At 37.6% G+C, this 144,179-nt stretch overlaps 3 protein-coding genes across 4 annotated transcripts in view; 2 read left to right on the top strand and 1 right to left on the bottom strand.

The window, feature by feature from the left end:
- Nucleotides 1–23,584: 23,584 nt before the first annotated feature.
- LOC105043288 (MADS-box transcription factor 50) lies at nt 23,585–101,541 on the top strand. Its single transcript, XM_010920779.4, has 8 exons — nt 23,585–23,740; nt 23,866–24,076; nt 99,669–99,750; nt 100,311–100,372; nt 100,503–100,602; nt 100,684–100,725; nt 100,820–100,861; nt 101,204–101,541. The coding sequence occupies exons 2-8, from the start codon at nt 23,895–23,897 to the stop codon at nt 101,345–101,347; spliced, it is 654 nt and encodes a 217-aa protein (XP_010919081.1). The 5' UTR covers nt 23,585–23,740; nt 23,866–23,894; the 3' UTR covers nt 101,348–101,541.
- Nucleotides 101,542–105,744: 4,203 nt separating this feature from the next.
- Nucleotides 105,745–107,221, bottom strand: LOC105043530 (uncharacterized). The gene has a single exon (XM_010921111.4). It carries the CDS (start codon nt 107,030–107,032, stop codon nt 106,112–106,114), a length of 921 nt encoding a protein of 306 aa, XP_010919413.1. The 5' UTR covers nt 107,033–107,221; the 3' UTR covers nt 105,745–106,111.
- A 35,106-nt stretch (nt 107,222–142,327) lies between these two features.
- The window catches only part of AGL6-1 (MADS-box transcription factor 6), a 51,631-nt gene continuing 49,779 nt past the window's right edge, over nt 142,328–144,179 (top strand). Inside the window, exon 1 of one of the 2 annotated variants that reach the window (XM_073255048.1) lies at nt 142,328–142,650. In XM_073255048.1, coding sequence (XP_073111149.1) covers nt 142,469–142,650 — 182 coding nt within the window. In that variant the 5' untranslated portion in view covers nt 142,328–142,468. 2 annotated transcript variants of the gene reach the window in all.

A 144,179-nucleotide genomic window follows, 5' to 3' on the forward strand; every position in this document is an offset into this window, starting at 1 on the left:
AAAAGGGGGGCGAAGTAGAACTTACCCCGATCATGGTCGGATAAAACGAAGACAGCATCTCGGTCACTTGTCGAGACCTCAGCACCTCCACGTCGGCTAGGAGGAGGATCCCCTAGCATAGCCTCCTGGCCAAGTTGTGGTCGGCCAACGCCGACGCTCCTTCGGGGAGCTGAACGCTGGGCGGCACAGTGCGACTCCCCGACCTTGTGTCGTCCGCGGGGTCCATCGGGGCTTCCCCCCGATTGGCCACCCCAACCAGCAGATCCGGTAAGGAGGGGATGCTTGAGTTTGACGTGGCAACCCCCGTTGCGGCTGCAGATGCCGTCGGATGGTGTTCGGGTTCCCGAACATCATCTGACGCCACACCCGCCGGCGAAGCCGCTGATGTCCCTTCAGCCGCTTCCTCCGCCGGCCTCTCCTCCGGTTGCACCGCCGGAGCCGCGAGTGCTATCACCGGCTCCGACTGGTCGGTCGCCGATGCCTCGACAGTCGGCGCCGCTGTGGAGGGTTTCTTCGACGGACGCGAAGGTCCGGCCCCCGATGCCGGCCTTTTCCTCGCCGCGTACTGTCAGATTTCGACGTCGGTCGGCCTCATCCTCGGAGGTGTCCCTGCGATACCGACAGAAATATTAATATAAGGACAAGAACGAAGGCCAAATGAAAGGACAATCGATGGATCGGACGATACCTAGACGGGGGACCAAGCTCAGGCCAGCGTCATAGAGGGCTTGTTCGGTAACAAGCTCCCTCTGCTTCGGGACCGACATGTCCTTGAGTCGGTGGAAGTCCTCCCGGTAGTCCGCCTCCACCGGCTGTTCTCGTTCGCCTCAGTTCGGGGCACGCCCCAGTGAGAAGGGAAGCCCCAGGGAGAAGAAGATGAAACAAAGAAAAACTGGTTCTTCCACCCGTGGATGGACGATGGAAGACCAGTGAAGAAGGAAAGACCCTTCCGAGGTTGAAGAGCCACCACCCTCGGGCCTTAGGGTGGGGTCGGAGGACAAAAAGTGCCCGAAAGAGAGAGATACGAGGGTTGGTCGCAGAAGCTGACACAATAAGGCGAAGCTGATTATTAGCCGGACAGAGTTCGGCGCCAACTGCGCCGGACAAAGCCCGTAATAATCCAGCAGATTCCGGACAACTCCGAATCGGAAGCCGAAGACCCGCGCGAAGATCTTCGACGTACAGCGCCACCTGGCCCGGCGGAGGGTTGTTAACCGACCTGACCCCTGGGACGGAAAGTTGGAACTGCTCCGGGATACGATACTGATCCTGGAGCCGATCAACATTCGACCCCGAAAGCGAGGAAACCTCAACTTCCGGAGTCGACCGAGGGTCATCGGTCGGATTTCCTGACCGAGCCCCCTGAGATGAGTTTCCGACCATCGCACCAGAACCAAGAGAAAGGCGAGGCCGGAGAAGAAGAAGAAGAAGAAAGAAAAGAAGATTTAAAGGAAAACTACGGCTGAGGGGAAGGATCACGAACCCCGGGTGGACCCTCGCGAGAGCGGAAGGGAAGGCAACTGCCGGCGACGACGGAAGAAGTACTCAGGCAGAGTCTCTGCAGCAAATTGTCAAGAATGGGGCTTCAAGCACAAGTGGTCCTATATATATAAGGCCGCTCGACGGCCGAGATGACCCCGCGCCGATCGAGATTCCCTGGATGGGCGACACGTGGCGGCATCCAGGCCCTCCCTTCGGCCCGATGGTTCGGCGCGCCCATCCCGGGAAGGCCGCACCGCCTTCATTTAATGCGGAGGACGCTGGCCCAACCACCTCCGACACGTGGCGAAAGGGCCGCGGTTCCGAGTTAAATCGCCCGCGGCGATTCGCGTTCCCGATGGGACGCCTGACAGCGCCCCGCGCTCCCAGAACCGACGCAGGGCGGCGGTTTGCGTTCCCCAAAAGGCACCGGACACCCGATCGCCTGACACCAAATCGTCCGACACCCGATCGCCTGACACCAAATCGTCCGACACTTGATCGTCTGACTCCGACGTAACACCTGATGCCGACAGGACGGGACGTCTGATACCGACTGGGCATCTGACGCCAGCGAATCGCTCGGCATTCATGAGACGCCTGATATCGTATCAACTCGCGGTACGGTCAGAATTTGGCATACGGTGAATCCACTCCTTTTCGCCCGGTGTTGCTACCCAAACAGAGGCATCGACCAGCACACCGTCCGACTCAGGAGTGGAGGGGGGCAACTGTTGGGGAATACCGACCGACCCCGCTCACGATGGCTTATGATCGGTCATACCCGACCGACCGTCCGTCCGACGTCCGACCGACCGACTGACCGGCAGATTGACCGACCGACCGACCGATCGATCGGACGCCATTACCGACCGATTAACGGCTCTTTACCGACTGAGGATATGTCGGTCGGGCAGACCTTTTCTACTCCCCCGACCGACTGCACCAGGGAGTCCGATGGCCGACTCTCGCAACATGCCCGACCGACCGTCGGAGGGGCCCGAATCTCCACCCGACGCTACACCGCTGGCCACCGACCTAGGGTCGGCCGACTCCTCCGATCACCGTACAGCTGTCAGAGACTGTCAGCCCTGACAGCAGCATGTGGCACTGCCGCCTAAGGACATTATCCCACCTAGGGCATTGTCAATCCTAGTGATTTGACAGCCCCACGGCGATGTGACACCTTCACGGCGACTCTGACAGTCTACGGCGAGTTGACAATTCCTCAATTGTCTGCACCATTAATGACGGCGCCATACTACGCTCCACTATATATATCGGGGAAGGCTACAGTGCTAAAGGTCCTTCGAAACAACAAGCTTGCTCCCTTTCTCACTCTCTCTCTCGATTGAGCTCTCTGTCTTCATTTCACTGTTGTCCAGTCACCTCTCTGACTTGACCGTCGGAGGGTCCCCGTCGGAGCCACCTCCGATCAGTGTGGACTTCCTTTTTTGCAGGCACTCGTTCCCGACGACCAGGCGACGAGGGGATTGGCTGCAACAATAGCATAAACATATTAGGCTATAAAATAATAGTAAGCAATATGCAAGTGTTATCAAAAACATCTGCTACGTACGTGATTTATAACCATGCTTAAATTATTGATAGATTATATCATTAGAGGAGGACTAAAATCCAAGAAGAGTTTTGAAATATATAATAACTGGTTTTGAATCAGTTCGGGCGGATTTGTGTTCAAATAGAGAATTTAGTGATCCAAATCCAATCTACATATAAAACTAGGTTATGTTTGTGAATCGAAACCAAATCTAAATAATTTTAATTGGAATTAGATTAGATTAATTTTGTATCAGTTGCATATAAAAAGTTGGTCAATCTAATCTACCTGCAGCCCAAACTGTATTGCCGCCTTCTTGCTGTATGGTGCTGTGTTGTCTAAATCAAAGGGTGGGGCATTCTCCAAGTGCCCATATTTTTAGTCCAATCGAATCACCTTCCATTTGAACGACCACTAGGGTTCGGTTTCGCATTATCTAGTACACAGTACACTGCTACTTTAGTACGTATGTCCCTGCCACCCTGGGAAAAAAGAAGATTACTTGTACACCATCAACAATGCCATGCAGACCGCAGAGTACCATAAAGAGAAATTTTGTGCACCTCCGGCGGTGCAGAAAATCCGATGGTCCACCTCTCATCCCATTAATTCATATAATTATTATTTTTTAATATATATTTAATATTTTTTATTTAAAAATTTTATATAATAAAAATATTTTTATTTTTTAAAAATATTTATGATACTCTGCAGTGTAATATAGTCTAAAATATCATAATATGATCTAAAATATTATAATATAAAAAAATATTTTTATTTAATTATTTTTTAATATATATTTAATGTCCATAAATCAAACTATGATGGGCTGTTCTCCGAGCCTTTATCTTGTACCCACCTCACCATAGGATCCGGCCAAACTGAACTGCTACTCGCAGGATCAGATTGAAGTAAGGTATAACTGGATCTACTGCCCCAATAGTTACAGGGTAGAAAGAAAGGGAAAATTAAGGCCTCCTCAGAGCATATAAAAGGGCATTCTATGATGTCCTGTATTCAGATGATGGGAAGGAACAAGGCCTGTTTTGGGGTCTGCAATTCTTAAGGCTTTGCTTGGCCCTAGATTTTCCAACATATTTGTACCTTCAAGCATGACGATTGGAGTAGAATTGAACATGGACCGGGCCTCGGCCTTAAACTATTTTTATTTGTAGCCGGACCAAGCCTACTTGAAATTTGACGTTTATGTCCGCAAGCCTGGTCCATGAGCAGCACCGGTTTAAAGGGATATTAGGACATCGTCACTGCATTTGGATTTCGTGTGATGGTAAGCTAGAATTTATGAAAGATTATCTTTGGGATTTTAAACTATTCCTATACACCCGGAAAGCTTTCTCCATTAATTTTTACTTATGAACACAGATGATAGCATCAAACCCTTGATTTAGCTATTTGCTGCAACATGATAATCAACTTGCTAATTCATAATTAACCAAGAACTACCATTGCAAATTGCTCGGGGATGTCTTCGAAATGTTGTACCTGCAAAGTCCGTGATTTTTTCATAAATGGATGATGGCCTTCTCCTCTTTGATGGTCCGTCCACCATGGGTGATTATTTCTAGGGAGCGTACAGGATCGTTTGGCTGGCCGTGGGCCGTTTCAGAACGAAAACTTCAAAGCGTTTTCCATTCTACCTCTCCCTTTGTCCCGTTAATCGTTGCCAGCTGGGTTCATTGTACCTTTTTATTTAAGATATTAAATTGATCTGAGAGTGGGCCTCCCTACTCTCAACCCCACAGCACTTCCCCGCACACCCAACCCCCACTCCTTCTATTTTTTCCTTTTTCTATAAAATAACGCGTAATTGAGATGTTGTTTGACATTATTTTTATTATTTTTAATTTTTTTAAAATATTAATTTATTTATTTTTATATTTTAAATATATAAATATTTTTATAAATTAATTATTTTTAAAAATATAAACTTCACAACAATGGACCACAGAGTGATATAATGGCCATCGTTATAGTAGCAGTGTGATAATATTATTGGGACCATGATGATGATGGTAATGTAACAAAGAATATAATAGCAGCTATAATATGATGGATGTGGTGAGGATGGCGAAGGCATTAGTGATCGTCGAAAAAGTGGGTATAATAATTATGATGAAAATAGTGATGATAATAATGATGAAAAAAATTATAATTACTATGATGTTACGACTACGATATAATAGTAATGATGATGGTAATATTGGAGCGACGATAATAGTGATGGTAAAAAAAAATTAATTATTTTTTAAAATAATAAATATATTTTTTTAATTTTATAAAAATAAAAATAAAAAATTAAATTTTATGATAGATTTAAATAAGCTGAACAAAAGCTTTTGATAATATTTGTTTTCATTTAAAACCAACAATCTAAGCAATTGCACGTGGGCCCAAATTACGCCGAATGGGAATTTCCTGTGAGCAGTGTGAGCGGATTTGCATTCAACAATAAATTAAATAAGCATCCCAAAATAAGTTGTTCCATTTTAACTTGCACCAAGTTATTTTGTAAGACTATGAAATCTTTTTGATTTTTTTATTGTGTTCCCTTGTAATCCTTTATGATGAATTGGATTATATATATGAACAGGAAGTTTTGTAAAAAAAACATAGATGGTTTTACTATTTGTAACAACAGTAGTTAAAGAAAACAAGAAGAATGGGATTTTTTAGGCCAACTAATGAAGATGCTTTTGGCCACTCTTTCATTTGCTATCCATCTCATCCGATAACTCATAATTTCAAAAAGATATTACATAAGTAAGATTTAAGTTTTAAAGCTTAATTACAAAAATTTGTGAATACTTCAGGAAGTGATTTTGTAAAAGAAAAGGCACAAGTTCTAACTATTGTTTGCTGAAGGTTTGAGGTTGCAAATATCTTCCAGCTAATGGAGCAAAGCCATTGTATAGCAAGGGTCGGGGCGCTTCCGTATGACGGTGAAAAATATCATGTTCATTAATCTTCAATTAGTGACACTACATGTTTTCCATTTTGCAAAATTCCGTTACTAATATTTGCAGATATTTTGGATAAAGTTTCGCTCAACTAACCGCACTTAAATTCAATAATTAATGTCTATAGATTATAGATAGTGATCTGTACTGAAAACTCAACAACAAACAAAAAGTACTCTTTACAATGAGCAAGTTTTTGGGATAATGCTATGCTCGAAAAACAAGATCGTATGGTTTGGTTCTCACATTTTTAGGAGGTTAGGTAAGTATCCGTGAAGCTTTGGACATGACAAGATATTAATTCTCTCTTTGACGTGAGGGCCATTTAATAAGATCAATTACGACTGCCAAATAATTCAGTTGGCAAAGTAATTGGGGTTTAGTACCAATGGCATACTTTTCAGTCTACAAGCACTTTGATGGGGTTCAGACCCTTCCTTTTTTCTTCAAAACAGAGAAAAAACCACCCAAACATAAATTTGTCCTACGGAAGACCCGAAAAAAAATTAGAATTGAGCACATGCGATGCACGAGATTTACTTAGAAAGGATCATTTAAATAGTACAAAAGGTTTACTTTCTAGCTTATATCAGAGTTTTCAGTATTGCATGGGGCTTCAAAATCTAGCATATGCTAGACTCCAGGCCTTTGGCATTACATATTAGAAGTCATAACTACGTAGAATCGTCCGCATATGTACGATAGTCCCACACCGATTATAAAATTAATAAATGATCGATATATAATGATTTAAGTAGTCTATTACTAATAATTTATGATTCAGATCTGAATAAATTATGGGATCCATAAACTACTTGGGGCGTTACAAAATACAGTCATATGGATATGTATTGGAAAGGGATACTAGGGTCAAATAGGGTCTCAATGAGGATGTCAGAGATTTAAATGGGAGAGATTGTGATAGTCCCATATCGATTATGAAATTAATAAATGATCGATATATAATGATTTAGTCTACTACTAACAATTTGAGCTTAAATATTTTAGGTCACGTAATTCAGATCTGAATAAGTTGTAGTGTCAATAAATTGTTTGAGCCGTTGCAATATGTGCATGCAGGCATCTTTGATCTGTATGTGTGTGCATCTGGTATAGATCTAAAACTAAAAAATTTTTTAGGTTGATGTAATCAAAATGCTTGTTTTTGCCAATTATTCTATGGAGCGATGGTTCGAGAGTGGGCAATAAATCAGAGCATCCGTAGAAAGGAACTCATGGGCAGAGTACTTGGTAGGCAAGGGAGCTGCAGGCACAAGCTGGTCAATCGCCTCTCTATTGAGCTCAGTTATTTTCTAGGAAATGTACTTTGACTAGAGCCTGGTCATGGGTCTTCTTATCCCCACACGCACACCTTAAACGAAAGCATAAACAAGCGATTCGTGGGTTGGGTTATCGATAGGAAACCGGCCAGTAGTCTAGGTTTGCGTTTGAGCAACACGCTCTATGATTGGGCTCAATTTGAGGCTGGGTTGGGTTCAAGGCTTGAGAACGAAACATCTCTCTGGTCGACAAAACACATACGCAAATCGAAAAAATAAAATATGTGAAAAATCAGTAAGAGTGTCCGATGCATACCCACATGATTAGCTACATTTATCGTCATTCTAATATCGATTTTTTTAAAAATATATGTCACATCATATAAAAAGTAGAAAAGAAACAATTCTTCCACAATTTTATAGCTGTGGAGGGAAAGATACAAAAATTGATGGATTTAATAATTATTATGGTAGAACAATACCTCTAGTTCCACATCGGTTGTAAGTCAAGTAAAATTTTAATTTATATAAGATGAATATCTCTTTCTTTTCAATAAAATATCTTTTAAAGATAATATCTTTAGTATTAAAAAATTTAATTTCAACTACTGCTATTGATATACCACTCAAATCTATCTCCCTCTTAATATAACATCTTTTTTATGATAATCTTGTGTTCCAACAACTAACCTAGTCATGATCCATCTGAGCCCGTACCATTGGTATTGTAGCATTAAGAAGTTTAATTCCAACCGCTGCCATTGATGCACCACTTGAACGTATCTCTTTTTTAATGTGACATCTTTTTTATGATAATCTCGTGTTCCAACAACTAACCTAGTCACAGTGATATAAACTTTTGAACAAAACATTATTAAAATATAACTTGGCCTAACCTAACCCGAACCAGATGTGTTTTAGGTTGAAAAAATTTTTGGCTTTGGATGTTGGGCTTATCCATGGGTTAATTATGTCAGGTACGGATATTCATTGGTTGTGGTAAGTGTAGGCTGGTGATTAATCTAATTCAGCTCGCCGAACTTGTTGATTCTAAGTTTCTAAACCATGATTCTACAAATTTCCTTGATTTCAAAGTCTTCTTATGGTTGAGATTTCAGTCGTTAATTTAGTGTTAAAAAGATAGTTCAAAGGCAAAAGATAAACAAGATAAGACACTTAAATATAAAGAACTATTATCAGTGTTGACATAATGGAGCAAGCTTCTGACAAGGACAATAACAGGCTGTATTGAAAGGGAGAAACCACCGAATGGACACCACATCTAAGCTAAATTCTTAGGACCACAAATATCTCACCATCCTTGGAAGATTTTAGGGTCACAGGGCAGCACCGCATTAACATCTGCCACATGGGACCGGCAGTAGCAGTATTCTGCTTGCAGACACCTAAATTTTTAATGCGTGATATTTTTAATTTGTAGATATGAAAAAAATTGTTAAACGAAGTTAAACTATATTCACTCATCAAGGAAAAATATGGAAAGACAAGCTTACACGAAGGGAAATATTTTAAATTCGCTAATTACTACCATATGACTCGCATCTTAGAGGACAAATCCATCAATGATGACAGATAGGAAGTGTTTGGTATAAGGTGATCTATCCAGAATCAAGAGTGATGTGGTGGAAGTGATAAGATCATCATGTTTGGTTGCACCATGGTGATCCTACGTAATGGTGATTTCAAATTACCGTATTCCTCAAATGATCACTGTCCAATGCGGTGGTAGAAAATCTGCACTTCAAGATAGATATCCAACATCACTTCATCACGATGATTTTATATTAAAATTTGTTGACCAAAATATCCTCACGATTGAGAGACTTTTGAAAAGAGGATATTTTTTTTGCTGCAATATTTTTTTTGCGTGCGAGAGACTTCCAAAAAGAGGATATTTTTTTTTTTTTGCCGCAATATTTTTTTCACGTGCATGGGATGGATAGTTGAGGCATCTTCTCTATGGAAGAGAAGAAACGCGCACGGGTAATTGGAGCATCATCTATACAGAAGAGAAGAACTTTCTTATCTCGTCGTGCTGATTAGAAAGAGAAAAAAATCTATTTGGTTGTGTTCTAAATTTTTTTTATCTCAATGCTCAATCCCAACTCCCAAACAAGTTATCAAAAGTATTTTGGATATTATATAGTCGGTGATCTTAAATTTTCGTAATATACCAAATAAGTTGCTTGTACATATCTGAAAATTTTTAATATTACTGCACTATGGCAAACCAAATATAGTGATCTTAGATCATTAGAGATTAGATCATCTCAGAATTTGGATCATTAGTGATCTCATATCACCATGGTGATCCTAGTTGGATCACCAATTCATATTTGTGCTGCCACCTTGTAGATGATATCCAACCAGCTTTTTATCTTGGTCATTTTATCAAAAAAACATATATATTATTTATACCAGAAAAAAAATTTACATTGGTTAATTGAAAGTTATTATCCTATGAAGTATAAGAAAGTTTGATGCTTTGTTAATTCGATTATATTTTTTTATAGTCAAGTATAACTCAATCAGAAGGAAGAAAGACTTTCTCCAATCTATTCAACTCAAATTATTTTAAAGAAGACTATAGAAGAGAGATAATTTTGAAAATAAAATTTAAGTCTCATTTTCTTTTATTGATGTTCCATATCTCCTAAATTGAGATACAAAGCCCCTGTATAAAACTAGTGAGGTCCTTCCTTGCACTATTTAAGTAAGATTCCTCTCCTACTTCAAATAGAACTAAATTTAAAAAAAATATGATTAATATAAATAATTATGAAAAAAATAAAAATACTGTAGGAGGTAGATCTCAATTTTTACATCAACTTTATTTTCTATTTCTCTGTCTAATACTTCACGGATTAAAAAATAATGCCTAGTCAAAATCTTTTCCAAAAAAGAAATATTTCAGTTTGATTGGTCTTGGGGTCTAAACCATAGAATTTTAACCTAAGTCAAAGTTGAAATTTTAAAAAGATATCTTGATTTAAAAAAATTAAAAATCATCTCAGTCGAATGCCATATGACTAAATTATGATATTCGGAAGTTTTGCATATAATTCAACTCTCTAATATAGTGGATCTTGCTTTTGAACTATATTTGATCCTATCTATAGTGGTCAAAATGGTATACATTGAATATGATGATTTTTTTCGATCAAAATAATTTGATTAAATATATAATAGTAATCTCATTAAATGCATGATAATAGAGTAGTTAGGAAAATGATTGAATTGAAATTAATGACTTGCAGCAATTGCGCCCCTCATAAGATACATGCATGTACATTATTTTGTCATGCATGTGATGCATATGTGCGGCCCCGCATTCTACAAGTCTTGATGCACATAATTTCTTTGAATGTTCCATCACCCAAATTGGCACAGTGAGTGTGGAATAATGATACACACCTCCAATTATGTGCATACAAGTAATTCTCTTGTTCTGTGGCGGGATAGGAATAACTCAATCTAGTAGTCCACTCTCCAGTAGCCGAAAATGTTGCTTGTCTGTACGAAACAAGTCGTCGCCTTCATGCTTACCAAACAGATGCTTCGCATGATTCAATTCTATGATGTCAGATTTTGTTTGAAATTATTGTTGGTAGTGGAAGTTTTTTGAGCTTTCATAGGTAGAGCTTTTACAAAAAAAAAAAAAAAAAAAAAAAAAATCCACCACCTCATAACTATATTTTTAAAGTTATATAAAATTTTAATATATATTTGATAATTAAATTAAGAAAATATTTTAATATGATAAAAAATTACAACTGTTATATAGTAGAATACAATATCATATGATATTATATATTAAAATATTATTATAATATAGCATAATATAATATTATGTTGTAATATAATATAATATTATATACTATAACATAATAATATAAATATTATTATGGGAGGACGGCATTTTTAGTCCCACATCGGTTATTAGTCAAAGAGATTCTAATTTATATGGGATCGGACTTTCTCTTCCTCCAGCGAGATATATTTTATATAGGACAAAATAGTGCAGCATCTGATACGGGCCAAAACGGACAATACACTGCATGTGGGCATAGGGACTAACCCATTTGATCCATCCGAGTCATTTGAGTCCTTGACTGGAGGGCTACTGTTGGGAAGATGGCACCTTTAGTCTCACATCAGTTGTAAGTCAAGAAAGACTTTAGCTTATATGGGATCGGAGCCTTCTTTCTCTCCAGTAAAGCATCTTTTATGTGGGACAAAATCGTGCGATACCTGATACATCAAAGTGGATAATATCTCATATGCATGGGTGTAGAGACCAATCCATCCGACCCATTTGAGTCTTTTATAGTAACATTGACACCGTCTATGGGAATCGCCTCTTGTCCACGCACACAGAGTTCTTTTTGACTGAATTTGTATAGAATTGGGACCTTTTCTCTACAATAAATAACACGATAAGATATAATATAGGATAATAAGAATAATAATATATTATTACATATGAAAATACTATTACATAGTATAATATTATTTTAACATAATATAACATAATACATTATAATAATATAATATACTATAATACAATACAATACCATATAATATAATTAGTGTTGCTACCGATCTTCTCATTTAAGGTCGGACATTGAGGTGGATGTGGCCGAGATGAATCCATCGCTAGGGCTTTCGTCCGAGCATCTGCAAAATAAATCCACACCAGAAGGGATGACTCTGATGTAGATCCTTCGATGCTCAAATCAGGAGATGAAAAATGATGAGAGGAGAGAGTTAGGAGTTAATTGATTGTGTACTTAGAGAATCCTGGAGCTTTTATTTATAGAAGAAGAGTTTGAGACGTATTTGACTCGGAGTCCTAGTAATTTTCAGATTTATCGGACAGATAGATTCGGAGGAAGACTTTTCTTTTATAGGAGATCCGATTGCAAAGGAGTTCTACCTTATCTGGATTTTTCAGATTTGAAGAGGAAGAGTCTGTAGACAGATGTAGTAGTTCAGCAAGGATTGAACTAGTAGGTCTTCCTCGGTAACAGCTGACCTAGTAGATTGCAAAAGTCGATGAACATAGAATCTTGCTAACCAAAGTTGATTGGCTTAAACTAGGTCATCTGTCGAGGTAGGAAGAGATCAGACTGAGGAAGAAGAACTATTGCTAATCCAACAAATTATACTAGGTGTCATCGTGTCTGTCCAATCTAGCAAATCCCATCTCCTGTAGCTTAGCTATAACTTGCTTGATGGTGACAAGGTTGTTTAGATCGAGGTAGTTGATCCTGCACACTTGCTTGAATAAAGTCAAGCTAGTTAATCCTCTTTTACTCCTCATCCTTCATTTGCTCGGCCGCTTTGCTTTGAGGTCAGTCCCGCTTTCTCTAGCCATGAGTGAATCTAGCTTTTCTCTCGACACTTGGAGTAGAGGTGACGGTTTTAGGAGTACAGACTCTGAGGTATCAAGCTCGGACGATGACGTTAGGAGTGCTATCCCTGAGACGTTAAGCTTGGAGAATGACATTAGGAGTGTAGACCCCAGATCTGATGTTGCTTGCTTCTCGGGAAAACCCAAAATTCTAGACTTTGGTCCATATAGGATAGATTCTGTCCTTACCTTTGAGGACTTAGAAGTCCTTAGATTAAAATACCAAAATCCTTCTGAATATAAATTGGAGGTGGTCATTTCGGGTGAAAAAGTAGCTCTTCCTCGTCTAGGCCGAGTTGGTTTATATGAAGAAGCTCTGAAGGTCGGAGTTCGGTTGCCATTCCACTACCTCATATTGGAATTTCTTAAATTATATAAAATAAATCTATGTAGTGTTGCATCGAACTTGTGGCGCCAGATCATAGGCTTCTTTGTTCACTGTCTTCTCCTCGGGATCGAGCCGACTTTTCATTTTCTTCAGACCTCCTTCACATTAAGGGAACATCCCACAGAAAATGGATGGTGGTATATTTCTCCTCGATGGAGACATAGTTTCTTTCGAGATGCTCATTCTTCAGTTCACAACTAGAAGGAGCATTTTTTCTTCATCTTGATCGAGCAACCCTGGGACTTTTGCATGTCATGGGGTAGACTTTATAGGTCGGCAGGCAGGGCTCCAGTTTTGTTTGATGCCGAGGAGGAGGTGTTGAAGTGGATCTTCAGTTAGACTCCCCCTTTGCTAGCTGAATTTCTTATCGAGGACACCTTATTCAGGATCTGGTTAAGTCTAGCCGATCCAAAGAGTGAGTTGCTTTTCATACATCTTTTTTAGCTTGTCACTTTTTGCATTTTTTACTAACTTCGTATGCCATGTAGAAATGGATCCCAAGGATGCCAAGGCTCTTCATCGGGCTATAAAGAGAAAGAAGACGAGCACGGCTCCAGCTCCAAAGCACAGTCGCACAGAGGCCGTTCTTGCTTAGCCCGTTGCTAGGGTTTCCTCGAGGTCGAGCGAAACCCCAAGGAAGGAGTCGTTGGCACCAGCGAGGGTAGTGGTGCCACTATAATCTGCCGCTCCAAGGGAGCCTGCCCTCCGACCTTCTGCATCTTCATTGTAGAGGAGTTTGGGTAGGCTCCAAATTTTGTGAAGATATCTTCATGTCCACTCGACATACAGGTTGGGTCTTCTGCTCCAATGGGAGCTTCTTCAGGCATCGAGGCTCAGGACATCAGGACGGATATCAATAATTTTTGAGTTGCTCGGTCCTTAATCCAGTCGATTCTCCTACCGACTGACGTCGAAGCCTTCAACACTGAAGGCGGTGCATTCTGGATGCATAATGCATATGACTCCATGTTTCGAGTAAGCGACAATCTTCCTTATGTTGCTCGATTATTACCGATCTCGATATTTGATACTAATTTTTTTTTTAGTTCTCCCATCATGTAGATTATTATACCGAGACGATGTGTGAAGCTCGATGCATCCGAGGGAGGCCGAGGAAAAGGTCGACCAGGCTAGCAGAAGGGCGGATGACACCCAACTGGCAAAGTTTAAGATCGAAGAGAAGGCCAAGCTACTGGAGGAAGAAGTGAAGTGACTGGAATCCAAGCTTTCTAAAACTTGGGTTGAATCTGAAGCTCGACTTTTAGTCGAGAAAAAAAAAATGAGGATGGGCTGAAGGCTGCTAAGGTTGTCGTGGTTGAGGCCTTCAAATCTTCGACTGAGTTCTGCGACATCAAAGCGGACTTCGGTGTAATCTCATATATGTAGAATATCTCTGACCTCAAAGAGAAGGCCAAGAAGATGGTTCCGAATTTCAACCTCAGCCTATTGGAGTCGGATGATGAGGAGAAGGTCGACGAGGGTGGAGATGAAGTCTGCGGATTGAGGATCTCTTCAGCTCGAAGCGGAGGATAGGAGAGTCAAGGAAGCAGTTTCAACCCCTCCTTCGGTTGTTATCGTTCTTTCCGATTGAGTCGAAGTTGAAGATCCACCTGCCCTCCAGGCCTAAAGCTTTTTGCTTTTATTTTTTGTATCCCAGCTCGGGCATGTCCGAGCTTCCTTGATCGGTCCTATTTTGCAATCTCGATTGTCACTGAGGTATTTTGTTATGAGCCGATCTTTACTTGTAAAATTTTTTTCTTTCAATGAAAATATTTTCTTTATTTGATCAATTGTCGAGATCGATTATCGATCTTCATTGAGTTCCTCGAGATAGCACTTATTAGTCATAGGTTGTTCTTCTGATGATGAGGAATAAAAATTGATGAGAATCGAGACACTTGGTCCCAGGTTGTGGCTGCAGACCATGTGGAGAGTTATATGGATCCATTCCATTTTCTCATCCATATGCGAGGATTATATACTTAAGAATTTATATGGACACTCCGGTTCTCAGCCGTAACCAAGGACCGCATGTTTTGGAGATCATTGTGGAGAACGCGTTCCACTCCTCGATCGTAGCCGAGGATCGCATGTTTAAGTTGATGGAGAACACATTCCTTTCCTCGACTGTAGCCAAAGTCGCATATTTGAGTTGATAGAGAATACGTTCTATTCCTCGACCGTAGTCGAGGATCGCATGTTTGAGTTGATAGAGAATACGTTCCGTTTCTCAATCGTAGTCGAGGATCATATATTTTGATTGATGGAGAACATATTTCGTTTCTCGATCGTAGTCAAGGATCGCATATTTTAGTTAATGGAGAGCACATTCCGTTCCTCGACTGTAGTCGAGGACTGCATATTTTAGTTGATGGAGAACAGTTTCGTTCTTCGATCGTAGTCGAGGACTGTATGCTTGAGTTGATGGAGAATATATTTCGTTTTTCGATCGTAGTCAAGGACTATGTATTTGAGTTGATGAAGAACATGTTTTGTTCCTTGGCCATTGTCGAGGACTGCATGTCTTGGAGATCTACACGGCAAACATTTCACATTCTGCCTTTGGCCGAAGAGCATATATTTTTCAGAAGAACACGTAGTTCAATAAAATCAAAGAAGCAATTTATTATTCAATTCAATAATGACGAACATTACAATTCAAGGGTGGTAGATACATAAATTGTCAGCATTCCTAGTCCTGGAGATCGGAGTTCCATCTAGCCGTTTGAGTCGATAAACTTCTGATCGAACTATTTCAGCAATGCAGTAAGGATCTTCCCAGTTCGACGTCAGCTTCGATTGCTCTGTTAGATGAAAAATCTCAGCTCGACAAAGGCCTAACTATCCTGCCAAGAAAGACTTTCCTTTAACTCAGAAGTTCTAATATCGAGCTATTCTTTGTTGATAGTTAGCCATCCGAATTCGTGTCTGCTCCCATGTTTCTTTCAGCAAGTCTAAATTCACTCTCAGTCCAAAGGAGTTATCGTCTATATCAAATTTTTCCACCTGTAGTGTCAGCAAGCCAATCTCAAGTGATATGACAGCTTCAAAGTTGAAGACCAGCCTAAAGGAGGTTTCTCTTTTTGAAAGTCGTCGTGTCATTCGATGCGCCCATAGCACATGGTATAGCTCTTCGACGCACAGTCCTTTTGTCTGATCGAGTCAAGCTTTCAATCCCTACAATAAGGTCCTGTTCATCACCTCTGAGGATGAGCTACAGAAGTCAGTCTGTGGTTGATGCTCATCCATTACAGAATCTTTTGAACTTTAGATTGTCGAACTGTCATCCATTATCAATGATAATTGTTCGTGACAGATCAAATCGATAAATGATCGATTTTCATATGAAGTCACATACCTTTGCTGAAGTGATAGTCATCAATGCTTCTGCTTCCACCCACTTGGTGAAGTAGTCGATCACGACGAATAGAAATTTCTTCTATGCTGCCACCATCAGAAAGTATTTAAGGATGTCCATTTCTCATTGAGCAAAAGGCCATGGGTTGTAATTGGAGCTAAAGGGATAGAAGGTGGGCGTTAAATGTTTAGAGTCCTCTGGCATTGATCGTATCTGTTCATCAAATCGACAGTATCTTTCTGTATGGTCGGCCAAAAGTACCTCTACCGCAGTACTTTATGAGCATGGGCTTGCCCCCTAAGTGACTGCCACAGATCTCCTCATAAACTTCTCGTAGAGCATACTCAGCTTCTGAGAATGGAGACACCAAAGCAAAGATAGGGTAAATGACCTTTTTTACAACTTTCTGTCATAGATAAGGTATGGGACGACAAGATATTTCAACTTCTTAGCTTCATCTCGATTAGTAGGCAATGTTCCGTCATGTAAATAATGTAATATGGGATCTATCTAGCTCGGCTCAAGGTCAGTTTACATCACTTCGTGCTTCTCCTCAATGCTTGGCTTTTCAAGAGTTTCGAGATACGAAGTTCTTTTTAGGTCGATCGTACTCGCTGTTGCCAACTTCGAAAGTAGGTTGGCCCACACATTTTCTGCCCTTGATATATGCAGGATATTCATTATATTGAAGCTGGAGGCAAGATCTTTGACCTTCTATTAGTACTTCATCATGTTCGGCTTTCGAGCTTCATATTCTCTCTGCACCTGATCGATAATGAGTTATGAGTCACTATGAACTTTGAGGTGCTTCACTCTTAGATTCTTTGCCATTCTTAGTTCGATCACTAGTGCTTCATATTCAGCTTCATTATTAGAAGTGGAGAACTTGAAGCACAAGACGTATTCTGTGACCGCTCCATCTGGACTGGTTAGAATCAATTCTGCTCCCGTGCTTGTGGTATTCAAGGATCTATTTACATGGAGAATCTAACATTCGTTAGTCGGTGAGATAATTTCTTTAGCATTCTATTCCTCATCTGGGATGGTACATTCTAGGATGAAATCAGCCAATGCCTGAGCTTTGATGGATGGTCGAGGTAGGTACTTGATGTCAAATTCATCCAGCTCAAAGGCTCTTATGGCTAATCACCCCGAGGTCTCCAACCGATGGAGTATTGATCTTATAGGCTGATCAGTGAGGACAACGATAGTATAAGCTTGAAAGTATGGTCGTAATTTTTTGGATGATATTATGAGAGTATAAGCCACCTTCTCAAGCTTTGTGTACCTTATCTCAATATCATGGAGTATTCGATTGACATAGTAAATCGACTTTTATACCTTAGCTTCCTGGCGGACAAGGACGAAACTGATTACAGTGGGAGAAATGGCATGATACAAGTACAATACTTCTCTAGGTTCAGGCTTACTAAGAGGTGGAGGTGAGCCAAGATATTTTTTTAGATCTTCGAAGGCAGCTTGGCACTTCTCTGATCATTGAAAATTCTTCGCCTGTTTGAGAGCTTTAAAAAAAGATAGGCTCCTTTCAACCGCCTTAGAAAGAAACCTGTTCAAAGCTGCAATCCTATCAGTCAGGTGCTACATTTCTTTAATCATCCTCGATGGCTTCACTTTCTGGAGAGCTTGAATCTTTTCTGAATTTTTCTCGATCCCTCGCTAAGATACCATAAAATCGAGAAATTTGCCTATGGTGACATCGAATGCACACTTGCTGGGATTGAGCTTCGTCCGAAATTGTCGTAGTGCTGCGAAGTGTTACGAACGATTCCTCAAGGTCGGTAATATGATGTTTGGCAATCCAGCTTTTGATCAGTATGTTATCGACATACACCTCTATGTGTCGATCGATCTGTACCTTGAAAATTTTATTGATAAACCGTTGGTAGGTTACTCCTGTATTTTTGAGACCGAATGGCATAATCCTATAACAAAAAATATCTTAATCAGTGATAAAAGAGATTTTCTCCTCATCCTCGGGGGCCATCCAGATTTGATTATATCCGGTGAATGCATCCATAAATGAAAGGAGCTGATGTTCCGAGATTGCATCCACTAGCTGATCAATACGAGGATGGAAATAACTATCTTTCGAACATGCTTTGTTGAGGTTGGTGTAGTTAATGCATGCACACCATTTTTCATTCGATTTTGGGATGAGAACACACTATAGATAATATACTTCTCGTATGAATCCGACTTTTAAGAGTTTGTCCACCTCTTCCTGTATGGTCTTCTGTCGATCAGGAGCAAAAGGATATTTCTTCTACCTGATCGGACGATACTTTGGATCCATATTGAGTCGGTATAATATGACCTCTAGATTTATACCTAATACATCTGAAGTCGACCAAACAAATACATCGGTATTTGTCCATAGAAAAGAGATGAGATGCAAACAATCTTCTTCACATAAGTTCGAGCCAACCTGGATCACTTTATTCAAATCTTCACCAATGGGTGCCGATATCAGGTCATCCACTGGTTGTTTTCTTTGTTCAGCTTTGTCATCCTATACATTTAGCTCATTCGTTGATGTTTCGTAGGTGCCGCTTCTCGTAGGGTTGCCATATAACATTCCTTCACGAGCCACTGATTTCCTCGAAGCTCATCGATCCTTTCTGGAGTAGAAAATTTTACCATTAGATGATAAGTCGATACTCTAGCTTGAAGTGTATTAAGTCAAGGTCGACCTAATATAATGTTGTACATGGATGGACTTTTTATGACGAAGTAGTTTATTTGTGCAACCACTTGGTTTGAAGCTCGTCCGACTATGATAATCAATAGGATGGTTCCTTTCACTGGAATCGTAGTACTCGAGAATTCGATTAGAGGAGTAATCTTTTTCGTCAGTAGTTCAGATTCTAAGTTCATACGAATAAAAGCATCATAAAACAAGACATCAACTGAACTTCTATTATCAACTAGGACTCGATATACATCATAATTAGTAATATTTAAAAAAATGACAATAGGATCATCATGGAGACATAGTATTTTATCTAGATCGGCATATGAGAAAGTAACCTCATCACCGATCTTCAGCTTTTTCACCTCTTTATCTTTAGCTCAATTAAGACTTGGGGTGTATCGATCGAGCTGTCTCCCAGAGATCATATGAATCTCCCTCATAATTGATGGATCTTTGTGGGGGTTTTCTTGTCGAGGAGATTCATCGTGTGGGTTTCTCGAGATTTGTTGTTCGTCGACATATCGACAAAGGCATCCACGTCAGATTAACACCTCAATCTTCTTCCTAAGCTATCGGCATTCTTCGATGTTATATTCATGATCATGATGATATCTGCAATACTTCCTCGGATCTCTCTTGTATGTCAGGATAACCATCTTCCTCGAAGGAGGCAGGTCTTCTTGCCGTCCTATCTCCATTAGGATCTGAGATCGAGGGATATTCAATGAAGTGAAATAATGAAATCTCTAGAGAAGGAACTTAGATTGATGAGGTGGTGCAGGAGATTTAGGTCGGTTGTTTCGAGATGAAATTCGAGAATGACGAGGTTTAAGTTCAGGATGTCGATACTGCATTCATCAGGAGTCTTTTTTTTCTCTTGTCCAGAGCTTTGATGAGATGTCTGACCAAGATTCTCCCCTTGCTGATCCCAAGCTTCATCGGTCTGAGCATGATTCTTAGTCTGCTCTAATATTTCAGAAAAATCTTTTAGATAATTTAAATTAAGAGAGTAAAGGAGATCATTCTGCTGGAGCCCAGCTTTGAACGCAGTTATTGCCAGACTGATCTAAATTTCGCACATCCAGGGTTGCAGCGTCAAATCGGCTTATGTAATATATAAGAGATTCATTTTTTCTCTGCTTAATACTAATTAAAAAATCTGAATTATACCTTTGTTGGCGATAGCTGACAAAGTGTGCAACAAAGAGTCGGCTCAACTGGTGGAATGAATCTACAGAGCCCAACTATAGGTTGAAGTACCAGTGATGAGCTGTTTTCCTCAAAATAGAAGAAAAAACTCGACAAAGAGTTGCATCGCTGGTCCTTTGCAAAAGTATCAAAATATGAAAGTTCTCGAAATGATCTACCGAATTAGCTGTTCCATCTAGGATTTTATTTGAGACATTTTAAATCGAGATGGAAAGGATTCATCCATCAACCTCTGAGTGAAAGGCGGATTGACGTTGAATCCCAGATCATCTTCTGATTACTTTGGGGTCCGCAGTGTGTCTAACTATTGTTGCATTTTTTAAATTTTTTTTTCATCTCGTCTTTCCTAGTTTATCGGTGCTGGGGAGAAGCATGGCTTGGGGTCAAATCCTTCCTCGAGATAGGGGTAGGAGACCTATGGTGGCGACGAGGAGGATTCGATGGTCGGCTATGACGACTAGTCCTTGAACTTAGACTATGAGGGAGCCGATTTGGCGATCTTCCTCGTGCTGGCCGTGAGTCTTCTTCAGTGAGGGGAGGCTCTGTGTTTTAGCGTATCCCCCGCACTGTAGCTGACTGGGTCTGTACTTGTTGGATGAGACTATTATATTAATCATAAAAGATGGTCATTACCAAGGGTGCTATTGGTGCTGCTGGTGAGATGGACGGAGGATTCTCTTGTGCTGGTGGTATTTCATTAGTTGGTCGGACGTTATTTGCTTGTCGACCATTGGAACATTGTGATGCGTTCGATGCCCCTCGCGCGTTCTTATGGCAATTGACGACTGGTGACAAGCTTTCTCTCCTCTAGAAATAGGACCTCAGGACTAGCTTTGAAATAGGATCTCAAGACTAGTCGAAGAGGGCCCTTTCTCTAGTGCTAATGTTGCTGCCGATCTCCCCACCTGAGGTCGGATGTCGAGGTGGATGTGGTTGAGGTGAATCCATCTTTGAGGTTTCGCCTGAGCATTTGCAAAATAAGTCCACACCGGAAGGTGTGACTCCAATGTAGACCCTCCGATACTTAAGTCAGGAGATGGAGGACGATGAGAAGAGAAAGTTAGAGTCGATTGATTGCATATCTTGGAGGATCCTGAAGTCTTTATTTATAGAAGAAGAGTTTGAGACGTATTCGGCTCGGAGTCCTGATGATTTTTGGATTTGTCAGACGGATAGATTCGGAGGAGGACTTTCTTTTATCGAAGATTCGATCGCAAAGGAGTTCTATCTTATCTGAACTTTTCAGATTTGGAGAGGAAGAGTCTGTAGATAGATGTAGCAGTTCAGCAAGGATTGAGCTAGTAGGTCTTCCTCATCAATAGCCAACCTAGTAAGTTGCTAAAGTTGAGGAATGTAGAATCTTACTAATCGAAGTTGATCGGCTTGAATTAGATCGTCCGTCGAGGTCAGAAGGGATCAGACTGAGGAAAAAGAACTGCTGTTCATCCAACAAATTATACTAGGTGATCACCGTGTCTGTCCAATTCAGCAAATGCCATCTCCTGTAGCTTAGTTATAACTTGCTCGACGATGATGAGGTTGTTTAGGTCGAGACCCAGGTATAGATCTACAACAATTAATATAATAAAATGATATGATATGATATATTTTTAGTATATTAATATAGTATGATATGATACAATATTATATATTATATTTAAAATATAATAATATGATGTAATATAATATAATCGATTTAATCATGAGGTTTATTATAGATATTTTGATCATCATGAAAATTTCATTAAACTCCGGATAGGCTTTGAAAATGTGGATGAAAGTATTTTTTGGGGAGAAGTTTTAAAACAAAGTTTGGAGCTCATCCCAACTTGGTCAATTCAGTTTATTACCGGCTAAGTTAAATAATTTTTTTTTTTTTTTTATAATACTGTACCATCCGAAGGTTTCTCTCGAAATGATTTGCCAAACAGAACCGTTATTCTTACCGATTGATGTCAATACCTACTGACTCCAATTCCTCTCGTGATGGAACATTCTGCTCGGGGGGGAAAAAAGAAAAAGAAAACCTAAACGGGCCAGCGTGGTGGGGGCATCAAACATTTGACCCCCGACAAACGTGGTGGCCCTTAAACTGAGAAAGAGGAAGAACCTAAACCGACGACCAAAATGGCAAAAAAAGGAACGATGGAAAGCTATCCACGCCGTGTCAGATCGCAACATCGCCAAGAGGCACATGGAGAGGAGAAACAAAAAGAGGAAAAAACTAAATAAAAATAAGAATATGGGACCACAGTAGCACGACGATTGAACGGTGGCCCGCCCTTTCGGCCAATCGCTGCCCTTTTCGCTCTGCGCGCGTACCCGCGTGCTTCCTCGAGCCTATTTCTATGAACCCAAGCATTATACCAAACGAGTCATATGCTGACGAAGCACAATGTTTGTTGGTGCTCTGCGCGTGGGTTTGGCGACAGATACGCTGATTGGTGCAGGGTCTGGGCCACGGAGATTCTCGCTGGTTTTAAAATGTTGAGGAGTAGAGAGCGGTGGGCGGAGGCGGGGGCACCCGATGGAATGCACGTGACACGGTACTACGCTCTGTGCGATTTGAGTGGTGATGATCGAGACAAGGCTTCTCCGGACATACGTGTCGAAATCCTAGAGGAGGAACCGTATGGGCGCGTACGAGGGACGCCGACACATTCCCGAGCCTCGTACAAAGTGGGGCCCAACGGGCGAGCAATTCTATGAGGCAGAGCAGAAAATCTGCTTTGCTTTTAAGAACCCCCGTCCCGAACCCTCGAGGTTTCGGGTTGTAACTTTCACCCTTTTGATCTTCTTTCGCGACCTGAGCCGTTGGATCGCGTTTTGCACGGCGTGCTGTGGATGGAAGAAAAATATTCGTGGTGCTTTTAAAACTATGCAAACGCGATCCAACGGTTGAGGTCGCGAAAGAAGATGAATCATTCTTTCGCGCGAAAGATACAACCCGAGCCCACCGCTCCATGGTCTATTCCCATGACAACAAACGTGAAAACGATTCAAAACCTCACACCTACGCCCCCATCCGAAGGCCATGTAACGCCGTTGACGCTGTTTGAGCTCGCGATATTTCTGTTGTTTTTCTTACCATAAGTACTTGGTTTCACCGGTTGCCTGGTTGCTGTGTTTAACATTAACCGGAACGGAATGGTTCCTTCTTTTCTCCATCTTCTCCTCCCTTTTATTTGTTTTGGGGGGTCAGGGGCGACGAATAAGGAAAGGTTGGGTGGGGGGCAGTCCTTCGTGGTTCAAAGTCCTTCTCCTCCTTAAAAAGAAAGGGCCTCGCGGAAAACTCCACTCCAATTACTCCCGTCTTCTTCTTTCCTTTTTTGGGTATCAGGTAACCCTATTTTTCCTCACGCTGCTGGTCTTTAGATCTCCTCCTCCTTCGATTTATTGTCCCGTTTCATATGTCCTCTACTTCTTTATTTTCTTCTTTCTATTTTTGCGAAACTTGGACTCCAGCCGAGGAGGAGGAGGAGGAGGAGGCGGAGATGGTGAGGGGAAAGACGGAGATAAAGCGGATAGAGAACGCGACGAGCAGGCAGGTGACGTTCTCGAAGCGGAGGAATGGGCTTCTGAAGAAGGCGTTCGAGCTTTCGGTCCTCTGCGACGCCGAGGTCGCCCTCATCGTCTTCTCCCCCCGGGGGAAGCTCTACGAATTCTCCAGCACCAGGTTCGTCATCCGTCTCTGTCTCTTTCCGATGCAACTTCTATTCTCTTATTCCAACCTTTTTTTTTATGCTTTCTTGATGATGTCAAAAGCCAAAGAACGTTCTTGAGGATTTGATTTGAAGGTCAGAACTTAAAAAAATCCGCTTGCATCGCTCACGGTCCTCGATCTCCGTGCGTCCATAATCCTTCCGTTCCTGAGTGGTAGTACCGTACTACTGTTTGCTTCCTTTTCCTTCTTTCAGATCTCATGGAACTCCACTCCGGATTGGAGATTATCTATTCAAAACGATTCAAAAGGGGTCCTTGATTGTTTGTACCGCACGTTTCTTGGTGGCTTTCTCATCAAGAACCATTATCCGCTGGCGTAATTCTTGTGATCTTGTCCTCGACTGGTCTGGAAGATGCATTAGAGATGCTCCTCTTGATTAGATTTTTACACCTGATTCCTTTGGCGTCGATGAGGCAGGCTTCTTTTGTTTCCGTTCGATGACTCATTTCTTTCTTTCTACAAATTTTTCTTGGTTAGAGTTTTACTTTTTTGGTGGGTTCCTCCGTTTCGACCTGCAAGAATACGGTATTTAGGTACCTTCATAAGGAAATTACGTACTAAAGGGGCATCAATGGTCAAGATATGGAAAGAAAGAAAGATTAAAAGAGAGTGAAGCGCTGAATGGTATCAGAGCAGACAATTTGTCATCTTCTCATGAGATTTACTTCATTTTGTTATTCAATTAGAGAATAATTTGTACAAGTTGAACAGTCTTTTTCGTATTCTCCTTTCTTACCTTCTTTCTTTTATTTCCCGACTGAAAGTAATCATATACTTGCAGGGCATTACATACTTAATTCAACACAAAAAGAGGGTATACTTTTGTCGATGTTAATTATGCGTTGAAAGAATACGATACTGTATAAGGTGGAAGCTATAGACTGTGTGTGTTGTGCGCGCGCGCGCGCGCGTATAAGATATCCAGTATTAATTAGCATGTACTTCTATGCTTCCCACTAGCATGCCGAAATCTGAATGAAGTTGATAATCTGGATGAAAATATTACTGAAGGGATATAACTCTTCTTTTGTACAAATTTTCCCCTATCTGCATACCGGTAGCTATCCTGTCATAATATTTTGTCCTGGATTCTTCTGTAAACCTTTAGTTATGTTAGTGCAACAGTCTAGGAAAGGCTCCTAGTGAAATGACTTCTATCTGTGAAATAATTTTTATCTATATCAAAATATTAAATGGTGATGAGATGATCTCAGTTTTCTTGTTGTAACAACATGAACATGATACCTGTATGGTCTTAGGTGGTAAAACACTTGGAAAAGAAGCTCCTTTAGTTCTTCCTACCCTATGCAACAGTAGTCTATTTGCTAACAAAATAAATTCAAATAAATAATTTTGTTATTTTACATGAAATATTAATTTTAGATTAATTATTGCCTGACCTCTAGTCCTGAATTGGAAAGTAAGAGTAGGAATTAGAAAAGAAGTGATGAATCAACTTTTCCTTATGTTGTATGACAAAACCCAATAACTACATTAATATTATTGAAGAGATATACCTTTTATACAAAGTTTCCACTATCCGCATACAATAGCAACCATATCATAATATTTTTTTCCTAGATTCTTGTGTAAACCTTTAGTCATGGAAGTCCATTAATCTAGGAGAGGTTCCTAGTGAAACAACTTTTATCTGTTAAACGATATTTATCTATATCAAAATATTAAATGCTGATGATGTAATTGAAATTTTCTTGGTATAACAACATTAACATGATACTTGTATTGTCTTAGGTAGTAAAAACACTTGGAAGAGGAGTTGAACTTAGGCGTCCTTCACTAGCTCTAGAGTAAAGCTGTCACAGTCGTCTGAAATTAGGATATGGTAGTTTCACATTGGATTGAATTCTTATCCAAAACTTTTAAAGAATGTTCATGTTACACACGCACATGAACACGCATATACACAGTTTCGGTGATGCAAACAAGTTTTATCATACAACAAAAATCATCTAATTGCTAAACGTAAATATGTATATAGCTTGACAGTCAAAAAGAAGCCACTCAGACGTGTGTATGATTGTATTAAGGCAATTCATCAGCAAATAATGATGCATTTGAATAAAATTTTCCCATTTTGTATTCCACTTTTTCCCTTGACTGGTACAGTATTTGTTGATAAGCTACCAGCAAGTTTGCTTTTCTTGCATGAAGGAGATAGTTTTCTATTTTTTGCAGTGAGTAAATATTATCGAACTATGTTAGTGAGAATATGAACTACGTTAATAAGAAAGCTTGCACAGTTAAACAGATTTGTTAAGGCTATTTTTTTTTCAGAAAAATGTTATGCAAACGTATAAATTATTACTTAATCCATTGATGCATGAGATCCTTTTAGAAGCTATATTAACTTGGAAGATATATGTTTCTGATAATATGCTTGCCTAGAAAAAACTTGGTGATAATAAATGACATCATAACCGGACATCTAGATAGCAGTAAACAAGTATGATCAGCATGAAAGACAGACACTTGGCTACAGGTCTGTCAAATATATGTAGCCACCATATTCTGCCTCAAATGAGCACATCCTAGCTTCAGGATGTGAGCGTTATTCACTTTTGATGACTATGGTTTGATTCAATTTTTCAATTCCCTCCAAGTTCCCATCTTTGTTACTGCTTCAATCTTTCTATTTGTTAAAACCTCCATGGGACCCAACCATCGATTGGAATATATGCACCAGATTTGATAATTGAAATACTTTTACGATTTTAAGGATGAATCTGTTCCATTAATTAATTTAGAGTATTGTGCTCATGAAATGGTTCATTAAAGTTAGCACAAGCATGCCTATCTTTATGATCCTTGCTATTCTATGTTAAATGATAGGTGCAAGTCACATTAGGTTTATCTTAGTTTAATAGTTTGCATTGCCAAAGTATCAAGGAGGTGTAGGATAACAAATGAGAAGAAGGCTCAAAGACATAAATGTAATAATATCTTGATAGATTTGAGCAAAATGGATCTATCAAATACACAAAATGCTAGGCCCTACTAATCTATATCTATATACTTGATTTAATGTTTCCAGTAATTTTAAAAGAAAAATAGATTAATACAATAAACACTAGAGGAGTTCCATCCCTCTATTTATAGAAGAAAACTCTATCTAGGATATTGCATAAGGATACAAAAAGCATCACACTGACAAGGATCTTTTCTCATTAGAGTATACTAACATTAGAACTTTGGAACCACACTAAAAAGGTCACTTGATAAAAGACCTTGGTGGTTTCCTAATGATTTTCATCTTTAGTGTCTACTAGCTGTTTCTAGAAGATCTACTTCTCCTTTAAATTCAACTTACCTTTCCATCTCATCAAGGTTGTCTTTTTTTTTTTTTGGTGGATCATCAAGGTTGTCTTTGAGCTCTAACATTTGAATTACTCCCATTGCAAGACATGTTCAACTGTTATACAATTATGGTCTTCCAGATACTTGAGTATAATCAACAAATCAAAGAAATGGCAAAAACCAGGTCATTCCCAATGTAGAATCTATTGGTGACCAATAATGTCAATTATTTTATCTGAAATTCTAGATGCAACTTGGTACATAAAATGAGTTATGTTATTTGCCAAAACTCCAAACCCATCTTCATAAAGCATAAATAGACCTTATTTGTTTTCTATAATGAAGGGTACTATAGGAGTAAATAATATCTGCAATTCTAAAATCTATGCATCAATCTTTTTGTTTCTACATTTTTCTTAAGGAATGCCCTTTTGGAGAAACTCCTAGTTCTTTCTACCCTATGCAACACTGGTTTATTTACTCACAAAAAATTTCAAGTAAATATATATGAAATATTAATTTTAGATTGATTATGGCCTGACCTCTAAGTCCTAAACTGGAAAGAGGAGTAGAGAAAGGATTATTCATGATTTCTGCTGGTATCATGCAGAAATTAGAATATACAAGCGATAAATCAACCCCAAAAGCCCATACCTACATTAATATCTACGAGCTTTCTTTCCAGATAATTAATGTCAATTAAATCAGAGTTAATGGTCCAAATTTGAGTTTAACGAATTAATGCTAGAAGCCAATAACTCCTCCTGGCCGTAAAGATTGTGCTCAAGAAGAATATAGTTACAGTAAATAGAGTTAAACTATTATCTTCTTCTTTGAGTAAATAGAGTGAAACTATTATCATCTTCTTCGAGCGAATAGTGAAACTATTATCTTCTTCTTCCTCTTTAGTTTTTTTTTTCCCTTGTTTTCCCTTTTTCTTTTCTCCCATTCCTATTCTTCATTTCTTCGTCTTTTCAAATTCAACTAAAGTACCAACATGTAACGACTCTTATGCTGAATAACAAATGGTCAATTTCAGACATGATCATGCTGAAATTGGATTGCACTGGGATCTTGTTTTTGGTACATAAAAGCAATCAGATTGCATGGGAGAGTTATAAGATGGTGGAAAGGAGAAGAGTTTTTCTGCCCAAGTTTTTGAATGATTCATGTTAAGATATCAATATATAAACGCTACCCATTTTTCTTTTAGTCATACTGTCATCCCCATGTAAATATTCTCCAACAAAAAATGACAATGCAATGGAATTCTACTAGTAGAGGTGGTTCATTAATCTAGTCTCTATAACATAATCTTGGATTTTTGTCAGTTATTATAATCAATATATCCACGAGCTCTTGATATGCTTTAGCTTGCAAAGTTGTTGTCAATCATGACATCTCACTTTCTTTGTCGGCACTGAATGCATTTCTTGAGGATATTATTTCTCCTAAAATCTTCTGTCATGATTATTAAAGTTTTATATATCTTGGAACGGTGCTTAACTCCATCTTTTCATATTTTGGATCTTTAATCTTGTAAAATGTCCAACCATTCAAATATCTGGCTGTAGTAGATATACTGGCTATTTGGGAAAAATCAATGTCAAAATAATGCAGGACAAGAACAAGACTTTGAGGTTTAGCTCCAAATTATACTATAAAATTTCTGCAAAATCAATGGTAGCAGTAAAAAATTGAATTTCACCAATTATGAAGAACTCGACTCCTAAACCACTCATAACCCTGCATCAGAAAAGAAATTATCGAAATGTTTAGTAACATGCCTCAAAGCCCTTATTGGACCGGTACTTCATAGACCATTCTTGTGCAACACGTCAATGCTAGACACTTAATAAGAAAGTGGATCTTCTCTGGAAGCCTTGTTTAGATATACCCATCTTCACATGGGTTGTTAAAAATGACCAGACAATCTTAGTGGTTGTCAAGGCTGAAACAAAGAAAACGCAGTTGGGCTAATTACTTTGAATTAATTCATTTACACATCAACTTCTCAGCATAATAATTACTCTCTGCAGAAACTAAACCTACCAACATTGTGCATTCCTTTGAGCCTTGACTTGTCTGTTGACCTCCACCAAATATTAGGTGACAAGGTTATGCACTCTTCCTAGCATCGGAATCTTGAAAATACATTACAGATTATGTACTCAGCTGTTTAGGTATATGCAAAAATGGAAAATAGTCCGCTCACTAATGGTTATAGCTACATCAAAATAGAACCATCCTCTATGCAAATCACAGCCATGAAGTTAGTTATTTCTACACTATAATATGGTAGTCAACATGAAATAAACAAGAGAGCCGTCAAAGGCTCTCGAACCAGTGGGGGGGTGGGGGATTTATAACTCTCAGGCTGGTTCGGTGATCACTGGTTTAGACAATTCAATACAATGGTGTCTAAATTCATTCAGCATGTAAGCATGATAAATATATATGTCAGAAGTGGAACACTGTATTTTGGCATTATCAAGCTTCCTTCTAAAATTGGTGATAGGGTACCTTGCTTGACCAAGAGTCAACATGAGAACCATCACATGTAATCTCAAACCTCAGAATCGAAGTAGCATAAAATCAATGCCATATTTGTTCATCGTCTGATCTTTGAATGCACTATTTCAATGCATTATTTATTATCTCATTCCAGGCAAGGAAATGCAAAATGGTGAACGTGTGGAAGTTGTAGGCTTTATGAATGTTGTTCTTGATGGTTTTCAACCGCTTATTTCAACCCTTTGGAATTTTTGATCATATAATTTGACACCAGAGCGATAGGCCTTGTAGATAGAAGGTAGGGAATTAACTTTCATATGCCGTTGGTTATGCCATGGAATATTGAGTGAGCAATAGAGTATAATTTTAGTGTCTTTCATATATTAGTTCTTTTCTTTTAGCACTTAAATAAGTCTCATTTTAGAGATTCCTTGATCTTGCAAATTAATTGGTAACAGACTATTAAGATGGTTCAGCAGGTTGGATAGATAGGGCACCTCTGGATACCGATTCTTGCAAGTATCTAGATAGCCTATCAGCACATCAAATAAGAAAGAATGGGAAGAGCGGACAGCCTTGTCGGGGACACTTGTGGCTGTGTACAAAGGGAACGGGCTGACATTGATAAGAATAGAGAACCATGGATTTCTAACACAGCCCATTATCCAATTAATGAACTTTGTGTGGAAGCTGAAGCGGTTTAGTACTGCTTGAAAATAACTCCATGACATTCTATCATAGGCTTTGTCCATGTCTTCCTCGATTACCATTAACGAGTTCCTCTTTGAAGCTCTATCTAAGGAGTGTAATATTTCCTGAGCCACCATGATATTACTTATAATGCTTCTATTGGAGACAAAAGCTGCCTGGTCAGCTGAAATGAGGCTAGGGATTAGCTCTTTCATTCAGTTCACCAGCAACTTGGCCACAATTTTATGCAAGGTGTTGCATTGGCTGATCGGTGTATAGTCCTTTATCTCTGTTGGGCTCTCATTCTTAGGAATTAGGGTTATATAAGTAGCCTTCAAATCTCTAGGCATCTAATTAGTTCTGAAGAACACTTTAACTACCGCCACAATGTCTCCCTTCACAATTGACCAAAAGGCCTTGAAGAACATGGGTTGGAATCCACCGGGCCCAGGTGCCTCGTCAGAAGGTAGAGTGGATGTTATATCTTTGATTTTCTTCTCTGAAACCTCATGAACTAGAGCCAAGTTTGCCGATCATTCAGGCTATGTTGCATAGGAGGGTGGTTAGTAGGAACATGAAAATCCTAGTGGTTCAGTTGGCTATGGACGTGTTGAACCGGGATTTGTCTAATATCCGCCTCATCTTCCATACAAGATGCATCAAGTCGATTGATTGTGAGGATGTGATTTTTTTTATCTTCTCAATGTGGTAGACTTATAGAATGATATTACATTTGCGTTGCCTTCTTTTAATCATTTAACCCAAGATTTTTGCCGCCAAAGGATTTCCTGTAGTTTTAATGTCTTTTGATGTTCTTTGATTTTCCGGATCAGGAGGGCATGGGATTGTGGATCTAAACCACTGCAATTCACATTGTCCTCTTGCAACCTTTGTTTTTTGGAAAAGGTTCCCTATTGTATTGTTTTTCAAATTGGAGTAGAGCTTGTTTGGTGTTTGTCAACATCTTAATCACCTTGATGCCAGGGAACGCATTATCATTGCAATGCCATGCTCTACTCACCCCTTCGCAATACAACCAGAATCTTTCGAGTACGAATGATGAAGGCCTTCGTTTCAAATCAGATTCATCTTTTAACAAAATGGGGGAGTGGCCCGATTCAGTTTTGGTGAAATGAGTGATCTTTGATTCTAGAGAAAGGCCAATCCACTCCATAGTGGCCAATGCACAATTGAACCTTTCCCACTCCCCACCTTCTCCCATCCAATTGTTGCACCAACTAAAAGGATTCCCTGAATACCCTAGGTCAATCAAGCCATTGCCCTTGATGAAGCTCTGGAACTCTCTAATGCCCCCATTAATGCTCTCCTTCCTCTTTTCTCCTATAACATTAAAGTCACCAATGATTAGAGTTGGCAAGCCAATCCAAGGATTGCTTACCCCCATGTCTCAGAGTTGCTCCCTTGTGCAGGTGCTCATGTTGATTATCCTCAACACCCCAGATCCAACTTTGTTGAGGGTGATTAGGCTGAAAGCTACTTGCTTGTTGACACTATAAAAATCAATTTGATGCAAAGATTTCCTTTAGGTCATCAATATCCCGCTGGATAGGCCCTCAGATGAAATAATGAAGAACTTCCACTGGCTGCCAATGCCTCTCATCATCTTACTTAGAGAATTACAAAATATTTTAGTTTCCCAAATGCAACACAAATCAAGACCATACTTCCTAATTAGCTATTTGAAATTTTTCAAAGAAAAGGTCTTTGCTGCTTCTCTGCAGTTCCACGAAAGAATGATCACCAGTTTGAGGGAGGTGGAAGGTTAGGGTTTACCTTGGGCTTTTTTTTTTTTTTTTTTGCCAATCTCTTTCTTGCTAGCATGTTGTTCAGTCTCAGCCTGCAAGAATGAGCACCGATGGGCTTGATCTTCTTGTCTTCCCCTTCTTCCTCGTTCTCTCCTACTATTGAGGTCGTAGGACAGAGGGATTGGTCATGATTCACCGTTGCTTGTAGGTCGAAAAAAGGGCACCATGGTCCTTTGTCTTAGAGTGGTTGAAAGTCACCAACTTATCCTCAGTTCCCAACAAGCTTTATTTCCCTAGGCTAAGAGAGTTTTGATCCAAGTTTGATTTTGATTTGGGCTTATGAGCAGCACATCATGGGCATCAAGCTTGCAAGAGGTTGATTGGATGTGGCTTGGGCACTTGGTACCTTCAACAGGTGGCAGACCCTAGTCGGTCCACCTTGTGGCCCAAGATTCTCATCTTCCACATGAGGAGCTTGGGCTTAGGCTTTAAGGGAGAGATGCTTCCTTCCATATTCAACCCTTGATTTGAAGAGTGTTTACACTTATCTTTTTAAGTTCCTGCTCTAGTTATGTAATGGGTCATGTGGTCCTCCACTACACCCTCCATACCATGCACTTCTGGTTTTCTAGCATTTCTAGTTTTCTAGCATCCTGTTCAAATGTCTTGAGAATGGGGTAATGGGACTTGCTTGCCTCACCACTGCTCGTGTTAGAGAGTGCCTCTCCCATACTCCTACCTCTTGGTATCCTTTTGCTCGAGCCCAAGATGGTGGTACACCACACCTTCTTCGAGATGAGCTTGGCTGCCGGATTGGTTCTTTGCCCCTAGTTCACTTTAAGCAGATCTTTTTGGGCTTTGCTCTACTTTTCTTCCTCCATTGTTATTAGAACCAAGATTTTACATTCCAACAGGACGGAGGACATCTAGACTGTACCATTCCATTTCTATGAGAAAATAGGATCAGGACAGGGTCGGAACTCTGAAATTTATCCATGTAGGAAAAGAAGAAAGAGGAAAGAAAGAACGGAGATGGAAAAAGAAAAAAGTTAAAGGAAAGAAGAAAAAAATGAAAGAAAGAAAGGAAAGGAGCAGAAGAAGAAATGATGGAAAGAAGGAAGAAAGGAAAGAGAAAGAAGAAAAAGATAAAAAAGAAAGAAAGGGACAACGAAAAGAAAGAAACAAAGGAAAGAAAGAAAGATAGAAGAAAAAAAAGAAAAGAATAAAAGAAAAAAAAAAGAAAGGAGAAAAGAATGAGAGAGATGGAGGATATCTAATGGAATATATGATCGGAACAGTTATCAGGACGAGACAGGATAGCAGGGTGTCTTGTTCTATGGAGATATTAGGACACCTCCATCCCACAGGATTTAAAATCTTGATCGGAACACATGATGCCACCATCCAAGGTCCAAATAAGTCTTTCTCCTCTTTTTTGATTATTTTTGTCTTCTCAATTAGGACAAAGGTGCATTCGCTTTCAGAGTGGCCAACCCTTTTGCAGAGGAAGCATGGTTTCGAGATATTATCATATTGAAATGGCTGTCATCTCTTCCTCCTTATTGCAACAATATTAATTGTTGGCCCTAGAGGACTTATTAGGTTAACTTGGACACAGGCGTTTGTGTACCCAACTTTGAAAGCCTCCTCCATGTAGGTGTCTATGAATTGTGGAAAACCGATGGTCACTGCTATCTTAAGTAACATGCAGTGATCCCATGACTCCATTAGGAGGTCTATAAATTGCACCCATATAATAGCTCTGCAGTCAGAGTCTTTCCTGGTGCTAAAGTTTGGGCACCACCATTTAAGCACTAGGACTTGCCTTGTGATAACCTAGGAACTGTTCACCGTAACCCAATCCTTGTCTTCCTCTGTTTCAAACAAAATAGCAAGTGGCCAATCGAGAGAGGAATGATTTTGAATTCTCTATGGCTCATCCACCTAGCCTTTAGTTCCTTGATTAAAAATTCATTTGGTAGACCCCTTCCTAGAAGCTTACCAGTAAGGGAGTTCGTCCATCGCCTAATAGCCCCTTTAATTTCAGAGTCGGAGAAGATTATGGATTCTACAATCATTTTTGAAGTCTACCTAGTTCATCCTTAGTTACCTTTTGGGTCTGCCACTTGTAATGTCATTTCCTTGGATCTGAATTCAAGACTGTCTTAAGTCCTTCCACCCTTATCCTTATTAGCATGCTCCTCTCCTTGAGAAGTAGGGAGACTTCCTCAGATTGAGCAAATCCACATCCTGGATTATTGGCATGATTCTCTCGGTCGTTCTCGATCAGTTGCTCCAAATGGTCGGTTGCTCCTTGTTTGGATGAGTTCTCAAGCACATTCTCCACCATTCCTAGTAGTCGTCCCCTTCTTGGGTCCAACCTTACATATAGCCTTAAAATCACCAAATTTAATATGTCAACTACTATGCTTGGTTTAAAGTATTTTTTCTCAACATTTTGCAATTGTGTGGCGGCACTACAACCTTAGGTAAAGTGTTTATGTTCTAAAGGTTTGGCTCCTCTAGAGCCTTATATGAAATCTGATATAGTATTGGTCTTTGTCTATTAGTTTTGAACCTTTACTATTCTTACCATATATTTCTGGAACATTTTCTAAGCTCTAGATTTGGACTAGACACCCTATCCATAAGTATCAGAGAATGTACTTCATTATGGCAACAATTCCTGCATTCTTATTCTCAAGATTCAAGGCTATTCCTTTCCCACCACCGGCTAATTCCACCAATTCTCCAACTTGAATCAAATAAATTTCATTCTCTTTCATCATCATTCAACTTTACTTTTACTTCAATGAAAGCACCTTTTACTTCTCCTCATGCTCGTAGATCATCGTTGTCCTCTATCATCTTCTTGATCATTGATTGTTTAGGATTGCAAGAACTTGGCCCCATCTTTTTCTTTTTCACTTTTAAGGTAAGGCAGATATATATTGTAACTCTGGTATAATACGTCCATGTGACTCTTGAATCCCAATTGACTCTATTAGAATGATTAGCCACATGATTGGCTTCCCAATCAACTGTGCTATTTGATTCCTTATGAATATGGGTTGCCTCAAAGCAGCTTAGAGTGGATGCCATCTTTCAGATGTCATGAAATAGTGGATGAGTACTGCTAACATGGGATTTTAAGTTAAAGAACCGAGTAATCTTTTTTTTTTTTTTTATTGAATTATCCTCCAACACGATGTGGATTACCTAAATTATTATAGTAGCTCATCCCATGACATAGCCTTGTCATCAAGATAGTAGCATCAAATAACTGAGGCTATTGCAGCTATAAAAGAGCAAGTTGAACTCTCGAAGATGAAGTGTGCTTCTCAACTAGCTCCATTATCGATTACACTGTGATCAATGTGAATCTTGAGGAAAAAGAGGTTGGTGGCTCCCGAGTGAAGTGGAGCATATGGGTGGATGCAAAAGCTGCAAATAGGAGCCATAGATTTCTTTTGCTATCAAAGCCTCCTTGGTCACAATTGCTTAAATGAATTCTGAAGCTTGAGAGAAGCATTCATTAGAGTCAATCAAGGACATCAATGATAGCCTTGAAATATGTCTAATTCCTGTCTAGTCAAATGTGGTAGGCAACATAGCACATAAGAATTGCTTGATTTCTATCCTTGCTTCTTGAAAATCTCTCCTTTACATAAAGAAGAAAGGCATCTAATAAGAATGATGAGACAGTGGTTGCACTGAGAATAGCAACCAACCTCGACACCTATATTACCTAGACATTCGAGGATATCTACAATCAATTTCCTGCTCTAGAACAAATATCACAATGAGGGGATGTGTGAAGGATAAGGAAGATGAGTCCGTGCAACTTTCTAAAGGAATATTATAGCCCTTGGTTGACATCAATCTTGCAAACCCAAGCAACACTTTGGATTGAGGAAGGGATGGTCTGAAAGAAATTGTATAAATCTTTTGCTTTAACAATAGAGCAGGAGGAAGCACCTTACCCAAGTTTATTACAGATGTTGAAATCTTGAAGTGCCATTGACAAAATTCTACCTACCAATTTGTTACCAAAAGCTTGAAGAATGAAGGTAATATTCCACTTTCTTTCCCCTATAACTAATGGGTCTTTGACCGATAAGTTTTCAAAGGTATGGTTGTCCACCATCATAAGATTGCGAGCAGTTGGAATGTAGGAAGTTCGTGGGTCATAGAGAATATTTATAGAACTCCCATCTTCTGTAGACCATTTGAGATTAGATGAATGACAAGAGCACTAGAGTAAATTGCTTTTTGCAAAGGAGAGTTATTTTAAGCTAGGGTTGGAGGAGCGGATGCAGACCAAGAGTCATATTTTGACCTCATAAGCACTAGAACTTATCGGGATCTAAGATCAAGATTTTAAATTTCGTGAGATGGAGGTGTCTCAGTTTTTTCGTAGAACAGGATGTTTTATTGTCTTGTCCTATCTCGATGGCAGTCCCCTTATCATCTGACTCGATAGATACTTCTATCTATCTCTCCTTTTTTTTTTTCTTTCTTTTCTTCTTTTCTTTCTTTTTCTTCTACTTTTCTTTCTTTTCTTTTTTTTTCTTATTTGTTTCTTTTTTTCTTCTTTTTTCTCTTTCTCTTCTTCCTTTTTTTTTCTTCTCCTTTTCCTTCTTTCCTTCATTTTTCTTTTCTTCTTTCCTTTCACATTTTTCTTTTTTCATCTTTCCTTCCTTTTCTTTTCTTTCTTTCCTTCATTTTTCTTCTTCTTCTTTCCTTTCACTTTTTCCTTTTCTTCATCTTCCCTTTTTTTCTTCTCCTCTCCCCATATAGATAGGTTTTAGAGTTTCGATCCTATCATAGTCCTATTTTTCATAGGAATAGGATGGAATGGTTGGGATGCCTCCCATCCTGTTGGGATGCAAAATGTTGTATGGGACAATCTTACTACATATTTAGCCATTAAGGCCTCATGTCTCATGTCAACAAAGGGATCCCCTGGTCTCGAAGTTGCATTGGTTGATAGACGTTATACGAAGCTTATAAATGAACTTTCTTGTAGTTGTTAGTGGATCCCCACAGGTAGTTTGTCCTGACTTGGTCAATCTTATGGTGAACATATTTAGGTTTAGTACAATTGGCCATCAAGTAGGTAGGTAACATAGAAGCACAAACCTGGTAAGGATAATTCTTTCCATCATCAATAACGCTTTTGATTTCCAATCCCTAAGTCTGTCAAGAACCTTCTACATTAGTGGATTGTAATCAGATGTAGTTAGCATCCTCTCGATAATAGAGTTTCCTAGGTATTGCCATGTGCCATTGGATTCCACAATATTGAAGCAGTCCTTTATTTGGTGCTACACCATTAGATTCATCCTTAAACTAGATCTCCTTGTAGATTTGCTTAAGTTCATTTGTTGACCAGATCTAGTCCTTTATCTAGTGCTTCCCTGTTTGATTCATCCTTGGACTAGATCTCATTGCAGATTTGCTTAAGTTCATCCATAGGCTAGAAGTTTCATTTTAATCTTTTGATGATATCCATTAGCACCATGGCATTAGACAAAGTGGCTTGGGCAATCAACACAGTCTAGCGAGTAGTAGATGTGAGAGTAGAGGAGCTAAGGGTGTTGGTTGATAAATAGTCAAAGAGGTACCACTTAAAACATCCTTTCTTTGATGTTAGTTTACACTTTGGGTAGGGATACGAATCCCAACTCTTCCTTCCATGAACCCTTATGCGGTGATAATAAGTGGGGCCAACAATACTAGAATTTGATCAAACTTAATTAGTAACTTTTACCATGGTGGAAAAAACTTTTCTTCTTCAAGATGGCAGGTGGATTGGATCAAGATTTTAAATCCGATGGGATAGGGGCGTCTTGATTTTTGTCCGGAACAGGACACCCCACGCCCTGCCCCTTCCCGATGGCTATCCCAGTCAGATGCCCCGATACATGCTTGGGACGTCCTTATATATATATATTATTTTTTTTGAATTTATCTTAAAATTTTATCGATCTAATTATTATTTAAAAATTTTGAACTTCTAAGATAAGACAGATGCATATGATTTGTCCTATTTAAAAGAATATATAGGATAGAAATCCTAGCTTAAACAGTATCTGATCACGTGTGAATAGATGAGTGTCGAGCGAAGTCACAGACATTGATCAGAGCAGCTATGGGGCCTGTGGGTGCGATGCTCAGGCTGAAAGAAATCAAGGACTTGGAACATTTTGAGAGCTGTATCTTGTGGATGCAATCGAATGGACGAAATTGAATGGATCGCATCGCGCAACCCGTGAGAGAAATCCGTATCATGATTGCATGCACTAGATAATTGGATCGAGTCAAATCCCATGGTGGATGGCATGCACTAGATAGAATTGGACCGCATCAAATCCCACAGTGGATAACACACCATGCTATCCCTAGTATTTCACCAATTCTCAATTGCACGCTACTGACCGTGCATATGCTCCGAGATTTAGCATGGTTCAGTTGGACTTGGTGAGTGCACTAGGTGCAATTGGACTGCGTCAAATCCCATGATGGATAACACGCCGTGCTACCCCTTGTATTTCACCAATTCCTGATTGCATGCTATCTACCATGTATATGCTCCGAGATTTGCTTTGGTTCACTTGGACCTGGTGCGTGAAATAATTTCTCATCCGAAGGTCCCGAACTCTCTTTCCTTCCCCTGTGGGCTCTCTCCTCCCTCCTCCCTCCTCCCTCTCGAGTCCCGATTGGCTTTGGTGCTTCTTGTCGGAAAATTCGATGGCCTCCCTCCTCTTTCCTCCCTTCTCCTTCCCGAGCTGTCCTCCCATCAGCATACTCTGCTTCAAAAAATTAGAATCAAAGGGCAAACATCGTGCTCCCTCTGGTGATGATACCAACATTGATACATGGAAAAGGTCAGTACTCTTCTTTCCTTCATTCTCCCCCCTGACGACGAATAGGCCTTTCGAACTTCGAATCATCATCGGCATTTGAAAAGAATAAGTTAGGGCACGATCGGGATGGCCGTAACGGCATTTGATCTGGCCAGGATGAAGATGGGATGGTTGAGATGAAGGCTGGAAATACATTTCAAGATCCCGCATCCATCCCTGATACCAGAATCCCATACGAACGGGATGAGATGGGACGATCAAGACAGCCTCCATCCCATCAGGACTTCAATCACTGGATTGGATTAACTGGCTTCCATTTTGGAATTGTCCCGAAATGAACCTGGGCGAGCATGGAAACATGAACTATTACCGATATGGATTGGGTTGGAATCCTTAATTTTGAATCTAAACCAGAACCGACTTGAATCATCTAAGACTACCACATGATATATCTTATCCCTAATTGAATATAAGAAACTATTCTTCTTGTGATATAACTTGTCAGCAAGTTGATTATGATCATGCATGGTTATTAGTCAAATTCTATCTATAATATGTTTTTGATAATGCTCACATATTGCTTATTATTATTTTTTTACATAATATATTTATGATATGATTACACATTCAGTTTATATATGTTTTTTATGATTGGCGTTGGATTATTGTTTGACCTTATTTGACTCAAAAAATCAATGGATTGATAGAATTAATGTCAATTTGAACTGATTCAAAGGAGAATAGATTAGGTTTGGATTCTACTTTCTGATCCAATTCAAATGTGGCTTGGGTTTGGATAGTTCCCATCTTGGGTCCAACCTGACTTGCTTGCAGCCTACTAATAGTAGTAAGCACATCATTTTTACATGCCTATTTCACTATTGCAAAACTTATGTTCAATGATGAAGGAATTAGATGAAATAGTTGCCTTAATCTTAGAACTGATTGGAGGAGACAAATGGGTGCAAGGAGCATTTAAAACAGAATGAAGTATAGAATATTTAGAAAATATCAATTATTGTTAGAGACTTTCATTATTTCTTGTTTCAAATATGACTAGATTTTTCGATGGAAGGATTTCTCAAGACAGATTTATTTTTGGGTAAACTCAGATACTTCTTATACTTCTAAATATTTTTTAATAATGGTTGAGGAGGTCTAGAAATTCAGATAAATAGATGAACATGGAAAAGAAAAATGGTTGAGATAGAATACCTCTATGAATAGATGCTGCTTAAATAACTTCATCATCTTTTTTCGGTACAGTGGGAGGCATAGATTAAAACAAGATCTTACAAAATGTACACCATGGCTATCAGTTTATTAGTAAGTATTGCATCAGACAAAGTTTTAAATCCTGTGGGATAGAGATATTCCATTTCTTCATGGAATGGGATGTCCCACTGTCCTATCTTGACAGTAATCTCGATCATGCTTTCTAGTGGATATCCTTCATCTATTTCTCCTTATTCTTTCCTTTCTTTCTTTTTTTTTCTTCTACTTTTTTTCTTTCTTTTTTTTTTCCTCTACCTTTTTTTTCTTTCTTTTTCTTTTTCTTCTTCTTTTGTTTTCATTTTTTTTCTTCTTTCCTTCGATTTTTTGTTTTTTTCTTCTTTCCTTCTTTTCCTTATTTTCTCTTTCTTTTTCTCTCAGTGCATGGATAGTTCTCGAGGTTCTAGCCTATCTTGGTCCTGTTTTTCTAAAAAAATGGGACGGGATAGTTGGAATGTCACCACTCCCGTTGGGATTAAAACCTTGGCATTAGGTAATGTATTTGGTCCCTAATATAGAATTAAGCTCCCATGCATGCACAGAATCTAGTCTACCGTTTGGTTGGCCTTGTAGTTGACATGAGATGTTGTAAACATAAAATAGGTCTTTCCATTGGAGGATATCCTTTAATAGGTTTACCTGCACATTTAGGTGATAAGGGTTTATTAATCCAACCAATAACTATAGAAGAGTTGCTTTCAAGCCGAACTTGCTGTGCTTTTAGATGAAGCACTGCTTTATGCAACCCTGCCCAAGAGCCTACAAGATCGACCATCAGCATTGTACACTAGTTTAACCTCAATACAGCCTCTCTAATCAACAAACCCGAGCATCTTCGATAATAAAAGCTGTCGTTGAGTAAGCATTAGTTACAGAACCATCGAAATTCACCTAAACAACACCACCGGGGGGGGGGGGGGGGGTGGGATGAGAAGATAGGTAGCATACCCTAGTTCCCTAACTGTGCTGAAAGGTTTGATTGCCAAGGTATTGAATAGAGATTATTTGTTAAAAAAAAAACATAAACCTTGCTTGTTGTAGAGGGCTTACCATTTCATGTTCAAATTGTTAGAAAACTGCTACAGTTTCGTATGCGAAGTTCAAAAATTTTTTAAGCATCTAAACAGTGGAAGTAAATTAATTAAAATATTTTTAATTAAACCACGTACTGGATCTAATCTGAAAACCGTAGTTAAGATCTTGATTCGAATATTCAGCCATGATCTGAAATCTGAAAAGAAAAATGGTTAGAAAAGTCAATCAGAGATCAGATCTCCATACTTTTTGGATCTGCGGATGTCTCGGGTTCTGATCGTAGCGCGCATGCATCCAGTCTCTACTGGTATCCACACAGAGATGCCTGATCGAAGCACCGAGATCACCAGTGTGCTAGCACCTTACAGATCTCACTCATTCTTGAATCTAGATCACTTCTTTCAGATCTTGAAGAAGAAGATCGCTACGCGAACTCTTTTGCGTAGATCCGACGGGATCTGAACCAGATCATCGTGAAGAGAAGAAGAACCTTTCTTCTCTTCTTCTCTCTTTTTTTCTTCTTAGATCTGATCTCTATCAGATTTGGGCGTTGGGATGAAGGGGAGAAACAAGAGGAGGCGTAGAAAGGATGTTGTTGCGGTAAGAAAGAATGTCTTCATCTCGTACGCACGCCACACCTCTTTTCTCTTAATTTTTTATCGCACGTCCACATAGTCTTCACACCCCTAAAAGGATAAGATCAGATCTTATCAAAATAAAGGAACCATGGCATGGAAAAGAGGAAGGAAATAAGTGTGCACCAAAAAAGAAATCACATGATATATCTCATGCCCATCTTTTAGCACACGTCCACCCTTTCTTAAAATTTTTTTGTCACACAAAAAATATCCCATGCCTTCTTTTCTAATCTGATTAGAAGGTTCTCTTGATAAGGCATCTATTCAAATCAAATTTTGATAGATATCCTAAAGAGAGTCCCAGAAGGATGGTTGACGCCCCACATTTCTTCACACGTGAAAGAGAATAAAGCGGTGTGTTTTCATGCGCGCCCTCCCCTTGGTGTGAAACTTGGAGAGAGAGTCTCAGAGGATCTGGACTCTCTGAGTCATAGTTCATCTAGTTCAGATTGGGTCTTAATCGGATTCAAATCGAGTCTGAAACGAGCCGAATTCGAAAGGCTGTCAAGCCTAATCTAATCAAGCTTGAAATCCAAATTTGATTTAGATAATTGAATCCAATTAACATTAAATTAAATTAAATCTAATTAAATTATATCTGATTTAAATTAATTAAGACTAAATTTATAATTTAATCAGTCTCAAAAAAATTATAACATTTGCAATTAAGTCCCTACGCTAACAATTAGCAGCTGCCAAAATTATAACGATTACAGATTAGCAGTTTCTAAAATTCAAACTATCAATCTAATTGATAATTCAAATATGATTCAAGCCATTGATCAGGTAATGCTTCTTTTGTGTGTGATCTCTCAGGTTCTATTCTTGTTTGGTAGTGAGACATACCGTGATCTCCATCACAGTATCATCGAAATTATTTTTGATGGGTTGAAACGATTTCAACTCATCTCAATAAGGATCGTTGATCTGAAAATGATCAAGTGAGTTCTCATGATCCATCAGTGACGTCTTGCAACATATAGTGGCAACGCAGCAGAACTTCAATCATGATATGAAATCTGAAAAGAAAACAAACGGTTAGAAAAATCAATCGAAGATCAGATCTCTATATCTTTTGGATCTGCGGATGTCTCAGGTTCTGATCGTAGCTGCGTATGCATCCGACCTCTACTGGTATGCATACGGAGCACCGAGATCACCGATGTGCTAGCACCTTGCAGATCTCACTTATCTTTGGATCTAGATCTCTTCTTTCAGTTTTTGAAGAAGAAAATCGCTGTGCGAACTCTTTCGCACAGATCCGACGGGATCTGAACCAGATCACCATGAAGAGAAGAATCCTTCTTCTCTTCTCTCTCTTTTCTCTTCTTAGATCGGATATCTATCAGATCCGGGTGTTGGGATGAAGGAGAGAAACAAGAGGAGGTGTAGGAAGGATGTTGCTGCGGTAAGAAAGAAAGTCTTCATCTCTCACACATATGCCACGCCTCTTTTCTCTTAAATTTTTGTCGCACATCCACAAAGTCTTCACGCTTCTAAAAGGATAAGATCAGATCTTATCAAAATAAGGGAACCATGGCATGGAAAAGAGGATGGAAATAAGTGTGCGTCAAAAAAGAAATCGCATGATATATCGCATGCCCATCTTTTAGCGCACGTCCACCCTTAAAATTTTGTCGCACAAAAAATATCCCATGCCTTTTTTTCTAATATGATTAGAAGGTTCTCTTGATAAGGCGTCTATTCAAATCAAATTTGGATGTCCTAAAGAGAGTCCTAGAAGCATGATTGGCACCCCACATTTCTTCACGCGCGCAAGAGAATAAGGGGGCATGTTTTCATGCACGCCCTCCCCTTCTTGGTGTGAAATTTGGAGAGAGAGTTTTAGGAGACTTGGACTCTCCAAGACATGGTTCATCTAGTTCAGATTGGGTCACAATCGGATTCAAAGCGAGTCTGAAACGAGTCGAATTCGAAAGACTGTCATGCCTGATCCAATCAAGCTTGAAATCTAAATCTGATTTGGATAATTGAACCTAATTAACATTAAATTAAATTAAATTTAATTAAATTAAATCTAATTTAAATTAATTAAAATTTAATTTATAATTTAATCAGTCTCAAAAAAATTATAATATTTGTAATTAAGTTCCTGTGCTAACGATTAGCAGCTGCCAACACTGTAACGATTACAAATTAGCAGTTTCTAAAATTCAAACTATCAATTCGATTGATAATTTGAATATGATCTAAGTCATTGATCAGATCATGCTCTTTTTGTATGTGATCCTTCATGTTCTATTCTGTCTGGTAGTGAGACATATCGTGATCTCTATCACAGTATCATCGAAACTCTTTTTGATAGGCTGAAAGATTCCAACTCATCTCAATAAGGATCGTTTATCTGAAAATGATCTTAGTGAGTTCTCACGATTCACCAGTGACATCTAACAATATGTAGTGGCAACCCAGCAAAATAGAAGAAATAAACTTCTAGGTACAGTTATCGTGTGATACAATCTCTCTATCGTGAGTCCCAACTTGATGGAGGTCATGGAGAACTCGTTAAATCCCATCGTCAGTCATATACTAGATTTGCTCGACTCGAGTTCATATGTAAATCTCGTAAATTTTTTTTTCAGTATTCATTTTGATCAAAAATTTTCTGAACTCAGTCTTACGAATCGCATAGAATTTTTTTTTTTCTATCAAGATCAATAGATTCCATCTAGGTGCATCCTACTCCAACCAGCGAACCTGAACCTACAATAGCCAACATACACAGTAAGGATCCGAATGGCTAGGGACCAAAGAAACATATAGTCAAGTGGTTCTCGTGTTGGTCATCTCAATGCAAGCTCTAACAACCACCTGCACTCTCACCTCAGTATTTACACCGCAGACTCGAGATTTATCTGTCCCAAAGAGAGGTGATCCATGCACCGATCTTAAATGAATTGATCACTATCCTCTGTAACGATCTTTTGATCGGAAGCATTTAGAAATTAATCACTAATGATATATGTCTCAAATTCTCAACATCTTGAGAATATACAAAATTATCTTTGTTAATTTTTAGGATAAATTATAGACAAATGATATGATTGGTTATAAAGACTGTCCATCAAGTACAAAATATGTCTTAGAGAAAAGTATGTGTCAGTCAAGATTGGCTTCTAGGACACACATCTAACAAACTCCCACTTGCACTAAAGCTAATTTGCCATATACCTGAGCTTCATCTTCTGAAGATAGGCTTCGGTGTTTAGCTGGCTAAGTGACTTGGCCTACCACTATTATGTGGAGTTTACTCTCTGTACCTTCATGTATTTTTTTTGAGGTAATCGTGTATATCCCATTTTATATGCATGGACTTCTGGTGAGACCTTGGCTCCTTAGTGATGGCTATGGATCATTATCTTTACAGTATAATGTCATAGCATCCAATGGTATGACATCCAGTTTCGCAACTATCATGAGAATTAGAATGCATCCTGCACATCTATAGTATATTCAGCTTCTATTGGTCAATTGTCTGGAACCCTTGCAACATACCGAACCAACAAAACTCAAGAATACATACTGATGTAGACATTCTACCATTAGCGTCAGTGTATCCTTCCACTCTTAGCTCTAACCCTTCTTCAAAGACGAGGAATAATCTTTTAGTGCTTCTTAAGTACTTAGGGATATTTTCATAGCAATCCAATACTCCCAGTCTGAATTCGACTAATATCTGCCGTGATTTTCACAGCAAGACATACCAAGTCGAGTACGTAACATAGTATGCACCTATGCCCAAGAGAATAATGGATCCCTCTTGGAGGTTTCAATACTGAACCCTTTCAGTACTTCTTTATGTACTTGTCTGTGAAAAAACAAACATCTTTTTAGGATCTATCTCTATAGACCTTTTATTTCTAAAATATTTGACCTAGATCTTTGATAAGAAAATTATATATGTAACCATATCATAATCGATGTCAGTATGGGACCCTCCCACTGACCTTCATGTAACTATATGATTCTTCATATCACATCGTTGTAGGATTTTTGGGATCATCCTTATGTTCCCAACCTCCCTCGAGAAATACTTTCTCTGAATCCTTTCTAAAGGATGGGAGATCCTACTAGATCTATGAGGTGGAGGAAGTACTGCATATACTGGCTCATCTTAAATAGGTTGTGTAGGTCCTGTGACTCATTATTTTTTAGAGATTTTTTTTGAGTTCATCCTCCCATTATTTTCAAGAAAGCAGTATGATTGCTCACAATTACATTGTGAGCCACTGGGGAGAGAGTGACATCCCAAATTTTTTTGGGATACTCCATAAGTGAGCTTTCACAGACCTATCCTCTAACTTGTCCACCATATCATATTTTATATGGTGTGGTGAAACTAACTTTAAAGAAAATCTAATTGAAATTTCAGAAATTAAATCTTGCTCCTAAAGAAACAATAGTTAAATTAGTGACATTCATGATGGATCGGACCATATCTCATATAGCACCATTGCTCCTCACATATACACCATTGAGCTGAGGTGTATAAGGAGAATTTCATCATGAAATTATGTCATTCTCTTTAGATAATCGATAAATTTTTTCTTCAATATTGCATCCTCTATCTGATCGAAGTACCTTTAGAAATTTTTCAATTTATCTTTTTCTACTTCACATCTGAATTCTTTGAATCTTTCAAAGTCTTTCAGATTTGTATTTCACATATATATACGTATATCATGACTTCTCATCGATAAAGATGATGAAGCAGTGATAACCTCCTAGTCTGGCTCATCAAATGGCCATACGCATCATGTGTACTAGAGTATCTCAGTGGTCTTATATTTTTGATCTACAAAGGACAGCTTGGTCATTAATCCTCAAAGAGATGATTCACATACTAGATATGACTTAACAGTCAATGAGCCCAAAGGTCCATTTTCTTCGATCGGCAAATCATTTTTTCTCATACATGATCTAGCCAAAAGAACTATCTATATACTTCAGGTTATTTGGTTTTGGATCTCTTAGATCCAATGGCATGCACTATTTGCTTAAATAAGTTCACAAATGCATCACCATGCAATGATAATGAACTAAATCCAAACAGTAATCATCGAGATTAGGTGCCCACGGTTTAGTGCAATTTTGCATTGATCAAGATCATTATTTTTCTTTTTTTTTTGATCTTATATTAAAGTACGTATATGCACTAGAGTCAAATGAAAAAGAGAAAACGTAAGATCAATTTTGAGTAATTTGATATACCTTCCAAAGGTGTGTCAATGTTTCTTCAGGTTCTCAGGTATTTATCTCTGAACTTTTTAAGGTCCCTTAGTTACCAGCATATCGATTAATTCAGTTAAGGTATTATAATATTTATTCATATAATAGTTTTACAAACTATTCATATGAATCAGAGATTGCAGGGATTAAATCTATTAGCAATTTTTTATGCATGATCATGTCGAGCTATTCAAGCTCTTCAATGTTCTTGATCATCGATCATAGACAAATTGTCCATCACGCATCTCATGCACTGTGCGACTCTGATTATTTCACAATTATTGCAGATAAATCAGCATGTCATTGACAGTTTACATGTCCTTATGCATACATTAGATTTCATCAACTAGAGAATCCAATTTATAGCACCGAATCTAATTGTCACTTTCTAACTATTTGTCAAGTATAGCTCGTTGACCATGAATTGGACAAGCTGATGACATTGGGTTAGTCTGGTCAAAACATGACTTAATTTCTAAAAGCTAAGAATTATTCTTAGATTTTTGAGCCAGAATATGTAATTGATTTCGATTAAGTGGTTAATATCTAGGATTCGAGCTATAGTGTTGGATGCTGAAGAATTGATCATGGAGAGTAAAGATTTAATTAGATGATTGTATTTGTAATTGTTTGTTCTAGAAACTTTAAAAACAAACAAAGGCTCTTATTAATTTTTCAAGTCTCTCACACTTTTCGGATGGAGAAACGAAAACTCTAATGCGATAAGTGGTTCTAGTAGATCTGCGATCCCATTGATATATGGTACCTCATCTAACAGTTATTGATGACACGTATACCAATGCGTGGACAACTCTTTATCCAGATATTTCTCCAAGCATGTTGGAGCGACTTGATCTCTAAATTCTGTGGCCTCACCTAACAGTTATTGGCATATTTCTTAGTTAAGTCCGATCCACTGTTCTCCAGCGAGTGCAAAGCCGTCATTGGATCCCTCACCCAACAGTTATTGGGTCCAACCCCATTTTTACCTCGGGGCATCTAATGCCAATAGAGTGATTGTGCCTTTCCGATGTAATCGAACTACTGTAATCAGTCGAGAACGATCAACATCGAAAAAAGCACCCGGATCTCTACAATGATGGAAGACCAGTAGACTTAATATTTAGTGAGGAGATTTAGATTCAAGTCTCTTCTAATTAGTCACATATATTTGATGTAATGACTAATCTGGTTTGAATCAGCATATTTTATGTCTGACCAACCTAGTCGGTATGGGTGAACTCAGGTCAACAAGTAACTTAATACAAAACATAATCTTCCAAGATGGCCAGGTAAGTAAAGATGAGTGGTGGTCCTTCCGTTGCTTTCTTAGACACCAACGAATTGGTTAGGTCAGACAATGGAACCAATTAAAGAACCATCATATAATACTTGCCTTAGACACCAAATTGGTTGATTAGAATTAATTAACCTATAGATCCGGGCTCGAACTGCTGAGCCAAATTCGGTCTTGATTTAATCAATTCACATCACATGTGAATCAATTTGACCAACTACAACTAAATTCAATTTTGAGCTCTTTTGACCTAATCTTAACCAACTCTTGATTAGGTTCGATCAACTGCTTAAAATCGAAAAGGATTCTAACCTGATCTAATCAATGACCCTAGTTGTAGTTTAGTCTTAAATCTAATTTGTTCAACCCATATCCGAAGCTCATGTTTTATGCATTGAAATTTAGATCTTAAATTCATAATTTTAGATCTTATAATTTTAAATCTTAATTCTCAATTAAGTATATTATGTACATGGGTTTAAGTTTATATCTCGAAATATTTTTTAATCTAAACTATTTATATTGTATCTCATACAATATGATTGTCTGCATAATTGAATCGATTCATCCTGATATACGAATCGACTTATCACAGTGAGTCAGCACACACTAAGATAAATAGAAATCTATAGACCTAGCCTGCACAATTGAGTCGGTTCATCAGCAAATGACCTGACCTATCAGGATCTTAAGTCGATTCCAACAAAAATGAGTCAACTCACCAAACAATCGAGTTGACCCAATTGAGAATCGAGTCGACTCCACAGGCATACCAGTTACAGTTTCATATTTTCATGCAAACAGAACCTAGGGTTTTGGATCTAGAATTTTGCAGAAATTAAGTTTTAGATTGTGTGTCAAAACAATATATCAAATATAATATTTAGCGATCTAAAATACATAAAAATAGATGCATAATCTGTTTTAAATCTAAAACATGTATCATATACAAAATTTTCATTCACTGTTCATCTTCATGGAAAATATCACAGTCGGCACTCCTACACGTTATAAGAGAGAACCCATTGAATGGGCAATAGAAGGACTTTAATCCCTTCATCATCTTATGATTGGACAGCCATGGTGATTATTCCGATTTGATTACTAAATTATTAAAAATTTAATTTAACATACTACATATGTAATTAATTAAAAATCTGATCTAATTATTTTCACATGTCAAACATAAGAATAATAACTTTGAATTTATGCATGTAAGAAAAATTTTAGCAATTATACTAGATCCAAATTAAATCTTAATTAATATATTCAGATCTAAAATTAATTTCAAATTTGAATAACTTATGATTTATTTCAAATCTGAAACAATTTCAGTTCCAGAATAATCATGTAATATATTACAGCATGTAGAAAATTCGGATCTAATCTTAATCGATGTTCTACATCGTTTTAGGACAATCGTTCAGCATAATAGAATTATACCAGGACAATCTTATTTCAGAACGAGTAGATCATCAAACTAACCTTCGGATCTGATTTTTACAAATCAGATTTCAGATTTAAGAGGATTTTCATATTGTATCAGAACTTGTGCTCTGATACCACTGTTAAAAAACTGCTACAGTTTCATACGTGAAGTTCAAAAATTTTCTAAGTATTTAAGCAGCGAAAGTAAATTAATTAAAATATTTTTAATTAAACCACGTATCAGATCTAATCTGAAAACCGTAGTTAGGATCTTGATATGAACATTCAACCATGATCTGAAATCTGAAAAGAAAACAAACGGTTAGAAAAATCAATCGGAGATCAGATCTCCATACCTTTCGGATCAACGGATATCCTGAGTTCTGATCGTAGCGCGCACGCACTCAACCTTTGCTGGTATCCATACGGAGATACCTGATCGGAGCACCGAGATTGTCGGGGTGCTAGCACCTTACAGAACTCATTCCTCATCCTTGGATCTAGATCTCTTCTTCCAGATCTTGAAGAAGAAGATCGCTGCACGAACTCTTTCGTGCAGATCCGACGAGATCTGAACTAGATCACCATGAAGAGAAGAACCCTTCTTTTTCTCTTCTTCTTTCTTTTCTTTCTTAGATCTGTGATCTTCATCACAGTATCATCGAAACTCTTTTCGATGGGCTAGAATAATTCCAACTCACCTCAACAAATATCGTTGATCCAAAAATGATCTTAGTGAGTTCTCACGATCCACCAATGACGTCTAGCAACATGTAGTGACAATCCAGCAGAATAAAAAAAATGAACCCCTAGGTGCAGTTATTGTGTAATAAATTCCTCTATTGTGAGTTCCAACTTGACGGAGTCATGGAGAACTCGTCAAACCTCATTGTCAGTTATATGCTAGATTGGCTCGACTCGAATTCATCTGTGAATCTCGTGGAAACTCTTTTTCAGTATTCACACTTACTCTAGCCAGAGATTTTCTGAACTCAGTCTTATGAATCGCATAGAATTTTTTTTTACCAAAGTCGATAGATTTCATCTAGGTGCATTCTACTCCAACCAGCGAACTTGAACCTACAATAGCCAACATACACAGTAAGGATCCGAATGGCTAGGGACCAAAGGAATGTGCAGTCAAACTAAGTAGCCTTGCTATGAATAGCCAACACACTGCAGGTCAAAGGACTAGTCACACTACTGTAGCATCAAGAAAATCATTGACGAGTGAGTAGTAGACATTCAAGTGGTTTTTCGTGTTGGTCACGCTCAGTGTAAGTTTTCTCTAACAACCACCTGCACTCTCATCCCAGTGTCTCTATATCGCAGACTCGAGACTCATCTATCCCAAAGGGAGGTGATCTGTGCATCGATCTTGAATGGATTGATCACTGTCCTCCGTGACGATCTTTCGATCAGGAGCATTTAGAAATTAACCACTAATGATGTATGTCTCAAATTCTCAACACTTCGAGAATATACAAAATTGTCTTTGTTAATTTCTAGGACAAATTATAGACACAAATGACATGATTGGTTATAAAGACTGTCCATCATGTACAAAACATGCTCTAGAGAAAAATGTGTCAATTAAAATTGGCTTCTAGGATACACATCTAACACAAATAATCTTTGATTCCTTGCTTTCTGCAGTGACCATAGAACATATAAGCATAGAGCCTTATTGCCCCTCTCCACCAATGCGGTGGTGAGAATATTTTGTAGTGTTGGCAAAGAGGTAGGCTTTGGCAAATGCATGCAATTGTGACTGAGCGACCAGTAAGTTTGTGCAAGGACACAGTGAATAGAAACATGCTCAATGACATTTATAGATCACATGGGACCCATCTTGCTACTTGATAATCCCTCTGCTCACTTGGAGCTGCTTGCAAAGTAACTTCATCCAAAGCCACCTCCTGCCAAAAAATTGACTTATGAAGTTTCCATAGCCACTTAATAGGTAAAGAATTATCTCTTTGCAGATGGTGAGAGAATTATGACGTATATCTTGAAGGAAAACCCGAACAGACCTAATAGTGCACCAACTAAGGTGGTCTGCCCACATTCCTTGTGTTACGAGGATATTAAATACTTGGGTCATCGTCTCAGCTGGAAACAGTGAAGCCAATGCTGGCCTATTCTATGCTCAGTTTGAAGATATATAATTGGATATCTTCACATTTGCCAATCCACATCTATATTGAAATATGTAGGCCAAGCATCCAAATGAGTAGGAGACAACCACAGGTCATTGAGAATATTTACTTGAGTACCATTTACGATAGTAGCCTAAATGAATTGATATTGGACATTAGGAGTAGCAGCACAAATCCCACGCTAGATAGGCGAGCAAACTTGTGGCTGATGATAATGAGCCCACGGCCCTGTAAATCTATATTTAGGTTTAATTGCCCAAGTCCATAAGGAATGAGGTTGTAGCATTAGTTGTGTAACAATCCAAGAACTTATTCAAAGAGACTAACCAAAAGATATTATTTAGATTTTTTGGTCCTGCATAAATACTTAAGATCTTTTCAGTGAATAATCGATGTGGAACTAAATTCATATATGTATGGATCCTTACATACTCCTTCCATTTAAACCTTGCTGTCCTCACTAGGCTCAGGATCCAAATTTATGTATCGATGCATAAACACTACAATCGGCCCACAGTTAGCCCCAATGAACCCATGCTGCATTATCCCTTAGTCCATATAAGCTGTGGATTAGGTTGGCTTTGATACCATCTGTAACAACTCAGAGTCTTATCTAAAAAAGTTAGTCGCAAGGTATTATTTGATTTCTTAGGCCCTGTACAAAAATTTAAGATTTTCTTAGTAAATAACTGATGTGGGACAAATATACGTCCACACAGATTCTCACATATTTAGTCCTACATTAGTTATTTGCTGGAAAGATCTTGGATATTTATATAGGGTCAAAGAACCCAAATAACACTTTCTGATTGATCATTTTAGGTGAGGTCCTAGATTGTTATAAAATACATGTTCGCACAGATCCTCACATACTTCTCACATTTAAGTCTTGGCATCCTCACTAGACTAGAAATTCAAATCCATGTATTTATTCATAAACATCACGATCGGCTCGTGATCAATCCTAATAAATGTGCTGCAGTATCTTCTAGTCCACATAAGCTACGGACTAGCTCGGCTCTGATATCATTTATAACAATTCAAGATCTTATCCAAAAAGGCTAGTCAGAAGATGTTATTTGAATTTTTTAGGCCCTGTTTGGGATTGCGGTTGGCAGTAGAGCTTTTGAAGCTTTTGGAGTTAGAGCTTTTGAGAAATAGAGCTTTTACAAAAAGTTATTTGCTGTTTGATAACCATATTGATAAAGTACTTTAAAACTTTAACATATATTTGATAATTAAAATAAAAGAAATATTTTTGGTATAATAAAATGATAATAAAAGATATTACATAGTATTATATAACAGAGAATAATATAATATATTAAAATATTATTATACTATATAATATTATTATCATATAATATAACATAATAATATAATATAATATAATATAATTATAATTATCATATAATTTATAATGTAATATAATATATTAGTTATAATATAATGTAATAGTAGATTATAATAAAATATAATATAACATTATAATATATTATTATATTATATTATTACTAAAATATTATTATGTTATATTGTATCATTATAATATAATAATATTATAATAGATTATATTATATGTCTATAACATAAATATTATTACATTTTAAATATTATTTTATTATATCGTATTATTATCATATAATGTAATATAATATGATATATGCTATAATATTATTATAATTATGATGTAATATATAATGTAATGTAATATAATGGATTATAATGTAATCTAATAATAAATTAGAATGTAACATATTATATTATATTATTATAATAATATAAAATAAAATAAAATAATTATATTATTATTAAAATATTATTATGTTATATTGTATTATTATAATATAATAATATTATAATAGATTATATTATATGTCTAGAACATACGTATTATTATATTTTAAAATATTTTGTTGTATAATGTTATTATCATATAATGTAATATAATATATACTATAATATAATATTATTATAATGATGATGTAATATATAATATAATATATTATAATAGATTATAATCTAATCTAATAATAAATTATAATATAACAGATCATATTATATTATTATAATATAATAATATTATATTAATAATAAATATTATTATATAAAATTATATTTTAATAATATAATAATAATATAATAGATTATATTATATATTTATAATATATCATAATATTTATTTATTATTATATTATATTTATAATAAATAATATAATATAATATTATATAATTATGAGATTTGTTAGTGGATATTTTTATCATTAAAAATTTTTATTTAAATTAAAACAGCTTTTCGACATTAGCAAGAAAGTACTTTTAGAGAACTTTAAAATACAGCTTCTCCAAGTAGACCTTTTTAGCTTTTGACAAAGTCAAAACATCTTTTCGATTTTTTTACCAAACATCACTGTATCATTCCAAAGTACTTTTTGAGAGCCAGAAAGTGCTTTTTGATACTCTAAAAGGTTAGCTAACTAGGATCTTAATCTTATGTAAGTATCCAAGATCATCCCAGTGAATAACTAATGTGGGACTAAATAAACGTTCGTAAGTGTCCTCACAAGTTGGGCTCCCAATTTGCAAAACACAGCATGCTACGTAGAGAGTGATGATTATACACCCAACCTCCATGAGATTTGGGGGTGCACACCATGTTCCATGAGATTAGATGAAGCCTGTCGTGGTCCATGGAATGTCCCTATAATTATGCTTGAAACTCCTCCATTTGGCACAATACTGAGGCTGGCATAAGCACGTATGATGTGGCATAGAGATATATGAAGGCAAGAACCAATTGCAAAAAGGTTGCTATCCTAGCTAAGGAGAGAGCTTTCCATTGCCATGCATGGATATGGATTTTAGCCCCCATCCTATTGACCACATGCGAAATTGGCTTATTTCAATCTGGTACTGGATAATGTATTGACCTATATCAATATCTTACTAGCATGGTACCAATATAGGTACAAAAATTGGTAGTATGAACAAGGTTGCTGACTCTATCCCCTTGTACCACATCACCCCAACATGCTTTGTTTGTGACATTATGTTATATAGGAAGTAATTAGATTTTTTGATAATAATTAAAATATTAATATACATTTTTAATTTGATTGATAAATCATTAAATAATTATGACATCTATATAACTAGGATAAAAACATTCTAATTGCTCTAGAAAATATGTCCTGATTATCTTTATGCACTACCATTTTCCATGATTTTTAGTTTACTAATGATTTTTAATGTTAAATCATTGAATCATTTTAGCATACAATTATATAAAAAATGTATAATGAGTTCTAGAAAATGTCTTAGATATCTTTATAGACTACATTTTTCATGATTTTTACATCTAATAATTGTATTTAATTAATTTTAACTAAAAATTATATTAATTGGAAAGTTTGGAAACTACACTATGGGGCTTTGTATTTTTTTTCAGTCCATGGGACAGGTTATTTTTCGTATTTCTTTAATTTTGGGCATAAATTTGAATGGCCTTTGATGTGCTAAAATAGCTAATGTAAATGTTGCCAAAGAATGACAATAGGTGCCCTAGTGCCCCAACCATGCTAGCATTTTTGTTCGACTGGCAATTAATATTATTATTTTTTCAAATTCTACATTTTAGAAAAATTAACAAAGCAACAAAACATAAAAAGTTGTTCCAACATATAGATTTGAGTTAGAACGACAACATACCATGAAATCATATCAAACTATAAAAATTTTTAGCATGATTTCCCTTTTTTCTTTCATTTTAAACATTTTTTGTTAGCAAAATAAAGAAAAAGGATGAACATATTAGTACCTACCAGTTCGCCAGTTTGGACTTTGGACCAAATAGAAATGTTTCCATCCTTGTTCTCTACTTGCTTGAGTTGATGTGGGACTATTGGCCAGAATGGCATGATATCATGAATGGTGGTTTTGTATACCATAGGTTATTGAATGGTCCCGAGAAGACCATACCGGCTGGTAGTCTATTGGTTACTAATTTGGGGCTTGGCACACACCTGATAGTGACACATGGTGTTATTGCTCATTCCTCAATTCTAATAATGTACCATGTGTGGGCACGAGAGTGTACATATTAGGATGCAACGTATTGATGAACTTGTTGGGGTATTTACTCAGATTTATGACCTTGGTTGAATCCCAACCTTCGCATTTGGTTAAGATTCTACAATCTCCTACATCTTTAGATCTACTCGGACGACTATTGCCAATAATTGAAGATTGATCAGAGTATGATTGGTTATAAATCTATAGCTACATCGATATTGAACTGACCATCTAACTCGAATGTCGACTGAGTATTATTTGAGAAATTGTAACCAATGACCTGGAAGATTAGGAGTCACAAGAATGGTTAGGATGTGCAAAAGGCGCATTAACTGCTCGTAATTGAGAAATTGTGGGCCTGATTAACTACCTACTAAACCCACATTGAATTCGGTAACTCATGTTCCCACACCTTAAAGGATGGAAGTTACAATATAATGACAAATTCCATCTCCATATAAAAAGAGGTAAGAGGGGGGACCAGGATAAGGTTTTTTTTAGCCTAACAAGCTCCCACTTCTATGGTTCTTCTCTATTATTTTTTGAACTTTGGATAACTTAACCATTGGAGGGTCTCCCGTCGAACAAACTCGGTGAGAGGACTTCTTTGCAGGAATAATCTCCACTAGGAGAGAGATGGAACTTCGCATCGTATTGAGGACTTCATTAGAGTTTATCGACAATAGATCAGTGCGCCAGAAAGGGAGGAGAAAAACTTCTTTTGAAAGAAGAACCGTGGTGAGAAGAAGAGCACATAATGCATCTGCTAGCACTGTCGGATGCTCTTTACGTCGAGAAGAGCATCTAATTAGCATGTTGAGCTTGGCGCTTCCTGCCCTGTGATCATGGCAGATCAACAACAATTCCCCATGCTTGTGCAACATGTGAAAACCTTGACAGATGTTGTCTACAGTCTGCAACATATAGCAAAAAAATAACAGCAACAACAACAATCGGAGAAACTTGCACCATATGTCGCACCTTCTAGGCATAATCGGCAATCTCTCTAGTAGCCATCAAAGCAACGCCAACCCATTCGACACTCACATCGTCTAGATCCCCTGGAGCAACAAAATCATCAATAAAATTTGAGAAGTGACATTGCTCTCCGTCAAGTTCATTTGGGAAAGATTCCACTCCGAGGTATTCCCAACTTAATGATGAACCCTGACGATGGCTAGACGATTATGATCAAAAACTATAGGAGATCGATTGTTGACTTGCAAAGTTTCAAGGGGACAACAGAGGCCCACTAGATGGCCTTGGATTCAACACCTGTCCTTTCTCTCGACAAATCATGGATGAGCCAATTTCGGCTTGCTTCAAAATGCCTCAACTAGAGTTTTACAATGGCTCTTTTGATCCACTCAACCATCTTAAGAGTTACAAGGCTCTCATGATGATTCAATGGCCTATTGATGTCCTCCTTTATTTAGCCTTCCCGGCAACTCTCTGAAAATCTGCTCGGATTTGGTATTCTAGACTCCAATCGGGAATCATTTATTCTTTCATATAGTAGTTCGTGGCACACTTTAGCACTAGTAGAAGGATGCTATGGAATTCAGACAACCTCTTCTCTATCTAGTAGGGAGAAGAAGAATGTTTAAAGGATTATGTGGCACGCTTCAATGCAACTACATTAAAATGCACAACCTCAATGAATTAGTGGCCATGTCAGCCATGAAGCAGAGACTTCAAAACTCCAGATTTACTCTCTTTGGACACGGAGTTTCCCAAGTCTTACTTTGAACTCCTTGCATGAGCTCAGAAATACGCTCGTGCTGAGGATGGGCAACAAGTTGGCGAAAAGCTGAAGAAAGAAAACTCCTAAAGAAGAGAGCCTTAGAAGGGCCCAATAGGGCCCATATCGATAAGGAGGCTCCTCAACGACGACACAGCTCGAGGCCACAAAGTCTGAGCTATAAATATGATAACTATACCCCCCTTTATGTTTGGATGCAAATCCTCATGGAGATTGAGGGGCAAAAGTACCTCTACAGGCCTCAACTGATGAAGGCTCCACCAACAGCTCACTGTAGGAAGAAATTTTGCCACTTTCATTAGGACCACGAGCACGACATCGAAGACTGTATTCAGTTGAAAGATGAGATAGAAGTCCTAATCCGATGGAGATATCTCAAAAAATATCTGCGTGATTGTTTAACCCAAGCACCTGCCAATCAAGTCTCGATCACAACCCGAGGAGGAGATAAACAATCAACCAACAATAGGAGTGGTCAACATAATCTCTGGAGGGATGTAGCCTGGGGGGCAGATTGTTTGGTGAACTCGAAGTAAAGCAAGGAGAAAATGTTATTTTCTTTTTTGATGATCTTCGAGGAGTTCAAACTCATGATGATGCTATTGTCATTTCTATGATAATAGCTAATTATGATGTCAAGAGGGTTCTTGTTGATAACGGAAGTTCTATTGATATTTTATTTTACGATACTTTCTCTCGAATGCAATTGTCTACTGACCAATTGAAGAAGGTCGGCATCCCTTTAGTTGGATTTTTCAATGATTTGGTAAAGATGGAGGGGAAAATTGTTCTTTTAGTCATGGCAGGACAAGCACCTCGATAAAATATCATCTCCAACTTTCTTGTAGTCCAAGTACCTCTAGCTTACAATGTTATACTGGGACGACTAGGATTGAATACACTTCAGATAATTGTCTCGACTTATCACCTTGTCTGATTTCTGATGAGAAATGGAGTTGGTGAAATGCGGGGAGACCAGCAATTGGCCTGATAATGTTATTTGACTATAATCAATGGAAAGAAATCCTTAGTAACCCTTTCGATTGATGGGTTGAATCTACAAAAGAAAGAAAGCTGAGGTAAACCTATCGAACAATTGATTTCAATTTTGCTCAAGGAAAATCCTACCAGGACAGTACAAATCGGATCATTATTGAATGAAATTCTTCGAGAAGCTCTCATGGCTTTCTTGCGAAAGAATGCTGATATTTTTCATTTGGTCGGCTTTGGATATACTGGGTATTCTCCTTGATGTAATTATCTATAAATTAAATATTGATCCAAAGTATAAGCCAGTACAACAAAAGAAGCGTAACTTTGCTCCAGAAAGGCAAACGACGATCGATGAAAATGTCGATAAGTTGTCAGCCACAGACTTCATCTAACAAACATATTCCCCAAAGTGGCTGGCAAACGTTGTTATGGTCAAGAAAGCCAACAGTTAATGAAAACTATGCATCGACTATATTGTTCTCAACATGTCTTCCAAAGGATAACTTTTCACTATTGAGAATTGATCAATTGATCAATGCGACATCGGGGCACCAACTATTAAGCTTTATAGATGCTTTCTTTGGCTATAATCGAATTTAGATGGCTCCCAAAGATGAGGAGAAAAAGGCATTCGTCATCGAGAAGGGTCTGTACTGCTATAAGGTCATATCTTTTAATCTAAAAAATGTCAGAGTGACTTATCAATGGCTTGTCAATAAAGTTTTCAAAGTTCAAATCAGTCAGAATATGGAGGTTTATATCGATGACATGTTGTTAAAAAGCGACAAGGCCCCTCGACATATGCACGACTTGGAAGAAGCGTTCAACGTATTGACAAAATACCAAATTAGGTTAAATCTAAATAAGCGTGCATTCGATGTAATCTCAGGTAAATTTTTGACTTTATGTTACAAGATGAGGAATAGAGGCAATCCAAAAAAGATCCAGATAATTCTTTTGATATGAAACCTCCAACCTCAAAAAGAGAAGTTCGGAAGCTAGCTAGATGCATTGCGATTGGCATATAGGGCACTATTCATTCAGTTCCACAGATGATTGACGGCGAGAAGGGACAGAGATTGGGATGAGCCTAGCCCAGCAGATGTTGTCGAAGTTGGAACTGGTGGGGCTACCCTAGTTGGTGCACCCTCGATGATCACTAAGTCATCATCAACTTCTTCAGAGGTGGTGCTGGAAGCTCTGGTCTAAGGAATTGGTGAAGTCGATCTCGACGGTGCTATAATCCTCTGATCTCCTGAAGAAGATTTCTCACTAATCTTCTTCAAGGGTTCCCGGAAAGACTCAGGTAGAAATCAGCCTCTTCCTCACTACCCGCCTACTCGACTTACGGTCGGCTTCAGACTGCAATATCAAGAAACAAAGTGATAGAAAATTTTAACAAAAAAGCTCAATAATTTAGAAGAAAAATAAACTTCTACCTAAAGAATTAGCCAGACTCAGTCCGGCATTGTACAAGTTTTGATCGAAGAGTAATACCACTTGTTTCAGAACCTTAGCACTGAGCAGCAAATTATAGTGCTCCTTATCCTCATCAAGGACTTGGGCGTTCTTGTTCGGGGAAAGGTCAGGACCACTCCAAATCTAGCTGAACCCTCGTAGATGATCGGTCGAGACTTTAATAACCCCACCCAAGGCCTAATTTTCTTCCTTTGCACAACCTTTATAGCTTTCCAAAAAAAAGAAAAGAACTCAATGAAAGAGGACTCCCGATAGAGTCCATCTTCTCTCTTTGAATCCAAGTAGGATTGGGATTATAGAGCTCGTCAGAGCCTGAGATCCCATCATAAAATCCTTCCCCTTTCCCTCTAGATGGATCACCCCAAACCTTGATTGATCCCTAGAGGAAACCCATCAGATTTCCTCTAATCTTTCGTTGATTGTGCTGCATGATTCTTCGCTAATCCTTCGCTGGACTCAAGGTAAGAGGTTCTCATCTTTCTTTCCATCTTCTTGGATCCCTTTGCTACTGTTATCGATCGGATTCCCGCTGGTGAGTTGCAAAATTTCTTTCAAATCGAGATCCCCTATTTTTCTTTTTTTTTTTTCCTTTCCGCCAGGCTGCCTGCCATCACCGATCGTGGCCTTATTTTGGTCGTCGAGGCTGGAGCCAACCCCAACCACAGCCGCCCGAGGCCTTACTGTAGAAGGCCAAGGCCATGGGAGGTGGCCAGCCTTAGCCACCGTTCCTTCCCCTGTTTTAGAGAAGAAGAAAACAAAAGAAAGAGAAGAAGAAAAAGAAAAATAAAAGGGAAAAGGAAAGAAAAGAATAAAAAATGAGAGAAAGTCTTCTCTCTCTTCCCTCTCTCTATCTTCTCTCTTTAGTTTCTCTTTACTTTCTCTCTAAATTTTTTTTTTAGAATTTCTTCTCTCTCTTCATAGATTTCTCTTTCTAGAAATCCTATGGACCAGCTGTTGAGAGGGTCTCGGATCTGCATTGTTAGGGTCATTTACCAAAATTTTTTTGTCATTCTAATTATCTATGATTTCTATATTTGATTGTGAATATGTAGAGGTGCGATTGCCTGCACAAGGTATTGAGAGGGACACCTTCCAAGTTCGTAGATCGAAGGATTGATCAACAATTGTACTTGAATCTGAGATTAATAGAGGTAAGAATTTCTGTACATGATCACTGCTATATATGCTACTTTTATCATTGGATTTGTATCATTGGATTCGTGTTGATGGTTTTGTGATGTTTGAGGCATTATTAGTTCTGGTATGACTTTTCAGTATGAATATGTTATATGTTGATTATATATATGTATGTATGTATGTATACATACACATACATGCATACATACATATATATATATATATACATATACATACATACATATATATATATATATATGTATATGTATATATATGTATCAGTGATTGATGGCAGGATTGTATGGATATGACATATCTATTTTGATCATACTGTAAATTGAAATTGATCTAATGAAACCAATATGAAATCTACATATAATATTGAGATAAAAAAGATATGATTTAGACCAGCCTTATCATGTGGATAGTCGATCAGGAGCTTATGCCTGGGATAGTTTGCTAGGAGTATATGTCTGGGATAACCTTTAGGAGCTTATATCTAGGACAGTCTGTCAGGAGCTTATACTTGAGACAGCCTCTAAGAGCTTATGCGTAGGAAAGTCCGTCAGGAGCTTATACTTGGGACATCCCCACGAGCTTACATGTGGGATTTTGGGTCAGACCAAAATTGTGGCATGATCTTGATTAGTCCAAACTTGGAAAGAAAAATGTTAAGAAAATTGGATATGTGATAAGAGAAACATATAACAAGATACGAAACTAATATTGAATAAAAAGGATTTCATTTATTGACATATAATGATACATCTCTTTTGACAAGATAGATATTTGACACATTTATATGGATGTCTGCATTATCCTGAATAATGAACATGAGATTTCATGCTTTATTACTTATATTTATTTTCAGATTATATTAGTATATTGGTGTGATGTGTGGAGATTTTTACTGGGCTATAAAGCTTATCCCCCTCTATTTCTCTTTTTTCTCAGAATTACAGGATGCTCATGATTAGCTATGATTTGGGTTTGTAGGTGAGCGAATGAATAGATAGATTATCATTGATGTCCGATCGGATGATAGAAGAAATTGAATTTATAATTATGTAAATTTTGTTCATTGTTATAAAAGTAGATCATTATAGATATTGAGGTGTAATAATAAATTATAAGGCCTTGCATATTCTTTAGGACTTGTCCTAGGGAGTGTGCGGCCTTCACGTATCCGATCTGAATTTTGGGTTTGAGGAATGATAGAGTGGTATTAGAGCTTAGGTTTAAGATCAGTGGGAACTGTGAAATGATATCAAAACTTTGTGTATAATCAATAGGATATGACGGAATGGTATAAAATAATATCAGAGCTTAGGTTTAAGGTCATTAAGAATTACGAAACGATATCAAAATTTTGTATATGATCAATGGGATGTGACAGAATGGTATAAGAATAATATTAGAGCTCAGGTTTAAGGTCATTAGGGATTGTGAGTTAAGGAGTATTTGAGGATAAGATTATGATCACTAAGGATGTGATAGAATAGTATCAGAGCTTAGGTTATGATCACACAAGATTGTGACTTAAATAGTATTTAAATATAAGTTTTGATCATTACAGACATCATTGAAGTAGTAGAAATGATTGAATATTTGGATTTCGGATCAATAGATACTATGATGAAATTTGTACATAAGTGGCATATGATGTCTATAGTAGAATTGATGTGTTATGTCTTGAATTTTAATAAATAAAGTTCGACCTAAGTATAAGAGTGTTGATCCTAAAATAAAGTGGGATATATATTGATATATTATGTAGGGCATATTTGATCAATTGTTATTTAGATGATCTTGAAATGCTAAACTTATATAGGTGAAGATCATGATAATTTTTTTGATTTTGATGTTAATTGTTTGATTATTATAAATTTTAGATTTATTAGAAGGATGTTATTTATGCTGGTGAATGTAGGCGATTTCATGCATGTATTTTAAAATTTTTTTGAATAAATTATAATGAAAGATAATTAGATTAATCAAATTAATCTAACATGCATATGATCTAATCATCAAATCAACCTACTCTATGATCTATGACATGATATGTTGCATATAAAATCTAAAAAATACTGAAGATAAAATCAGCATGCATGTATGTGAGCAGTAGATCATATCTACATCTAATCTGAGTTCAGAACTTGATACCTTTATACGGATCGATGATCATCGCTGCTGAGAGACATAGTAGAGAGGGTCATCGCTAGTTGCTTGCAGTCGCACATGCATCCGACCTCTACAGGAAGTCCACTCGAAGCTCCGATCTGATCAATCTTCTCAGGAGTGCTAGTTCGCGCGAAGATCTTCTTCTTGATTGATTTGGATCTTTTAAATCTTTGAAACTTTTTCAGAAGTTGAAGATGAACTTCTGAAGGATATGAGGATGTGGAAGAAGAAAGGAGAAGAAACAATTTTTTTTCATGTTTTTTTCTCTTCCCAAACCCTGAGGATCAAAACCTAGAATTCAACTTTTGCGCTAACCCAAAGAGAGAGGACGCTCCTCTTTTTTACGCTATGAACCAATGCCCCAAGCCCCTTCACGTGAAGAACTCTTCTTCTGATATCTTACACGCACAAAAGAAACCACAAAAGCCCCTTTTATATGCATGTAAGGAGGTGGGGTGAAGAGTCCAAGAGATCAAGGACTCTTGATGTATTGTCGCCCCTACTCAAAAATTCATGCCAAAATATGTCAAAAAAAATATGAGATGCCCCTTCTCATATTTTTTCACGTAAATCAGTTCTCCAACTGATTTCTCATAAAAAATCTTTTCAAAATGTCTCACATATAAGGAGAAAAAAATAAGTTGGTGGCAAGGTCTTAGAGATAATGTCAATCATTATCTATATGGTATCCTATTTCAAATCAGATTTGAACATATCATTTAAAACCTGATCCTATCCAAATTTGGATGTGAGATAGAGAAGGGAAAGGACTCTTTGGCATGAAAAAATCTCATACAAAAACTATTTATGCATGAGGATATATGGCATCAAAGTGGGAGGCACATGGGAGAAGAGTCCTATTCCAATAAGGACTCTTAATTTTTTTATTTGAATTCAAATCAAATCACATCTAGTTTAGTCCAAATAAAATATATGAAACCCAATCTAATTAGGTTCACAAATTCTTAATCAAATCTCAATCAAATTAGAAATTGATTGAATCAAAGTTCTGATCAAATCAGAGATAATTCTCTCTTAGCGATTAGGTCATTTCATAACCTAATCGGATCCAACCTAATTGAATCTAATTCAGTTAGATTTTATTTAATCCTCTTTGCTCAATTAAATTGAGCTAATCAGCAATCTAATTGCTCATTAATCTTTCATTAATTCACTAACACTTGGTGAATTAATTTATTGTAACTTTTGCATAAGGTTAATCATCAATCGAATTGACGATTAAGTCCTTGAATAATTCTTAATCGTTGATCAGCCATATGATTAGTCAGAAACTTCTTTTGAGTGTGACCCCATAGGTTTGAACATAAATTGGTTGTACAAGAATAATTTTCTGAACCAATCGATGTAACCATCTAGTAATGATGATCCGATATCTGGATAAGTCGAATGAAGGCGAAGCAACATTCAAGAACCTATTGGCATATGGTTATCGGATAATTTATCCCTTTGATCCTAATGCTCGAGGGTGAATTAAAATTTAACTGTCAATCCTAGAGAAATCATCCATATTGTACTTCAATCTTTTTCAAATCACATAGATTATCTGGGTCCAGATTTTGCTAAATTGAAATACATTGATACATTAACTCCTACTAATTCTGAGGGGTTAATCCTATCTTGACTTATGCACCGACTTGACAAGTACTTGACTGCATCCAGAAATCTTCCATTACTGAATTAGAAACTCAGTTAGTCCGGCATCAAAGTACAGTGAGTTGCTTGCAAGTCATCATGGTGATCTCAGATCGGAGGGACACTTATACCCATACCCTTCGTAAGCTATCCTTGACAGCAGAGTACTCCATAGTTGGTCACATTCAGTGACGATGTACTCCTATATCTCACCTGCATGTCGTACCAGTATCTCCATATCATTTGATTACGATGACAACCAACACATATGGCACACAACGACCTATACTTGATATTGCTATCGTTCTAGTAATAGCGTATCGTTTGGTCATGAATTAATTTAAAGACTACGCGATAAATCCTCTTTTATCGATCAAAGTAGTTCTAAGGACTTTATCACAATATAGGAGTTCGTTAGAAGATGTAACCTTGTGATAAAAGATGCCAAATAACTTTTATCATTTATCAATTCATATACATTTATAATTAGCACAATCGTCAAATGATTGGCTTTAGGACATATTTTTCAACAATTTAGGATGTGGTCTGAGAAAAAATTACATCATATGAGAGAAATATTTTTGAATATTAAATTTATAAAAGGATCATATATGAAACTCGAATTTAAATTGAAAGATATACTTGAATTTTATTATGAGAATATAGATTATACATCTTGGTGAAATCTTTGGTTATACAAAATATCATATTTGGATTTGATTTCTTAATTTTCAAATCAAAAGTTTGCTTTTCCAAGTGGATCTAGGGTGTTTTGCTATTGTTGTTAAATTAAATAAGGAAATTGATTCTGTTAGAGCATGATATACATATTATGGTGAAATCTTTCATAATTCGTATTATCATCTTTGGATTAGATTCCTTGATTTTATTATGATTGTTGAAGATAGTGGAGTGTATTAATTATTCAAGTCAAAGATTAGATTTCTGAGCCGATCTTTGCTATTGTTAAATTTTAGAAGACTTATATGAATCTTAACATATAAGGGACAAGATTTTATATCGATTTATTTATTGATGTTAAGGATCATGACGAAGGAAGCTCTAGTAGAGAAAAAAAAGAGTTAATTCTACTCAAAGGGATGTTGACTTGAGGTTTTCTAATTTGCTGAAAAATTGATTTAATTCTTTTTTACAGAAAGATTGTTTTGAAATTTTCTAATTGATTATCAAGTAAATCTAGGATTAACTCACTTCAAATTGATTTCAGATTTATGGGGTTCTAAATGAGTGATGGAAGCTTATGCAATGAATGACTTCAACACATAAAAGTGGATCAAGGTTCAAATTTAATATGGTACATTTGAGGCATAGTAAGAACAAAAAGACTTGGATTTTTGTTTCAACTCTAGCTAAAAAATTTGAAAGGTTGGAACTTTCTTTGAATCTAATGTAAAGTGGTATTATTGTTAGAATTTGATAAACCTCTAAAATTCGATAAATATAGATTAGGGTGCACAGCGAAAGCTTGATGGTTTGAACTGATTACAAATACTAATCCTTTGATTCAAAAGATATTACGATGGAAGATATTAGTTTGCAAGTATGGAAGGATTTTATTGATAATGAGAGGATGTTACTGATTCTTGATCTAATTTGACATAGCGATGCAATTTTTGCCAATAGGTTATTTTGTTGTAGATAATGTCAAGAAGAACCTTAGAAGTCTTGGCATGATCTTATTTTTTCAGATTTAACATTATTACTCAAACTGATGTAGAATGTTGAGGTTTTCCTAAGATGAAAATCTATTTATTAAATTGTTAAAAGGCTAAAAGGAGGTCTGTGATTATGAAAAGTGTCTGATATTTGGGCTTTCTTTAGCTTCTATTAAAAAGTGGTTTGAGTCGATTATGATTTTTGCATAGAATTAATCAATCAATGTATTGGACAAAGGATTTCGATATTTTAATATAAGGTTGAAATATTACTGTTCTTTGAAAAAGTTAAGAAATTGATATGAAGAGAATGAGTTTGAGAGGTCACATAATTTATCATATTGAGATCTTGTGAAATAGTATTATATAAGCTCGAAGATCACATGATAGATGTGTACTTTTGAAATTCATGGCTTAAGTAAGCTAATTTTGAGGATGAAATTATTTTAAGGGAGAGAGAATATAATAAACCTATCCAAGGCCTAATTTTCTTCCTTTGCACAACCTTTAAAGCATTCCAAAAAAAGGAAAGAACTTAATTGAAGAGGACTCCTGATAGAGCATCTTCTCTCTTTGAATCCAAGTAGGATTGGGATTCTAGAGCTCGTCGGAGCCCTAGATCCCATTTATAAAATCCTTCCTCTTCCCTTCTGGATGGACCACCCCAAACTTTGATTGATCGCTGGAGGAAACCCCTCAAATTTTCTCTAATCTTCTATTGATTGTGCTCCATGATTCATCATCGATCCTTCGTTGGACTCAAGATAAGGGGTTCTCATCTTTCTTTCCATCTTCTTTGGATCCCTTTGCCGCTGTTATCGATCGAATTCCCTCCGATCAGTTATCAGATTTCTTTTAAATCGAGATCCCCTATTTTTTTTTCCTTCCACCAGACTGCCTACTATCATCGATCGTGGCCTTATTCTGGTCGTGAAGGCTGGAGCCAACTGCAGCCACAGCCGCCCGAGGCCCTACTGTAGAAGGCCATGGCCATGGGAGGTGGCCAGCCTTAGCCACCATCCCTTTTGACAAGACAGATATTTGATATATTTATATGGATGTTTACATTATCCTGGATATTGGATTTGCGATTTCATACTTCATTATTTATCTTTATTTTCAGATTATATTAGTATATTAGTGTGATGTGTGGAGATTCTTATTGGGCTATAAAGCTCACTCTCCTATTTCTCTTTTCTTCTCAGAATTACAGGATGCTCATGATTGGCTATGATTTGAATTTGCGGATGAGCGGATGAATAGATAGAGTATCATTGATGTTCGATCGGATGATAGAAGGAATTGAATTTATAATTATGTAAATTTTTCTCATTGTTATGAAAATAGGTCGTTATGGATATGGAGGTGTTATAATAAATTATAAGGCCTTGCATATTCTTTAGGGCTTGTCCTAGGGAGTGTACGGCCATCATGTATCAAACCTAGGTGCTGGGTTCGAGATGTGATAGAGACATAGAAGAACCTATTTTTCTATCCATGAATAGCTGATGGAAGTTTGGTAATGAACTGGCGACGGTACTGGGGACCAAAGTACCACCATCATCTGTCCTGAGGATTTTCTTAAGAGTAAAAAGGGCTCAAAAAAGAGATAATCTTAGGTGAATATGCAGAATGTCGTAGAGAACAATGAAAGAACAAAGGATTTGGATAGAATTTGGAGCAAGTTGAGCAGAGACTATTTGGTAGAAAATTGAGATATTGTAGATAAATGGATGAAGAGGAAATCAATGTTGAGAATGAAGAAATTCTTCATAAATAGCAAGGTGTTCATTACGAGGATGAGTAATCCGACCATCTCAGCCTATAACCAAGAACTGATATCGACTCGAGACTTGATATTGATCCCTAAGGTGCCGAACATCAGCCTCAGTCAATTTGATCTTTTATTCAAAGGACCATAGTAATTCTTGACGATCGTACCCTCTAATCCTAAAGAATCTGACTGGTTGTGTCAGAAGGTGGGGCCTAAGGACCCTGATCTCTCAGGAGGTTCTCGCCTTTAGATTCATTCCTAGAAGATGACATTATGAAAGTAAAAGAAAAGGATAAAGAAATTGGAAACAAGGGAGAAGAGGTAAAATGAGCCCTAAAGGGATCTACGCACAATTTAAATCGAAAAGGTAAGCAAGGTGAAGGAAAAGTAACTATGATAGAACTCGAATGACTGATGGAGCGAAGAAGGACAACGAAATCGGGAACATCGAGAAGAACTTCTCCCCCACCCTCAACTATGAAGCAAAAAGAAGTGACAGTAAGAAAGTAAAATTTTCAAAGAGGAGAAGGCCCTTATATATAAACAGGCCGAATGATTGTGATTAATACCTTGATTTCCATCCTCAGCAATTTTGACACATGACATCAATCCTCACCAACAAATCCAGTGACTGTTTAGTGCACCGGTGCTGCGATCCTGCCATGTAAGACAAATCAGTGAGAAAAATCTTTGAACCTATAGTCTAGCGACATGTGTCCATCCGTGAGTGGCCTGAGGATGATCACTTGGATCGCTCAATCTTTTGGGATAATTATGAAATGCTATTTCTTACAACCAGCAATCATAACTACCGCATGACTCACGAAACGATAAAATGGCCGGGTGCCCTTTTCCAAGGTGACAATAAATGCGGGATGACAGAAAAAGCAATGCGCCAAAGATACACCATAAATTTAGCTTGAAATCCAAAATCACAACCTACTCCCTTTGCCCGACATATTTAAACCATCTCAGACTCGAGAATGGGGAGCAACTGTTGGGGTATTTACTTAGATTTATGACCTCAGTTGAATGCCGACCTTCATATTCAGTTAAGGTTTGACAATCTTCTATATCTTCAGATCTACTTGGATAACTATCGATTATGTTCGAAGCATGATCGGAGAGTACGATTGGTCATAAATCGATAACTACATCGGTATTGAACCGACCATCTAACTGTGATGTTAATCGAGTATTATTTGAAAAATTGTAACCAATGATGCGGAAGATTATGGGTCGCAAGAATGGTTACAACATGCAAAAGGCACATTAACTACTCGTAATTGAGAAATCGTGGGTCTGATTAACTACCCACTAAACCCACATTGAATTCGGTAACTCTCACGTTCCCACATTCCAAGGGATGGAAGTACCACATAACCACAAATTCCATCTCTGCATAAAGAGACGTAAGAGGGGGATCAGGGTAAGCTTTTTCTAGTCTAACCAGTTCTCACTTCTGTGGTTCTTCTTTTCTACTGTTCCTCGAACTCCGGCTAATTTAACCATTGGAGGGTCCCTAACCAGACAAACTCCGGCAAGAAGACTTCTTTGCAAGAATAATCTCCGCTAGGAGAGAGGCACAACTTACTTGACACCGCATCGAGGACTTCATCGGAGTTTAGTGTCACCAATACCTTATCATGACCAACTATTGTGACTTAAAACATTGGTCATGGGTGTTTCTTGTACCTTATTGCTCCATATTAATAAACCAATCGGGTTTTGTGGAACTCTTCATGTTGGATATGGGTTTCTCAAGAGAAAAATCTGATAGGAATAATTAAAGATGACTAAAAGGTAGTCAAATTTTGTGTATGTTTGGATATTGAACAATGAACGATGGAAAAGTCAGCCAGCAATAGCATAGCAAGTTCAACAAAACAACCCTTCATTTGAAATAACAATAGTTTTTCATCCAAACACGGGCTTATGTGATTCAAAAGAGTGTTGATTGAAAAATTTCTTTTGATGGATCAATGCTTTCAAAGAACAAGTAATTCTATGAATATATAGTCAAGTAAAGCTTTCTTTATACTAATATCGCACACTTCCAGATCTTATTCTTCAAATCCGGTAAAATCTGATTCTGAATTTCTAAATTATTCTTTGATATCAAGACAAACAATAAACTAATAACTAAGTAATGTTGTAATGCAAAGTTATTATGGATGTTTTACACCTAGACTTATGTGAATCCATGCGTTTAATGGTTCACCACTAGGTCTTGTGGTTGAAGGGATGATATCCTTGAACATGGGGGTGTTAATAGCCAATATTGCATTCTTCTAGACTTTCAAATCTTTTTCGAGACTAGCTTATTTATTATATAGAAAGCATTGAGAGGGAGGGGTCATTTTCTTTCATCAGAAAAAAATACTAGAAATTGTACCCTACTGCTTACAAAGAAAATAATCCTTTGTTCCTATCATGCCAAATTCTTTGGTAGGTCTACATTAGATAAGTTTTATGTAGAACTGTGATGTCATACCCATGAAAATGAGCCTTCACTTGGAAGGCCATGGATGTTTGACAAAAACATGATTCACAAGGGCAAGGAAAAACACATGCTTTCTTAACTATGAAGGAATGAATATTATTTTGAAATACAAGGGATATGACCATGTGTCAAGGGGAACCCATTTCAAAAAGAGGAGCAAATGAAATGATCAATTCTTTTTAATGCATAGTTTATTTATACATTTGTGGTTAAAGATGTTTTTAGACCAAAAAACTTTTAGACATATGAGACTTGGTTCTAAATAATTTGCTAGATGTTTTTTCCATTAGTTTTGGATTGAACCCTGAAGAATTGATGAACAACATTTATTTAACTTCGGTTTGATCTACATCTTTAGTTTCATTGTTGTTAACTTAAGATTTTAGTTTATTTTGTAACCAATCATATTTTTGGTAGATTTTAGGGTGCTTTGATAGCATCTTTTTCAAGGTATTAGATGCATCTTTGGTTGCTAAAGTCGAGAGCAGGTGGGGGATCAAATCTGGCTGTGGATGTAGGGAAGCACGTACTTTAGGGATACTATTATTAAGGAAGTGGGAGCATGTTCAATATTTCAAGAAGCCGAAGTGCGTGCTTTACCCCTAGGTAGAAAATTCACGAAGCTATGGGTGCATTGCATCGGCTAATGTAAACAAATTATCATGACTTGAAGGTATTAGCACAAGATTAGGGACAGTCATCATTTTCTTGAGGATTGGTGTTCATTTAGTTAATTATTAGATTGTTTCTATGGTCTTTAAGATTTTAAAAAGTATTTTTAGTTTTGTTCTAATACATGGTATATTTGATCCTTAGGGGATGCTTGGTTGGGGGGAATGAAGGTCTGGAATGGGAATCGGAATGAGTGACTCCCATTCCAGCCACTTGGCTGGGGAGTTTTATTACGATTTCGATTTTGGGATGGAATGGGATGGCCCAATCTACCTAAAACTTAATCCCCACTCTCCCTTATGGATTTAAATTTTATTCCGATTCCGATTTTGGTCATGAACCAAACACTTTAGAGCATTTGACTATTTCGATTCTTATTCCAATCCATTTTGATTTCAATTCTGATTCTGATTTCGGTCACTAACCAAGCACTCTCTTAGATTAATTGCAACAACTTGACGAGTTAATTCTTATCTTAAGCTTCAACGACCATGATGAATTCTTGAAGTTACTTGACATAGGAGGAAGGTGCCAGCATGAGCTTTAGAGTGATATAGTGGAAGTAAAACACAACCTGAGTAATTGATCTAGAGACCAGATGCAAAACTAGAAGAGAAAAGGGAACCAAAAAGGTAAATAGAACTAGAACCAAAGGATAGAAGGATAAATAGTAACTTCAGCTCGCTACCAAGATCTTCATCAAGTCCTGGAATCTATTAGAAGCTTCGAAGTTTCTTGTGACTCCTCAAAATCCACCAACTTGCCATTGATGTTCAGAACGTGTGCAGAATCGACCATGCTAAGAAGAATACACTATTTTTGATTAGATGGAGGGGTATTTACAATGGTGGGGCTCCCAAGGGCCATCGATTCTTCAGTTGTACAGGATACAATTATTTTGAAAAGATAAGCGATAATAATAAAAAATACTGTTCTTAAGGCTATTAGGATATCTGATACAACTAGCAAGTGTTTCTAGAAGGAAAAAGTAAGGAAAATTGAACAAAAACTGAAACAAATCCTTACTTTGAGTTGGCCGTGGAGTGGTATATTAGTAATTATCATTAATTTTGTTAAAAGTGACAGATCTTCATAAAAATGCCCATATCTCAAAATGCCCATATCTTCCTAACCCAACCTCTAGGTAAGGCGGTTCAGCATGGTTAGAAACTTGCTTTGATGATGCTTGGTATGGAAATAATTTGAAGCTCAAATTCCATACATGCTGAATCTTTTGAGCTGATGTTCACTGGATTGTTCCTACCTTGCAACTTGATGTAATCTACAAAACTCTAGCCCATTATACACTTTTAATAGATGTGATGGAAATTTAACAAGTAGAGAAACCAAGCAAAATATGTGAAAGATGCAGCGAACAAATCAAACACAGAAACACCAAGATTTATGTGGAAAACCTCCTCAATATGAGTAAAAACCACGGCCCGACACCCACAACTTCCACTATAATCAAATACTGGAAATATACAAGATTCCTCTCTAGTTATTAACAACCAGAGGCATACATCAACTTCTCAACACAATAAATCAAGAATCAATACTCTTGGCAGCCACAAACAACTAATGATGCAACAAGTGAAGTTGAGAAGATATTACCAGAAAATAGAAGAATTTTGAAGAAAACGGCAAGCAGAAATCAAAGAAAAGGGATTCCAATTCCGATCTCCACCATCCAGATTGAAGAACCAGGTGTCGAGAATGTACAGATCAAATTTCAATTTGATCCAACGGTGAACGAATTCCCGACGACCACTTTTGCGAAGGCTGCACAAAAAAATCTGAAAAAAGAACGATCTCTCTTTTTGGCGTCTTATGTTTCTGATCTTCAAAACCTCTTTTTCTACGTGGGTGCTCTCCAAAATTACCTTTTTTAAACACTAGGGTTTCTTTTGGAGCAAAATAAAATATGAGTCATCAATATGGATTTTGACCCATATAGGCTTTGGGCCATTCTCCACATAGGAGAGACCCAACCCAACAAATCTCCCCCTCTCGACTATGTGGAGAGGGTCGTCATCCCAGCAATATGACGACAAGCTTTGATCTTCTTTGATGGTAATGCCTTTGTCAACATATCCGAACCATTATGATCAGTGGATACTCTCTCAAGTAGTAACAACTTAGCATTCAATACATCTCTAATCCAATGGTACCTCACATCAATATGTTTCGATCTCGAGTGAAAAGTAGAGTTCTTAGCAAGGTGAATAGCACTTTGACTATCACAGAATAGGACATATCGATCTTGCTTGAAGCCTAGTTCTTGAAGAAATTTCTTCATCCATAGCAACTCCTTGCAAGCTTCAGTAGCTGCAATAAACTCTGCCTCTGTGGTAGAAAGTGCAACACATTTTTGCAATCTTGATTGCCAAGCCACAGCTCCCCTGAAAAAGTGATCAAGTAGCCTGAGGTAGACTTGCGAGAATCAACATCCCCAGCCATGTCTGCATCTATGTAACCAACAAACACAGATTTCTCACTTCCAAAACAAAGACTCAGACTAGAAGTACCCCGCAAATATCTCATAATCCACTTCACCGCATTCCAATGGTCTCTCCCTGGATTTGAAAGAAAACGGCTTACCATGCCAACTGCATGAGCTATGTCTGGTCTCGTACATACCATTGCATACATCAAACTACCTACTGCTGAACTATAAGGCACACTTTGCATGTCTTCTTTTTCTTCATCAGTAGGACTTTGTTTACTACTCAATCTAGTAGCAATAGGGAAAGGAGAGCTAACCGCTTTGGCTTTATCCATTTTGAATCTTTGAAGAACCTTTTCAATGTATTTTTCTTGTGATAAATATAGTTTTTTTGTAGTTCTTTCCTTAGTGATCCTCATGCCAAGAATTTGCTTAGCAGGCCCTAAGTCTTTCATGGCAAAGAACTTGCACAACTATTTCTTCAGGCCATCAATTCTAGAAGCATTCCTACCAACAATTAACATGTCATCAACATAGAGTAAAAGAATAATAAAATCAGCATCAGAGAATTTTTGCATAAAAACACAATGATCAGTGGTAGTTTTTGTGTAGCCTTGCTCCCCCATAACTGACTCAAATTTTTTGTACCATTGTCTGGGTGCTTGCTTCAAACCATAAAGACTTTTGTTCAGCTTGCATACAAAATCTTCTTTTCCTTTTACTCTAAAATCCTTAGGCTGTTCCATGTAGATCTCCTCCAAATCACCATGGAGAAAAGCAGTTTTTACATCCATCTGCTCAATCTCCAAATCAAGACTAGCAGCTAAGCCAAGAACAACCCGAATAGATGACATTTTCACAACAGGAGAAAATATTTCTTCAAAATCAATTCATTTTCTCGGACTGAATCCTTTAACCACCAATCTGGCTTTGTATCGTGGATAAGAGTTATGTTCTTCGTGTTTAACTCTATAAACCCACTTATTTTTTAGAGCCTTCTTGTCTTTTGGCAATTTCACTAGCCCATATGTATTATTCTCATGCAAGGAATTCATTTCATCTTGCATGACCTCAATCCACTCCTCTTTCTGCTCACTATCTACAGCCTCTTCAAAACTCTCAGGTTCTCCTCCATCAGTCAATAAGACATATTCATCAGTGGAATACCTAGTAGACGGCTGTCGTATTCTAGTAGATTTTCTGAGTGGCATTGTTGGAGAGGTTTCTATCACTGCTGGCTGATCATGATCATTATCATCTGTCTCATTGTTTACAGGCTCATCTGCATTTTGTTCAAGGACTGGTGTGGAAGGGACTATCTCCAAATCAATCAAATTATCAGTGTATTGAGGCACTGATTTCTCAGTCTTGTCAATATCCTGTATTGTCTGGTTCTCTATAAACACAGCATCACGACTTCTAATGAGTTTCTTGCCAATAGGATCATAAAACCTATAATCAAACTCATCCTGACCATAACCCACAAAAATACACTGTTTTGTCTTCACATTGAGCTTGGATCTCTCATCTTTGGGAATATGCACAAATGCCTTGCATCCAAAGACTCGCAAATGATTATAAAAAACATCCTTGCCTGTCCAATCTCTGTTGGGTACATCAAACTGCAAAGGAACACATGGTGAGAGATTTAATACATGAACAACAGTGTTTAAAGCTTCTCCCCAAAAGGATCTAGGTAACTTTGCTCGTGAAAGTAAACATCTGACTCTTTCAATCAATGTTCTGTTCATTCTCTCAGCCAACCCATTCAACTGTGGTGTCTTTGGTGGTGTTTTCTGATGCCGAATACCTTGCTGTTTGTAATATTCATCAAATGGCCCTGAATATTCACCCCCATTATCTGTACGGATACATTTCAACTTTTTTCCTGTCTCTCTCTCAACTGAAGCTTGAAACTGTTTGAAGACATCTAATACTTGATCTTTATGCTTCAAAGTATAAGCCCACAACTTTTTGAATGGTCATCAATGAAAGTAGCAAAGTAAAGTGAACCACCAAGTGTACTTGTCTTCATAGGACCGCACAAGTCAGAATGCACCAAGTCAAGTATGTTCTGCTGTCTAAAAGAAGGATGTGACTTGAAAGACACTCTATTCTGTTTTCCTGCTAAGCAGTGAGCACATTTCTGCAAATGTGTACTCATCATACCAGATAATAGATTCTTCTTGACCAATAAAGCCATTCCCTTCTCACTCATATGACTAAGTCTTTGATGCCACAACTCTGTTTCACTCATATTCTCTACTGCATTTACAACATCTTTGGAGAGCCTTGCGTGTAACAAATACAAAGTGGAAGACTTCTTGCCTCTAGCCACAACCATAGCACCTTTGGTGAGTTTCCACTGGCCATTGGAGAAAATATTACAAAAACCATCATCATCCAGTTTACTTGCTGAAATCAAATTCAAACGGATGTCTGGAACATGCTTCACATGCTTGAGAACTAATCTGATACCATTGTTTGTCTCTAAGCAAACATCTCCAATGCCAACAACTTTAGCAACACCGTCATTATCCATTTTCATAACCCCAAAGTCACCGACCGTGTAAGATGTAAAGTACTCCTTTCGAGAAGTAATGTGTCGAAGCACCACTGTCAATCACCCAACTAGTTTTGTCATATGCTAGGTTGACAATATCACTGTCATAAACAAGAAGAAAATCTTCGGTAGTGGTGGCAACTCATCCTTCATTGTTGTTATCATCATTATTTTTTTCTTTATCTTTATTATTTTTATTCTCTCGCTTTAAATGTCTGCAAAATCTTTTGATGTGCCCTTTCTTACCGCAATGATAGCACTCAATATTTGCAAACTTATTTCTGGACTTGCTTCTGCTACCTTCTTTATTCTTCGGCCCACGGCTCTTACTTCTCCCCCTAGTCTCAGCAACTAGAACATCTGACTGTGAAGAGGAATATTGTGACTTTCTTCTCATCTCTTCATTCAAAACACTATTTTTAGCCATATCCATTGTGATTACACCATTAGGAGCTGAGTTAGATAACGACGTTCTAAACGTCTCCCATGAGTCCGGTAGTGTACCAAGAAGTCATAAGCCCTGCACTTCCTCATCAAATCTAATACCCATAGCAGCTAGTTGATTTATGATTCCCTGAAAGGTGTTCAGATGATCTGTCATGGGGGTATTATCTCTGTATTTCAAAACCATCATCTGCTTGATTAAATACAGCTTATTATCTCCAGTCCTCCCTGCATATAACTGCTCAAGCTTAGTCCACAAAGTTCGTGCATGTGTCTCTCCAATAATGTGGTTCAATACATTATCCTCAACCCACTGTCTGATGTATCCACATACTTGTCTATGTATCAAGTTCCACTCTTCATCAGTTTTATCAACAGGTTTTTCAGAAGCAAATACAGGTAAGTGGTATCCTTTCACATAAAGAACATCCTCCATTTTTGATTTCCAAACAGTATAATTAGATCCATTCAAATTGATCATTCTACTTGAATTAACTTTCATTGTTTGACACAGGACAACGAATCAACGAACCTGGCTCTGATACCACTTTTGATGGAAATTTAACAAGTAGAGAAACCAAGCAAAATATGTGAAAGATGCAGGGAACAAATCAAACACAGAAACACCAAGATTTATGTGGAAAACCTCCTCAATATGAGGAGTAAAAACCACGGCCCGACACCCACAACTTCCATTATAATCAAATAATGGGAATACATAAGATTTCTCTCTAGTTATCAACAACCAGAGGCATACATCAACTTTTCAACACAATAAATCATCAAGAATCAATACTCTTGACAGCCACAAACAACTAATGATGCAACAAGTGAAGTTGAGAAGATATTACCAGAAAATAGAAGAATTTTGAAGAAAATGGCAAGCAAAATCAAAGAAAAAGGATTCCAATTCCGATCTTCACCGTCCAGATTGAAGAACCAGGTGTCGAAAATGTGTAGACCAAATTTCAGTTTGATCCAACGGTGAACGAATTCCCGACGACCACTTTTGTGAAGGCTGCACAAAAAAATCTGAAAAAGGAACGATCTCTCTTTTTGCCGTCTTATGTTTCTGATCTTCAAAACCTCTTTTTCTATGTGGGTGCTCTCCAAAATTATCTTTTTTAACACTAGGGTTTCTTTTGGAGCAAAATAAAAAATGAGTCATCAATATGGGTTTTGACCCATATAGGCTTTGGGCCATTCTCCACATAGGAGAGACCCAATCCAACAGATGAACATCAAGGTGGCGAGGCAGTTAAGGAAAATGGAGAAGGCCTTGATTTGTAGAATTTCAACTTTGCGTACATGGATAAGGATATCGCTTGACTATATTGCTGTCATGGTTACTAACGAGATAAGCATGAAGTAACCATCGAATGGAAATTTCCAGAAGCAAGGCTTGATGTTCTAATCAAGTATTCTAGATTGGCCGCCAATTTTTTGGATCAAGCTATAGAATCTGATCTTTGGAAATAAGTCAAAGTAGGTATTCAATCAAAAATGAGAGAAGTCCAAGAAAAGGTTTGGATAAGTGGTTCATCATTTTGATGTGACATTGAATAGAAAATAAGGCTGAAAAAAAACCTAAACAAGGTAGAATAAGTGTACATATGTGGACCCAATATTCAAATCGTAAAGAAAACTCGTCCTTAAGTTGGATGCTTAATGTCACGACCCAAACCCAGCATTCGGATCCGATATGTGATGGCCGCATACTTCCTAGAGCAAGCTCTAAAGAATATGCAAGGTCCATAAAATTTCTTACAATATCTCAATATCTATAAATAATAGTGATCTATTTTCATAACAATGACCAAAATTTATATAATTATAAATTTAGTTCCTTCTATCCTTTATCTGGATATCAATAATGCTCTTATCTATTCATCTGCTCATCCACAAACTCAAATCATAGTCAATCATAAGCATCCTGTAACTCTGAGAAGAAAAAAAGAAAAGGTGTGTGAGCTTTACAGTCCAGTAAGAATTCAGTATATCACACCATAATAATATAATATGAAAATAAGGATAAGCAATAAAACATAAAATCTCATGTTCAATATCCAGAATACTGCAAACATTCATAAATTATCTGTCTTGTCAAAAGAGATGCATCATCATATGTTAACGGGTGAAACACTTTTATTCAGTATTAGTTTCATGTCTTGTCTTTTATTTCTCTTTTTATAATCATATGATCTTTTTAACATTTTTCTTTCCGGCTCTGGACTAACCAAGATCATGCTTCAATCTCCATCTAATCCAAATATCTCGCTTAAGTCACAAAGGTTGTCCCAGGCATAAACTCCTGGTGAACTATCTCAGGATGAGCTCCTGACTGGCTGTCCCACGTATAAAAGCTCGTGGGGACTGTTCCAGGTATAAGCTCCAGGCGGACTGTCTCAGGTATGATCTCCAGGCTGGTTGATCCACGTATAAGCCCGTGGAGGCAGTCTCAGACATAAATTTTGGCAGGCTGTCCCACGCATAAGCTCCTGGCGAGCTATTTCACATGACGAAGCTAGTCCAAACCATATCTTTTTCATGAAATTATAATACGTTGACTTCATTAATCAATTTCAATTTACAGTTTGATCAAGATAAATATATCATACCATATAATCATGCCATCAATCACTGATACATATATATTGACATAACATACTCATGCTTAAAAATCATATAAGCAAATAATTGTCTCAAATATAGCAAATTCATCAATCACAAATTCAACGATGCAAAATCAATGATACAAGACCAATGGTAAAACTATATCTTTTCCATCTAGTTATTTAGGTTGCTTTCATCATATCGATTTCTAATTTATAGTTGACTAAATTGAGTATACCATATCCACACGTTCATATAGTCAATCACTGATATATATATATATATATATATATATATATATATAGTCCACATAAGGTATTCACGCTGAAAATTAATAAATAATGGTATCTCAAACACGATAAATCCATCAACACGAGTTTAACAACATAAAACCAGTGATACAAATCCAACTATAAAAGTAGTATATATCATGGTGATCATGCACAGGGATTCTTACCTCCATCGATGATCGATCTAAATATAGAAATTGATGAGCTCCTCAATCTATGAATTTGAAATCAAGATATTTGCTCGATACCTTCTAGTACAATAATTACATATCAACATGATTAGGATTAAATATAAAAATCATATGCGATTAAGGACATAAAATTATGGAAAAACTCCTAAACATTATAAGTCCAGGACTCTCCTGGGGTCAACCAATCGACCTGGGTTACATAGGTATCTGGACCCTCCATTGATCCATAAGATTTTTAGAGAGAATCATGAAGAAAAAATTTAGAGAGAAAATAAAGAGAGAAACTCTTCGCTTTCCTCAAAAGAGAAACTATGATTCAAGATCATTGAGGGTCATGTCACGGTGACTCGATAGGAGATTAACGATGATCAAATCTATAAATATCTAGCAAGGATCGGATTAAAATCGATAAATTGCATGGTTATTAAAGCAAGTTTGGGTCTCTTCGAAAAGTTCATATCAAGTTCATAGTGGGGTACATGGGTCAAATTAAGAGAGAAAGAGAGAGGGTAGAGACATAAAAGAGGAGAGTGGTAGGAGAGAAAATTATTTATTTATTTTCTTTCTTTTTTTCTTTTCTCTTTTGCTTGGCCGAACAAGGGAGGGAGGGGCGGTGATTTTTGGTGGCTAGTGGCTGGAAGATCGATGATAGGTGGTGGTAACAGACGGCCGGCAGTGGCGGAAACAAGGGACGGTCGGCGGCAGCAGAAACAAGGGATGGCCAGCAGCAGCAGAAACAAGGGACGGCCAATAAAAGAAAATAAATTTTTGAAAAAATAGGAGACCTCCATTTTTTTCCTTCATTTCTTCCGTCATCGGTCGATCATTGGTGGCCATAAGCTTCAGAAAAGGTAGTAGGTAGGTGGGGATTCACGATCCAGGGGTGTGGCACCATAGATGGCAGCACTGGTGGTCGAAAAAAAAGGAGAAGAAAGGCTCGTTCAAAATGGGAAAAAAAAGGGACTGTTTTGTTTAAATGCAAATCCGGCAACCACCGGCTCCAATCAGGCATCGACGACTAGAAAACAACCATAAGAAGGAAAAGAAAGAAGGGAAAAAGGAACTTACCTGGCTTCAACAAGAAAATCTGAAAGAAAGAAGAGCGAGAAATTGGTTTTCATCGTAGCCGACCATGGAGGAGGAAGGATTTTATAGGGCTCTTCTTAGGGTTCTTATTTGCCCTCGGAGATCCTCTCCTAATCGAGCAAGGGGAGGAAGAAGAAGAAGACTCCTGTTGGGAGTCTTCTTCCAGATTTTTTTTTTTCAAGTGGGTTTGGTGGGCCTAATCTTGGTGGGCTTGTATATATTAGGATCGGATATTACATTCTATCTCCCTTAAAAAAATTTCATCCTCGAAACAAGGGTGTTGCAAGTCAAAATCTTAAGGATACAAACTTTTCATCTTGTCTTCATGCTCTAAGATAACCTTCTTAATTGAGAAAATAAAATTCAAATCCTCTACCATAACATCTTCGCTTAAATCACCACACTTTCGCTGCGCACTTTGATTTAAATTTATCCAATTTCTCGAGGTTTACTAAATAATCTTCAATCAATTAAGATCATAATTTGTCACTCTGATACCATTTACATCACCATCCTTAGTGGTCATAATCTAAGGTTTGATATCCTTCTACCATACTCCAATGATTATAACCCAAAGCTTTGATATAGCTTATGTCACAGTTTCTAGTGACCTTAAACTTAGGCTCTAGTACCATTCTATCATATCCTAATCACTTATATTATAGTTCCCAAATTATCATAACCTAAGCTTTGATACTACTCTGTCACGTCCCGAACCCAGCATCCGGATCCGATACATGATGGTCGCATACTCCCTAGAGTAAGTCCTAAAGAATATACAAGGTTCATAAAATTTCTTACAATATCTCAATATCTATAAATAATAGTGGTCTATTTTCATAACAATGAGCAAAATTTATACAATTACAAATTTAGTTCCTTCAATCCTTCAGTTGGATATCAATAACGCTCTTATCTATTCATTCACTCACCCGTAAACTCAAACCATAGCCAATCATGAGTATCTTGTAACTCTGAGAAGAGAAAAAAAAAAAGAATGGATGTGAGCTTTACAGTCCAGTAAGAATTTTGTATATCACACCATAATATTATAATATGAAAATAAGATAAGCAATAAAATATAAAAATCTCAAATTCAATATTCAGAATACTGCAAACATCCATAAATTATCTGTCTTGTCAAAAGAGATGCATCATCATTGTAATTAATAGGTGATACTTTTATTCAGCATTAGTTTCATGTCTTGTCTTTTATTTTTTTTTTTATAATCACATGATCTTTTTAATATTTTTCTTTTCAGCTCTGGACTAATCTAGATCATGCCTCAATCTTCATCTAATCCAAATGTCTCGCTTAAGTCATAAAGGCTGTCCCAAGCATAAACTCCTGGCGAATTGTCCCAGGATGAGCTCCTGGCTGGCTGTCCCACGTATAAAAGTCCGTGGGGGTTGTTCCAGGCATAAGCTCCTGATGGACTGTCCTAGACATGAACTTTTAGTCGGCTGATCCATGTATAAGCCCGTGCAGGCTGTCCCAGGCATAAGCTCCTCTGACAGGCTGTCCCAAGCATAAGCTCTTGATGGGCTGTTTCACATGACGAGGCTAGTCCAAACCATATCTTTTTCATGAAATTATAATACGTTGGCTTCATTAATCAATTTCAATTTACAGTTGATCAAGATAAATATATCATATCCATATAATCATGCCATCAATCACTGATAATATATATTGATATAACATACTCGTGCTTAAAAATTATATAAGTAAATAATGGTGTCTCAAATATAGCAAATTCATCAATCACAAATTCAACGATGCAAAATCAACTATACAAGACCAATGGTAAAACCATATCTTTTTCATCTAGTTATTTAGGTTGCTTTCATCATATTGATTTCTAGTTTACAATTGACCAAATTGAGTATACCATACCCACACGCTCATATAATCAATCACTGATATATATATATATAGTCCACACATAAGGTATTTATGTCGAAAATTAATAAATAATGGTATCTCAAATATGATAAATCCATCAACATGAGTTCAACAACATAAAACCAACGGTACAAATCCAACAATAAAAGTAGTATATATAATGGTGATCATGTACAGAGATTCTTACCTCTATCGGTGATGGATCTAAATACAAAAATCGATGAGCTTAATCTACAAACCCGAAATTAAGATATTTACTCGATATCTTCTTGTACAATAATTACATATCTACATGATTAGGATTAAACATAAAAATCATGTGCGATTAAGGATAGAAAATTATGGAAAAATCCCTAAACATTATAAGTCCAGGACTCTCTCAGAGTCAACCAATCGATCTGGGTTACATAAGTATCTGGACCCTCCATTGATCCACAAAATTTTTAGAGAGAAAATCATGAAGAGAGAAAATTTTAGAAAGAAAATAGAGAGAGAAACTCTTCGCCTTCCTCAAAAGAGAAATTATGATTCAAGATCATTGAGGGTCATGTCATGGTGACTCAATAGGAGATTAACGATGATCAGATTTATAAATATATCTATGAAGGATCGGACTAGGATCGACAAATTGCACGGTTATTAAAGCAAGTCTGGGTCTCTTTGAAAAGTTTGTATCAAGTTCATAGTGGGGTACATGGGTCTGATTGAGAGAGAAAGAGAGAGAGAGGGTAGAGAGACAAAGAGGAGAGAGTGGTAGGAGAGAATCCTTTGTTTATTTTCTTTTTTTTTTCTTTTCTTCTTCTTCTTTGCTTGGCCGAACAGGGGAGGAAGGGGTGGTGATTCTTGGTGGCTGGTGGCCGGAAGACTGGCATAGGTGGTGGTAATAGACAATCGGTGGTGGCGGAAACCAGGGACAGCTAGCGGCGGTAGAAACAAGGGACGGCCGGCAGCCAGTGGCCGGCCAACAAAAGAAAATAAAATTTTGAAAAAATAAGAGATCTGCATTTTTTTCCTTCGTTTCTTTCTTCATCGGCCGATCACTGGCAGCCATGAGCTTCGAAAAAGGTAGTAGGTAGGTTGGGATTCATGATCCAGGGGTGTGGCACCATAGATGGCGGCGTTGGTGGCTGGAAAAAGGAGAAGAAAGGCTCGTTCAAAACAGAGAAAAACAGGGCTATTTTGTTTAGATGCAAATCCGACAACCATCGGCTCCAATCGAGCGTCGGCGACCAGAAAACAACCATAGGAAGGAAAAAAGAGAAGGGAAAAAAGAATTTACCTGGCTTCAACAGGAAAATTCGAGAGAAAGAAGAGGGAGAAATTGGTGCTCATCGTGGCTGGCCATGGAGGAGGAAGGATTTTATAGGGCTCTTCTAGGATTCTTATTTGCCCTGGGAGACCATCTCCTAATCGAGCAAGGGGAGAAGAAGAAGACTCCCGATCGGAGTCTTCTTCCAGATTTTTTTTTTCAAGTGGGCTTGTGGGCCTAATTCTGGTGGGCTTATATATATTAGGACCGGATATTACACTTAACTTCTTTAATATGCTATGAAGCTGCCATAGCTCCTCTAAATTGATCTCATGTATCTTAGAGCTAGGCTTATTCTTACATGAAATAGTGTATTGGGTGAAAATCCATGCTTTGTTGTCATTCGCTTGTGAATGACATCAATATTGCTAAACAACTTTATTGAAGGATGTTTCGATAAAAAAACTTCTGATGGAGTTTGACAAAGATTACTATGTAGCAAATGTTGGTCCAGTGTGCCAAAAATAGGACTAAAGCCCATTCCTTAGGTATCTTGATAGGAATTTGGATCAAACTTTCTAGGCTATGCAACATGGTCTTAATAGGTACTGGTGGGAAAAGCACTCCCCATATAGGTATGTGTCACCTTATCTCTTGTTTTAAATTCCACATCTTGGCTATATGCATCGACAACTTGCAGCAGTTACATTGATTGAAGATTTTCTCACTTGCTTTTAAATTTCTTGTAGAGCTCCTTATGTGGCTTCCATGTTAACGTTTCTAGGATATGGGATGATATCTTGTATACAACACCTCAATGGAAGTCTTTTCTTTTTCTTAAAAAGCAAATGGAATAATTCAACATATGATAACAAGGTTCGATTTGCCCAATGGGTCATTTGCTTTTGCTAAATCGTTAGTTAGGATCCACTGACATAATCTTGTCTCTTCCAACCTCACCTCTTATATGTCATCGGACGCTAGATTATAGTTGGAACGCTTAAAAGATATTTGATGAATGAAAAATGGTTTCTCTGAATAGGTACCTTTAGACAATATCAAGTAGTCATATTTTTTTTTATCTCTACCATCTTCATGAAGTTTAGCAAAGTGAAGTCCTCCTTATCATGTTCATGTTATAAATTAAAATTTTCCACCTTAAATGATGGTCTTTTTAATGATCTAAGATGACCATCACACTTGTCATTGATCACTTTGGTCGCTTGCGGTGGGATTAGATGGGGTTTGGAAGTAAGATCTTTTACATCTAAGACATGATCATGAATTGAAACTTAGAGAAGCCATAACTTCTAATCCAAGGAGAATTTGAGAGGTAAAGTTGCGTAGGTGTCCAGTATTGTTTGAATCTGATTTATATATATATAATATATATATATATTTTTATTTTAGAAAAATTTGATCCTAACTAGGAGAGGAATCAACTCAGATTCTAAAAAGAAAAGAGATCACTAGTATAAATACAAACCTTGTACGACAGCTTTGCTTGTAGCAATTAGAAGAAAGTAAAAAAGATTTTTTACCCTACTTTTTATTTAATTCCTCTTTTAACTAAAACAGGAATTCAGTTTAAATTTGGAGACTCAAATCTCAGTAGCATAAATAAGGACATGTGTATCAGTTTATCATGTTCATTAAAAGCAACCGGCTTAGAACCTCGCCTTTGATTTTTTTTAAATTTATTATTACTTTTTGAGAGGTTCAAGTTAAGAAACTTAAAAAGAATTTTTTTTTTTTCCAATTAGATCAAGTTAGTATTAGAGTCTAGGGTCCTAACTCTATAGAGCCGTGGTATATGGTCCAAATTTGTGAATAACGCAACCAAATAAAAGAACAATTAGCTGTTTGTAGTACATCGATTGATGAAAAGGGAGAGGACTGTTACTTTCATGTCAGCAAATAATGATGTAAAGGAACGCTTCATATTACTATAAAGATTGCACAACTCAGCTCGCTTGTGCCCCTTTTGATGCCTTTTAGCTTCAACACCTACAACTTCTCTCACAGATGTATCTCAAATGTCTAGGAATGACAGTTTGTGAGCTAGCAAACAAAAACATTAACCCACAAGAACTCAAAATCCTCTAACTTAGCCTTTCAAAGATGAAGCATGAATTGAGATAGCTGTGCATGATCTATCAGTGTTGAGAAGATGGTGAATAGATCAATTAGAACCTTATTTTATTATTTATGGATATATGAGTTTTTAGAAAGACTTTTACCTATCCAAAGCTTTCTAGCCATGATGTTACTCTATGGAATTCCTATGTAACAAATAATGATGCTTTCATATGACCTAAAGGCAATTCAAAAATTTAATCAGGAAGTATTTTTACCCTATCAGCTAAAAAATGATGTATTAACTAGTAGTATGTTGGCAGACATATGATCAATCTGTACAATAACTATGCCATCGAATTTCACAAGCATTCTATCTTTCTAGAGATCTCTTTTAACGGTTATGTTGTCTTCATAAAGTATATTGTAGATCTTAGTGAGAACATCTGGAAGAAGCCGAAGCTTTTCAAAGATAGCATGAAGAATGTAGGGATCAAGAGAAAATAAATAGAGAGAAGGTAAGAAAGGTGATAAGTCAAAGATCCTGATAAAAATGGTGAAAATTTTGATAGAAAGGAGGCTAAAAACAAGCTAATATTCATTGAAACATTACTATGAGATTAATGATCATAAAAAAGAAAAGTGTTGGAAGCTACAACTAGTGTTGTGTTTGAAGGAGAAGATGAATAAGGAGGATGCTTAGAATCAGCAAAGATGGTTCTTAACATGATGAAGTTGAGAAGCTACCTAAGGTTTAGTAAACAAACTTTAGCTGAGCATGATGACAAGAAATCCCAAGGCAATGATTGGAGCAAACACGGAAGAGATGCACAAATAACTCTATTTAAATATCAAAGTGAACTAGAACATGATTGGTGATGAGGCTACAAACTACTCATCCATGTCCCTATTCTCTTGGCTAGATCCAAAAGGATATAAAGCTAAAGTCCACCAAGTAACGTTCCTTCAAGTTTGTAATAACTAAGAGGTACATCAATGAAATGTTGTGCGAATTAGTTCTTTTGGATGTATACCAAGTCATCCATAGAAACACTTATGGATTGAGATGCGGTTTTCTGTAGGTGGCAATGAAAGTTTTGGTTCTTAAAGAATAGGAAAGAATTCTTGATTAGCACTATAAGATATGAGGATACATTGACTTCACAATTGTTTCACACAGAACAAGACTAGTTAATGCTAGCAGGAAGTTTATCCTATTGATGTAAAAAGAGGTGGATATTTCATAATAGAGGATGAATTTATTAACAAATTAACAAGCTACAAGGTTTAGTGATCAGTATGAGAAGCAGCATTTGTTCATATCCAACTTAATTTAGCAAGTGCTAAATTTTGCAAAAAGAAAGGATCACCGAACCGGTCTTTGACGACCCTTTTTTTGGGTACAACTATCTTGGACTACTTTATCAACTTCAAGGACTGGATATGATTTGGAAGTAAGATTTGCCACATCTAATATTGGATCATGAATTGAAACTTTGGAAAATCATAACTTTAAATCCATGAGGATTTTGCAATGGACAGAATATGAAGTTGATTTAAGAGTCAAGATCTAAGTTATACCTAAATCTGAAAATTTTTTGTAATATTTTTATTTTAGAAAAATTGTGCACCAACTAGAAAAGGAATCAGTTCCAAATTCCATAGGAGAATATTTCACTAGCATGCATAGAGGCTTCATAACATAATTTGATGCATGTTGATTGTTGAAAAGCAGAAAGAATTTTATCATACTTTATATCTAATTTTCTTTTAATTAGAAGCAAAATTTGACTCGGATTTGGAGACTCGAACATCACTAGCATAAAAAGAGGACCTATGTATATGTATCAATCTTATAATCCTTAACAAAAGTAAAAAGCCACACCATCAAAATTCTTTTAAGTTATTATTTTCTAAGGAGTCCTAGTTAAGCGGGTTGAAAAGAAACTTTTTTCTTCTCCCTAATAGAATATATAAGAGTGATAAAGTTCTCAAGTAAGTGCATCCACTACTTTGTCTCTGATATGTGGTTTATAATGATAAGAAAAGTATTTTTTGAAGCCACAAAACCACTTTAGTATAGAGAAGAAAATGGGATAGCACTTGGAAACAAACAAACTTTTATTAATACCTTAAGATTGGCACACTAGTACACATGTTCACATATTAATTGGGATGGGACACACTCTCTCTAAAATTGGGAAGACCTCACGATGGCACTCTTACAACCACGCATGCACTTTCTTCTCGCACACACTATGGTAGGCTTTGACTCTTATCTATAGATGCCATAGGTTGATGGATAGCTCCCTTTAATGCTCTTCTTTTGACTTCTTGAATAGTGGTTCAAGAAGGGCTTAGAGAGATGAAGAATAGTTTGTGATAGTTGTTGATAATTTCAAAGAGACATCTAGAATATACAAGAGATATCTGGTGAAGAATGGATAGAGAGAGTTATTATTGATTCCCATTACTCTTCCTCAACATCAACTCTCTAACGTTTGCTCTTGTAGTCATTGTCGTTCTCTAAACTCCATAAACTTTAAAGCATTGAGTCTTTTTTGTGATGATTTCCGCTACTTCCCTATCTCTATTTGTTGCATTTCAATTTCTCCTCTTAAGACTTTTTCTCGTAAGAAATGATAGTGCACCTCTACATGTCTGATTCTTGTGTGAAACATTAGATTTCCTATTAGTCGAATTGCAGATTGATTGTCACAATGTAGTGGCATTGCATGGTCAACAAGTTGGTGAAGATCTTTCATCAGTTGCATTAGTCATATATTTTTTTGAGGTGCAGTAGCTGCTGCTGTGTATTCTACCTCTGTAGTTGATAGTAACATTGTTGGTTGGCTCTTGCTATATGAAGAGATTACTCCTGACCCAAGGCTGAACATATAACATATAGTTGATCATTGGGTCATGATCACCAGTATCGTTGGCATCATAGTATCCAACCACTTTACATGTATCTCCTCGCTTGTATGTTAAACCAAAGTCAAGTGTTCCTTTCACGTATGTTAGGATTTATCGAACAACCTCTTAGTGGGGTTGCTTTAGATTTTGCATAAATCAACTTACTACTTCAACTGCATATGCAATATCGGGCTGTGTCAATGTCAAGTAGATTAAGCTCCCAACTAATTACTGGTCCATGGTTGGGTTGTTTAGGTCCTTGCTTTCTTTTGTGCAAAGCTTAGCATTGACTTCAATCAATATGGATACTGGCTTGCAATCAAGCATACCATATTTTTGTAAAAGATCCTCAGCGTACTTTTATTGAAATAAGAATAAACCTTTTTCCATGCAATTTACTTCAAGCCCTGGGAAGTGATTGAGCTCTCCAAGCTCCTTCATTTAGAAGTGGACCAATAGATTTTCTTTTGTTCGACGGATCTCTTCCATATCATCTCTAGTGATTATGAGATCATCCACATAAACTAGTATTATTGCTAGCTTACCTTCTCGATCTTTGAGAAACATGCTTGAATTGGTGCCACTAAATATCCACTTTGAATCAAGAACTCTAATATCTTATCTTACATATCTTGGTACTTGCTTCAATCTGTATAGAGCTTTTTTTAACTTGCATGCATACTCAAGATGAGCCTTACTCTCAAAAACCCATGGTTGCTCCATATGTGTATCCCAATCTAATCCCTGTAGGAAGGCATTTTTCACATCCATTTGCCACAACTTCTAAGACTTGCTCACCATGAGTGCTAGTAGGAGACGAACAATGATTATCTTAGCTACTGGATGGAATGTTTCATCACAATTCAATCTGTATTGTTGCAAAAACCCTCAAGCCGCCAATTGTATTTGTACCTCACAATTGATCTATTTGGCCGAATCGTTATCTTGTAAACCCATTTGCAAGAAATGGATTTTACTTCTTTAGGCTTAGGCACCAAGTCCTATATTTGATTCTTTTGTAGGGCTTGAATCTCTTCATCGCATTTCTCCACTTAATACATTGTGATGCTTCTTCATATGTTATTGGTTCATTTATATCTTCTTCTTTTGCAATGGCTACATTAGCATACCTAGGATTTGGTTTCTGCTGCCTACTTGACCTTCTTAGCTGTGGTTATGCTGTGACTTGTTCTCTTCCTTCTTCTTGTTAGCTTTCTTGAGCTCCCTTTGATGTTCTTTGATATATTCCAATTTGCCATGGGCTTGTTTCTTCTTCTGACTCACCACTTGGCAATGGCACAAGTTTTACAATTTTTGGATTTTGCTTTCCTTCTCTTTGCTCTCCAAATCTCTCTTGCAGCTTCTCTTCTATCTCCTTTGAATTAGGTAATGCCATGTGTTGGGGTGTCGACCAAGATGATGCTCCGTCAAACACCACACTTCGAGATACATAGCATCGGCCAATTCTAGGGTCACAACATCTCCACTGTTTTTTTTTATTATCGTATCCTACAAAGATTGCACCTGATTGCCTTCTTATCAAACTTGCTATGTAGGTGATCAGGTACAAATATGTAGCTCACATAGCCAAATACTCGAATGCAGCTCACCGTGGGTTTTATATTCCATAGCTTATGAAAGGATGAGATGAATCCCAATCTTGTGTGTAGTAACCTATTGATCACATGGGCCATGATCTTTATACACTGTCTAGAAACATCCCGAAACATTCATGGCATGCAACATATTCCGACATCTCTCAAAGGTGTTTATTCTTTCTTCCTACCATACTATCTTCTTGTTGTATGCTAGAACATGTCAATTATCTACGTATTCTGCATTCTCGTAGGTAATTGTAGAATTCTTTGGATGTATATGCTCCCTCATTATCCCTATGTTGGCATTGTATTTTTCTTCCTATTTCACTTTCTACTGTTTCTTTGAACTCCTTAAATTTTGTCAAAGTTTTTGATTTTTCTTTCATAAAATAAATCCAAACAGGCAAACATATATGGAGTAATCATCTACAAAGATTGCCATATACTGCATCCTGCTAAGTGATGGTTGTTTTATCCATCCAAATACATGCGAGTGAACAAGCTCTAGTGGTTGCTTCGTTTTGAACTTGGAGTCTCCATATGGTAATTGATGTGCCTTACTATATTGGCACCTAGCACAGACTATATCACTATAGATATTTAGCTGAGGGAGGCCTTTTAGCATGGGCTTGCTTATCATTACTTTTAACTTGTGATGGCTAATGTGTCCTAGTCATGCATGCCATGGATTGACAATCTTATTCTTCTTCATTTTATCCATATATGCTTTTTTTGCTGACATCACGTAAATAAAATATAGCTTTTGTCCTTCCATATTTAGTGTACCAGTTATTCTTACCTCTTGACATACCTTGACATCCTTAGGACTAAATACCACAAAGTTATTGGGTTCTGTTAATTGTGATACTGACAAAAGATTTTTCTTTATCCCAAACACATGATCGACATCTTTTCTTGTACTTGGTTAGAATTGAAACGAGGTTCAATCATCATATTGCCAATAGATGTGACTGATAATCTCGTATTGTTGACAAGCATCACAACACTTCTTCCTTTATATTATGATAGATTATGGAGCTTCTCCTCATCACCTATTATATGATTTGAGCTCCCTAAGTCAAGGATCCAATCCTGCTTATAATTAGTTCTTTGAGGACTAGATACTGCTAGTGCGAGCTCTTCATCTTCTGCTGCTCTTGGTGTTACTTCCTCCAATCTCGATTATAGCAAGTGATGTTTCAGCATCCCACTCTTCTTGACTATTGTATTTTTGTGATAAGTTGCTTAAGGTTGCTGCATTGCCTTTTGCAGATTTTCTCATAAATGTAGTCTCTTGCATAATGGCCTCCCCTACTGTAATTATAACACTCATCTCCATGACTTCTTGGCCTTCTGAATTGTTGCTTATTTTCATCTCTATGCTGTTGAACTCCCCCAAGTTGAGAGCTCCTTTCCTCCTATTTTCTTGATTTATATTCTTCTTCCCTTTCTGATTTTGCACCATTTCGATTTCTATTATAATCTCTTATTTTTTTGTTACTAAAAAGTGCCTCCTCTTCTCTCTTTAGTGAGACTCCAGCCATTTATTTGGCCAATGTCTCTTAATTGGCCAATAAATTTTCTAGATTTTCTATTGATGGTTGCACTAGCTACCCTCAAATTGTTGTAATAAATCCTCTATATTCAGGTTCCAAGTGTATAATAATCCTCATTCTTTTGTCATCGATTTTAGAAGTTGGATCTAATTTTGAGATCTCTCTATATTATATCTTATTTTTTTGTAAAATATTGATTAATTGTCATGCCATGTTGAGTAACTGACATTAATTCATTTTCTAACAGCTTGAGCCTCATATCATTTCTTCTGAAAAATTGAGAGGCCAGTACACCCCTTGCAGCTTTAGGTGTAGTTGTGTATTTGATGTGTTTTAGCATTTCCTCCTCTACTGTTGTCTTGATCGTGAACATGGTCTTGCCGGCTTTAATCTTCCATTTCTTTAATGCAGCATCATTTTTTTGTGGTGGTTGCATGGTCTTGATTCCTCTTATAGTCTCCCAGAGATCTTGCTCTTGTAGGTACAACTTTATGCATGTTTGCCACATGCTATAATTCTGATCGTTTAGCTTCTTAATGCGCTGAGTTCCGCCATTGCAACTTGATAGACCCTGCTCAATATCAAGTAAGCTTGGTCTCGGACCAGCAAAACTTTATAGTCCCTGACTATGCCCAAGCAAAATCTCTCCAAAGAACACTGCCAAAACAACAATCCTGGACCACCTGCTTTGATATCAAATGTAGAGAGGAAAATAGGATAGCCTTAAGAGTAGTACACTAGTACACAAGTACACACATTAATTGGAGTGGGACATACAAACTCTAAAAATAGGAAGACATCACCATGGCACTCTAACACACCACACATGCACTTTCTCCTCACACACACCATGGTAGGCCTTGACCCTTTGTATATAGATGCCATAGATTGGTGGATAGCTCCTGTTAATGCTCGTCTTTGATTCTAGAATTATAGTTCAAGAAGGGCCTAGACAGATGAACAGTAGTATATGATGGTTTTTGATAATGTCAAGGAGACATCTAGAACATCCAAGAGATATCCGGTGAAGAGTGGAGAGAGAGAGAGTTGTTGTTGATTCCTAAGATTAAGTATGTTTTAGATTTACTTTCTTTAGGACATTAAAAGAATGAACAAGACTCATTATTGAAATGTAGTAGAAATCCTTTATGTATCAAGTGATATCACCAAAAGCACAGGCTTTTCTCATCTATAATTGATATTATTGGCGCTAAATCTAAATCTACATTGCAGCCTTACATCATCCCAGAACTAGATTGTCGTGAATTGCTTAGATTATGAAGAAAGATGTTAGTTGTCGGCTAGAAGAGTTCAGAAGTTTCAACTGTAATTAAGTATGGAAATGCTTAGTTCAATTTCAACAATTAGTAGTTTCTTATGGTAGTTAGGACTTCAAATTTAAGGGGTTAATCATTATTAAGATGTTAAGTTTGAAGCTTGTATGAGCTTAGAGTGCTTCCTCCTTGTTGGGTAAGTATCCAGTTCCCAAATGTGTCATGTTCTATCATATTCTTAATGAACAAAGTTCTTGTTCTCTCTCTCTCTCACTCTCTCTCTCTCTCACTCACTCATGCATGCGCGCACACAATTTTCTTGCAGTAAGTTGTTTCTGAGCAGGCTTTCCTTGCAAATATCCATTCAGCTCGGAGTGGTCGTTCCCTACGACATGCTTTTCATATTTGTTTGATGATTTGACCAAGTAAGATTTATTATAGCAGCTGAGGAGCAATTTCTAAAAAGTTATTTAGGAACTTATGAAGACTCTATTGGGAAGATGAGTCTAAGCAGGAGGCTTTGATATATATGTTGAAAACCAACTCGATCTGAACTGCTAAGCCATTAGGTTCTGGACCTAATTTATTTCATGTGAGATGAGACGTCACACATGATCCTCAACAATCTTTCCCTTAATGTATGAGCTGACTTGACTCCTCGATTTCTATCTAGCACTCTAATCAAGCCTTGCACCCAATTATTGTTTGAGTGCAGCGCCTTTTACCACTCTAATCAAAGAGCCCTAAATCTCCAAGAGCAACACTTCATGAAGATGTGCTAGGGATCTAGTCCAAGAACTACCCCCTTTCCAAGAGCCACGTTTCACCATGCTTTTACGAGTGTCCATTCTTTCATGAACCATACTTGAGTGACCACAAAAACTCCACTTTAACAACTCGTATGTTTCATTCTTTGTAAGATCTACCAACTTTGGTGCCTTTATGGACTGGAGAATTTGCTCGGGATTTTCAACCATTGGCTTTCATTGGAGTTATGAATGGATCAAACTTGGGTTAAATCCATGATGTATGTGGATCCAAACTTGATGAGATGAAATTTAGGTTAGGATCCATCAAGATGTGTGAGCTCCAAACTTGAAAACAGACAAAATTAATAGTCAAAATCCGAGTTTGGGCACGAGTTTTTCTAGGTTTCAATTCAATGCACGAATTTATTTTATGTTTCTTCATGCTATCGTTTTTTGTTTTTCTTCTCCATCCACCATTTATTAGAAAATAATATTAAAATAAAACTGACTTGACAATATATTAAATTCAACAAGCATTACACTAATATACTCCTATAAATAATAAAGGCCAGCTGAATATAAACAATTAAAGTTTCACATGTATTTCAAAAGATAAACCAAAACAAACCACTAAAATAGCAAAATTTTCACTAATTTAGAAAAAATAACATGATAATCACTAAAGAGCCGGACAGAGGAAAGGAATCAATGCAAGTAACATGGACAATCCTCTTTAGATACATGCATGTATCTGAATATATATATATATATATATATATATATATATATATATATATATATATATATATATATATATATATATATATATATAAAGTTTCACATGTATTTCAAAAGATAAACCAAAACAAACCACTAAAATAGCAAAATTTTCACTAATTTTGAAAAAATAACATGATAATCACTAAAGAGCCAGACAGAGGAAAGGAATCAATGCAAGTAACATGGACAATCCTCTTTAGATACATGCATGCGTGCATGTATCTGAAGAGGAGTGCTTGCATGCATTAATTATATATATATATATATATATATATATATATATAGGTGTGTGTGTGTGTGGATACATACATACACATACGTGTGTGTGTGTGTGTGTGTATATATATATATATATATATATATATATATATATATATAATATATATATATATATATATATATATATATATATATATATATATATGTGACATAAATATGCTGTATGGCAGTTTGTGTATAAATATTTGGGTCGTGTTTTTAAACTGGAATGTAGCCATATCTGAATCCAACTTGATCAGAAATCAGATTTTAAATATTATGAAATCTGACTTTGACCTAGCAAGGGTATTAGAAACTTCAATTGGACCTACACCGAATTATTATAAAATAACTGGATTGAGCTATCGGATTTACACGCCTAGCACGGATACCATTTTTTTGGGAGATGGCAAGGCTAAGAAGGAGGCATAGATAGACGTGCTGGGGTCCATAAAAGCTTGTTGTTAGGTTTTGGGCCCAACTTTCTCTCTCTCTCTCTCTCTCTCTCTCTCTATATATATATATATATATAGAGAGAGAGAGAGAGAGAGAGATCCTTTACTCTTCCCAAATTCATTCCATATGGGACCAAACCTCAAATAATCCTCAACAGGCTCATTTCATTGTGCAATTAATCAAATGGGTGTGCTCGTGCTACATCCTTATATCATTTGCAATGCAATGATCATAGACATCTCAAGATACACATATCCTTGATGTGATTAAGTTTGTTAAGAATTAAGTACATGTATTAGAAGTGATCAAATTGCTCCTCATTGTTAAACTCAAAGATGAGTTTTTGATTTTAGTGAACAAGGGAAGAGTCATGAAAGCTAACGATCCATGATGCCCATAATATATATAAAACACCATAGCTATGTCATAATTATCCAATTAGTATTTAATAGCTGGAATTTTTTTACTAATATGTTTGGAAAAAATGGCATATTGAAAGTTTCTATTAAATGTCACCAAGAAAAAGGATTTTATTTTGGATGTATTGGACATTTAATCAGTTTTTTCTTTTAAATTCTAAGATGTTACCTAGCATGAAAGCAATTAGTAACTTCAGCTGATACTTAATATTTCAAGTTATGAAATGATTTTAGTAAATGTCATTGTTTAGCAAGATAAAGAAGGAAATCATCAATATCGTGTTGACATCATGTTGATGGCTCATGAAGCATGATTCGAGAGTTGAGAACAGAAATTCATCTCATATGAGTCTGTATTCCAGACACTAATGTCTTGTATCTTGTCATATCTTCAATCTGCAACTTTTCATCCACAATATTTCTATTTTATTCTGTTCTTTTTTCCCTTAACTTTTTATTGCTTTTATTGAACCTTTTTGCATCATCTCTTTTATAATCCCAAAGAAAACCTATATGTGCCACAGCTGTTTTCGCACACGAATCGCAACCTAGTTACCCAGCTCCTTCACTTTGGTTACTTGCTGTGAAGTCTGAATAGCTTTTGCCTTTAGCCAAAGTGCTAATCAGTCTTAGATTCCAATGGGATGTCCTGCAAGATGTCAGGATAGGGTATTATCCCAACTCTCAAGTGGTAGGATGGCAGCATTTTGTAATTTTTCTAGCATATTAATCGGCATGTCTTTGGATATCATCCATCCCAAATGTCAAGAAAGGAGGAGAATAGCTCAAGATCCATTGTGTTGGCATTGAAGCCCGTATCGATCGATTGGCGACACTATTCAGTACGTCTTCGTGTTGTTCTGTGCCAGCACGAAGGCGAATTGCAACCTAGTTTCCCTGCTCCTTCACTTTGGTTGCTGTGAAGTCTGAATAGCTTTTGCCTTTAGATATCTCATCTTGCTAGCTAGGTTAGAATTACAACCAAAGTGCTAATCATAGTCTTAGATCCCAATGGGATGTCTTGCAGGATGTCAAGATAGGGTATTGTCCCAACTCTCAAGTGGTGGGATGGGAGCATCATGCAATTTTTCTAGCATCTTAATTGGCATATCTTGGGATATCATTCATCTCAAATGTCAAGATAGGATGAGAATAGCTCAAGGTTTGTTATGTCGGTATTGGAGTCTGCATTGGCCGATTGGCGGCACGGTTTGGTATGCCTTCGTGCTATTCCATGCTAGATCCGAACCGGCACAGCACAGAGAGGAAAAGAGAGAAGAGGTAGGGAGAGGGAGATAGCAGAGGTTGGTGGTGGCTGCTGGTGGTGGCTGTTGGAGGGCCGCAGAGGCCCTCGGATGATTGAAGGAGCTGAAAAGAGAAAGAATCAACAAAGGAAAGAGAGATAGAGAGCAAGAGGGAGGGAGGGAGAGGAATAGAAGGGGTAGGAGATTGCGAAGAGGCCTATGGTAGCTGTCGGAGGGCCGCAGAGGCCCTTGGATGGTTAGATTGTTCTCCCTCGTGCTCTCCCGCTCCTTCCATCCCTCTCCCTTCACGGCCCCGCCCCTCCTTCTGGAGGAAGATAGAGTTTCGGATGCCTCGGTGGCTCTTCGGCAACTTCTCCGATGTCTCACCCTCCTTCCCTCCCCTCCTCCCTTTCTGTTTTCCTCTCTTTCTCCCTACTCTATTCTTGCTGGTATCTCATTTTGAAAGCCAGAACTATACCAGTCGGCTACTAGTATGGTTCGGCATGCCCTGAACTGGACAGTTCAACAAACCTTGGAATAGCTCTTATTCCTTGGAATATCACATGATGCAAAACTAGGTGTTGATTATAAAATATTTCAGATTTCTATAGTAGATCTGCAGCCATACTCTGATCAACAAGAAGCTGGATAAGATTCTCCATCAACCTCTGTACCTCGATCTTTGAATTCAATGAAAGAAGCTTTCAAAGGGGGTTCCCTCAAACAAAAATAGAATGATTGGGGTGCAAAAGCCCTCCAGCTTATCTTATGCATCAAAAAGGCTACTCGACCAGCCTTGACGGATGTGATCTGAGTTTCTATGGCGAGAAATTTGGCCTCCTCGTGGTTAAAGAATATCAAGAATTCTTTCCTTAGTACAGTGCCCAACATAGGGGGGCATCTCTATAGCGGATTCCAATGCCGACCCAATATGAATACATGGTGGTAGTGTAGATTGAGTGAAAGAAGATAAGGCAGGGCGGAGAAAGACTAAGAGCTATTATCGGGTCAGGCTAACGGCACCAGCTTTCATTGTCCTCTTTCTCTTTGCCTTGTGGTACTCTTAATTAGGGTGGTTGTGGGTGGTAGGCCACCTCCAACTAGCAACGGTGTCGTTTTACCTTATAGGTTGGAACTGTGCTTTATCTCCCACAAAAGAAATATGCTGACATTTATTACTTAATGATATTTCTATATGATAATTTTTCTGGTCTTTTATTTATATCAGTTTCATCTTTCCATTCCCCGGTTTTGTATTACAAACTGATAGCTTTTATTATACTTGGGAGTTTGTAGCATGCAGAAAACAATCAATCGCTATAGAATGCATGCAAAAAGTGGCATCAACAACAATGAAGTAACGGAACAAAATATTCAGGTGCAAATTTTTGGGTCATTTAATTTTTCTCATATGGTGGCTTTAGTTTCTGTGTTTGATCTTTATAAGAAATGGTTAGGTATTGGTTTTCACCAAAAAAAAAAAAGGCATTTTGAATTTATAGTAAGATTCTCTACAAAAGTTTCAATGTAAATTTTCTCGGCAGAGTTTCAATGTGCCTTTTTCACATCTCCAGATTGTGATCTTGAAATGAAGTCGTTTATGAGATAAAACTGCAGCAAAAAAGAAGAAGAAGAAGAATGAAAGGGCTTTTTTTTTTTTGCCTACAAAAATGAAAGGGTGTTTAGAATGATTTTATTGGTGAGTTCACATTATAAAATGTTTTGGCAAGTTCACATTATAAAACCCTACGAAGTGGTGGTATGAATGATGAACCAGTAAAAAATTGAAAAAAAAATTAAAAAGAAATTGCGTCATTAAAGTTGTTACAGGGGTCGTAAGTCACATCTACAAAGATCCTAAACAATTCAAAATAGTCAGGTTACAGTTGTGAGATTTATAGATTCTACTATCCCTAAATATCTTTAAATTGACTGCAGCAATGCAAGTTTGAAGCTGCTAGCATGTCAAGAAAAATTGAATCCCTTGAAGCCTCCAAACGGTAAGTGTGTAAACTTTGAATTGATATTTGTAGTTTCCTATCCTTTCTCCTAATTAGACAGACCAACTTCACACTTAGAGAAGTACATGAGTTATGCCATGTAATCTTGGAAGTATTAAATACGCTGCAGGAAACTGTTAGCTGAAAGTTTAGAGTCATGCTCTGTCGAAGAACTGCATGAAATAGAGGGTAAGCTAGAGCAAAGCCTACGAAACATCAGAGGGAGGAAGGTAACTTGTGAAAAATAATTAGGTCAATTTTCTTCAGCCATGAACAAACACTTGTCTTTTTGACTCTCGTATAAATTCCAGAATCAGTTACTAGGAGAGCAGATTGCACAACTTAAAGAAAAGGTAGATTACTTCTTTATGATAGCTGTGTTACTTTTTGCTAAAGAATTTGATGGAAACTATACTTTTGTATGTTATTTTTGTTCATCAAATTCAGGAGCAGACCCTCGAGAAGGAGAACACATTACTGCAAGAGAAGGTAAGAAGATAGTCATCTAAATCATCTGTCATTAATCAGTCAATATAAGAAGATAGTTATCTAAATCCTGTGTCATTAACCGGTCAATATATTAAAAGTTTAGTTCGTATCAGAAATTATGGCTGATCAACTACCTCGGCAAAACTAATTTCTGTTTCCCACCATGTACTTTGCTCTCTTGAGGCACCATATGAAGCAGTTTATATCACATGGAAGTAAACGAGCGTGCCGTATAATAATAAATAATTTTATCGAATGTGTAACTAGTATGAATTATTTGATCTGTCAATAAAGGATAATAAACAAGACATATGTGTAACTATGATATTTTGATGTCTGAAGTGCAAGCTACAATCTCAGCCACCACTAGCTGATCTGGAGGAAGCTGATCCAGACGAGCAAGATGGTCAGCATAATGAGGTAGAGACAGAGCTGTACATTGGATGCCCAGGAAGAGGAAGGATCAATTGCATGTCGCCAAGTTGATGGACACACTCTTCAGTTCACCATGGAGCATGTATAGAGGTGAATAGCATATATTGGCTATACATACCTATGAACAATAAATAGTATGCTGATATGCTGAATTTTATTGTTATGCCGTACTATTGCAAGATGCAATCAGAATGAATGAAAAATTGAATAATGAATGGAATAGCTTGAGGAGGCGGATTAGACAATTTTATCTAGCAGAACGTAAGCGTTTTAATTTAGCCGTTGTATGATACTATATTCTAAGGGTGCCAGCTAGTATGGTTGGTAAAGTCTCCGGGGTTCTGGTACCAGGGGCCTGGGTTTGAGTCCGCCACCACCTGGATTTTAGCTGGGAGTTCTCCCATTCTAGGTCCTTTAGAACAATGAGAATAATTTTATCCCAATTAAGATTAGAATAATGGTTAGAAGAGCTAGCGTTTGATCAGAAACAGCTGTTTTATTAATCTTTGGGCAGTCAGGACCATTGTACCCAACTTGGTTCAACAGACTACCTGATGTAACGGTTATGAAGGATACAGGAGAGAGGAACAGCTGTTTCACTGATCCGACTGACAGATGCTATAATAAGCCAAGATGTTATCTGGAATTAGCAGGGAGATTATGCTATTCTATATTGTACATTATTGGATTGACTTGATTCAATAGTCTCCCTGATGGTACAGTTAGGAAAGATAGAAGAGAACGCAGGGAAAAGCTGTTTTTCTAATCCAGCTGACAGATGCTGGTAAGTACCACGATGTTGTATGGAGTTCGCGGGGAACTTCGGTTGTATATGGTACGTTATCTGCGACCATCTCGATTCAAGAGTCTCCCAGATGTAAAAGTTAGAAAGGAAAGAATAGAGAGCAGGGAATAACTATTCTCCTTATCCAACCGACAGATGCTAGCATAAAACAAAATGTTATCTGGAACGTGGAGGGCAACTTTGTTCTACAACTGTTTGCATCATGTCGTGACTATGGGATCATACATCTTCTATTGGTTGTGTGTGTGTTTTTTTGGTTTTTTGGACGAGGTCTAAAACAATACTACCTTTGCTAGAAGTTTGGGGTCTCAGGCTCCAATCCACTTGCTGTAATCAATTACTGGTCTGTAGTGGGTGGGATTCAGCGGGTCCTCTGAATCTTGCTGCTAACGTTCATGAGGGCATGGAATCTGATCCATGGCCTCTAATGCATGTAATACTGATTCAGCACGTCCTCTGAATCTTGCTGCAAACGTTCATGAGGGCATGGAATCTGATCCATGGCCTCTAATGCATGTAATACTTTGCCACCACCAGGTTTCTTGCGGGCTAAACCGTCTCTAAAAGCAAGACGGGCCAAGTGAGGGAACAAAATGGAAGTTACGGCGGATTGGAATTTCGAAGGGGAGCTTCCTTCCCTGGCTTTCGTCAGTCTTTTATGTTTTACAAGCTGCCAAAAAAGTTTGTTCATTATTCGGTCAACAAAAAGGTGTTTAAAATGAAGTTGCGAAGTAACAACTGCGAAGCAGGTTTATTCCCGTGAGAATTTTAATGAGCTTTTTTCCTCTCTCTCTATCTCTCTCTCTTTGCCATCACCATTGATTTCAAGGTTGGTCATAAGGATTACAACCATACAAGATTTGATGGTGCCAAGTAGTGCTGTTAATGAAGTGTTTTGAGGTTGGTGCTGAGAATCCAGACCCGTGTCTCTCCCTCATGCAAGTAAATAATGTAGTCAATCTAAATTAGTAAATAAACAAATACATAAACAAAATATACTTAGGGGATTTTAGTTTGAAAAATAATTTAGGGGTCTGGTCTCATGCCGCATCCACGTCATTGAAATTAGCTGCTCGGCTTAATAGTGCTATCATAAACAAAAAAACAAGTCAATGATGCTCATACGGGATTTTTCTCTATTGAGATATTATATATTTACAAAAAATTTCATAGTATTATTAACTGAATGGCAAGATATGTGGTCAATGACATTGGAGCGATATTATACTATTCTTCAACAAGAATCCCTGCTCAAGTTTTGAATGGTTTGTTTTCTGATTCTCATGAATGTCACTATATTTATATTAATTAATTCATCTGATTTATCAAAAAGAGCAAGAAAATCTCAACTACTTCAGGAAAAAAAAATCTCAACTGACGTACCCGGGATGTATAGCTGCGGAGCTTGTTTCTGGACTTGAACCAAGGTATCTTCTTTCCTCCCCTAGCAGAGGAGAATGTTGGGGAGCTGCAACGGGCGTTTAAGCGCTTTCTTTGGGTTGCTGGGCAGAGCGAGTGGACTTTTATGGCATTAAAATGCTTATGTTTACGTCCGTTGGGTTGCCGGCGAGCTGTTGGACTGAATGGGGTGGGTGGCTCTAGGGGAATGGAACAGGATGGCGGAAAAATCTAGGTGCACGCATTGAAGGTAGCTGTCATCTCGTTGACATTTTATTTCGTTTGCTCCTAGTTTTCAGCTCCTATGGGCATATATTGTAGCATCTCCCAACACAAAACCAATAAATCGATAAGAAGAAAATGGAGGATAGGAAAAGCATGTTTCCATGTCTTTGTCAAAATAAAAAGGAAAATCCTATGCGTGCCATCAAAATAGGATAAATATCTAATAATATAATATAATTAGAATTGATATCAGATTAAATATAGATCGAATATCTATATATTTATATTTATTTTATCTGATAAATATAAATACAGATATAAATATTATTCGAATGTAAAAATTTATATTAATATTTATTTTAAACAGATGCGAATATAATTCAGATATTGAAAGTATGGATATAATTATGGATATAAGTTGAATAATTAAATTTTGTGACTATAAAATTAAAGATATTACTAAGTATATTATAAATCAAGTTAACAGCATGTTTATATGATTGTATATTTTTCTTACAAATTGATAAGTATTGTTGTGGTATAGAACGGAGGCATCATTAGTTCCACATTGGTTGTAAGTCAAGAAGGACTCTGGCTTATATAGAAAGGGACTACCCATCCACGTGAAACGTTTTTTGGATTGAGATCCCGAAGAGCAAAACTATGAGGTCCATGGCTAGAGTGGACAATACTTTACGCACTAAGCCATAGTCTCTTGATCACAATAAAGACGTGCCGGTAAGGGACCACCCTTGCAATTATGAAGCTCCCCCTGCCCGTACACCAATCTGTGATAAAAATAAGGAGAAGAGCACCTTCCATCCGTATACAGACTCTCCCTTGACTAAGGGACTATGTTATTGTATAGAAGGGAGGCATCATAATCCCACATTGGTTGTAAATTGAAAAGGACTCTGGTGTATATGGGAAGGGACCACCATCTCTGTGAGGCACCTTTTGGATTGAAATGTCTTGGGAGAAAATCATGAGGTCCATGGGCCAGAATGAACAATACTTCACGTGTCGAGCCATGAGCCCTTGATTGCAACAAGTAGTATATAAAATTATATAGGATTATAAGTAAATTCAAATATTTGAATATAGATCAGATAGTTGTCTATCTATATCCGTATCTATTTTGTTTTGATAGATATGGATATGAATATGGATATTAGTCAGATTTTTAAATTTCTGTCCATTTTCAAATGGATTTGAATATGAAAATAGATCCGAATGAATATTATCCATACCATTTTTACCCCTAAATCAATGTGTAATAACTTCTCTCGGCCTATTCAAGTTGAAGTTGAGCGAATAGGTCTTGACAGCATTCTTGAACTTCACTTTCATGTGCAACAGATGTTGTTGAACTAAAAGCCACCTTCCGTCAAAAAAAAAAAAAAAACAGCTACCTGAGTAGAGTTCTATACTATTACATGTTTCAATTAGTAAAATTGAAGTTGATACCCCAATAAGGGACGAAGATGAAGAAAAGATAAGAAAAGTTGAATTGCTTGGCAAAGTTATACCCTCATAATGTTATTGATTACAGCAACAAAGATAATTAGGAGGGGGAAGAGGGAGAGGGAGGGAGGGGGGAGAGAGACAGAGAGAGAGAGTATATAGAGCGGCGACGTGTTTAAAAACCAGGTGTATAGATGGAGCTCATTAGGTATTAATCGGTTCCATCTTATGCTTCCATACCAGTACAATGGAGATGATTCTAAGATGAGCAGTGTTTCATAAATTTGCACATAGTACTACCACAATATTGAGAGGGAAACCATGCTGGTGACATGCTCCTACTTTGTCACAATACAACTCTTCTAAATCTCATAATTCCTCGCAATGGCAGACCCAACTCCAAATGCCATCATTAGCATGCCATCCGACCATGCTCAGTCTACCTTGTGCTTGCGGGCACTCCAAACAAATGCATTCACAACGAACACAGGAGTAAAAACAACCAAGCCATTAAGGAAAAAACATAATGATGTTGTTGCCTCTTCTTGTCGTTGGAATATCAGTACAAGGAATCATGCTTGGCAACCCTTGCCTACCAACTCCCACCAGCCATCATTTGATGAATTGCGCACAGGCAATGCCTCATGCTCCTGGAAATCCAACTTCAGGACTCATTGCACCATCTTTGTCTCATCAAAGAATCAAAATTACTTTATAGAGCAAAAAGAAGAGATAAACTTGGATAAAGAATTTTATGAACTATGATCAACAGATGCACAAATACTAACATCTACAGTGGCCAGTCTCGTTTGAACTTTCTTCTTGATGAATGTCATAAGAGAAGACAAACCTAAATGAATCAAATCAATGTAATACACACCCTGCTAACAAGTTAAGAACTCTCCTCAGCCTCAATTACCCAATCACGAAGAAGATGGTGCGTAGTCATTCTCCAGAGCGGGCGCGGTGCGAGCCACCGACGCTGTGGGCGCCCTCACATGGCCCACCATCGAGATCTGCAGCGCCTCCTCCTCGTATGCCCTCCGCTCCATCTCCTCCCTCTGATACCTCTTCCTCCTCGCACTCGCCACCGCCACCACCATGAGCCCCAGAAGCACCGTTACGAACGCACCCGCAACCACGCTCACCACCACAACCTTCCATTCACTCACCTTCGAATTCTCACTCTTAGCTGATTCAATCACCAGAGCAAAGTGGCCTTGCCGCCGGGACAAGCATTTGTTGCTCGCCGTTTGATTTGATAAGCTCACATTGCCATCCAACTCAAACATTGCACAGAGTGGTCTCAGACGCTGTAAATTTCCAACAACTCTGGAAAAATCCACCGCAATGGGTCTCCTGGCGACCAAGATCTCGAGCTCGGATAAGTTCTTGGAAGAAGAGTTACGGAGACCAGCTGCATTGTAGAAAAGAAGACCCAGGACCGGAGACACGAGCTGGAACCCAGATATGTTGCCGTAAGCGTTGTAAATAGCGGAGAGATTGCCCAAGTTCTGGCGCACAACAATGAGCCTTTTGATGTGGGGGTGAACGAAGACACCAGGAGCAACCCGGAATTCTTTGATGGCTGCTCCATATCTTCTGAGGCTCCCAGCTCGATACCTGACGGTCTCTGCAGCGACAGCGGAGAGGCTCGAAGGGAGCGGCAGCTTATAAGCGATGGCGGTCTTGTGGTGCTTGGTGTGGTAGGATTGGAAGGCAGAGTCTCTTACAATGCGGTCGATGACGCGAGGGTCTTGGGCTTGATGTGAAAGGGATGGCAACATGACTATAGGAGGGAGGAGGAGGAGGAGGAGGAGATGAGGTTTGGAAGGCAGAGCCATGGGAAAGAAAGAAACAAAGAAAGTCTTTCCTCTGTTGCTCTGTTGTTTGATTATAAGTTCGAAAGACGAACACTGGCTCTGGTCCACCGGAAGATGCAATGAGAGCTTTCACTCTGTTGCCTTTTTTACCATTTTCCGGCTTCTAAAGGCAGGAAAGATGACTAAGAAGTAGAGGAACCAGGGAAATGGGAAATCTTTGGATATAGAAATCATGGGAGATGGTTAGAATATCTTGTTTCTTTATGAATTCCATCTAGTTTATGGATCTTGTAGATGACTTCTAAGTTTCGCATTAATATACTTTCTATAGCTGAGTTCTGGTTGGGCAAGGGAATTATGGGTTCGTGGGTCTGGGAAATATGATGATGGGTGGGGATGGGTGTTGGGTTACTTTCGTAAAGGAGAATGGTTGGTAGTGGGGGTGGCTGATTTGGGGGTCACGTGTTTAGGTTCTTTGAGAATTGATTAATGGGAGGTAGAGGGGGCATAAAAGCGTTTTGGCATGAATGAGCTCAGGCAAGCCTGCTCTTCTTTTCTGGTGAGGATGTGGCCCTGGGACTGATGGAATGATGGTGGGAATGGCATGCTTGGAACTGTGTGTTTTTTGAGTGTGTTTTGGGTCGACTCAGGTGGCCATAATCATGAATTCTTGAGCCTTAATATGCCGTGTGGGCGAGTATGTGATATCCGGGTGAATTTTGACTATATTTTGCAGGTAACCCAGATTTCAGAATTCTCCGTTTAGTTAGTTAGGTCTCTTTGATGCTGTTAACAAGTTGATTAATGTAAACCTTTGAAGCAAGGGGATTATATTTGTGGGTGTTGGTCCTCTGGCCTCTGCTTCATCTTGCAGTTCAACTATACCCTGCTTTTGATACTGACAGCCTGACATGGTATTGGAAAGTGGTTTCTGGTCTGTCAAATCTTGATGATGTGGTGTAATATACTCACCATTGGATTCGTCCATATGATGGGAGGGATGCCCTTCTTCAAACTCGCTCTTTGAATCGAACATTCTCCAACAAGATTGGGGCCCTATGGTCATGCCCAGGAGCAATAGCCACGTTGGGATGCCCCTCCCCCCTCTAACCCCTTTTCTTTATAAAAAAAAAAAAAAAAAAAACTGTGCCCTACTTTGTGCAAAAGTTTCTAGTCTAACAAGAGTGGAAAATGAAACATGATGGCATGCTGATAAGGAGAAGTCAGTCTGAAGTAGAGGTGGCAATGGGTCAGATTATCATATACATATCACTCGGTCAAGCAAAAATTTATATCCATATCCATCCTTATTGTTTTGGATCGGATAAAATAAATAAGTGGACGATAGTGGGTCGGATCAGGCATATGTGCTTATCTCGGATCGGGTTGGATGGGGTTGGGTCGGGTTAGATCATCGGTCTCGCAAAAGTTCTAAATGTCTTCTAGTTCTATCAAGATTAAGCTCTCAAAACCCCTACTTCCAGCTTCTACCGATATCAAGCTCTCAAAATCTTACACCGATCTCCTTCTGATCTCCCTCAGGTGCTCTCCCTCTGATCTCCATTCTCCTTTAGGTGCCCTCCCTCCTGTCAGAAATCTCTGAAAAAGAGAAGAGATGAAAAGAAAAAGAAGTGAAAAAGAAAAAAAATGATTAAGCTATGCGGGCAATGGTCTTTGCCTTCCATTTTTCTCATCTTTCATTTTTCCCTCAATTTTTCCTCTATGTTTCCATCCTTAGGAGTCTCGATCGGATGGGAGGCTTGGAGTAGCCGAATAGGGTTCCCCCCTTTTTTCTCAGTTCTTTCATCTTAGAAGTCTCCATTGAATGGGAGGCTAGGTCGATGAGATTGTGTTGCAGGCCGACTGTCATTGTACAGCGACCGAGAGGATTGGCCGATCTTATAGAGGAGGTGAGAGAGAGATGAAAAAATCTAGAATTTGTGGAAGGAGGGGGAAGGCCTCGATGAGAATGATGGAGAAGGCAATAGGGGTCAATCCGATGTGGGGTCGTTGGCCATCAGGAGCTTGGCAAAGGTGAGAGAGGATGGAGAAAGGGAGGACGACGGCGATGGTAGAGAGAGAGAAAATTGAAATGGATAGGGACCATAGGGTTTATGTTAGGTATTTAGATATAAAAGATTATATATATATATATATATATATATATATATATATAATATATATATATATATATATATATATATATATATATTAGGTCGGGATATATCTTATATATACCTATCCGAACCCACTTTGGATATTTTTCATAAAACCCATATTCACCTTAGATTTTAATCCGATCAGATAAAGACCACCCCATTAGGGTCGGACTAATTTGCCACCTCTAGTTCGAAGATACTGGAAGGTAGATGGGTAGGCAAAGGGCAACACAGTTTATAGCTTGTTTGATCTGAGCTGCAGTTGAGTGGGCTCAAGGAATAAGTGGGTTTGGGCTGCCATGAGGCATCAAAAATTCCGGCTTCGTCTTATTGAAGACCAATTTAGATGAGCAACATGCAACTATTAGAAGCCCAAACTAGTCCAATTTGCCATAAGTTATTTGAATTTATTTTACCTCGACCATATAAATAGCCGTCGAGCAAGGATTTGATTCTGGTTGGAATTGATCTTCAAGGGTGAGGTGGATATATCATAAAAAAAAAATGAAGATTAACATCTAGTAGTTTTTTTTTAAAAAAAAAAACTTATCTTGAATATTAAATTCATGGATAGAATGAGATAGAATATAAAGTAGTAGTAGAATCAGGTAATTCCTGTCTATTTTACCTTAGGTATGAAAGTTATATTAGGGTAGTCAAAAAGAATAGTGTTTTTGACATAAAGTAGAAGAATACAGTTGTTATTTAGTGTTGGGCAAAATTGGCATGCGGCATAGTAAGGTAATACCTAGCATTGGGCCAGGGCTACTGGTGTATGGACACAGCCGCCGGATAGAAGGCTGTTGCTCATCTCGACAACCACCATGTTTGGCACCTCGATGTGATGATATGCATTCTCAATATAAGCAATAATCCTTTATATTTAAGATGAATGACGTGATGGCTATCCAAAGATATACAATCCTCCATGGAGCAAAGCAGGCACCGCAAAGGATCCATGCTTGCAGTTGCCTCTATCCATGCAGACCTAGAGTGGACATTTGTTGTTGGGTTCGACGCGACTAGCAGGCAGGCATCTCTTACATTACCATGCAATTCAAGATGGGGCTTCAAGCTGTCTCATTCCCAGCATGTCTGGTGCGCATTTATAAGCACTTAAAAGTAGCTACAACTTAAATTGATTCTCTAAATATGAGGTCAAAACTAGGTAAACTACGTATGAAAGTTTTCAATTTGATAGGGAAATGAATCTGATGGTCCAGAAGCCAAGTTTTACGTTGTGTTTTCCATGTTTAGGATAGGTATACACGTTCAGGTTGATCCCACTTAAAATTTGTATATTCTTGACCTGAGCGAGGGCCATTTGCATCCTTATCGTGAAGGCTTGTTTGTTTTACTACAAGAACTCTAGAGGGAGTGTTTTAGTGAAGCTGGCTCCAGATAGAATGTTCTAGTTAAGTGTTGTTGCTGCGATTTGCCACCCACGTCCACCGGGCTAAATAGCTAGAGAGACATCAAGGAGACCGTGGGCTCAGTAGAAATTAGATTTGATATTGAGAAATACTATGTGCACCACAGGCGGTGCAGTTCGTACGTACCATCCGCAGTGATTGGCTCACGTATAAGACCGAACACAATACGGATAAAAAAAAAAATTATTTTTGCTGGCTCCGTACGGAAGTCAACCGTGAATGATGCACATGGAGCTGCACCGTTTCGCTCATGGTGCACAAAATATTTCTCTTTGATATTTATGCCCAGCCCTGTTTCGCCCCAACATTGGGCATCTATTTCCCATCCAAGCCCGGCCAATCTTGAGAGGTCCATCCAACAGACACGATTTTGATGCTTTCACCAACATACAGTATAAAATTTTATTATTATAATATATAACTAATTAATATATATATAATATATATTAGATATAAATAATTATCTTGGGCCGAACCAATCCTGGCCAATTTTTATTTTTACTAGGCTCGTCCGTTTTTCAGATCAGACCTCCTTCTTTGCCCAGGCCCGTCCCAAGGGCCTATTTTAGTGTCTGGCCCACCAAGTTTGGGTTGGGTTGGGTTCGGCAGCTTGGGCGGGCAGTGAGGCTCATGATCAGCTTTAATCTGGTTGTCCTATCAGATCCATTGAAAGAGACAATGATACAGTCAACAAGAGGAATAAAGGAAAATTTTTTGATGGCTTAGAAAATTCAACATCGAGTGCACTACTTTATGTGATTGATTCATATAGTTATCATTTTTCAATACGTACTTAATATTTATATTTTTATTTTTTTATTTAAAAATTTTGAATAACAAAAATATCTCTACTTTTTGAAAAAAATTATGATATTTTATGTTCATATTATGACATCCTGCATGCAGAAAGTCATAATTTTGACGCGGGATGTCATAATATGCACAGGATATCATAATTTTATGAATCATATTATGATATTTTTTTTTGAGTCATATTATGATATTCTGCATGCAGGAAGTCATAATATGTGGCAAGATGTCATAATTTTTTCAATAAAATAGAGATATTTTTATCATATAAAATTTTTAAACGAAAAAGCAGAACTGTAAGTATTAAATGTGCGTTATAAAGCAGTAGCTACGTAGATCAATCACATAAAATGATGTACTCTACGTTGGATTTTCTACACCGATCGCTCTGTGGTGCACAAAAATTTTTTTAAGAAATAAAATCTTTGACATTTTTTTTTAATCAAAAAAAAAAAATTGATTTTCAGCAAGCATTCAGGCCCGACCATGGGCCTGGCTTCTAAACTGCGATTCATGTCTAAGCTGGGCTCTGCATTGCTTTCCCAGGCCTCCACTATGGCCTAGGTGCGGTCAGGTTATTTCCACTGGCCATGGCTGAATATCTGGTTCAGATGTTTAGACAAGCGAACTGTGCTATAGATTGATTAATTAGGGCTAGTATCGAGAGTCTCCATCGTGATTTTTTCTTCTTATTGGAAGTTCGCGCTAGACGCTACGCGGACTCTTTACTCTAAACTATCTTGATGTGTTTTTTGTTTTTTTCTATGTGTTTTAAAAAAAAAAAAAAGTCTGAGTAGCCAGCTGTCCGCAACTCGTTTCGGTCAACGGTCAACAATAAGGTAGCTTTCGACGGCAAGGGTACTTTTGAGATGGAAAATGGTTCGCCCACGCGCATCACCCTGCACTGAGGTGGCACAGCATGTTTCTGGAACCAAAATAAAGGTACAACATGATTGATATCCTGATATCCCGATATCCAATCACTGAATGCCACGTCAACATAAAAAGTTAGAGCGCGCTGCTTGTTTTAGAAAGACTTTTTGATTCCATACTTTAGCTGGCTTCTCCTCGCACTCTCGTCGCACGGCCACTCGCGCCTCCCTGCAGAGATGCATCCGCATGTTTCAACGATAATATCAGGTAAATTAAAGTGATTTAGGACCTGTTTGGTCAAATTTTTTTTAAAAAAAAATATTTATTTGAAAAAAATATTTATTTTAAAAAAATAAAATATTTGATCAAATTTATTTTAAAAAATAATTTACTTCTGAACAATAATAAAAATAATTTTTCTACTTTAGAGAAAAAGTAGAAAATTAATTTTTTTTAAAAAAATTAATTTTTTTAAAATAAAAATATTTTTATTTAAAATCATTGTTTATCGTAACTATTTCTATTTATTTTTATTTAATTCTCTTATTATTTACTATAAATATATATTTTTTTCATAATTTGATAATCATAAATATTTTTTTAAAAAATTTATCAAATATAAATTATTTTTAAATATTGATAAAAAAATTTATCAAATGATTTTTTCAAATACAAATTGATTCTCTTTTATAATATTTTTTTTAAATTTTATTTAAAAAATTAATTTTAAAATAAATTGATTTTCACAATCTGACCGAACAAACTTTTAATCTTAATCTGTTTGCAACGTTAATTTTTAAAAAAACACTGTCGCATGACAACTGTCCCATCCTGTCACATGCCCGACTTGCCAGTGCACGAGACTTATTTCAGCGACCGCCAGCTGATTTTGCTTTGAATTTTTTTTTTTGATAAAGATTTTGCTTTGAAATTTTTAAAAGTTGTTCGGCACGAGAGGAGGAGGACGTCGTGGAGGGTCCTCATCGATCTGAAGACGAAGGACACCATCTTGGAGAGGCAACGGAGGAGGAGCGGGGGTTATTGAGGTCATCGTCGGTGGCCTGGTGGAGGGGCAGGGAGGTGGGAGGCGGTCATAGAGGGAGGAGAAGGGGACTGGGTACGGTCATGGTAGCGACGTCAGAATGTCAGGGGATGCGGTGCATGGGAAGGTAAAAAAACAAAAGAGAGGAGGCGCGAAAATAAAATTTGATCCCTGAGTTCAAAAATTTTGAACATGCCGCTTCTCTTCTGAATCACGACTTGGGAGACTTTCTGAACAAGTGTTTCCCCCTTTACCATTTTCCAATGTTGAAGTAATGTATCGTCGCCATCGGCGCGTGCTCGCCTACCACTGTTGATTGAGTTCATCTTGTCAACGATACTTAAATGCGAGTTGGCGCCCACCAGCATGGATAACATCCGTTCTATCAAAATAATTTAGTATAAAAAATGCTGGTGGGTGATGAAAAGCTGCTTAAGACTATTCATGCTGGAATGTGGGTTGGCAATTTGTATTCGCATATCGTACATGGATCGTATTGTTTCGAGAGTATAACGTAAATTAATTTAATCCAAACATAATTTATTTAATTAAATAGATCTATCGGTGGAGCACAGCATGACTCAAATATATATAAATTGATACGATACGATCCATCTCATATGATTAATAATCGTATTGATAGATCAAACAGATATACAATCCATCTAATGATCCATTTAATTTTGATTTATTAATAAAATTTAATTAAATAATAAAAATTTAATTAAAAAATTAAAATAATATAAAAATAATTTAGTTACCTGCTATACTAATTCACAGCTCTAAAATAAAGTTAAACAACTTTAAAAGATTAATCTTATTTATAAATACTCCTCATTTGCTCTCAAATAATTTTAAAATAAATATGTTAAACATGTCTAAAGTGTTGTGTAATCCGTTAACTTATTTTAATTTTTTTAGTTAAACGGATCAAAATAGGTTACATGAGTCAATCCGTTTTAAGATACAATTTATCGTGTCATAAATGAATCAATTTGTTTATAACCAAAATCTATTTATTTCAAATTCAAATCTATCTAAATACATATCATGTCGTGTCCATACCAATAGATCAGATCGAAAATTACTAGTCCTATTGGAATGAAAACTCACATTATACCGTTCTATCTCTTTTATCACGCTCATTCCTCTGAGGGGGCAATTTTTTAGCGGTAGACCATAGTAATGAACTTGGTGCTGCCATCATTATCCTTTGGGCCATTAACAACTTACAATGTCCCCACACTCCCATAGATGGATAATTAATTTTTCAAAAATTACCGCAGTGTTCTTTAATTATTTTTTATGGCAAGGAAGAAAACATCCTAACTATGTATTAGGCAGAGATAATTAAAAATTTTTAATTTTTTATATTTTTTTTGAAAATCGATTGACTCCTTTTATCCCATAATCCTATCCATCACACCGTTCACTCTCCTTACCACCCCCCTCCCCTCATCGTGCAATTGCCTCCTTGTCTCCATGACTTCTCCATGCCGGCCGCCTCCCTGCATCTGGCCCCTCACCATGCCGATCCCTCCCGTGCCATCCATCTTCCCATGTCGACCCCCACCCTCGTTGCCCCCATCCCCCATACATGGGCTCCACTATGCTGCCTCCTAACTCCCATCGCCAACACATCCCCTTGTGTGCGATCTCTCCCAATGCCATCCATCTCCCCTCACACCATTCACCTCCCTATGTTAGCCCCTTTCCTTGGCCCCCACCCTCGATACACCAGTTCCATCTCACCACCCCTCCCCTCGCCTGCGTCTCTCCTCATGCTGTCCGCCTCCACTTGCATCATCCACCTACTTGCGTCACCTCCCTCGCCTGCCACTCCTCTCTCCATAAATCAGCTCCATTCTGTTACCCCCTCCCCTCACTAATGGAGAAACATCAGCTCCATCATTGAAGAAGGAATCGAGAATTGGAGGAAAAAAGGCTTTTGAAAATGCTCTTAAAATTTTTGAAATTTATTACATCAACCATTGCCTTGTATTATATATTAGCTCTAGATGTTGAAAAAATTATATGCACCAACCTAATGGCGGCTGAATATGGGCAGCAATAAGAATTTTGAGTGTTCTCTTTTAATCGGATGGCCAGTTTGTTTTTGAATAGAAATAATGGTTTTATCCTTTTGGAGCACCATAGTAAATACCTAATTTTTCTATTAGCCAGCCAGAGTCTTATCGACGGACAGAGAGAGGGTTGATGTGGAAGAAGAGATGATGTGGGTCGACAAATAACCTTAACTCTTCGCATATGTATTGTGATTTTGTTTTTCTTTTGTAAGTTACATGATGGATGGACTATGTTAGTAAGAAGAATCCCATCCCAATATATCTTGAGTTTCCACATTAGCCCTATGTTTAGTTGGGATCATGAGAGATGGATAGATGGGATTGAAAGGATAAATAGATTCTATCTATTGTTTAGTTCAAAAAATTATAAAGATGATAGATAAAAAGGATGGATTGTTTATTCACTCTGACCTATCAGTTTGATCCTCTCAAATTAGAAGGATGAAGGAAGGATGGATAGAACATTAAAGAATAGGCTTTTGCATTGATAAAATAATGTCTCATTAAATTTTTTTTGATAAAACTATAATATTTCTTCACTTTTTATTCATATTATTTATGTATATTTTTATATATATTATTAATCATATACTATTAAATTTTAATAATCATTATTTTAATTTTAATTTATAATTTTTATAATTATAGTTAAATAATTAGATTATCTTCTATTTCTCTATTTATATTTACTATTTTTAATTAACTATTTTTATAATATTAATTAACTATTTAAATTAAATTATAAATTAATTAATTATTTATATAATTAATTTATAAAATTAATATAAAATTAAATATTTATATAATTTTTTATATAATTATATATTATAAATATTATAAGTTTATACATTATTTATTCTAAATAAGTGTTATAAATTGATAATAATAATATTTTTATCAAAAGATAGTTTAGTAAAAATATTATACAAATATCATTCATCCTTCTTTTCATTCCTCCTATATCAAGTAAAGAAGAAAATATTTTCACCTATCTTTCTATATTTCACCAAACATATGAGAGGATGGATGAAAAATCTATCCATTCTTTTCTCCATCTATCATTCTTCTCCATCTATTTTTCCTTCAATCCAACCTTCATATCAAATAAAGGATAAGATATATGTTATAGGAGCATGATTCGCTCGCATAATTTTCTCTAATATGGATACAAAAAGAATTTTGTTCTTCTCATTGAGCTAATATGACTTATTTCTTTTTTTTCTTCTTTTTTCTTTTTCTTTTTCAGCTTTTTTGAACTCTTTAACATCAAGGCCCGTAACTTCTACACTAGCATGTCTCTCTCTCTTTTGTTTTTCTTTTTATTTCTATCCCCCACCCTTCTATCCACACCCTCTTTTCTTTTTTTTTTCTTTTTCTCTTTTTGCCAGAGGGAGAGGGAATTCATTGCCCATTATTTTTATGCATAAAGATTTATTCTCTAAATGAACATAATAAAGTACAATCTATGCTCTATTAATATTACAAAATATTGCATCTCTTTAGAGACATCCTATGAAATTGTAATGATATTATAGGGTATCTTTATAGTCATATTGTTTTGTATATCCATCTATCACTTTTATGTAGATGTGTGCCATAGAAGTCAATTGTTGGTTGACACATTATATAATTTCAGAGCTTATTCTTGTTGGAATTTGAGATTTAAAGTATGCATATGTGTTTCAAAAATTTAATTTTCTAAACATTATAGCAGAGAATAAGATTAAAATAATTTTAATCTAAAATTTGCATACATAAAAATATAAAACCACATGGATCTATTTCATATGCTGAAATTGATATATGCTGAAATTTAAATTGTAATCAAATCACATATCTTTTTCACAATCTCTTTCTTCAAATCTGGATCTGAAAGAAATGAGCTCTCTGTTAGCCGCATAAGTGTCCAACCTTTAGGAGTATCCACTCAGGATCAGTCTAAAATAGTCCTCTAAGATCTAAATTTTGATTCTCCAAAATTCAGCCTGTTGAATCTGAACGAAGCCTGAATCGCAATCAACGTTTGATTTTTTTCTTGATCTTCTTCTTCTCCTCTTCTCTAGGCTCTTTCTCCTTGCTCTTTGCTGCTACAGAACACCAGCAACTAGCCAAAAGGTGGGACGCCAACACCTTGGGTGTGAGACAACTTGGGATGCGCATCCCAAGTTATATGGCATGGGGACGCCTAAGGAGAAGAGAAAGAGGGAGGAAGAGAGGGTGTGAGAGCTCCTTTGGGTATGGAGAGGGGCCGGCTTTTATTGTTTTGGGACCTTAGGGGAGGTCCCTTTTTATAAACACAAAGATTAAATCTTATTCAATCATATAATATAAGTCTTACTTGCATTAAGATTCCTATTAACTTAAGTTATCCAACTTACATTAGGAAGCCTATTAGGCACCAACTATTGCAGCCCTTGCACCCATAATTAGACACCCTATTTTGCACCCAAGAGACACCCTATATGAGAACTAAAGGCCCTCTAATCAATGGACATATCCAAATTGAACAATTCAAAGTGGCACCTCATAATAACTATTAAGAAATTCATAAAGAACTTGCACCCTTAATTTATATGATCCATAACTTTAGACACCCAACAATTGAAGTCTCATGAATCTTATTCATATAGGTAATTAGCAAGTAATTAAGTTAGAATTAACTTATTAAATAAATAATCCCAACGAAAAGAGAAATTGGATCCAACCATGTGCTAGCAAGATTACCATGAACCCATTGAATTTTTCTAAATCTAATTGACACTTCATAAGCTCAAATACTAATTCCAGACCTAATCCTTTGTTATGACCCCATAGATTCAATTCTATCTGATAGTGAGATATATAATGATCTCTATCGTTATATCATTGAAACTTTTTTCAATAGATCAGAATAATTTCACTCTAACTCAGTAAGAATTGTCGATCCGAACAATCTTAGTGATCTCTCACAATCCACCATGACACTTAGCAGTATGTAGTGGCAACCCAGTAGAACTGAAATGAACTTCTAAGTATAGTTAACGTGTGAGTCAGTTTCGCTATCGTGAGTCCGACTAGATGATAGATCATAAATAAATCGTTAAACTTCAACATCAGTCATATGATAGATTTGATTAGCTCAAGTCTAGATATTATGTCTATGAAAATTCTTTTCCATCAATCACTCTACTGTGGCTACATATTCATGAACTTAGCTTCTCAAATCTCATAAAACTATTCTCTCTATCAAGATTGATAGATCTTAACTTGATACACATCCTACTCCTACAATGGATCAACTGTCATCAATATCCACTACAAGGGCTCATTGAGATCCAGTTTATGTATCAATCAAACTCCAATAGCCTCACTGCGAGCAATAGTACTATCTCAAGTCAAAGGACCAGTCATACAACTACAGCATCGAGACAATCACTGACGATTGAATAAAAATCTAAGTGATCTCTCGTATGGTCATGCTCAATGCTAGTTGTTCTCTAACAACCACCCACACTCATCGTCTTGTATCTCTATACAGTAGATTAGAAACTCATCTATCCCGAAAAAAATGATTTGTGTGTCAGTCTATCCAGATCTGTTACCGTCCTCATGACGATCCTATGATCGAAAGCCTTTAGGAATTAAATACATGTCTCTAATTCTCAACACTTTGAGAGTATGTATCGAAACTAATTTCATGGACGATTGAAGGACACATTACATTTGAATGAACAAAAATTTATCCTTTTATTAATCATATTAATATATTAAGTATAAAATTATGTCTGAGATTAATTACAATATGTCAACTATATTGGCTTCTAGGATATACATCTAACAATCTTCCACTTGGACTAAAATCAATTGACCATAAATCTAAATCTCATCTTTTCAAGGTGGACTTTCATTTTCGATTGGCTCAGCTGCTTAGTCAGTGGGTCTGCCACATTATCCACGGAGTCTACTCTTCGCACCTCGATATGAGGTAGTCACGTATATCGGTGCTCTATGTGTTTGGACTTCTGGTAAGATCTTGGCTCCTTAGCAAGGGCTATGGTGCCATTGTCTTTGCAGTACTATATCATGGTATAATATCTAGTTCTACAACTAATATTAAAACTAAAATTCATCCTACACATCTATAACACACTCAGCCTTCATTGATCGATTACTCAGAACCCTTTTAGTAAATCAAATAAGAATACACCCTCGAATCGCAACTCAGAATCACCTCCAAAGATCAAGAACAGATCCTTAGTCCTTCTTAAGTACTTAAGGATGTTCTTTACAGATATCCAGTGCTCCTCATCTGGATTCGACTGATACCTGCCGTGACACTCACAGTAAATATAATATCAGGTCGAGTACATAGCATGACATACATGAAGCTTCCTATTCCGAAGCATAAGAAATCCTACTCATGCACTGAATTTTTTCAGATGTGGTCGGACATATCATCTTGGAGAGACGAATACCATGCCTAAGAGGTAAAAGACCTCTCTTAGAGTTTTTCTTGCTGAACCTCTTCAGCACCTTCTCTATGTACAACTTTTGTGACAGATCAAGTATCCATTTAGATCTATCCTATAGATCTTTATTCTAAGAATATAGAATGCTTCCCCTAAATCTTTCATGAAAAATTTTTTGGACAACCATCTTTTGACCATGATCAGCATGGGAATGTCGTTCTAATAAGGAGAATATCACCCACATATAATATGAAGAAAGTGATCGTGCTCCCACTGAGCCTCTTATATACACAAATTTTTTTTTCATTTTTGATGAAATCAAATGATTTGATTGCCTCATCAAAACGATGGTTCAACTCCGAGAAGCCTGCTTTAATCCGTATATGGACCTTTGCAGCTTATAGACTTTATGATCACCATCATCGGATGTGAAACCCATAAGCTGCTCCATATAGATATCTTCCTCAAGATATCCATTCAGAAAGGCCGTTTTCACATCCAATAGGTACAATACCTTTAGGTAGATCCACTAAAGTCCAGACTTGGTTCGAGTACATCGAGTCAGTTTCTGACTTCATAATATCTAACCATTTTTCGAAATCGATGTCAGACATCGTTTCGTCAAAGATATTAGGATCATCAGTATGACCCCTATCTTCCATAAGAAATATTTTCTTCACTTTCTTCGTAAGCATACTAATGTACCTTTAAGAGATCGAGAGACCCTGCTAGATCTACAAGGTGATAGAAGAACATCAACTACTGCCTCATGAATTATAGGTTCTTAAGGATCTATAGCTATGGCTCTTCAGAGACCTTCTCTTCGAGCTTCACTAACCTCCCATTGCCGTCATCCTGGATAAACTATTTTTTTAGGAATACGGTATTTCGACTCATAATCATATTATGATCTTGTGGAAAGTAGAAGTAGTATCTCATAGATTATTTTGGATACCCTATAAAATGAGCTATAATAGATCTATCCTCCAACTTTTCATCATTTATCTTTTGACATAGGACGGACATCTTCAAGTCTTAAGATAATCCAGACTCGACTTCTTACCGAACCATATTTCATACGATGTGGTAGGAACAGACTTTGAAAGAATCTTATTCAACAAGTGAATGGCAGTTAACAAGGCATGTCCCCAAAAAACAAAGGTAGATCAGTGAAGCTCATCATGGATCTGACCATATCCAATAGGATCCTGTTCCTCTTTTCAGATATCCCGTTGAGTTGAGGTGTTCCAGGAGGGATCTACTAAGAGATTATATTGTTGTCCTTAAAATATCTCAAAAATTTTCGACTAAGATATTCATCTCCTCGATCAGATCAAAAAATCTTAACAGATTTGTATGTCTGCTTTTCTGCTTCATATCTGAATTTTTTGAACTTGTCTCAGACTTGTATTTCATTAGATACACATATCCGTACCTAGATAAATCATCGATAAAGGTAATGAAGTAGGTGTAACCACCCCTGATCTGCACATCAAATGGTCTACACACGTCGGTGTGTACCAGGGCAAGTAGCTCTGTGGCCCTTTTTCTATGTCCTACGAAAGGTAACTTAGCTATCTTTCCTCGAAGGTAAGATTCACAAGCTGGATATGGCTCTGGGCAAAGAGAGTCAAGGATCCCATCCTTTTCTAGTTTGTTTATTCTGTCCTCTCCAATATGGTCTAGTCTATGGTGCCACAAGTACTTCTGATTAATTTTATCTCTAGATTTTTTTGACCTATGGCACTCACTATTTGCTCATTTAGGTTCATATTCGCATCAACATGCAAGTGATAAAGACTGTCAATTAAAAGACCTCGTGCAATCAATTTATTTCATAAATAAATGAAACAAAAGTCTTTATTGAAACTAATTTCAAAACCTTTTTGTGATAGCACAGATACAGAAATTAAATTTCAACTAGCTACAGGAACATAATAACAGTCTTTCAAATCTAATCTAACGCCAGACGGTAATCGAAGAGAATAAGTGCCAATAGTTTCTGCAACAATCTTTGCTTCATTGCCAACCCGAAGGATCATGTCACCTTTCTTCGACCTTTTACTTTCTATCAGACCCTGCATTGAGGTACATATATGAGCACTCGAGCTGGAGTCTAATACCCAACTAGAAGTAGAAGAAACTGTAAGGTTAGATTTAATTACGTGCATACCTTCGAAAGGTTTATCATCTTTTTTGATCTTTAGGCTCTCTAGGTATTTCAGATAGTTTCTCCTCCAATGGCCTTCAGTATGACAGTGAAAATACTTTTCCTTTGCCTCAGCTGCATTTGGATTATCCTTCTTCGGCTTGCTCTCTTTCTTCTGCTTTTTTGCGGATTTAGCCTTCTTCCTTCCAACAGACTCTCTTGGAAGAAGAAGTCCGCTCCACAGCAAGAACAAAGCTCCTTGAACTCTTCAAGGAACCCTCCGTTATGACCAACATATTGATAAATTCAAGAATAGTACAGTCAAGTTTGTTCATATGAAAATTCATGATGAATTGACTATATGAATTGGTAAGAGATTAAAGGATCAGATCCATCTACAATTCCTTTTGCATATCTAGCCCGAACTTCTCAAGCTCCTCAATATCTTTGATCACTGTCATATAATGCTCATAGACAAACTGCCTTTCATGCATCTTCAGATTTAAGAGTCTCTTGGACACTTCGAAGTGCGCAGTACGGCTCTGCTCACCGTATAACTCTTGTAGGTGAGTGATCATGGCTTGGGCAGTGGGTATATACTCATACTGGCTTTGCAACTCGTTTGACATAGACGTCAGCACATAGCACTTAATCTGACTATTTTCATCCATCCATTTCTCAAAAACAGTTCTCTACTCAGCAGTAGGACAGTTTGGCAATACAACGAGACTCTGATCGAGAACATGGCTTAACTTTTCTGAAGTCAGAACAATCTTAAAGTTTCTGAGCTAGTCTTTAAAATTATTATCGATCAAATGATTGATTTCAAGGATGCGAGCTAGAGGATTTGAGGCTGACATAATGGTTTAACTGTAAGAGTAGAGATTCAAGTTAGACTTTTGTACTTAATTTTAATTTACTTCTAGGGACTTTAAGATATAAATAATGACTCCTACTAATTTTTCAGATTCCTCGACCTTTGAAAAAGAAATAAAAATTCTGACGCGATAAAGAATTTCTAGTGGGTGCTATGGTCCCACCGATGGTATACACCTCACCTAACAGTTATTGATAATATGCACACCGATGTGTAGGCAACTCCTTGCCCAGATGCTTCATTAAGTATATTGCAGCAACTTGGTCTCTAAGTCATATGGGCTCACCTAACAGTTATTGCCCATACTTCTTAGTTAAGTCCGATCCACCGTTCATAAGCAGGTGCAAGGTCGTTATTAGGTCCCTCACCTAACAGTTATTGGGCCCAACCCTATTCTTACCCAGAGTAACTCTTTGCTAATAGAGTGGTTGCGTATTTTCGATGCAACTGAACCACTGTGACTAGTCGAGAATAATCAACGTCGGTAGCACGCTCGCACATCTACAACGGTGGAAGACCTACAAACTTAATATTAGTGGAGAGGTTTGATTTTAGATCTCATCTAATCAGTCATCATATAATCGATCTAATTGGCATGGGTTGAACCAAACCGCTAAGCAACCTAATTCTAGATCCAATCGTTCAAGTTGGCCAAGTAAGTAGAGAACAGTAGGGGTCCCCCATTGCCTTCTTTAGACACCAATTAAATTAGCCAGATTGACTAACAAAATTAATTAAATAATCATGTCTCATTAACTTGCCTTAGATATCAATAGGTTGATTGATCAAAATTGGTTAGCTTAAGCAAATTGGGCTCAAACCAGCGAGCCAAATTAGATTCTTAGGTTAATCGATTCTACATTTGGGATTCATTCAATTTGATCAACAACAATTATATGATCATTAACTTAATTGATCTGACCCTTATCAATACTTAACTTAGTTTGATCAATTACATAATCGAGTTAGATCCATATGACTCAAATCAAAAATCTTAGATGTAATCTTATTATATGGTCTAATTTTTTTAATTTTTTCATGATCAAAATCCTCATGCACAAACATAAATTTTAGATTCTAAAATTATATTTCAGATCTAAATTTTTTGTATGAAAGTAAGTATTAAAATATGAAAATAATTTTTAAGTTTTAACGTACAAACATATATCACGTATATGCATGTAACATCAGATCTAAACAAAATTTTAGATCTAAACATGATATCATATATTTCATATACTAATCATAGATCAGATTAAAGCCAAATTTATGATATAAATATATAATCATATATCATATATATGAATCAAAATTCAGATCACAAAAAATTCAGATTTCATGCATGTAACTATTTCACATGAACTAGAACTCTTTTTAGATTAATTTTCAGATCTATACATGCATCAACATATCAACTATATATTTTAGAATTAAATCTAAAATCAAATTTCAGATTTGAAGATCCATCCATACATCGCATGTATCAAAAAAAATAATTTTAAAATCTTTTCAAAAATATGTATATCAAAATTCAGCATATGAAAATCCATGACTCTGATACCACTGTTGAAATTTGGGGTTTGAAGCATGCATATATGTTTCAAAAACTTAATTTTCTAAACACTGCAGTAGAGAATAAGATTAAAATAATTTTAATATAAATTTTACATACATAAAAATATAAAATCATATGGATCTATTTCATATACTAAAATTAATATATGCTGAAATTTAAATTATGATCAAATCACATACCTTTTTCACAATCTCTTTCTTCAAATTTGGATCTGGAAGAGACAAGGCTCTCTGTTAGCCACACAAGTATCCGGTCACTATGAGTATCCATATGGGATTAGCCTGAAATAGCCCTCTAAGATCAGCCTGCTGAATCTGAACAAAGTCTGAATCACGATCAACGTTTGATCTTTTTCTTTGATCTTCTTCTTCTCTTTTTCTCTAGGCTCTTTTTCCTTGCTCTTTGCTGCTATAGAACACCAGCAACTAACTACAAGGTAGGACGGCAACATCTTGGGCGTGAGACAACTTGGGATGCGCATCCCGAGTTATATGGCATAGGGACGCCTAAGGAGAAGAGAAAGAGGGAGGAAGAGAGGGCGTGGGAGCTCCTTTGGGCGTGGAGAGGGGCTGGCTTTTATTGTTTTGGGACCTTAGGAGAGGTTTCCTTTTATAGGCACAAAGATTAAATCTTATTTAATCATATAATACAAGTCTTATTTGCATTAGGATTCCGATTAACTTAAGTTATCCAACTTACATTAGGAAACCCATTAAGCGCCAACTATTGGAGCCCTTGCACCCATAATTAAACACCCTATTTTGCACCCAAGAGACACCTTTAGAGAACTAAAGGCCCTCTAATCAATGGACACGTTCAAATTGAATAATTCAAAGTGGCGCCCCATAATAACTATCATAGAGATTCATAAGGGACTTGCACCCTTAATTTATGTGATCCATAACTTTAGACACCTAATAATTGGAGTCTCATAAATCTTATTCATGTAGGTAATTAGTAGGTAATTAAGTTAGAATTAACTTATCAAATAAGTAATCTCAATGGAAAGAGAAATTGGGTCCAATCGTGTGCTAGCAAGATTACCGTGAACCCAATAATTTTTCTAAACCCATTTGACACTTCATAAGCTCAATTACTAATTTCAGACCTAATCCCTTTATTGTGTGAACCCATAGATTTAATTCTATCCGATAGTGAGATATACAATGATCTTTATCATTATATCACTGAAATTTTTTTCAATGGATCAGAATAATTTCACTCTAACTTAGCAAGAATTATTGATCCGGAACAATCCTAGTAAGTTCTCACAATTTGCCAGTGACACCTAGCAGTATGTTATGGCAATTCAGTAGAACTGAAATAAACCTCTAGGTGTAGTTAACGTGTAATTCAGTCCCTTTACTATGAGTTCAGACTAGATGATAGATTATGGATAAATCGTCAAACCTTAACATCAGTCATATGATAGATTCGATTAGCTCAAGTCCAAATGTGATGTTTATGAAAACTCTTTTCCATCAATCACTCTACTGTGGTCACAGAATCATAGACAGCTTCTCAAATCTTATAGGACTACTCTTTTCTATCAAGATTGATAGATCCTATCTTGATATGCATCCTACTCTTATAGTAGACCAACTGTCGTCAATATCCACTACAAGGGCTCATGGAGACCCATGTTTATGTATCAATCAAACTCTAGCAGCCTCACTACGAGCAGTAGTACTATCTCAAGTCAAAAGATCAGTCATACAACTACAGCATCGAAATAATCACTGACGATTGAATAGAAATCCAAGTGATTTTTCGTATGGTCATGCTCAGTGCTAGTTATTCTCTAACAACTATCCGCACTCGTCGTCCTATATCTCTACACAGTAGATTAGAGACCCATCTATTCCGAAAGAAGTGATTTGTGCGTCAGTCTATCCGGATCTGTCACCGTCCTCATGATGATCCTTTGACCGGGAGCCTTTAGGAATTAAATACATGTCTCGAATTCTCAACATCTTAAGAGTATGTATCGAAACTAATTTCATGGACGATTCAAGGATATATTACATTTGAATGAAAAAGAACTTATCTTTTTATTGATCATATCAATATATTAAGTACAAAATTGTACCCTAAATTAATTACAATGTATCAGCCATATTTGCTTCTAGGACATACATCTAATAATTTTTATATTTATAAAAATTTTATTATTAATAAAAATATTTTTATTTTCAATCATATTTATGTATCCATGATTTATTCTAAAAATTAATAAAAATGATATTGTATATTCTCAAGGTGTTGAGAATTTGAGACATACATTATTAGTGATTAGTTTTCAAATACTTTCGATCATAAAATCATCATGAAAGATATTGATCAATCTATTTAAGATCGATGCATGGATCACTTCTCTTCCGGATAGATGAGTCTTGAATCTAAAGTATAGGGACGCTGGAGTGAGAGTGTAGATGATTGTTAGAGAACAACTTACACTGAGCGTGACCAACATGAGAAACTACTTGGATGTTTACTCATTCGTCAGTGATCTTCTCGATGTTGCAGTAGTGTGAGTAATCTTTTAACTTGCGGTATCATCGGCTATTCACAGCGAGACTACTGAGTTTGACTGCACGTTCTCTTGGTCCCCAACCATTCGGATCCTTACTGTATATGTTAGCTATGGTAGGTTCAGGTTCACTGTTAGAGTAGGATGCATCTAGATAGAATCTATTGATCTTGGTAGAAAAGGAGTAGTCCTATATGTTTAGCAAGACTGAGTTCAGGAAGTCTTCGATCAAAACAAGTGTGAATATTAGAAAAAAAATTTTACGAGATTCACAGATAAACTCGAGTTGAGCCAATCTGGCATATGACTGATGATGAAATTTGACAGGTTCTCCATGACCTCCGTCTAGTCAGGACTTACGATAAAAGAACTATATCGCATGGTAACTGCACCTAGAGGTTCAGATTTTTTTGTTTTACTGGATTATCATTACATGCTGCTAAACGTCACTGGTGGATTGTGAGAACTCACTAGAATTATTTTCGGATCAACGATCCTTGTTGGGTTGAGCTAGAACTATTTTGATCCATCTAAAGGAGTTTTGATAATACTATGATTAAGATCATGGTATGTCTCGTTACCAGATAAAATAGAATCTGAGGGGTCACACAAAAAAAAATTTGACCCGAACAATGGTTAGTGTAACCGTATCGATCTATGCATGCAAATTAGCCTACTTTTGATGGTTTGATATTCCTTAGACATGTTTATAGGTTGGGCTAGGCCAAGTTTAGGTGGGGTTTTGCCCAAAAATTAATATATTTGATTAGGCCCATGCCCCGCCTAGCGAAGCCTCAGGCTTTTTGAATATTTATTCCAATCTTTTAAAAATACTTAAAAATGTTAATATTATTGACTGAATATTAATTAAAATATGGTACTCTAAAATTCTTGATCTTCTTTGATTGATTTTACATATTAACAAATTCTATGAGTTAATCATAAAAATTAAGGATTCAAAAATCTCAAGCCTGGTCAGGCTTGAGTCAAGTTTTAATCTCCTAGCCCACGTTTGGTCAGGCCGTTTTAATCTCCTGGTCAGGCTTATTTTCTAAGCTTAGACTAGCCTGCCAGGCCTAAAACCTAATTAGCTCAAGTTTGCCCAAAAGGCTTCCAGCTTGAGCAGGCCAAGCAAACTGCTTGACCCATGGACAAGTCTAATATTGCTTAATTCTCTCAAGAGGTTTAAGTTGCTACAGCAAGTTAATAGCTTTCTTGGTAGATTAACTAATTTGATAGATGATCGAGATCTGTTTTATGTGCAACAAATCAGGTCCATCTACAGCATTTCCAAGTAGATAACAACCATCGACATAATTATTGTAGGATGGGGGTTTAGGTGCTACAATTACATCCCCCTTTCAATGCAATCTTTGGATTATTGGTTATCATAAACTATAATCTATTGACCGAGTACTAGTTCGCAAGTGCACTCGAAGCTCAAAGAGTTAAAATCTAATCCATATTACTGATTATAAACTATGAAAATATGAAACATGGACACGTTCATGTACATAGTTTGTCACACTTTCAAATAAATATCTTTAATAATAGTGCTTAGAACTAAGTATTATTGCTATGCTCATATATGGACAATTCTTAGCTCATCAATCCATGGAAACAATTTTGGTTGTAGTGAAGCATGGTGTTTTGATGTACTATATGTAAAGCTTAGAACTACAATTAACTTTACCTGCATATGCAGTTACACACATGAATAAGAGAAAGTTAATAAGGAAGAGTTTGCCGAAAACACTGGAGAGACAGATCCTTTCTCCTTCAACATAAAATAAAAGACAACTTGCTTAGTCCTAGCTTGCCCTTTCATATCATGCAGTGGTGCAAGGGTTATGGGGCACCAAGTGATGATAATAAAGAAAAATTATAAGGTCCGCAAAGCAGGTTTGCTTCTTGGTCCTGTTCTTCATTTTTCATCTTTGCCATATATATATATGAGGGATAAATAAATAACTTCTATTGATTTTTCTCCTCTTAAAAATTTTTGGAGAAAAATGTAGCCTTTCATCTCAGACAAAATGGTCAATGGGAGAGAGAGAAAAAGAAGCAAGAATGTAGCTTATGATATGAGGAATCTGAGGGAAAAGGATCCCCCTTTGCGTACTCTGGGCTTCTAAAATTTTATTTATTCTTTGGTACAAAAAATAGAAGTGATAATTAAGACACGAGGACTTCCCATGCTGTCTCACTACTATGCATGCTTATTATGTAGTTATGATAGAATCTGATGTTCTATCACTGGTATGATAAGACTATTAAATTGTAAAATTAGCATATTATAAAAAGAAAACAACTCCTTTTGTTTTCCTCTGATCTTAGATGAAAAGATAGATCAAATTAATGTAAAGTAAGAGATGCAAATCATGAAAGATAGTATAACTGGTTTTAAGTTGTACAAGGGTGATGGTTGACAAAGATGCACGTAATCTCCTAGAACTATATGGTTTCACTCAAAAGCTGTTTATTGTTGTAGAAGTGCTCTAGTGTACAAATATATGCATTTCATGATAAAGGATATATGAACCTTTCTTTGATTAAATATTATAAATAGAGATTGCTTTTTTTTTTTTTTCCTTATTTTCTTTTTTTTTCTCTTGTTTTTGATCAACAACCCGTATCTGAACCTTGGGCCACATCGACGTTACTAGGTGGTATCAGTACTAACAAGTGTGGTACCATTAAGATGTTCATTCTCTCCTGTATAATGCATGAAAAATATGACATCCATAAGGAACTACCCTCTGTTGTTATTCTGATGCCCTTAAAGTTCTTTTTATATCATATAAGATCTTGTCTAGTATCTTGGTGTGACTTGACCTTTTCTCCGATAGGTCCAGAAAAATGGAGCAGAACAATGTACATATATATAATAACTTCATGATTTCTTAATTTATTTTGTGCTTAATGATTTAAATTCACATTGGTTGTGGAAATCTCAATATAGTTGGTAGAAGGTAGTGAAGGCTATGATACAAGAGCTAATTTGCCTATGGAAAAATTAATGATTCCTAGCGCATCTTATTTTTTATGGTTTGTTATTAAGAACAAATTGTAACTGCTTTTTCCCATGATTACTTCTCTCAACTCAACTAAGCCTTAATCCCAAACTAGGGTTCGTTAGTGATTAGTTATACTAACTAACCAATTGTAAATGGATGCAATTCGTTATTTTTTGTAGTGTCTGATGATTACTGGTCATAATTAAAGAGTTGGCTAATAATTTCTCCATCTCCAGATGTCTTGATTTCTGAGGGGGGAAAAAAGAAAAAACATAGGTTTTGAGGAACAAGGAGGAAAGGGAGATTCCCTCGAGGCTATGTATTATATATTGATAATATTTACATAGTTAGATAGGGATAATAAATCAAAATGGACCCTCTAAATCGACCGAGCAACCAGAGGAGAAAAAATGAGGACGAGAAAGACAAGATGGTTTTTAATGAGCCATCTACTGCTGCTTCTTTTCTATTAGTTTCTCTCCTTCCTGATTTTGGTGTTCATGGTTTTTGATGATCATCAGAATCGTCCACCATAATAGAAGAATTATCCGCTTACACGTTCCTCGCATTCAAGGTGTGCGTGTTTATGCGCTTTAGTTCATCACAAAGTTTGGTATTTTTTCTTCCCCTTTGATCTTTTGTATGCATTGTCCATGCGTCAAATACCTGAATAATTTTTTTTGCTGTTTCCAGAGCTGAGTAAGCTTCGAACCAGAAAATTCTGTTATTGCGTTCTTTCTAGATTAACCAGTGTGAGGTCAGAAGGAGTGAAGTGGATGCTTTACCTTGCTCTTTATCAGGAAATGAGTGGATCCAGTCCTTCCAAACTTGAGAGATGCTGGATGGAAGCTGTGGATAGCTCAAACTTTGGGTTATCAGTGTCCATAGTATTGTGACGTACGGGTAGGTCAGGAGAAGATAGTTAATAGTTTCGTTGCTTCTATAGCAAAGGTGACACAGTAGTTCGACCTGCACTCCTTTTTTGTTCAGATTTTCAGCTGTCAGAATTTTGTTGTAGAAGGCTAGCCAGCTAAAAACTTTAATCTTCTCAGGGATAGGCAGCGACCATAACATCTTCTCAATGGCTTAATGTACTCCTCCATCAATTAAGAACAAGTAGCAATTTTTAACTGAAAACTTCACTATTTTACTCCTTTTCCACAGTCTTTTGTCATCTTCCTTTAATAAGCTTGTATTTGAGGGATATTTAGTAAACTAGATGTGTTCCTCAGTGGCAGCAAAGCTTGACGGTCGATTGAAGTTTAAATGCTAGTCAACTTTAGGAAAAAAACCATTAACATTGATAAGAGGATTGATCGCGAAAGCGTGGAGGTTAGGAAGAACCATGTTTAATGGCCTGTCCTTTAACCGAGTATCATACCAGAAAGAAGTGTTCTTACCATGGCCTAACGATGAGGTGGTGGAGTTTTGGAAAATGCTGCCAAGTTTGATGGCGCCCTTCCAGAATGGTGAGACACCTTTGGGGGAAATGCTGAGAGAAGGCAATGGCAGAGGATTTGTAATAAATGCTTCCAATTAATTTCTTCCAATTTTTCCTGTTGAGTGTAGAAGTTCCACCACCATTTTAAAATCAGAGATCGATTCAGAATTTGGAGGTTTCTGATCTTCAATCCACCCATATGTCTTGAATGACAAACCATAGACCAATTTGCAAGGATTTTGATTATTCTATAGTTCCCATCTCCTCCCCATAGGAAATTCATGCAAGTTCTATTAATTTTCTGAATCACTGACTATGGAAGTTGAAAAACCAACATCCAATAAACCGATATGGCATTAAGCACTGAACTTATCAGTGTTCTTCGGCCAGCTAGAGATAATACCTTGGATTTCCATCCAGTAAGTTTCTTATCCAATTTTTTCAAGATAAAGTTCCAGTTATGCACTTTCAAGGAAGAGCTGTGAAGGGGTATACCTAGATAGTCAATCGACAGCTGTCCGACAGAGCTCCCGGGCATCCGAGCAAAGATAGCTGTTTCTTCAGGTGGCGTGCCTAATTCAATTAGACTGGATTTGCAGAAGTTAATTCTCAATCCCACAAGAAGTTCAAAAGAGTAAAGAATAACTTTTAAGGTGTTGATGTCCTTCGATGTAGCTCTACAGAAGATGATTGTGTCATCCGTAAATTACAAGTAACTGATATTCTCGCTGGGTCGAAAGGGGCCAAGACCACTTATGAGACTATTAGCGGATGCTGAACTAAACATTCTGTTTAAAACATCTGCAATGAGTATAAATAAGAATGGGGTGGATCGCCTTGTTTTAATCCTCTCTTGTTTCTGAAGGATTTTTCAATTGTACAATAGATGATGAGTGAAGAGGTGTTCAATTGTATCACAGAAAGTACCCACCTTCTCCATCTAGGGCCAAAACCTCTTTTTTCTAGAAGTGTGCTGAGAAATCACCAAGAAATCTATTGAAGGCTTTTTCAAAAAGGAACATAGTTATAGTGCTACGTTCTGATGGTTGGAGTTCAAATACCTTTTTCAGGGCTAGAAAAAATAGCTTTTTACAAACGTATAACAGCTTATTATCATGAAATGATTTTTTTTCTTTTGCAGAATTTTTGAATATCTAAGCACATAATTCTAGGGCAGACTTTTACAATAAAATTTTCTGGATGCATAATTCTGCCACTATATTGTCTTTTGATCTTTTGGAAATTTTGTTCCAGCACACTGAAACAAGTTTTCATCATGGATTTGAATAGAGTCAGTGTTGAGCTCTCATGTTAGAGTATTTTGTTTCTCAAGCTTAGATAAGGGACAATTAACTCAACCCGCCTGTATGCCTTTATTTGTCACTGGGACTCATATTTTGACTTTAGAAAAATCTTGTTATATACATAATAAGGAGGTCAATAGATAACAAGCATTTTTAAAGAGTATATATGCAAAATTTCTTGCATACAAAGTGACAAAATAATATGGTTTCCTTCTTTTAATTTTTAAAGGGGCATTCACTGATTTCAGATGTTTGGAGGGGCATACATGCAAGTCCCAGACTTTTCTTAAATGGTTATAAATGCACATTAATCTTTTGTAAATAAAAAGACAAATAAATACTTTTTGAAAGCTACATGTACAAAATAATTGAATCATCAAAAATCTTTTGTTTGTCCTTTTATAGCCTCCATTCAAACTTCATGCTCATGATGTTATAGACTTAAAAGGCGTAGAATTGATAATAGACATGTACTGTAAATCAATGTCCCAGTAACACCAAAATCCCCAAATAATAGACCAACAGCTATTGTCATGTATTTTTGACCATTATTTTGCCACGATTTGTCAGAACGAATAAAATAATGATTGCTATAATCGAAAAATCATGGTACTGGAGAACTAGCTAGTATTATTTGCTCGAATTGTTCGATACCAAATAGCAAAATAATTTTACAAGCTGGCATATATATTCAAATTTAAATAAATAATAAAAATATTAATTATTGCGGTCAACTCCCTCATCATCTATTGTCGAGAACGAGAATTTGCAAAATAACGTCCATACTGATAGGAATTGTTTCCGACGGAAATCCTCCGATGCTTAAGTCAGAGAGAGACTGGACAACAGAAGTTGAATGTAAGCAATACCAGAGTTTTGACCCAAAGTTGGCTTACTAGCCCCATTTTCCTTACCTCTTTTTATAGATGAGGGTTTCGTAACCGTCGGACGTGATCTCGAGTTTTATGGCGCTAAATCATTAGGCCATAATCACATAGTGGATCGTTAATTCTCACTGATTGCGTCATGATATGTGACCAGTAATCGTTCATGATGGTTATGGTATATCTGAGTTGACTGATCGACCATATGTCGGTAAAACCGACCATATATCGGTAGAAGCCATGAGCGACCGTCAGCTAGTAGTTCTGTTATACCGATGGTCTAAATAGTCCGCTGTCGATTGGTAATAGTCAAATCATTAGTTGGTCGGCCGGCAATAGGTCGATCGGTTCACTCAGTTGGTCGATGAAGAGTCAGAACCGCATCATCAACCGATGTAGAGTTGGTCGGGATTGTATGTCTGATCGGTCGGCTATTATTGAATCGAAGTCGGTAGTTGGTTGATTTGAGTCATATCTGTTTGTGGGGCCAGAGTCGGATGTCGGTCGGTCTGCACTGGAGATCAGTTGGTTTATGGGGGTTGGTCGGTTTATCCCAACAGTTGCCCCCCCACTTCTGAGTTCAATGGTGAGTTACCACATGTATCGCTACGTGGTCAGTTGCTTTGGATGAAAGGAGTTATTGTCTATCATGTCGAATCCTGAATCTGCTACCACATTCTCTAGAGTGCGGCCGATCAACCATTTTGTTATCTTTGAGCTGTCATATCAGCAGAAAGATTTAGTTTCAGGCATCGTTTGCGGAAGGTGGGAAGGCAAATCGACGTCGTGCGATTTGATTTTGACATGTAGATTTTCGCCACGTGTCGGGATGTTATTGGGTCGGAGCTGTACACGCGGATGGAGGTGACATGGTTTAATCTAGTGCAGGTGCATCGAACCGTCGGATCAATGACGGGTCCAGATACTACCACATGTTATCATCCGGCCTGGTCTCGATCTGGCTGTTTTCATTCGGGCCATTGGGCATTCCTTTATATAAAGGACTGCTGTCAACCAAGTATCCATCCCTCATTTTATCTCTTCTGGTGGGGGAGAGCTCTGCTAGAGAGTTGCTTTCGTGCGAAAACATTCCTTGTTGTTTTCTTTTTGAGTTCCTTTGGGTTTTGATAGTTCTTCCAATGGGTGAGATTCCTGTAGGGGGTGGTTGGTCAGAGGTTTCAGTCAATGACTCCCTATCGGGCCTGAGAGTTTTTTTGTTCTCGAATCCGATTGTTGGTCGGTTTCAGAAGCGGCATTGACTTCGGACCGATGTCAGCTTTTCACTCCTGATGCCGATGGTGGGGTCAACGACCCGATACCGTATATCTCGCATCCTCGTCTCAGTTACATGGTCATCTTCAGTGGTGGACGAAAATCTGAAGCCCTCTTTTAGCTCTTATACGAGGAGGGTGTGGTCGTCGATCGGGTGAGACCCTCTCTGTTTCCGTATGAGTGGGTCAAGCTGTTAATGTGGTTGGCCGAGCAATGTGATCGATCAATCATCTTCATAGCTCAACTCAAGTCGTATCGTCTCTCGAGCCGAAAGGTGGAGTTTGTCGAAGAAGCCGATTCAAGGTGGGCCTGTCGATTCTTCAGTAGAGTGAAGGATGGCGATGAAGATTAGTCGGCATTTTTTTTGGTTTCTCTTTTTATAAAGAAAGATGTAATCGCACTTCGTTCTAATTTTGTAATTTTTCTTTTTTGATAATAAAAGAAGTACTTTTGTTTGAAAATACTTCTTTGTATCGTCGAGTCTACAATGTCTGTTTGTAGAATAATTTCTGAATGTAGATCATAAATCCAACCATTTTGCAGACTTTGTAGAATCTGCTAGTCACGTAGTTTCTGATGTATTTAGTTAGGATAACAATGGTAAATCGAATATCCATTATCCGAAGCTTGATCGGGTTTATACGTCGTATTGTTTGATAATCGATGGTAAACCGAATATTCCTTGACTGACTGTAGCCATGTCGATATAGTTCCAATTCGACCTTAGACGTCTTGGTATTTTGCCTTTCTTAGTTGATGCTAAGTCGGCAAATTAGCCAGCTGTTTCAATGGAGAGCCGACTATGAGGATAGTGTGGCTTTTATGGAGAAAGTTTGCGTCGCTGGCACTGGCTTCCAATTGTAGTCAATAAGTCAGTTCTGCAAGAGAACCGAAATGTAGTCGGTGTCGAGATAGTCGATCATCTGACTTTTACAGTGAAAGCCGAAGTATATCCGATGTCGAGATGATCAATCTTCTGACTTTTATAGTGCAAGCTGGAGTATATTCGGTGTCGAGATAGTTGATCCTCTGATTTTTACAGTAAAAATCTGCATACTTGATGTCGCTTTAAGATCACAGTCGGGACGTCAATTTTTGCAAGAAGATTGAAATATAATCAACACTAATGCAGTTGATTCTCCGAGTAATTACATTCGGAAGGAATTCGAGTAAAATAAAACATCTGTCATGCTTTTATTAGATAATTATCGAAACAACAACAGCATCATCGTGAGGAGTTTGAATTTCTCGAACATTCTCTTCTGAAAAAGTTATTACATTGAGTTATTGTCATTTCACTGACTCTTTTTCGAGAGTTATCCCTCAGTTCAGTCGTCCGAAGATCATATTGATGACTCCCGCAATCGGCTGATTATTTACAGCTTCCTCAGTCGGCTGAAGGTTGAGTCGGCGATCCCTTCGATATTTTTTGAGGTAACCTTGTCGTATCAGGGCCTTTATTTTATCTTTGAATTGGATGTATTGTTCGATGTCGTAGCCGTGGTCACGGTGAAATCGGCAATACTTTTTTCGATCTCGATTCATCATTTTCATCGGTGGAGGGTACCATAGATATTCTGTCCCTTCGATCTCCATGAGGATCTATGCACGAGGAGTAGAAAGAGGGATATAGGAGTCATACCTATTATACGTCGGTCTTGGACTCCATCATCGGAGTGAGGCTCGTTTATCAATCGGGGGCCTACTTGATTTGACCGGAGCCTCACTCTTCTTCTGTTGAGTTGGCGGATCTCTTCGATATTTTTCGAGGTAACCTCATCGTATCAGGACCTCTATTTCATCCCTGAGCTAGATGCATTGTTCGGTGTCGTGATCGTGGTCATGGTGAAATCGGTAATACTTCCTTCGATCTCGATTTTTCTCATTTTCATTAGTGGAAGGTGCCGTAGATATTTCGCCCCTTCGATCTCTATGTGGATCTGTACACGAGGAATAGAAAGAGGGGTATAGGAGTCATACCTGTTACACGTCGGTCTTGGACTCCATCGTCGAGGTGAGGCTCGCTCATCAATCGGGGGCCTACTTGATTCGGTTGGAGCTGTACTCTTTTTCTAGTTCTTCTTCTGACCTTTGTTTTCAGTTTGGCGTCGGTCAAAGGCTCCTTTATCCGTGCGCATATACTTGTACGCGCGCTCCAAGAGTTTAGCATACGTCCGAGGGAGAGTTTTATCCAGTGAATACATAAATCGAGATCCCTTTAGACCTCTTTTATGGTCGATATGGCCATGTCTTCATTGAGGTCCTTGACCTCGAGCGTGGCCACATTGAATCGGACCACAAAATCTCGGAGTGTTTCGATCTCTCTTTGTTTGATCGAGAAGAGACTATTCGAGATTCGTGGCGGCCTCCAACTGATACTGAAGTGGACCACGAAAGAATGTTCCAGCTATCCGAAAGAGTGGATGCTTTCTGATCGAAGCCTGGAGTACCAAGCTCGAGCAGCTTTTCGAAGTGTGGCCGAAAAGTTGATACATAGAAGGGCGTCGGTTGCTCTTTGGATTGTCATGAGAGCCTTATAGCTCTCAAGGTGATCAACTGAATCGATGGAACCATCATAGGGTTCCACGTGCGACATCTTGAACCGAGTCGGAATCAGTTCGTCCATGACATGTCGAGAGAGAGATTGGGTGGTACGAAAATCAAAATCATTTGAAGATTTTTGACCGTCCACCTATAGTTGGGCAAGTCGGCGGTCGATTTTTTCGAACTTACGTTCGTAGTCTTCGAGCTGCTGGTGGTGGGAAACTCCAGGAGTGGAACCTCTCGATGAGTTAGAGGGGAAAGCAGATGGTGTTCGCGGTCGCTTTCTCTTTCTTGCTCGATCTAATTTAGAAAAAGAGGAACGTCGTGAATGATGGGTGGTGCATCGAGAGCATCGTGAGTATCGCTGTTCGTCTCGATAAGAGAGCCAAGACGGTCGCTCTGGTGAAGGAGACTACCATGGATGACAGCGGCTGTGCCTGGATGGCACCGAATGTGCCACCTGTTGCTTTGTCGATGGCTGTAGTGGCTGGATTTGCTGCTGTTGGAGGCTTCTGATCGTCTCCATAAAAACGTTCATTTACTGCACGATTGCAGCAATTTAGACATCCGTGGTGACCATGGGTCATGAGGAACTAGGCTCTGCTACTGGAGGAGGAGGAGAAATCTCTTTCCGACAGGAAGAGTGTCTCGCCAATTCGGTTGCAATCGAATGTTGGACTCTAATTTCCATCATGCTGAATATCGTCTCTCTCTCTCCTACTTGACGCGCCAATCTGTTGTGGCCAACTCTCTCGTCGTTTGTCGTCGGAAATGAGAATCTGCAAAACAACATCCACACTGTCAGGAGTTATCTCCGGTGGGAACCCTCCAATGCTTAAGTCTAAGAGGGAGACTGGGCAACAAGAGTTGAACGTAAGCAATAGCAGAGTTTTGGCTTAGAGTTGGCTTACCAGCTCCGTTTCTCTTGTTCCTTTTTATAGATGAGGTTTTCGTAACCGTCGAACGTGGTTCTGAGTTTTATGACGCTAAATCATTGGGCCATAATCACGTAGTGGATCGTTAATTCTTACTAATTGCGTCGTGATATACGGTCGGTAATCATTCATGATGGTTATGGTATATCTGAGTTGACTGACCGACTATATATTGGTAGAACCGATCATTGTCAGTAGAAGTCATGAGCGACCGTCGGTTAGTAGTTCTGTTATGCCGATGGTCTAAGTCATCCGCTGTCGATTGGTAGTAGTCGAATCATTAGTCGGTTAGCCGGTAATAGGTCGGTATGGTTCGCTCAGTTGGTCGATAAAAAGTCAAAACCGTATAATCAGCCGATATAGAGTTGGTCGGGGTTGTATGTCTGGTCGGTCGACTGTTATTGAGTCGAAGTCGGTAGTTGGTTGACTTGAGTCATATCTGTTTGTGGGGCCAGAGTCGGGTATCGGTCGGTCTGTACTGGAGATCAGTCGATTTATGGGGGTCGGTCGATTTATCTCAATATTAACTAATATCTGTTATTAATTCTTGTCATATTGGCGCCTGCAGTATGACTATATTATATAACGACGGTCTGATAAACTTTACCATTTCGATTTCTATAATCAACATTTATGACATAATTAGAGGCCTCTGAAATCGTTATAATGGTCATCATGACATTATAACAGCCATTATTTTAAATCTTTGTTGCAAACACTAACAGGCCATCACAACATTATAGAATTGAAACTCCAAGTACTCATGCACATGGAAACTAACAAGGCATCCATGGATAAGCATAAGCTTCAGATGATGCAGATGTTCCTCCCAAAGCCTCTTTTCTAGGGGCCATGAACAGGGAAAGGGACTGTTGCCATTTGACTCCCAGATGCAGCTCATGTCAGACGGACGGATATATGGATGAGACGGCATCGACTGTAGTCCATCACGAGAGGAAGGAGGAGAAGGAGCAGGGATGTCCCTATCTCCATGATGATCCAACTCTACCGTTAATGCACTAAGGGCCATCCAGACCCTGCCCCACCAAACCCACGCCACTGTTTCCCTTGTTGTTGTTTTTCCTTTTTTTTTTTTTGGTGTAAACCACTCTTTCCCTTCTTTACCATGGGTACGAGCTATATACAGCGTCCACCGGCTCTCGGCCTGTTTTCTTTTTCTCAATCCGAAGAATAAAGCATAAAGAATCCTCTAACACACCATATCCACCAAGCCAAGCCTAGTGGCTTCAACAGATGACACAGATTAAAACGCACCTCCTTCTTCTTCTTCTTCTTCTTCTTCTCTCTCTCTCTCTCTCTCTCTCTCTCTCTTTTGTTGCGAAACGAAAAGGTGGAATAGGAATAGAAATTTCTCTAGAATAGTTATTCCAGAAGTTATTCCTTTTCTTTCTTTTCTTTTTGTTTTTTAAAAAACAATGGAGTAGAAAAGGCCAGGAGGGTCGTACATAACGGGGTAAGTACCTTCTCAGATATTTAAAATCTTCCGAAATCCGAACCCCGTTGTAGGCAGGATATGACCTTAAGTTATTACAACTGCCAAAGACTTTTTCAACTTGGTAAGTTGACACCTTGCAGGTCATTTCTGTTTTTGTTTGGCAAAAAATTCTTGGAATATAATAACTATGGACTATTTTTAAAAAAAAAAATCTAAAAAATGCTGCAGAAGCCTCTCTTTGGAATAGTAATTCCAGAAGTAACTATTATGCCCTCATTCCTGTTTTATTCCAAATATTATGCCAGCTTTCTCCCAGAACCAGATGCAACCACCCTAGAGGTCTAGCCATGATTACAGTTGTTAGTAGCCTTTTAAGAGGAAAAGGGTGGGGTTGATGTGCTACAACCGTCAGGAACTAGAGTCACAGGGCTGGTTTAGGCTCAGCCATGCAGAGAGCTAGCTAGCATTAGCAAAGAGCAAAGCTGAGGGATGTGCATCAGACAAGTTGTAACTCTGCGACTGAGGCAATGACAGCGAGAAATTATACTGGTGTGATAGAGATTTCTATCTACCGCCATTCAGGCAACACCTGAGGTTTTGAAAGCACTATAGCACTAGGGAGGGAGCCATAAGTTTTGGACGCGTCCTAGAATGACCTGAGAGAGCTTTAAACTTCATAGCATCTCCAAGATTATAGGCTCTGATCCAATGAGTATATCTATGTGCAAGCTAGCAGACTGTACTTTTGTTTCGATCATGAAAGCTAGTAGGCTGTAGTTGAAACTTGAGACACGCCTGAACGGCTCTCTTATATATTCTTTCACAAACCAGTCTATATTCTAATTGTATAAATAGTGTCCTCGTACACCCATGGCTTAAAACAGGGTCTTCTATTGTTGAAATATATATCTTTAGGGTCTTTTTGTTTGCTTGGGTTCCCTTCACAGTGTGGTCCAGAGAAAGCGATGGAAGTTGAGGGGAGAAAGTGGGAAAATGACGTTATCGATCAGACGCCGTGAGAGACGGACTTCATGGTGAGAAAAGAAAATGGGCCCACTTATAATTTAGGTTAATGGACCCGTTGGGGCTTTCCGGAAGAAACCAACAGGTCTAGGCACAACAATCACTTGCTTTTATGAGCGGCACAAGCTTTAAATGATGGAAAATGCTTGCGTACCCTTTGCTTACCCTGAACCGGTTTCTTTTGAACCACTTGGGATGAAGTGGGCAACAAAGTCCTTCATGAACTACCTACTCCGTGTATGGTGCACAAAAAAATCCAATTGGGGCCTCCTAGGTATCCAAATTAAGGGTTATGCCAAGAAGTACTCTCGAAAATTTTCCTCCATTGGTCCTCCTGGTATTAATGATCTATATATATATCATGTGCTGCCTCTTCTCTCTTTCTAAGTTGTGGTACTCCAAAGTAGAGCCAGGTTGGTCATTGATGAGAAAACTTTGCTAAAAGAGAAATGAACGAAAGAAAGGAAGGTCTTGTTGCAAGGAATGAGACGATGGAGAATGCGTACACTGAACGAGAAGGAAAAGAATTCTAGAAGAGTTTAAACATCACTGCAGTTCCAAGGAAGAATACTACAATTAATTGTAAAGGATTTGGCCAAGCTGGTATTCCTGCTGTATTTTTTTTTTAAAAATCCGCGGTTCGTATAAATGGGAGAGGTGGATGAGTAAATGCTTGTCAGGATACATATGGATACGTGTCAGCAATGGGTTCCTTTGTGTGACTTATAAAGGTGAAAATATCTCTCAAACGAAGGAATGTACCATTTTTGAGAAGGTGGGATGGGGGGATTACGTGATCCTATGGTCGGGATAATCTTATCCAAAGTGCGGGAATAGATGAAATTTCGGAAGTGCCAAGGTAACTGGGGGCTATTGTGACGACAAGTGTGACGGTGTTAAGGTTGGCTCGCCAGTCGAGAAAAAGAAAATAAAAGACGGCACGATGACTGCCTTGTCAATCTAAAGCACCGTACGACGGTCGACACGTAGCACAGGATCAGGACCAGAACCTAGTAAGACCAAAAGGGTAATGTCCTTCCCACTCTGCTTTCCTCCTTTCTCTCTCTAAATAAATAAAAATCTTGAATTAATTCCCGTTGGAATAAATAAAAGTGGGGTCGTCTACTTGAGAGACAGAGAGAGTAGGGATAGGGGGCTGGTAGCATAATTTCATTTCGGCTTAGCAGAGGGGGGAAGGAAATGTTTGGGGAGGTGGGAGACATGGTATTGGAGTGACCATTTTAGCTCATATTCCCCTTTTTTTTTTTTTTTTGGCAAAAATATTCTTATATTCAGTAGAAGGAAGTATTAGAAAGGTGGAGGGGCTTCCGCCTCTAACGTTCCCATTTTAAATTAAGACCTAGAAGGGGTACCCGAGTGTAAATGTTTTAGGATAAAACACAAAGAAAGAAAAGGAAAAGAGAGGAAAAAAAATCCAACAGTACTAGTGCCCTTTCTTGTGAGCCTCTAATATTCTCTCTCCTTCACTCAGCTCCTTGCCTTCCATTATTTTAATCTCTCTTCCGGCAAGTGTTTGGAGCGCACAAGCCAAAAGAGGAAGCAAAGCTTGGGGAGAGAAGGAGATCGGAGAGAAAGAATGGGGAGGGGGAGAGTTGAACTGAAGAGGATCGAAAACAAGATCAACCGCCAGGTAACCTTCTCCAAGCGCCGCAGCGGCCTGCTCAAGAAGGCCTATGAGCTCTCCGTCCTCTGCGACGCCGAGATTGCACTCATCATCTTCTCCAGCCGCGGCAAGCTCTACGAGTTCGGCAGCGTTGGGTGTAATATCTCCTCTTCTCTTCTCTTCTTCTTTTCTTGGTCCCTTTCATCTCCCTCCCTCCCTCTCAGAGACTCGCGCTCTCTCCTTATGATTTCCTTGTTCTCAGTTTATAGTAATAGATCTGATGTTTAAAGTTTTAAGCTGTCGAAATTAGGGTTTGGCGGCATATTTCTTGACGTTTTTATCGCATTTCTCTGATTCAGGGCTTGCCATTTCTATGCTAAGATGGGCCGTAAAAGTTGTGGCTCTTTTTTGCCTGCCTCATTTCTTTTATTCTTCATCATTTTCTCTTCTTGGAAGAAAGAAAGTAGGTTTACGACTAGCGATCTATCATCAGATCACTATCTGTTTCAATTTTAGTATATCCTGCCGTCACTTTTGTGTTATGCTCTCTCCTGCCTGTCTATCTACAGCTCTACCATTAGGTCTGGTGTGGGTAACAACTGGATGCGGAATCCTCCCCTCCAATCTATAAACCCTAACCATAATTTCTCCCTGCATCCTCTTTTGTAGGGCAGCTATCTCTCTCTCATAATCTCTTTCTGATAGCCAAGTCTTATATTAAGGAAGTGGTGGTTAGGAGCATAGGTTTGTAACGAGAAAGATAAGCTTGTTCTTTCTATTTTTATCTACCGGCGTATCAATCGTCTCAGTGTCGTTATGATTCGTCTCACTCACTGCCTTAAGGTTTTTTTTTTTTGTCTCTTTTCACAGATGCGAGTTACTGATCTCTCTTTGTTTTTTTTTTTTTTTCTTTTCCTGATGATGAGGGGAGGTCGGGCCAGTCACCGATCTTGGGTTCTTGTTTTTTCACCTGACAACCGTTTCTAAATTTTGTTTGAATTCAAAAGAGTCCATTGAGATTTCTAATTAATATTTCAGTTTTCAGTGCTATGTACTCTGAGATCATGAGAATATATGTACGTTGTGTTATAAATGCTAAGCAGGCAAATACTTCTCGATATTTCTCGTGTGCAGTGAGTTGTTTACACGTCATCTTGTACTGTGGTTTCGAATCTTTCAATCTTACTGCAATTCAGTTTATATTATTTCATTCTTCCAGCTTAATTTTATTTCCTTCTGAAATAAATGAGTAAAAGAAATTTCTCTGTCCTTGATTTTTACCTTAGTATGATCTAGTTATTGAGATGGCACTCCTATAACATGTCAGGCGAGATCATCAATAGGAGGATGATCCTTTTCTTAATTTTTTATCAGACACCCGGTTAATAAAATATTTTCAGGTGATGCGTTATCTTTTTTCCTTCTCCGAGACTTGGGAAACAAAATAGTTTTAGGTGCTAGTTTTTCTTTTGACCGCTCTGATACTTAATTAATAAAATTAATAGTCTTAGAAAGTCATCATAGAGCTTTTGTTCTTTTTTATTATTCATTTTTTCGTGCAATACCCGGGGTTTGAACCTTGGAGTTCCTCAAGGGCAAGTCTTAGGAGAGGGATGGCAATTGTTACCATTTTCTCGGGCTAACTGATGTAGCCACGTTTATTCGCATGCACAAGATTATGCAA

Source organism: Elaeis guineensis, chromosome 4 (assembly GCF_000442705.2).
Source record: "Elaeis guineensis isolate ETL-2024a chromosome 4, EG11, whole genome shotgun sequence".
Lineage (NCBI taxonomy): Eukaryota > Viridiplantae > Streptophyta > Magnoliopsida > Arecales > Arecaceae > Elaeis > Elaeis guineensis.

Bases quoted from the DNA above. Each gene is read 5' to 3' on its own strand.
- LOC105043288 (XM_010920779.4), top strand. From the start codon at position 23,895: ATGGTGAGGGGAAAGACGGAGATAAAGCGGATAGAGAACGCGACGAGC. The intron at 99,751-100,310 runs GTGCAAATTTTT...AATTGACTGCAG, and splicing joins TAACGGAACAAAATATTCAG to CAATGCAAGTTTGAAGCTGC. The intron at 100,862-101,203 runs GTAAGAAGATAG...TGATGTCTGAAG, and splicing joins ACACATTACTGCAAGAGAAG to TGCAAGCTACAATCTCAGCC.
- LOC105043530 (XM_010921111.4), bottom strand. From the start codon at position 107,032: ATGGCTCTGCCTTCCAAACCTCATCTCCTCCTCCTCCTCCTCCTCCCT.